The sequence below is a fragment of the Clarias gariepinus genome, chromosome 3 (assembly GCF_024256425.1).
Source record: "Clarias gariepinus isolate MV-2021 ecotype Netherlands chromosome 3, CGAR_prim_01v2, whole genome shotgun sequence".
Taxonomy (NCBI): Eukaryota; Metazoa; Chordata; class Actinopteri; order Siluriformes; family Clariidae; genus Clarias; species Clarias gariepinus.
The window spans coordinates 28,277,891-28,422,069 of record NC_071102.1 but is presented as its reverse complement, the minus strand read 5'-3'; the positions used below and the strand labels follow the sequence as shown (position 1 = coordinate 28,422,069).

Sequence of the window (144,179 nt, the reverse complement as noted above, 5' to 3'; positions counted from 1 at the left end):
GTTCTCTCACATCTTATCGGGTATCAGGTACCAAATTGAGAAACAGTGTTAACAAGTCGGTACAACAACAACAAGCAACTTTTCTCTCTGTCTTTTTGGAAGCTACTATGTAGCTATCTACACAGGGAGTTGAGAGATACTGATAAAGCTGTTAATGAAATTCTGGATGTTTTCTGAAGTTAGAGAAAAAAGTAGTATAGATATGCATTAATATGATAAAATGTTCTCTTGATTACTAGCTAGGTATCTTAATCATTTTTAGTGGAACTGGAATAAATTAATTTTTTAAAGATTGTGTAATTACAATAGTGGAGCAGTGGTGGATCAGGTGATTGAGGCTCTGGGTTGTTATTGCTGGGTCAACACCTCACACAATGTGCTCAGCAGCATTGGGAAAAAAATATCTGGTAAAATTGGATAGTGTTCAATTGTGTTCTATGTGTCTAAATAACAAAATAGTTCCATCACCACTCTTGGTTGCATAAAAAAATTAGCATTCACACAAAATGCACGAGGTTATCACACTTCTCAATTTTACCTTATAGATAATATAGTGTTTTTATTAAGATAAATGTAATGCTCACTCTTACTACCAGTGCTGAATACAGTAAAATATAATTTTCAATTCTTAATTTCCGTGGGAGAATGCTAAATTCTGATCAATGATGTTGGGAGGCTCCTGGTGCAAACAGTAAGATTAATTTAAGCTACGGTATAGCACCAAGCATGTGTGATTTCAGAAAGAGATTTGTTTTATTCAGTAGAAATTTCTTAATTTATTTGATTGTGGATTCGATTAATTTGTTTGTATTTGTAATTTTTTGTGTTAGGTAATCAGTGAAAATTATAAAATTGCTCCCATTGCATAAGCTTGCTTATGTGTAAATGCTATTTTAATTTAAACACAAAGAGATAGAAGCCTTAATGCTCCTCAAGATAATTTACTTATTTTATAACACAGCACTAGAAACAGAGCTTTTGCAGTCTGATGATTTCAGGATAATGCAGGAGTTTCTTCCTTTTTTAAAGCCCTGTACCAGAATAAAGGGTCAGAAATCTTAATGCACAGCACTGCACTCAGGAGCAGCAGACTGATTCCGCCCCTTTTACATTAATATGTATGTTTTTAATGATACGTAATGATGGCTACTGAAATGTTGGGGTAAGTCAAAAAAGACTGGAGTTGCCACGGCAACCACCTGGGTTGTGGTGTGCAGGGTGCACGTGGTCATGCTGCACACATTATTGAGGCTGCTTTAAACACAGAGAGGCACATGCGCTCTGTAATTGCCTGTGCCATTCAGCTGCTGTGCTTCATGTGATTCTGGTCTTGGATGAATAGCTGCATTGCAGCTATTAAGGGATAACTATTAGAGAATTGTGGCTCCAGCATCTTATCTGAACCTCATTTGGTTGTTTGCAGGGGTTCGTATAATAATGGGAAGATTGTTGGATTAAGTCAAACAAGGAAAGAGAAAATATATATTTCATGTTTACAGGGAGCAGGATAAAAAAAACTAGCATTTTGTATTGTATCGTACAATTAGTGTTATTGCATGTTGTGTTTGTAGCAGGCGGTTAACACAAAAAGAGATTAATGGCTGCGTAACTGTTGGATACATACCACTGATAAAGATTACAATCATTTCATAGTGACATGCATGCAAATATTAGTTTTTTTTAGAGCCATAAAGATGTGGTTGGTGCAGACATTATAGTGAACTATTTATGTCATGAATATTTATATATACAGTATATATCAGCTACCTATGATAACAAAGACTGCATGTTTATACTTTAATTTAAGGTAGAAAAAATGAATAGAATATCACTACAAATACAATAATAAACAAATCTAATTCAGATGATGAAAAACAGTATTGCATCTCTTATTGTTTGCTCGATGAGTGGTTTGTTGCATTTTTTTTCTCCCTCCTGGAGTTGAGGAACTTTGATGTAGAGATGTCAGCTTGTCAGGGACTAAAGCACTTCCCCTTCATTCGCTTTGTGTTTGAGAGCTATTGCACCAATGCTTTAAAATCAGTCAATCCTCATATGACGATATCCCTGCTGCCTTGAATATCGGACCACCCTCTCCAAAAAATAAATATAAAAGAATTCTTGAAGTGTGACACTACATAGTCTCATGGGGTTAAAACTTTGTAAAGATTGCATGCTGGGAAAATAGTAGGCCATGCCTGTGTGCATTCAGCCTGGACTGAGTTGTGCACTCAGAAAAAAACCAGTGTCTTTTCTGTGGCGTTGTCAGTGACAATGACAGGCCCAGAGCTTATTGAAGGTGCTCTCTCTCCTCACCTATCATGGATAAAGACAGTTACCCTAAGCTACGCCAGTAATAAATCTGTAAATAGTGTTTTTCTGCTATCTTGTAGTGACAGTGTTTACCAGCACAGGATAAAAGCCTCCTTTCTGTTTAAGAAGCCTCATAGATGCAGGTCACTCATCCATACCCATACAAGATTTCACATACAGAAAGTAAGTGGATTTTGATACTACACCAGGATATTACTGAAAATTAATACTTTCATTTGTTTAGTTTGGTTTTTGCTCACACATTAGCCCTGGAAGTCTAATTCCTGGATATTATGGGGAAATAATTAACCGGTAGTTCATATAAAGTTGATTACATTTCTACTACAGTATTCCCCCTGTATCACAGCAATGCACAAACAACTATTTTATAATGGATTAAAGAATGACACACCAGGTTTTTATCATTTTTTGTCATAAAACAAAATGTTTAAAATGTTTACTTATGTCATAGCAAAGTCATTACCCCCCCCCCCTTTTAAATAAATATGCTTATTGTTAATCTAAGAATATATAAGATGTTCCACAGAGTCCTTGTGGATTCAATATTACCATAGAAATGATCACATACTGCTGCTGACCAATGAGATTCACTGGGCAGCTGCAATTGTTGTCAGAGCTGTGGTTGTGGAAAACCAATCAATACCTTCAGACCAATCAGATTTGAGAATTGAACCGTTGCAAAAAGTATATAATTGAGGAAAAACAGGATGAAGATGAAATCTTTTGGAGAAGTTATAGTAGTTTGCAAAAGACTTAGGCACACTAATTGTTGCAAATAAAGACTGTACAGCAAGGATGCCCTAAAAACTGACAAAAAAAAAAAACACTGTAAACAACAGTAAACAGAAATAAAACAGAGTCATTGTTTACTGTTACAACACTTTTAGGAATTTATGGGTACAATTTCTGCAGTTTTATAAGAAAGTTTTAGTGAAAATTATATTTGGTAAAGATAAAAGAGGTGTGAAAATGTAAAAATGTGTAAACTATATTTTTAATCTATAAGTTTCACTGAACATCTTGCAGAACCACATATCGTTCCTCTTCTAAAGACTTTGACTGATGCACCTGCTTAATTTTTTGCAAGAAGCAGAAGCAGCTTCCATTCAGTTTTTTTTCTGTCCAAATAGTGGTCACTAATATAATATGCTGCTTTCTTTTCTGGCATGCGAATATTTTTCTGTAACTTTTGATTTTGTTGTGGAATACTGGCATTTGAAAATCAGAAAGGGAAATTATGTACTGACAATAATAGTCACTATATATATATATATATATAGTTATCAGCCTGAAAAATGACCAATGAACAGCACCTCAGATTAGAGGCGTTATGAAGTCTTTACAGAGCATAAGTAGCAGACACATCTCACCATTAACTGTTTAAAGATTAATGCATTTTTTGGATGCCTTCAGCATTCCTTTACAATGTAGAAAGAAATAAAAAATCAGGAACGATCATGGAGATAGAAAGTGACCCCAAACCTTTAAACGGTAGTGTATATTTGTAAACAATCTATCACAAAGTTTGTACTAAAGAACATAAGGTACCTAAGACTTTTTCAAAGTACTGTTCATTATCTGATGAAGCAATAAGTAATAAATCCTGTTACGCTTATTTTGTAAGGTACTGGCAAAAAAAGTGTTTTAAAAAAGACATTTCTACCTTCTGATTTTCATAGCACTATCTAAGAGTTTCAGGATGTTATACCTGCAGAGACAGATGGCTGAATGTGCTGGGTCAGTGCCATAGTAGTTGATGGTTGGAGGATGTTCTGCGTTGATTTGATTATTTAGGTTTTGCTGCAGACGCCCTGTATGTCATTGGTAGCTCTGTTTTCTGTGTAGCAGTTTTCTAGAGGCCGAGCATTGCTAACCAACCATCATAAGCCTCATCCTCTTACAGGGCTTTCTCTGTTTGTCCTGAGAGAGATGTTGAAATGGACATGTTCTTGCAAAACTCACTTCAGATGTATCCTTTATTAAATACAGCTGGCCATTATAATGCAGTTTATATAATTTTAGGATCATTACAAGTGTAGCACTACTGTGCAATGTTACAAATGATTTTAGTTTTTAGGCAAAATCTGAGTAGTTTTTTTTTTTTTTTTTTTTTAAGAATAGAATTTATCCACTGGGCTTAGCAAAGTGCATTGTGGTCGGCCACCCACTCTAAAGCAGCATGCTTCTGTTCTCAAACATCAACTTAGTTAATAAAGCAATTCCTCTTGACTGCATGATGTGCCTGATTTTGCATTCTGGAGGCGTGTAAGTTCTCAGTTTCTTTGGATTTCATCAGTAACGAAATTAATTAGAGTGGCCACGAAAATGTAATCATTGCTCCCTGGAAATTGAAATAAATTAGAGATGCACGCGTTGGGGACTGCTCATTAGTGCTGACCTCGTGTAATTACTGTATCCATTTGTGTAATTCATAACGGAATTGAAGCAACTTTGAACTTAGCTTAAATAAAGACTAGATTGCACAGTCCCCAGGGTTTCCCATGAATGTTCAAATGGATTGTTTGATGAGTGGTATTTGTGTGTGTGTGTGTGTGTGTGTGTGTGTGTGTGTGTGTGTGTGTGTGTGCGTGTGTGCGTGTGTGTGTGTGAGGGCAAGAGCAGAAGAGAGACAATGATTGTTGGAGTTGGGCCTGGACAAATATAATGCTTACCATGATGATGCTAAGTTTGAGTTAGCCATGTGATCAGGATCAACATAGTATATACAGAAAAAAGTACAGTCGTGGATAAACAGGAGGTCGCCATATTAAACTAAACACTTTGTTGCTATGTGTAATCGCTTTTTGCTTTGTAATTCCAATTGTTTTTAAAGGGGACCGCCAGCATTTTGCCATGTTCAGTGCCTGAAGTAATGACATTTGACAGTCAGATTGGAGCCACTTCAATCAAGATTGTTATAGATGAATAGCCTGTTATGTCAATTTGTTTTGTCATTCACTTAAGCCCTGCGCCTAGAACTGAGACCGGACTGTGTATTTAGATGTTTTGTACATCATAATTTTAGGCTGATAATTACAGCCGAACAAATCACTCAAGTGTCAAGTGTTCACAATGAAAATATGTGCTACCTTTTTTTGTTTCACTGTGAGAAGCAGTAATCAGTGACGGATACCCACTCATCATATAATAATGCAGTGCTGGGGTGTGCTGGAGCTGCGTCTAGCCTGGAAGGCTGTTTGTGTCCCACTTCCAGGCTGATCTCCTTTCAGGAATTTTGTGGCCGTTAAATATCTAGATGCCCTGTTCATTCTAAGAACTACTGCTGTAATCATACCAATCCTATTTCCAGTTTGATCATATCAAACATCCTTTCAAAATGCTTAAGCCAACATGAATCTGGGCTAGTGCAGGAAATGGGGTTGAATAAACAGAAACATTCTTTTTTGTTTGGATTTTGGAGTTTTTGTAGCTGTTGTATGGTTTGTCTCATCATATCATTTGATCCTATTGGTTACAATTGGGTGAGCTTTGAAGAAAGAATCTGAATGTCTTGACATTTTAATAAAGAAAAAAATCTGAATTTTGGATTTTTTTAAGCTAACCATCTTACCAAGGTAACCAAATTTTATGTTTTGTTAAATGTATATTGTAAAGGCAGCATACTATGCATTTGTACAACACTAATGAGTATGAACCCACTATCTGCTCTCACCCAGGAGTACATGGGTTCCTCTCAAGTTTGTTCATTGCTCATTTCAGATCTATTCTTGTAAAGCTTCTCTTGTGACTATGCCTAATGATTTAAGTGCTGTACAAATAAACCAAACTGAAATAAATATTTACAATGGAGTGGCCATGTTGAGTCACTGCTTTTTAAAGGTCTATTTTGGTAGCTGTATTCTTTTCATAACAACACAGTGGTTTAGCGATTAGCAGTGTGGTCCTATGTAGATGAAGTTTACATGTCCTCCCTATGCTTGGTGGTTCTAACGACATATGTTGTAGGCCAATTGCCCATAGTGTATGATTGGGTGTGTGAGAGATTGTCTGCATTGTGCTGGGTAGTCGGTTGGTACCCCATCCATGGTGAACACTACCTTGTGCTATGAGTTCCATGGCATAGGCTCCATGTTACCTGCAACATGGATAATGGATGGATGGCTGGATGGATATTCTTGAAAGAGATGCTGGAAATGTTACACTTTGTTTGTTCAGCCAATGGTTTATAATTGTATGATCGATTAGGTAAACAAGGTTTTTCTATCAGTGTGAACTAGTAATATGCCACTGACCTGCATTTCCAGTATAAAATGTAGTTAGGTTTTATCTGCTGCAGCTGACATACTGTAGATTTCCAAATTTTAAAATACATTTTTGGCACTCACTAAGTTTGACAAGATGTCTAAAATAAGTGGGCAAGAGTGATAGGGATGATACCTGAAACTGAGCTTTTTGAGAAGTCACTGTCACTATTACATTAAGGTTTTATGGTGCTGTTGTGCAAATGCACAGCCAAACGTGAATTAATCCCTTTCCACATTTCCCTAATTGATTTAAACAGCATAGTGTTTTGGCTTCTCTATTTGTGACGCTCGTCATTTCAAATGCAGAATGTGTGCTACTTAAGCCCAAATATAAAGTAACTTTTGTTATAATTGTTGCAGTCAGTAGGGAGTATAATCATTTTGCTTGATAATATTATGCACATATGTAAATAGATCAATTAGGTATTTAGACATGACAGTTCGGTTTCGTAATTAAAAGGTCTGATGCTCTTTTTTGACTGTAAAGGTTAATTAATGTGCTAGGTTCGATTGGGGGAGGGGAAATGCAAAAACACAAAAATAAATTTTTATTTCTTATGTACCTGTTTTTATATTGCTGTCGAATACATTTTTATAACAACAACAAAAGAAAATCCTCTTGTCAAATTCAGTTTCTTATGATGTACTGCAGGGTATAGCTAAATGCTTCACCTTTAATGTCAAAGGTACCAGGACCCTCCTGTTTATCGCCCTCTAAATGCCATTAAAAGCATTAAAGGTGACTTTTTATTTTACACTAGCATGTTTGTTCCTTAGAAGAAACTGCCATTTTAATATCATGTTAAGTTTGTTAGATTTTTTTTTTTCAACCAAGTAAAGAAATTAGTTCAATTATGGAATGATTTGTGTCTACTCCAGACCCCCCTCCACAATCTCTGCAATTCATAATTGGGTGAAATGTAGTTAATAAACATGCAGGCTGAAATAAATGTGCCAGCCGCTCAACTGTACTCCTGCCAAAGAGATAAAAAGGAAGAAAGGCTCGAGTGTTGACAGGTCCATAAATGCAGGTCTGGAAAAGCACTAGAGTGAAACGCTGTAGTAATATAATATTCATTGCCTCATTAAAAGGGAAAACCTGTTGGGGCTGTCGTCTTTCAAAGAAGAATGGTCTTAAGTAAATGCACACTGTTTTATTCCTTTGTCGTTTTCTTTTTCTTCAAAATTCCCTTTGGTAAATAAAATGTTCTGTGTCTGGAGTTTAGTGTTTCTTCTTTCTGGTCCTTTTTTTATTTTTTAAAATCAGAACTTGTAAATCATGTTTCAGCATCTCATTAGTAGGTGTCTAAATATTTTAATTATACAAACTACTAACACTGAGCTTCTTTGTTCAAGAAAAGCAAAAAGGGGGGAGTGAGACTGATGTGCTGTAAATAAGTATTTTCCTCCTTACTAACGTTGTCTACCGTTACTTCCACACCTTTCAGATCTAGAACTCAAAAAATCTATCCTGAAAATATATTCTTACTCACTATATAATGTATAAAATAATAGATCATATATGAAAGGTATTTAGCTGGCCTTGAGTGAAAAGACACACTTCAACACTCTTTAAATCAACCCAATTAAATCTATAATTAGTGAGTTAATTGAGCACAGCCAGGCTTGATTACCACAAGTCTTGCTCAATATGAACCTCACTTATGTTGACCCTTCACATCTGTATCAGGGTTTAAGCAGATATGTTCAACAAGCACTTCATGCCAAACAAAAAAAAAAAAAAAAACAAGCTGACAGTCTACAAAAGTTAACCAAGTCATTTCGAAAACGCTCGGTGTCCACACAGCCAAAATCAGAGCCACAGTATTCAAGGAGCTTTCTCTAGATAATCTGGTACATTTTAAACTGCCTAACTTTACAGAAAGGTATCATTTGACTGACATTTTCATTTTACCACCAACTGTTTTTTAAACTAAATCTCTAATAACTTTAAAAAAGTTAGAATCCATTGAGTTGATGTTACACAATGTCTAACACTGTTTAAAAGTGCACATACACAGAAATGCAGAGCCAATCAGATCACACCCTGCAATATTCAGAATCTTGTGGCCAAATAAGTGCACAAAACAGATCAGATGTTCTGTGGACTGTGGGTGGAGTGTCTGAGAGGCTGAGAATGTACCAAAAATGGAAAGCTTGTTAAAATTTCTCCAAAGATCTGTAGTTCAGCGTTCATGTCTCCACAATCAGCAAGAGACAAAAACAAGCTTCATGGGAGAGTAGCAAGACAGAAACCACTGGTAACCGAGAAGAATATAAATGTTCATCACTTATTCACCAAGAAGCATTGGATGTTCTCCCAAACCCTTTGGATGATTATTCTATGGATAGATGAGACAGAAGTGGAACTGGAGCTATTGTACCTGGCGTTAAGCAAACACAGGCTTACAGTAAGCATATAGCAGTGGAAATGTGGTGGTTTTGGCTGATTGGGCTGGAGAAGGTGGTTGGGGGATATGCTGACTCAGCGCATGGATGAAATAGAAGAGCCATTAATTTGGCTCTGTGTAAATATCAGATTATTCATTCAGAAGTTGAAGCATAGGTCATATATTACATCATGCAAAAAAAAAAAAAATAATATAATATAATGCTTCAGAACTGCCTATCAAGTGATTTTAATGCAGTATTTGAAATTACTTCACTTCACTTGATGCATCTACTATTTTGTACAGACAGGTGACAAAATAAAATAAAAACACTGGTTCTATTATGTTCCAAGAACATTTAACACAAATCAATACAAAATCCTTTCAAATGATCACCTTTATCTTATGTTGAAACATTTCTATTCTGAAGAATATAGTCTCTTCATGAATAAACTTACCCACAACCATATGGTCTTTGGGCTTCACAGTCACCAAATTCCAGCCATGCTTGTTTGGGATCTGGGGGATTTGAACATTGAAAACCAAACAAACTCAAAACCACAGAAAATAAAGAAGTATAAACAACAAGCAACATTTTTATGTATACTTACTACATATAGTGCTTTATTTTCATAGCATAGAAATTGATTTTACCTTCAATATATGATGAGTGCTGGGTAAAACAATTTGTTACCCAAGAATATAGGGCACCCCTAAACAGAGCATTACAGAGCATTATATTATGAATTGAGGATGAATCCAGACTCCAAAAAAAAAACTCCAATCAGCTGCTTTACTGTCACCAGTTCATATGTAATTATGTTCCGTTTTTTTCTTTTTCTTTTTTTTTTTGGTGTGTGTGTGTGTGTGTGTGTGTGTGTGTGTGTGTGTGCGTGTGTGTGTGTGTGTGTGCGTGATTATGTGTTTTTACTGTCACATTAGTGATCAGCTCAAGTTCATGTCCATAGTAATTTTTTCTGCTTATGTTTTGTCAATTTGTTTCATTATGTCAATTAAAGGAGATATGCACTTACACCTCATTGTCTTTACTACTATATATGACATAAGTTTGATGGAGAATTTCAAAGAGAAAACACGGCAGTCATTTTGTCCTTCCAAACTATAAAAATAGAAAAAAAAAAAAACCTTCAAATGGCCTTTTTAAGTGGTCACTACCGAAATGACCAACTGATGGACACTTTGCTCCAAAGATTCTTAGCCCTGTTATTATTCTGTACAGAAAAATAAAGGTGCCAGCTATTGAGTTTACCTGTAAATGTAGATTAAATTTAACTAGAAAATTATTATAATAAATTATTATAATTTATTATAACTTATGTAATAAATTATAATAAATAATCTCTAAATAACCAAACTTAATGAAAAAAATTAAATAAAAACTGCCGAAGTTTGATATAGGATTCCTTATTTTTAATGATCCATCAGTCCTTAACTCATGTATGTATATATGTAAACTGTAACTAGTAGTAAATGAAGCTGGTGTCTTGGTGGCTGTGTCGGAAGCTTTTAATTTTTTTTTTAGGTCATCTGTTTATTATTAAATTGTGAGATTTGATACTGTTTACATAGCTGTCACAGATTGTGAAAAAGTAAAACATCAGCTTTGGCCTAAAACTCATGACATTGACATAAAATCTGTACAGCTATTATATTCAATCTCTATAAATCCCTTCAGAGATTTCACTTCAGAGGGAGGAGTATAGTCGTGATTATGCCAGAACTGACCACAGACCTACTCGCAGTGATCTAGTAACATCTAGACAATGATGGGACCTGAAACCAGCAACTTTACTCATGTTAAAATTTAACGCCATTGTTGAATTTTAGTATTTATGTTTGGTTTAAACCCACAGGCTACATTTCCCCCCATTCACTGCAGTGAACATGCTACAGTATTTTACTAAATGCAAGCATTTTCCTTTTGGAAGAATAAAAATTTAAATTATAACAGCATTTAAATAGTTATAAACAGTATATTGAATACACAGTATATTCTACTTTATATACATTTGAAGAGATGCTTTTTAGTTTAAAGATTAAATGACTTGTATCATCTCAGGTTTTTGTTAACTTTCATGTATTCATGAAACATTCACTGCAGTGAACATGCTACAGTATTTTACTAAATGCAAGCATTTTCCTTTTGGAAGAATAAAAATTTAAATTATAACAGCATTTGAATGTATATATATTAAAAGCATCTCATTAAATGTATATAAAGTAGAATATACTGTGTATTTAATTATATATATATATTGAATTGAATACAGAGTATACTTTTAGAGGCTTTTAAGCTTAAAGATTAAATGACTTGTTCAACCGATTTTTGTTAACTTTTATGTATTTATATATAATATACTTTACATTATAAGTGAATAAAGGTTTCATTGTTTTCAATGTGCTTCATCACAAATATTGAATTTGTAAAATGTTACATAAAAATGAAATTTTGCACACTGTCCAAAATCACTGATGATTTAGAGGTTACTTTATGTTAATTAAGGCAATTTTCATTTAGTTTCATTTTTGATGTAAAACTAATTCAGGACATTTTTTAAACATTTTTTAAAATGTTGAAATTGAATATAGGACCTCTGTCTATACATATATGTTGCAGAGGATATGAAACAAGTGGTTGTCTATTTCTTCAGTTAGGACATGGAATTTGCTCTACTTCATTCTGGCAAAAAAAACAAAAAAACAAAAACAAAAAAACACCTTAGTTCCTCACTTGTGTTTGCTCTCTCTCTTTTTCATTTCTCTATCTCACATTTTCTTTCTCTCATTTGGTTTCTGGCTCTCTTTCCCCAGCAAATGTAGCTGGTTAAGATATTAGGTCAGTCCATTTTTTCAGCCCAGTCATCATTACCATGATAGCCTTTGCTTGGATGGCAGGAGTCCACATTTTTAGTGTGTGGCGTAGACTTGCTGGGTTTGACAGTGAGTGTGGTGTTGTGGACACCATTTCCTTTTGCACAAAAGCCCATATTGACCTAGTTAGTTAATAATGAAACACTGGAGATATATTCCAGTGCCAGCATTTGTTTCTCATTAGATGACATAACCTAGGCGTAATACAGTGCACCAATTCCTCCAACCAGGTAGGCATTTTTTTTCTTTTAGAAATTATGGTATCATTGGTGTGCCTGCAGTTTTTTGTATTTGCTGCATTTGAGCCATTTTGCAATATAATGTCTAGACCTGAAAGTGGCAGTGGGAGAGTAAAGCTAAACGATGCCAAGTTTGCATCTACACTCGCTATATCTGAATGAGGTTTTTATATTGCACCTAATTTCATCCAGATGGGTTTGAGGAAACATACTGTGAAAACACACTGATTTTGTGTTTTGTAGCCAAAGACAGACTGAAAGTTGTCTTCAGGACATGACCTGTTGTTTCTACAACTACATGACTCCTAGATAAAGGGGTTTAGATTATCTATGGAAACTTTCTGTTTTGTTTAAAATGAAAATCCACTGAACTGATCATCTACTGTCCATGTTGAGCTCATTATGGCACACTATCCACCAGGTTATAATCAGATATGGGTATTTAAAAATCTAAATCAAATTTTAAATAAAACATACAATTGCTATGTTTTGTGTTGTTTTGTGTGTCAGTCTTATTACCTTTTATGTGTTAATATTATTATAATATTAGGCGCTTATAAAGTAACCGCCTAACTTCTATGGATTTCTATTAGATAATTTGAATAGAAAAATTTTCAAATATATTTCTCAGCTATATTAAAAAAACAAAATTATGTTCTTACAAACACCCTTGGACTCTATTAATTCTTTACTGCGGTAGTCTTGTAAATGTGTTAACTGCATCATGAATTAATTTACCACACCAGTCATTTCATGTAACTGATGTATCCTGAGTGGTGTAGCTTAAATATATGGTGCTAATATCTTCTAATATTGGCTGGCTTCACTTGTGTTTTTGGCATGAATGATAAAAATAAAAAACTGGTCTTTTTTTATTCAAAACAAGATGAGTTAAAATGACAACAAACCAATAGCTGGTTTGAAAGCTGTGTATCATTCTTATTCTGTTTAATACATTAACCATCTTATGCTTATCATTTTCCTACAAACCTCATATATAGTAGTTTGTGGAGTATGGACCTTAAATGTAGGTTTTGCATATAAGCTTAGCTTTCATTTGCACAAAAACAAGTTTATGTATGATGAGAGGTGATCGAATGATAGGAAGGGAGTGCCGTGAAAATGTCTCATTATGACTTTAACCCAATATACCCTCTGTGAACCCCTGAAATTCTTCTTTTTATAAACAGCTACAGTTGAAGGCTGACTGCAATCTTCTGTTTGTGTTGGTTTTATCAGAATATTGGCAAACCCTGCGGTAACACATAACACCATGACAGCAATCTGGCTCAGTTAAGACCAGTATAAAAGTCAGAGCTAACATTCAGTGATACTCTTACACGTGGTATTTAACCTGTATAATGTCAATGAGGTCCAGAAAACCACAAAGTATATTTTTTAAAGCAGAAATTTTATTGTTTGAATGTGAATAGTTTGAATGTGAATTCAATTAGGACTCAAATTAAAATAATCCAAACGGAGGTGGCGCTTGAATTGAACTTTTCCAAACAAAGGTTTTATTGGAATCCAAGGACAATTAAACCACCAATAAATACGAAGGTGGTTTCAGTGTTGGCTTTTGGAGTGTTCGACATGCCAGAAAGAAATAAAAAACATGTTTCTCAGTCACAATTGCAATAAGTTAAGGTTTTAAGAGGATAAATTTGTAAACAAAAAGGCTTTGAGTCATGGCTGTTATACAGTCCCATGTGGTGGTGGATGTACCTCTGTAAAATGCAAACCAGCTACCGTTCTGGCATTTCCTCCACTTCTTTACACTTTGTACATTACACATATTCGTTCTATTGAAAAGATATATAACCATTTCTATATTTAATGGGATTGATCTAACTTCCTTAAACACCATAAGTGTGGATGGATTTATAGGTTGTAAGAGTGTTATTACATAGTTACAGTTGATTTCTAAGTATATAACATTGTAATAATATAATGTAAACAGTCATAACAGCCACATTATAAAATCATTGCTCTTACAAATTACTGGGTTTATAATACATACCTACCATGTACTGTACGTTGTGTATCAGTACCACACATACACCTGCCACTTTAATAGGGACACCTTCACACCTGCTCATACCTGCAGGTCATAGGTTTAAAAAAGCCAGATAAAAAAAATTCCAGTGAGCAGCAAGTGTGCAAATAAAACACCTTGTTGAACAGGTCAGAGAAGACAAAAACAAACAAGAACCTTGAGACGAATGGATGCAAGTGTACTCATCCATCATCTATACCACTTTATACTGTATACAGGGTTGCGTGGGGGCTGGAGCCTATCACAGGAGATTTAGTGCATGAGGTAGGGTACACTCTGGACAGGGTGCAAATCATAGGGCAATACACTATATAATTGTATGTATATGTGTATATCCAGCATATATCCAGTATATACACAGTATGTGTGTGTATGTTTGTTTGTGTGTGTGAAGACAGAAGGCCAGACTCATGGGTGCTCTGAACTTGAGGGGCGTCATGGTCACTGTCAGACCTCACATGCTGTTTGTGGAGGAGTATTTGGTGGCAGTAAGTCAGCTCTCTGTGATTATTTCCTTGTTTGTGTCTGTCGGTGCAGGCATTTGCGCAGGACTAACCAAGCAGGCGTGCTATTTAAGGATGAAGCCTTGCTTCAAAGATTTTCCAGCATGCATTTAAAACATGTGTGGTTGAAACATGTGCCATGTACAGAAGTATGTTTGCATTTGTGTGTGTGTGTGTGTGTGTGTGTGTGTGTGTGTGTGTGTGTGTGTGTGTGTGTGTTGTAGCATGTTTCGTAAACGCTCCGTGGAGTCTGTCATTTTCTCCACAGTATGTGCCTTATAAACCTCAGGGTTCTGCTATATGTTTGTAAACACACACTTTCAAAGCCATTAGAAAGAAATTAAAGGCAATGTCTGCATAAACACGGTCGCCATGCACGCGCCTTTAATTCACATGCTGTGAAAGATGAATGAGATTTGAAGCCTAAATATTTTTTTTCCTTGCATTATTTTGTGAGTCCACCCATCTCTGGATTCCACCCATGTCATCTGCTGACTAGCTTTAACTGTTTCAGAGCACCTCCATGTCAGGCATGTACAGAAAGAGCTTCTGGTTGTGCTTTTTTTTTTTTTTTTTTTGGTGTTTGGAGTTGAACATCACTATGTCTCCAAGCACACAGCTCCATCTAGTGAGAGAGGGGGACTGAATTTGTGCGTGGTCCCCTCCCCCAGTTATAGGAGAAATCAAATATTTGTGTCCTCTCTCAGAGCAAAAAAACTGACATTTACTCTCAAACCAGGAAAAAACATCTGTATTCAGCAATTTTTAAAATCTTTAATTTGTATTGATAAATTTGGTGTCCTTAAATCTGACAAAATTTCGAGTATGTATATGTATATGTACTGTATATGTACTGTATATGCATATGTAGAAGATATAATTGAAATGTAATGGAATTATTCCTACTGATGTACTTTTTTATAGTTATTACAATCTGTTTGCATTTTTAGTTCTTTACAGCTATAATAATTGAGTATTAAAGTAACAGCAATGATACATTTTATTCTTGTAAATTAATAAGTACTAAAGGCACTATTGTCAGTACAGTTTAAACATTCTATAAATTATCTTGGCATCATCAGGTATGGCATTATAAGGAATAATAATAAAAAAAAATAGTTTTATTTGTCCTTTTATTCATATTTAAAACCCAGAAGACAATGTAAGAAATTTGGATTATCTGGATTTCCCTGTGAACATAAATCTGTGCTGCACAAGCATAGTCTTTTTTATTTATTTATTTTTTTTTTTACAGAAGCTATTAAAAGACTTACCTCATGCTATATTTTCCACTTTATATGTGCCTCTTCTCATAAACAACTTAATTAAAGTGGCCCTCAAGCTTTGGTTCTTATTAAATTACAACCACTTCTCTCTGTGGAACTCCATGGCAGTGTAACTAGCTCACCCCACCGAGCGCTAAATAAACACACGTGGAGCTTCACGCATTCTGTGAATCCTTCAGAAGTATTTTCAGCATTTATCCTTCATAAAATAATCAGAGTGTGTGTGTGTGAGAAAGAGAGAAGGAGAAAGAGACAGAGAGACAGAGCACATGACACCAGTTAAGTTTATTATAGTTCACTGGATTCTTTTCTCTGCTTAACAACATTTACATCATTAGGACACAGCAAGAAAAGTCAGTTAAGTTTTGTGTAGAAAAAGTTAATATAGACTCTGAGTAAGCACTCTGTAATCTATAATTGTGTCAGGCCGTCACTACACTGATAACAAATATATATAAATATACCAGTAGGATTTCCTTATTTTTGTTTGCAGAATTAAAAACACTGCACATGATTAGGTCTGACTTCTCCTGGAGCAAACGAAAGTAATGGAAAGTCTTCCTGTAATGTCCGACGATGCTCGGGAAACTTTTAAAGCTCTTGTAGAATGCGGAATATTTATTGGAAAACCAAAAATATGTTTGTGTCCTCCAACTATTTTGTCATGCATTTATTACCTAGATAGATAGATAGATAGATAGATAGATAGATAAATAGATAGATAGATACTTTATTCATCCCTGTGGGGATTATGTAGTTAAAAATATATTTTGTGTATACGCATTTTAATATACACTGATCAGCATTAAAATTACTGAACTGAACTGAAAAACATTTATCACCAGCAAACTAGCAGCAAACCAATGGCTAGCCCTTCCAATCTAATCACACAGAAAAGCAAATGCTGCATAAACCACAAAAAACCCAACCCTGGCCATGATAAAAAAAAATAAAAAAAACACCAGAACAGTGTGCCAGAGGCCCAACAGGCCAGAAGCCCAAGGTCGCTGACTTGGCGTCCAAATTCCCCAAATCCCAATGTGATCGAGCACCCATGGGATGCACACAAAGGTCTATAGCCATGACTAGTCTTGACATGAGTTTTTTCTGCTGTAAGCTCTTTGTTTTTCCCCTTGGTGATGGATAGCATGATCAGAAGCAAAGCTTTTCCTTTGTATAAATGCTTTGAATAGTGTCGAGCTCAACAGTTTTCATAACATAAAAGAACAGCATTTTATCCACATGACAAACAATATAATTTTCTAAAAAACTTTCCAATGTGAAAATGAAGTAATGACAAACATGGAGAAAGAGAAACTTACTGTAAGTAAACTTGGATTTATGACTTCATGTTTCTACTTTCTGATTTGGCCAAATCTGCATGTATTTGACAGCTGGCCAAATCTCAATATACAGTATGTTTCTCCTTGTGATACATTCAGTGAAGTCTAATGCAACTAATGAGAGAAAGCATTAGGGAAAGCTTTTGTGACATAAAACTGCTCTCTGTGGCTCTTACTCTGTGGCCAGCTCCTGACCTTTCTATCAGCTCTCACAGCTTGGCCATGGTGCACCTCTCCTTCTTGGACACACTCTTTCCAGCACACACCCTGTCTTCGATGCTATCAGGCTTAGAAAGGGCCTTAGGGATTGAGGCTGTGTGTATCGTGCTGTTCTCACAGAGGTTGATGGCTGCCATTAGGTAGCACAGGGACCTGTATGTGCACACGTCCATGTCTATCAAAATGACTCTCGGCTCATTAGTTTCACATGTGGCACAGCTTAAATTCTGCCAAAACATCACATCCGCCGCTATATACCACCATGCCCCAAGTCAATGAGCACATGGTCCTGCCCAGCTAGCTAAGAAAATTCCTACAACATTCAGTAATGTTTTTATCAGATTAAAAAAAGGTGAATCTGTAATGACAGTTAAGAAAAACAGCCTTGTGGAAACAATGTGTAAATGCTTATATATAGCTAAGGATATTGAAGCAGCATTGCATGAATCTCATAAACAATTATTTAACATTTATGTAAACACTAATACGTAGCTAGAATGCTTTCAGCTGAAAATAAGTCACAAAATATAGTGGATACTAAGCCACAATTTGAGATTTGGTCCAGATAATTCTACACCAATCGAAGGCAGAAAGTCAGAAGTGCACAAGAGGCTCTACTCTCTGGGTGGGAGGAATGTCATATTGTCTGCTCTGTTAATTAGACCAATACTAGCCAATCACAGGGGTCAATGAGGGCATGTATTTTAAAAAGGGTAGATAGCACTTCATTTCAAATATTCAGTTGACATACTTAAAAGATTCAATTGACCCACTTCTAGAGAATTAGTGTACATTTTAAATTATAACTAAAACACATTCTAGGCGGCACGTGGTGTAGTAGTTAGCACTGTCGCCTTTGCACCTTCATCGTCTGGGTTCTATTTCCCGTCAGGCCGATTCCCATCTCTGTGTGCATAGAGTTTACATTTTCTACCTGTGCTTGGTGGGTTTATTCTGGGTACTCTGGTTTCCTGCAACAGTCCAAAGACCTGCAGATTAGACCAACTGCATGTCTTTGGACTGTGGAAAGAAACCGGAATACCCGGAGGAAACCCACCAAGCACAGCCTTGACGTGAATTGAACCCAGGACCTGGTGGTGCAAGGCGTCTATGCTAATCACTAAGCCACCATGCTACCATGGTAGAATTTTGGTATAGCTATAATATAATATACATATTACATTACATATCCAGAGCGATTACTAGGATAAGGTTCTGAAAATATGAGTTACTGGCTGTAACTTAAAAATCACTTTTGCATCCTCTGCAATATTATTATAACTATTATTATTATTATTATTTTGGATGGGTAAAAATATTACAACTGTAAATTCATGTTGCCTTATTGATATTTTCCGAGTGGAAATCCATCACTACAGCAAAAATTCCAATCAGCAACTGAGTCTGTATTTAACTTTATTGTATGTACCAAAGATTGTATCTTTTTAGACATTATTTGATTCATTTACTTGAATGAGTCTCATTAACGAGTCTAAATTTGTCAACATTTTTATTTTGTTAATTTTTATTTAATGCGTGAAACTAAAAGTTTAAACAGCCTAAAAATATGCAGTCAAATTAAGGCTGCTTTCACACAGGGCACGATTAATTTTCACCATGCCGAGGTATGATTGCTCCCTCCTTCATTCTCTGCAGCTGACTGGTTTTCACATTAGTAAGATTATCATGTACCTGAGTCCACCTGTATATTTACACTCTCCAAAGCAGTAGGTGGCGATGTGCATCTAGTTGGTTCATCAATATTACAATAAAAGAGGAGGACAACCCTCATGCCTTATATGGTTCATATTTCGAAAAAACAAGATGGAAAGAGTGACCCTCTCGTGTGCCTTACTTCTTTATCAGCTATGGCTGTGTAATTCAGAGGCATGTGCTGCATTTACACAGAGATTTCATCATGTGCTGGTTGCACTGAGGTTTTGGAGGAGGCAGGTGTGTTGATGATGTTGCGTTCGAAATGCTGGTCCAAACATGACAGCCCAACTCTAGCTCATACTGATAATAAATGAAAATCTGTGATTATTCTGTACTTTACAACTACAGAATCGGCTAATGTGGAAGGGTTGAACCAGAAATGTAGTTTGAGGCTAATAATTTTTACCTGTTAATGGTCAATATAACCATAAATCATGAAAAGGTTCATCAGAGTGTAACATTATAGTGACACCTATTAGCAGACTGTGTGTGTATGAGAGACATGTCAAGAGTCAGGTGGCCATGCAATCTGTGAGTGTGGCCCTCTTCACACTCCACAGCATGTTTAAAGGCAGGGGTAAGCTGAGCTAGCCTTCATTGAATAGGGCTCTGTGTAAGAACACATGCTGTCCTTTTAAGAGCAGTCACTCTATACCAGTGCAATGGGAATTGCACTGTAAAGTAGCCTACCTCATCCTGCTCATTACCACCCAGCACTTAACCTTCACACCGCACTGGCATTCAATACAACTTCCCTCTGTCTCATTCAAAACAAAATCCAGCCTCTCGGTTAGAAAATGCAGTGTAATGAATGAACTAGGGCAGGAATTATCAGGACGTTATGGTCAGTGAAATGGTTAAAACTTAAAGGACATTTATGTAATTATGCAAGCAATGGTCAGAGTCTCTCTGGTTAGTAAGTTGGTCTTGCTTTCTTAGAAGTTTATTACTGCTGATTTTTTTCATGTGATTCTCTTATGAATAGATGTTTCGTTCCACCTGGCTGACCTGTCCGATCCATGTGAGTCGGCATGCCTGATGTGACAGATCTAGTGTCTCATGATCATTGTCCAAAACACTGTATTGCTTAATCCCAAGTTTGAGCACACTTTAGTCCTGTCTTTGAACCATGTCCTCCCTCAGGGTCCACTTGACACTTATCATTTTCAAAAAAAAAAAAGCCTGCAACAAGGAGCCAGTGGGAACTGTATGTATTTTTTTCTTCTCACATTTTACATGCTATTAAGAGACCCTTATCACTTTTCTTACATACTGTATCATCTGCTACATAATATCTCATAATAATGTTATCATTTTGATTTCTCTCGATCTGAGCTTATAAAAATGATTGTCCCTTTGAATGAATGCGGATGATGTTTTTGGCATTTAAGTTATTTTATATAAATGATGTAATAAGAAGAGTTATGCATGCTAACCCTACCCCTAAGTTTATTTTTTTATTATTTCATTTAAATGATTCTGTATAAATTATGTAAGGAACAAAGCAGGGCAGGATGTTGTAAAAAAAAAAAAAAAAAAAAAAAAAATATATATATATATATATATATATATTAAAGATGAGGTTATTTAATAAATTACAACCCTAAAGTTTTTTATACTTCTTGTACCACATAAATTCCACAATAATAACTTTTGAAATTGAAAAAGTTTTTTTAGTGAATCATTTTTGTTTCTAATACAGCAGATTTAAAGTCATCTTTTCACTAAACTCTCTCTCTCTCTCTCTTTTAATGTTAATAAGCCCTCCATAAAATAGTTTACCAAAAATAAAAAACCTGAACATTTTCATGAAGTGAAAAAAGAATGACCTAGAACTGAACACAGTTATGTAAATAAATATTATCTTTATTTCTCTATATAATCCACTTGCACTTGAACCTCTCCCAGTGTTTCACTAGTGCTCGGATACCATTATTGTAGAACAGTACTCTAGAGTCACCTCAGCCGGGATCATCATTCACGGACAGAGATGGGTTCTTCTTTTAAACATTTGCACCATTCAAATGTTTACTGCGGGGTAAGAGTCTCATCACGAAACTGTGCTTGAAGTGTTCTGTAAATGTCAATCAGTTCTATGCCTTCCTTCAAAAAAAAATTATCACAAGTCCCTGTTTGATTTGAGCATCGTATCTCATTACAGATAGCTTTGCTATAAGATGGATTTTTTTTAAATAAAAGCACATTTTAAATGTTTATTGCTAGATTTAGATTTTGTGGAGAGTCCTTAATTTTCCGGTAGATATAAAAGGCCTTAAATCCAACTATCAAATGACGTGCCATCAGCTTGATGCATTTCCTAAATATTTCCAATGTGAGCACATGTGCAACATGCACAACATTTACAGTATGCCCTACAAATATATAGAAAATTGATTATGTAAATCATGTGCAAATATCACATGAAAATAAAAGCACATGTGCTAATCATAAAGAGTTTATTACATGTGCAAAATGAAACCATGTGTAAGTTACAAGAAGCCATCATGTGACTTTTCTGTAAGTGTGCATTTTGAACCATACATTACTTCTCCACACCATTCAGTGGATGCCAGTTGCTTTCTAGCCAATGTTTTATTATGGTAATAAGCCGTACTTGCTGTAGATAATTGTTTTACATTTTTGTTCTGCAATGAAAGTGGTGAGAGAGATACAGGAAACACGTTGCTGAATTTTAAATTAAAGCTTCTATTTTGAAGATGGCATGTCACAATTGTAATAGTCCACTCTCTTTGCCTGATACACAGTGACTTTCACCACAAGAGGAACAGCAAAGTCATACTGTACTTAAAAAGACCTGAAAATAACTGACAATCTTGCATTTCTCACTTATATTATACAATTATATTTGTTTCATGATAAATTATTCCATGATACACTTTTTCACGATCTTGGTTTAGTTCCCTAATAAAGAACAAAAATAAGAAGAAGTAAAAAATAATTAAGAGTACTAATATCAGCACAATCTGATCAACTTTTAAAGGGTTTACAAAGAAAAATTGGAAAAATGGCATCAAAAACAAAGTAGAAGGTGGCAAAAATATAACAAAAACCCTCCATGAAGTCACCTCTAAAGTGTGGATTTAAAGCTCAACTGTGGGAACTCTGGTCCAACCACTTTGGCAGAAGCTGACTCCACCTAAACCCTGGTTAATTCATAATTGGGCAAATGGGTGTAGAAAGCTATTGGTTGAAATATGCCTATTTTTTTCAGCGACCACAAGCTAAGTAGTTTAGCCCTAACTTACCTAAAACATTATCTTGGTTAATCTTAATTTATATGCACATGCAATGCAGCTTTCACTCAACTTGGCCACAACACTAATTATGCATCTTGTTCCTTGTGTTTTGTCTAATCTCTTTTAGGGGTCACCACAGCGAATCATCTGCCTCCACCTAACCCTATCCTCTGCTTCTGCTTCTCTCATCCAACTACCTTCATGTCCTCTCTCACTGCACCCATAAATCTCCTCTTTGGTCTTCCTTTAGACCTCCTACCTGGCAGTTCAAACCTCAGCATCCTTCTACCAATATGTTCACAATCTCTCCTCTGAATATGTCCAAACCACCTCAATCTGGCCTCTCTGACTTTATCTCCAAAACATCTAACGTGGGTTGTCCCTCAACCCCATGTATGTATAATTATGTTTAATTATGGCTTACTATAATTTCAACTGATGAGTGGCATAAAAAACATACCCCAACACAGTTGTCATGAATGGGTAATCTAGCTATAGAGACCAAAACCAATTTTTTTCATACCAGGCAGCAAACACATTTATTTCGGTGTAAAGGTGAACATTTTACCATGGGGGCCTGTGGGGATTGATGCACTTTTGGAGCCAGCTGGAACTTCCACCTAGGACCTAGAAATTTTCAGAAATGGAGGTTGCCCCTTGGAGAGTCCCAAAGAGAATCTCAAAAACTTTAAACTGAAACTAGTCATGACTATGCATAATTGGGCGTCAGGTTTAATGCCTATTAAAAACAATGTACTTTATACAATAGCAGTAAAAGTACACTACCGTTCAAAAGTTTGGGGTCACTTTCTAACTCCATGATTGTTCCTGATTTTTATTTCTTTCTACATTGTAAGGAATGCTGAAGGCGTCCAAAATGCATTAATCTCCTTTGAACAGTTAATGGTGAAATGTGTCTGCTACTTATGCTCTGTAAAGACTTCATAACGCCTCTAATCTGAGGTGCTGTTAATTGGTCATTTTTCAGGCTGAACTTCTCGTTTGTGGCAGAGGTAGGTTTTGGTCTCGCCCTCCTGGTACGGCCTTCGTCAGAGCCAGTTTCATTATGATGCTTGATGTATTTTGCAAATGCACTTGACAATACTGTTCTTGCAAGAACTATTACAGAAAGGCTGACCTCTGTGTCTTAAAATAACAACTAACTGTTGTTTTGTTGTTGTTATGTAATTAGCTAATTCCATATGTGTTATTTTATAGTTTTGAAATCCCCAGTATTTGTGTAGAATGTAGAAAATAAATCACTAAACAAAAACAAAGAAATTTGCAAGTGACCCCAAACTTTTGAACGGTAGTGTATTTATAAATATATATATTGACTTTTTTAAAGCGACTGGAAAAAAATCTAGAAATTTTAGTAAGATGTAATAAAAAAAAAGAATTTTAAGTAAGCTTAATAAGATTATGGCTATTTTCTCTTCATAGAAAAGAAATTGACTTCTCCAAATATAATACCTGTCCTTGGGTGGCATTATTTTCTTCAGAAAAAACCTTTCAAGCTGCAGTAAATTACGCTGCAGGTGTTTAATTAATGTATGTGTATGAACACCATCATTTTAAATAAACCCTCAAAATACTTAAGAAAAAAAAAATCTCACATCATGCTTGTTTAAAAGAAACTGAAATAGTGCATTTAATAGATTTAAAGGATAGACTATATTTAGCAAACTATGTACAGTGCATCTGGAAAGTATTCACAGCGCTTCACTTTTTCCACATTTTGTTATGTTACAGCCTTATTCCAAAATTCCAACAACATATTTTACAAACAATACCTCATAATGACAACGTCAAAAAAGTTTGTTTGGGATCTTTGCAAATCTATTAAAAAAAAATAAATTACATGTACAGTACATAAGTATTTAGCCTTTGCTTAATACTTTGTTGAAGCCCCTTTGGAACCAATTACATCCAGTCTTTTTGAGTATGATACTACAAGCTTAGCACACCTACTTTTGGAACGTTTCTCATATTCTTCTTTGCAGGACTTTCTTAAGCTCCTTCCGATTAAAAGGGGAGCATCTAACCTAACGTTGGCTACAGGTTTTCATCAAGGATGCCTATGTACATTGCTGCATTTATCTTTCTTTCTTGACTAGTCTCTCTGTTCTTACTGAAAAACATCCCCCGCAGCATGATGCTGCCACCACCATGTTTTATTGTGGGGATGGGGATTGATCAGGTGATGAGTGGTTTCCTTCAGACATGACGCTTGGCATTCAGGCAAAAGAGTTTAATCATTCTTTCATCAGACCACAGAATTTCTCATTGTCTGAAAGCCTTAAAGTTCCTTTTTGGCAAACTCCAGACGGCCAGAAAGGTGCCTTTTACTGGCCACTCAGGCCACTACCATACAGGCCTGATTGGTGGAGTGCTACAGATATGGATGTTCTTCTGGAAGGTTATTCTTTCTCCCCGGAGAAATGCTGGAGCTATTTCCTAAAAACCATTGGGTTCTTGGTCACCTCACTGACTAATGGCCTTCACCCCCAACCGCTCAGTTCACTTTAAAAAGAGTCTTGGTCATTCCAAACTTCTTCTATTTATGGATAATGGAGGCCACTTTGCTCATTAGGACCTTCAATGATGCAGAATTTTTTGTGTACCCTTCCCCAGATCTTTGCCTCAATACAATACCCAAAACAATGCTGTCTGAGAAGTCTACACACAATTCCTTGGACTTCATGGCTTGGTTTGTGCTCTAACATGCATTGTTAACTGTGGGACATTATATAGACAGGTGTTGGTCTTTCCAAATCATGTATAATCAACTGAATTTACTACAGGTAGACTCCAATCAAGTTGTAGAAACATCTCAAGGATGATCAATGAAAATATGATGCATCTGAGCTCAATTTTGAGTGTCATGGCAAAGATTGTGAATACCTATGTACATGTAATTTTTTTCTAATTAAAAAATAAATACATTTTCAAAGATTTCAAACAAACCTTTTGACATTGTCATTATGGGGTACTGTTGGTAGAGTTTTGAATTTGAATTCAACCCATTTTGGTATAAAGCCGTAACGTACATTAACAAAATGTGGAAAAAGTGAAGCACTGTAACAACTTTCTGGATGCGCTGTAGTAACCATATTTTGCACTAACCTATGAGATCATCTCATACCATTTGCCCATGGAGAATTCAGAATACAGCTACATCAGCTAGTTAGGAAGTGTTCGTTAATGACTATTTTAATTGAGCAAATCTGTTTTGAGATTAGAACATTGTGAAGATTAGGACGTACTAAATGTGCATCAAGAAAATATAGTAATATAAAATCATGACCCTATAAGCCTTTTGTAGTTTACATACAGTAAAAAAAAAAAAAAAAAAATGGATTTTCACATTTTTGTTAGAATCAACTAAGGCTTATTTGTTGCCCTTGAAATGATAATCAATAATTCATTCATGAGTCATTCGACTGCTTTGTTTTTGCTGTTGAACTTGCAGGGTGTGAATATTTTGACTTCCCTCTTAAGCTTAATGCTTTTTCACTAAAATGATAAAATGATTTCAGTGATTGAAATTTAACTTAGGGCCATTGAAAACAGTGCAGCCTGTGGCCTTCTCTTTTTTTCCCAGCATCTGTTATGGTACTGTAGCTTTTGCTTGGGCCAAAGCAATGAAAGAAGAGAATATCTGAAGCTGTCATCGATGTGCCGAATGCACATATAAAAAGCTGTAAATGAAATGCAAGCCCAGCAGTGTAGGAAAGTTATCACTCTCCATGGGCAGCTGGGGGAAATGAAAACAGACATGGAGGGTTGAGGACTCTGTGGGGAGAACAGAGAGTGAGCGAAAGAGACAGGGAGGGCTATATGTGCTGTAATATTTTGTCAGAAGCTGTACTTTTAGGCACACTAAGGGCTGAGTTATTTCTCCATGGCGGGCTGTCCAGGGCAGTGACGCCAGTCCCACCACAATGAGCGGCTTTGGGCTGTGGTCTATGGCTATGGGTTGCTCTGCAGATCTCCCACTCCACACCCTCCACCCCCTTGCTTCAATCCACTTCCCCCCACCCGACTGCATGAGGCTGGGGGTCTCGCTTTGAGAAGGAGCTCTTGACAATTGTCCTGTACCAGGACAACGGTAGACAAACAGGGCAGATATGAGATGTGGACTAGAATAATTTAAGCTAGTTACAAAAACTCGCCTTTCTTTTGGACTTCATGGTAAGGCTGCAGCCATACTGCGTTAGAGGCATGAGCGGGTCTGTGGATTAGGCCTTTAATGTAATAACACTGTCTGTATCTGCATATGTTCAGTGCACCAATCTAATCTAGAGAAATCTAAAGTTCTTTTTTCTTCTCCTTTTTTATTTCATTATAAATGAATCATATGCCCCCGAAAACACTATTGGAAAAAAGCAGAGATAGAAATGTCAGCGCTTGAAGCATGGGCTAAGAATTCAAACACATCAGTTACATTTAAATGGACAATATTACTTCAATTCCATTCCAGTCATTCAGATTACACATTCCAGTCTGTTTACATGGACACTGATCTGATAAGTTGTGTGTTTACTTGCTCAAAGCATTTAATCAGAAGAGAACTTTTTTCACATGCAAAAAGTGGCACTGGCACTGTGAAGCGTTTCATCTGCCGGAAATGTTACAGGAGAAATAAAGAGAATAATTTGTTCCTAACTTTGATGTTAGGTTAGGCTTCCCTTTTTTCCTGGCAAATCCCACCTTCTGTGTTATGATTGTTATGATTTATGATAAGAATTCAGTCTAATCTATGATTAGTTAAATCGTTCAGTGATGTCACATGTAAACTAGTCTCTGCTCCTTCCTCAGCCAGTGAGTGAAAATCAGATGTAAAGACCATTGGGAGAAAGTTGTTCTGACAAAGTTTACCAATCAAGAATCCTGGGAATTTGTCATATCAACTAATCTAACTTTACATGGGGCAAACATGCTAGGAAAGAATTTGTCTATTCCAACAAGAGAGAAATGATCGGATCAAGTAGATAATTGAAGTAGATAATAATTACCATTGCTGTTAAATGGATTATCATAGGTTTACACCACCCCTCTCATTCTCATTGAAAATCACGGTCGGGCTAGATCGTGTCAGGCTGTTCCAGCTGAAGTGGTTACATGATGCATTTTTATTTTGATTAGACTGTTATTCTGAATATTAATGAAATACGAGGGTTCATATAAACACAGATATCTTCAGGGCATTGTGTGCAATACACTGATCAGCCATAACATCAACACCACCGCAAGATGAACTGAACAACATTGATCACCCACTATACAGCAGTAAACTGGTGATCATGGGCACTTGAGGCTCATCCCTGTTCGTGGAGACCAAGGGCCAGTCCATCCAGTCCATTCTCACAGACAAGCCACTGCAGCACAAATTTTGAAAAAAGTTTTTGCTGGCTATAGTAGAAAGGAAAAAGAACACCCAGTGCACCACAGCCTGCCGCACATGGGGAACACAGTAAGTCCAAGGCCGAAACTACAACCTTCCCAGATCCCAATCCCCTGGAATACACTGGACAAACAAGTTTGATCGATGGAGGCCCCATCCCACAATCCACAGTACCCAAAGGAACACTGCCAACCTCCCAATGCCAGACACCACAGCGCACCCACAGAGGCCCTGCAGAGCCATGCCCCGAGCTGCACCAGTGGCACAATGGGAACCCAAATCCTAGGTGATTTTAATTTTAATGGTTTTAATATTATGGCTGGTCAGTGTTTAACCGAATTGATCCATTATACTTTATAAGGGTTTGATACTTTAACCCCCAAATAGAACAAATAAAAATATAATACAGTTTCAACTCATAACTGTTGTTTTCTATTTAAAAATGTAGGGGCATCATTGGTAAAGTATACATAAAATTTGTCCTCTGTTCTGATCGTATTTCTTTAACCTTTACATACTGACATAATTATTTAAACACATACATGTTACATGTTATTTCTGACAATTAAATGTACTGTGTGTTATGGTAGCCATAAAAAGGACAATTCCAGTCCAAATAATAATCATCCCAATAATTAATCCTTTATCTCAGAAAGAAAAAGAGCAGCAGGTAGCAGTTTTTAACAGAACGCTTAAATGTTATCTGACACACCTTGCAAAATAATTAAATGCAGTTAGGAGTGTTATCAAGTAATTAGTTTGGAAGTTGGAAATGTACAGTATGTATAAACATACTGTATGTATTAACCAACTTGAAAAAATACAATAGGAGATATAGATGTGCAATTACATATAAATAGATTTTATATAAATAGATTTTTTCAATTTGGATTTGCATTGACAGTTGTCCTGTCTATGAGACAGGGAGCAGACATATAGGGCAGGCACTGTAAATGTGGTAGGAAATGTGGAATAGAATAATTCTTGCTATTCAAGCTAAGAACTCTCAGTTTTCTTGGACTTCATGGTGAGTCTGCAGCCACAGTGAGTTAGCGGCGTAGTGGAATCCATGCATTATGGGTCTAATGTCATAACACTACCTGTATTTATATCTGTTTAAATATCAAATCTAAAAAAAATTTAATCCATTTTTTTCACTTAATTTAATTTTCTTTTAATTTAATTATGAATCATATGCCCCTGAAAACATTGGAAAACACTATGGGAAAAGCAGTGATATGAATAGAATAGAAATTCCAGCGTGGACTGTGAATTCTGGCTCAGATGTGCATGGGCAAAGTTTACTGGTGAACATTCCGTTATTATTTTAGTTTGGACCGCTCCACTATATTTTCTAAAAACAATGAAGTTATATAGTAGAATAATTTAAACTACTGTTTTCCCGACCAGAAGGTTGCTTGACCTACAACATTGCCGTTTCATTTTTTGGATGATTCTAAATTGTGATTGATTTTAAAAGCGGAAACCAGGTACTGTAATAAATGTAACATGCATAAGAATAAGACAGATTTTGCTATGTAATCACAAATAACATTTTTGCTATTCTTTCAAGGAGGAACATTCAAGTCCAAAAGCAACACAGGAAAATAATGCATGAGGTTTCACAATAGTTGCTTCATTATTACTCTTTATCCAGAATGCAGTATAAATATTCTCAAATAACTTTTCCCTCATTTCTGTTAAAACTGCCTGTAGTGTCTTCATGTACTTTGCATAATTTGCATATTTATTTGTTACAACTACTTAATTTTATCTCCCTTTTTTGTAGTTATCATGCAGCAGCAGTCTGGTGAAGATGTCTCATTTTACATTGAACTCAGTGGCTGGATGTGACTCATTCATGTTCTCCACCCCTTAACCCCTTGCTTTATGTCGTTTTCCCCAGCACACAGCAAACTGAAAAAAGGGGGGGAAAAACGAAAAACCCACACAAAACAAAGACTGCCCTATTTCTTTCTGAGTGGGTCATTTAACCTGCTTAGAATGAGAGGAGTGTATGCATGGGAACCTTCTGTGTAGAATCTATTGTACCTGTGAGTGATCAGAGGGATGTGTGTGTGTGTGTGTGTGTGTGTGTGTGTGTGTGTGTGTGTGTGTGTGTGTGTATGCAAGAGAGAGAAAGAGTAGGTGGTGCTTGTCTGAGTGTTTGGCTCCAGACTGGCTCACTAAGAGGAGACAGGTTAATAAGGAGGTAGCACCCGGCCGGGTCTCTCTTTAATTAAGCCTGTCAGGGCTGTGTCCCTTTTGTGTCCAGCTGAACCTGTCACAGAGGGCTTGACTGATGAGCCCAAAATATCCTGACATTACTTTGCTTTGCTCATTTTTCGTCAAATGTGCTCCTTCCATTAACCTTGTTGCACACGCCCTGGGCTGCTTGATCTCTGCCTTTAAACTTCTGCCTTTTTTGGGTGTTCCTCTTCAAACCCTTTTTCTCCCATCTACAGTATCTACATCCATTTATCCTCTAAAACCTGGTGGAGATCCAGCAATCGTCTGGCTTTAACTGTTTCAGGAACATGTGGTGCTGTTATAACCTTAATACAATGTACTGTACAATAATATAACATTCCATCCCTGAGCTAGTGTAAAGAATGTAACTATAAATCACTTAAATGAAATAACAGATACATTTGCATAAGTATATGTTTGTTTATTATTTCTTTAATAAGGTTTCATTTCTTCTTTAATTTTATCCAGTGAAAAATAATTATTCCATGTAATCTTCAGCGTTTATTGTTTTCTACTTTTTTTTTATTAAAACTTCACATGCATTAACCCCTTTACAAACAGTACTCCCAACTATCAGCCGTGAGATGTCAATCATACTGTATGTCAGTCCCTGAAGCCATTTTTGTTTTTAATTTTGAGAAAGTTGATGGAAGCTTTGAATGTAATGTTAAACAAGTAAAATTAATTTTAATTTTTGACCCCATTAATTTGACCCCAAAAAGTAGCCTACATTATTCATCTTGGTTTTTGTTTAAAAGTAAGTAGGTTTTCCACTGCTTTTTCTTAAGTAACATTAGAATTTTGTGATTAAGAATAAATTCGTACAAGAGGTGGTTGCTGAAATGGCAGTATTTATTTCTAAGATGGAAGGAAAAAACTTTTCGTGATTAGCCGTCTCAAAAGTAAGATTGTTCCTGCTTCTCTGTGTAGACTGGAAAATGCACCATATTTAAAAATGTGAATTCGTTCCAGATTAAGGTTTTAATCAGCATTTAGGATGTTATCTGGTGTTTTGTTAAGTCATATTAAAACTATGTCAAATCAGCTATTCCTTGGTTAGCTTTAAACACTGGAATTTAATCCATGTAATTTTATACCATAGACTATATTACTCCTAAACTTCAAGTGCTTCAAGGAAATATGTCTATGGTGGGTATAAAGGGTGGCCCAAAGATCTGAATCCATAGACACAAATTTATTTAACCTAAAGCAAATACTCATATTGACATCCTTTGACTTTATGGCACTTGTGTATACACTGAATACAAGAATGTTAAACACTACTTGCTGTGTCAGAACTGATGTTTTCTCCTTTAGTGCAGCGCCTCCTTTTGTTCTGGCTGATTCTGATAGACTATTAATTACAAATAATCCAAGGAATAAAGTCAATTGCTGTTAGATTTGTTTTTAGTCCCCTTCTCTATTATTAGTTTTAAAGCCACTAATATGGAGATATGTGGATCCTGACTTTTGGGCCACCTTGTATAATACAGGATGAGCTAAGCTCACTCTTAAATATTAAACACATATTTATTGTTATAATTATGTAATAAAAACCATAACAATAACAATAATTATGTAACACTAATAATTATAACAATTTAAATGTTATATACTACTATTTAATGTATAATGTGTGATTCAGAGACTCTACCCTGCTGTGCTTTATAAAGCATGGATCATTGACTGTTCTTCTCTTATCTGACGCATGGTGTGATACTGGGTCTTAATAATGTATTAACTTAAATGAAATGAAGACTGGCAGTACTGTATAAGAGGCTGAAGTGCATCCTGCAATTACAATAAAGCAGCTCTGTAGCAAACAGAAAAAAAAATCAGCACAGAGCGTTTACTGAGGAGAAAAGTACCAGGAGGATATGACTTCACTTTCTTTGAACTTGCACATAAACAAGAATCATGAGAGAGCCGTAGAAATTTAGCAATGCTGAAATAGGTGATTACTAAAAAAAAAAAAAAAGACAAGTACCCTCAGTCTCGCTTAATGATACGTTTAGTCTCATGCTGCTGTGTGGCCAATTTGGACCCTTACTCACCCACACAAAGAACACTGTTACTTTAGGGTTTTTTTGTGTGGCTACAGGTTGAGGTTTATCTTTATGGCATATTTTGATTGCTCTGTTTGTAACTCAAAGTCTGAACATTATAATTGAAGAATGTGTATACTCCAGCGTCTTTTTTTATTCTCTCTCACTCATTGTTTTGCATTGCTATCATTGCAGTGTCTGGACGCGACATATCAATAACATTGATAGGAAGAACCAGAGATTTGGACACACGAGGACGGCTTTACGCTGAAAGTTCTCCTGGCCGCACGTCGTGCTTCCCTAAGCTCCTGTCTTTTTTAATCATCTTGTTTCCTAATTATAGGTCTGCTACCACAGCTTCTGGGCGTGGTCCCCTGAGAAAGCCATAAAGCTTACGGTAAGGGCTCAGCCTTCACCACATCAGCCTGGGCCTGTTTACCATCAAACCACTTTACTCCCCAAACACATACACACACACACGTTTGTCCTCCTCTACTTACTGACGTCATACACACAAGACCGTATTTACCTACAAACTACCTGAGCGCTCATGTCGAAACGTGAAGGAATACAGCACAACTTTGTGAGCATTTCTATGTCTCGTGCTGCACTTAAATTTGTAATAAAAATATTAAAATTCTGAACCATGAAACAAATCATACTAACAAAAATATCAGTGGTATAACTGGATTTTGTAGAGTATTGTAAATATAAACATGTTGTCATCTGCCAACCTAATGATCTAATAAACCTGATGCGCTCATGCATTTTGGTTGAACAGAAACTGAATAGTCATATACTATTTGTATGTCTTGCTTTTTTGAAGTACTGTACATTAACTTAGAAATAGCATTTACATACTGTAAAAGTAATATTTTTTCTTTGTCATGATTGAACTGATAGCTTTTTAGGCTGCAACCATGATGAGAGCTGGCTATTAGTTTTAAAACCAGATCCCATTCATCAGAAAAACAGTGCATTATCCTAACTGAATCATCATACCCCTTAATAGACAATAAAATAACAATGCTTTGTATCATTTTAGGATTAAATATAAATGTCATTCCAAAACTATTATCTCCATTACGGCTTATGTTAATCTTTATTTAACAGCAGCCAGAAAATATATAATTATTATTACCAGTAAAAAAAAAGAATAAGGAAGCCTTATTACGCATTAATGTCCAAATGAAGCGCAAAGGTCGTTGAACGCTTATATATGTTTATGCGTAGTACGGCTTTTATGACCTAGAATCAAAGTCAGATTAAATAAATAAATAAAATAAAATGTATCTAATTTAGGGATCAACACTTTTGCACCATAAATGTTCTGTTCTGTATTGAATTATTTAATTCGAATTAATCCTATAATTTAATTTGGTCACCTTTTTCTATTTCCCATAAGTCGTTGCGTCTCGCTGGAGCGTGAAAAAATGGTGCTCGAAAAGGATTTATATATTTATCATTATTATTGAGAACAGGTAGGTGTTTCGTCTGCCATGCAGAAGGCCAGGGTTCGATTCCCAGCCAGTGCCCAAACCCCAGCCACTGGATGCAGTGCCAGTCCAGTGCATGGTGGCTATTACAGTATGTGCATGGAATAGACTGGTATCTCATCTGGAATGTATTGGTGTATCACATCATATCTAAAACAAACACTTTTGCGCTTTATTACATAATCTGTGTAGTCCTCAAGAAACTTGATGGACCTTTTAACCCTTTTGTTGTGTGTTTGAAATGGCACTTGAGTCCAGTGCTTAAACCATGTCCTAAACCATGTTCGTAGTGTTTCTTCACCTCTAGATCACAGGTGACAGAACTAGTGCAACTACTTCATGTTACACTATCATGTTACACCTTCTAAAACCCATTCAAAAGGTCACTGACCTTTCACATTATTACTGAGTCACTGAGTCTGCAGCAGACCCAGAAAGTCAGAGTCTCAACACTGCCATCCTGTATGCTTTGTTTCCCTCTTCTGATCCATTTGTCTGTTTTGTTGGTTTTGTTTTGATTCTAGGACTTTTTTCATGTAAGACATTCATCTGGACATCAGAGTGCATGTTCCTTTGAGCTTAGAGTAGCTGGGCCATTTGTGCCCTGTGGCAGTGCACTGTGTGCGAGGATCTAGGTGTTTTTCTGTGTGCTTGCGTGACCTGACCTAGGATCGGGTGGTGCCTGAGAGAAAGACAGACAGACCTGCTACCTGAGAGGCTTGTATGTTTGATCACTGAGCTGTCAGACTGCCTCACATCCCCCATTCCCCCTTCCAGGTCTGTGTTGACCTTGCGCCATCAGCCCTACTCTTTCAAAGCACCGCTTTCATTTCCAAAGCACAATATTCTGCGATACACGTACATATTTCTACGTGTGTAGGTAAGTTTTCCATTACCTGTCGCAGACACTTGAATAATTGCAAGGCCTGATTAAACTGTCACAGGTTTGGTGGACCCACAGGATCGTTTTGATGATATTTAGACTGCACATCCTGAACTGAATTTTCCCTCTGAAGCGCATACAGAGTGATGGCTTGTGCTGGCCTGAGTGGATATGTTTTCCCTCATGTGATTTTTCTGACAACTTCTTTCATCCTGGCTGAACCCCCGGTGTGAGCGCTGGCAGGCTGCCCTCCTTTTCTCACGCCTCTCCACATGCCATGCACTCTCAGCCCTGTTTATTGACACTGCAGTCATGGCAAATCAAATGGATTTATTTGGTTTTTGGAGAGAGAGACAGAGAAAGAGAGAGAGAAAGAGAGAGAGGGCGAGACTAAACTAATGGTTGGAGACTGGTGAAGACTCTTGTGTCAGTAGAGTTACAGAGATGGGAGGTGGAAAAGCACAGTGGTGGTGGCTAATACATTTTTGTGGGGCTTTTAAATTGCTACAGTAAGTCCTCTTCTTTCATCTCCTTTTCACATTGCAGGCTTTTAAATAGACTCTTGGCATTTGCCAAGGAGTAATAATTATTTGGTAAGAACAGCATGCTTCACTGACTGAGAACTTGGCCGGATGCTTATCTCCTACTTGCTGGACTTCATTTGAAGGCTGTCTTACTTAAATATGTGCACAGCCAATATAAAGAGCGGTAGTGAGAGGGGAGAAATATTGCATGCATACAGTGATGCATTGTTCATTTTCAGCGCAAATAGTGAAAAAACGGTAATTTAATCCACCTCCTGTTTTTAAACCATTTTAATTGTAAGTTTTTGTCTTTTGTTACACCACTCTCAAGATGTGGTGTTAAAAACGACTGCTTCATTTCTATAAAGGTAGTTACAACACATTAAATTATAATAAAAATAAATTATTATAAAAAATAAATTTACAATTTAAAATAAAATAATTTTTTTTTTGTTTGGCATTATTTAAATGACTATATTAAGAAAAATCAAAGAATGTTACACATTAATAAAAATACCCACTGCTTAGTTGAATTGGAACACCTGTACACCTGCTCATTTGTGCACCAATCGGCTAATCATGTGGCAGCACATTGCACACAATCATGAAGATATACAGTACTGTGCAAATGTCTTTGCTTTGTTTCTTTATTAAATTAAATTAAAGAAATGGGAACAAATGTTTTGTGACAGGCTTCAAAGCACCTAAAGATACAACTGAAAACCTTTTTGTTTATGTATCAACCTCAGCAACAACCTCATTTCCCCTCTCATCAGTTCTAACTGCTCATTCAGCATCACCCATATATTAATCACTGGCCTAATCATCTATCTTGCCCTAAGTTAGATGTTTTTTATTTTATTTTTGAATCATTCTAAATTCTGACGTCTAGCAAAATATTAAATGAGAAATGAGGGGTGGCCCAAGACTCTAATACTAATACTGGAGGTTAAGAGTTTCATTTAATTTTTTGATCAAACATCACAATAGGAAAATACAGTATTGTGATCTTAATCATTTTAACCGTGGCATGTTTGTTGGTGGCAGACTGTCTTGCTTTTCACTTACTGCATAGTCCATGGGTTCCTAATAATATACATTGGGGAAATGGACACATTGTAAATGAAATGTTACTTTATTTACAAAAACCCCTCTACATAATTTCTATTTTTTTTGTAAACACACATGGAGTTGCCTCTACCATCAATGATGCACTCATGTTAACACATCTGGTGTTATGCATGTAATTGCACTTCAAATGCATTTCGAATGAGATAGCGTCCCGATCTTGCTGTGGGAATGATTTCAATACGATCTGCTTTTGTCAACGACATTCTTAAAAGCTATTATATATATATATATATGGTGATGTATTAGGTATGTACATTTTATTAAGGTATTAAGGAATATAATAAAGATCACTCACTCATGGTCTATACCGCTTAATCTTTTATACAATCTCACAGGGGGCCTGGAACCTATCCCAGGAGACTTGGGGCACGAGGCAGGGTACCAATCCATCATAGTGCACACACGTCAGACAATTTGGGAACACCAATTAGCCTAATCTGCATATCTTTGGACTGTGAGAGGAAACCCACCAAGCACTGGGAGAACATGCAAACTCCATGCACACAGAGGCGGGAATTGAACCTGGTTGGGAATCGAACCCGGACCTTGGAGGTGCAATGCGACAAGGCTAACCACTACACCACCTCTGCCTATAGTGAAAATACTTAAAGCAATATCAATGTAGTGCCAATATGATCTGTGGCCTGTGAACATTTTTTTTTACTAATATTTAAGTCATTCTTTCCACTTCAGCTATTTTCTTTCCACTTTAGACTTTAGCTTTATTTTAGCTAGATAGGTTTATTAGGTAGCAAGATTAGGTGTCTTGCCTGGTACAGTATAACAGCTCATGTTAATCTTTATTTGACAGCAGCCAGAAAAATAATATTGTACAAGAAATTAAAGTATTAAACCGAGATTGTGCATGACTTCATGTTGGAATGGAAGAGAGCTTATCTTTGTAACTGACCACATGCTTAAAGTAAAATAGAAGTAAAGCCCTGTGACAGTGTGTTAGTGACAGTTATGCCTTTTTTGCTGCTGGCAGTAAAATGTACCTCAGGTGCCTCCATCACATTCATCCCTGGTGCCCTACCATGCCTTGTAATTACAGCTAAAATTACTGGCCTGCCACTGTCTCTGTCACTCTGCACCCAAATCCAATTTCCATCCCAACATACAGCACCATAAGCCATGCTAAATGCCTCTCTGTCACAGCTGATTGAGCTATTCTGCCAGTAATAGAAAACTTTTGTTTTTTCTTTCTAGTATCTCTTTAAAATCTTTTTTTATTTGTATCCAATTGATATGAGATTGCTCTCATGGCTAATCCTCAAGCTATAAAAGATGATTTTCCACATCAATAATAAAAGAACAGCTTGGTTAGCCTGTGTTTTAATTTCCTCTGGAGGGAAAGTATAGGCCATTCTGCTCGATTCTATTTAAAGATGATTATAATCTTTTCTTTGAATATGGTAATGCTTACTAAATCTGCTTGCTTGCAAGATTGAGACTCATTTATAACGTTCCCGTAAGACAGAATTGTCAGGGCACAATTCGTCATTCATGTCTCTGCGGAATGAGAGAGAGGAGATCAACAACAAACAAACAGTGAGGGCCTTATTTTTCAAAGGAGAGGCTCAAAGTGGGAGAAGAAATCCATGGAAACAGATTTCCATCTAATTGCGGCTGGTGCTGCCTTCCTGCAAGCAACCTCAGTAACTACGAGCAACAGGAAAGATAGGGCACGGAGGCGGCAGGCTGCCAGGCTCTCTAGCGAGACGTGTTGAAATGCGGCCATAATCAGCCCAGATATGCATGTGTCAAAGCAGAAGTGTTTTTAAAGGGCTGGATGGGACCTGTTGCAGCCTGCGCTGGTTGTTTTATGTGCCGCACAAGCATAAGGTTGGAGACTTGAGGTCGAGGTTGTCTGTGAGAGGCCCCTCAGGGCTAGCAGGCTGTCTGATATCTCTGACTTTGACTGTCTCTCTGTAGAAAGGGCGGAATGATTCTGTGGAAAAGATCCACCTAACGTTATCTTGTTGATGATTTTATCAATGTGAGACCCTACCGACCATGTCCTGTCTCGACCAGGAGTTAGGATGGTAATGAGTCTGTGGATCTCAGAGGAACTGGCTAGCTTTTATGCTCTGATGTTTGCTTCATTTAAGACCAAACATCTTAACGTTCTAAAAAATTATCTATATTTTGTTGAAACACCAAACTGGGTAGATTCTAATAACCCAGACCTTTTATTTAACTTTAGTTAAAGTGTTGCACATGCATGTAAATGATTCTTCTTAGAGCATTTTGAATATCTCATGGTGGCACAGTGGCACAGTGGTTAGCACTGAGGCCTCAAGCTTCCAAGGTTGGGGGTTTGATTCTGACCTTAGGTCTGTGTGTGTGGAGTTTGCATGTTCTCTGCCTGTCTGGATGGTTTTCTCTGGATATTCCAGTTTCTTCCCACAGTCCAAAGCATGTAGTGTAGGATAATAGACGTTCCCAAATTGCTCATAGTGTGTTAATGTGCACTGTGATGGATTGGCACCCAGGATGTGCCCCAAGCCCCTGTGATTGGCTCCAGGCCTCCCGCTACCCTGAACAGGATAAGCGGTAGAGTAAGTGGGTGAGAAACTGTCCTTGCATTTTCTTAATGCGGGTCATTATTTGTAAAACTAAGTCTTGATTAGTGTTCTGCAACTTTGGGATGATTTCTTAGTCTATTCAATTTAAACAATAAAAATGCTGTTTAACATATTTATGGTTGTAAACAATTGTCTACTACATAAAGGGACTGTCAGCTCATGTAAATGTAGTGTGAATGAATTATCATATTTAATGTAAAATATTTAAATAAGTGAAATAGCCTCAGAATATTTCTTTAACATTCAGGTTTCAACCTATTTAAATTAAGGCCAGAGTTTCCGCTCAAGTAAAGTATATAAGTTGAACAAAAATAGATAATGGTAAATAATGATGAGTTTTACATTTGTTTACAAAGTAAATGTGTTTTAATTTAATTAAAATGATATCAACATGGAAAAACTACATAAAAAAATGTATTTTTGAGTGTAGCAGCTGGGCCCTATTTTATTGGTGGGTTATGGGTTAATGCTCTCTCTCTCTCTCTCTCTCTCTCTCTCTCTCTCTCTTCTGGTTGTGTATGCATCTTTTGATTTAAGACTACAGAGAAGAAAGTTATTTTAAGTTATTGCTGAATTGTGCACAATATGGTCAAGGATGTGAACAAGATTAAAAAGAGGCAATTTAATAAATCACTGTTTACAGAAATTACATCACCATTCTCCAGCATTATGATAAATAAGTAAAGTTTGTTAAAGTTATGTTTGTTAAATGAGCCCCTTCTTTAACACTGTGTACCCCAGACTGTACACTCACAGGTGATCTTTGTTCATTCATAAGATCCACAGATTATCTTTGCGAAGCCCACTGTTAATCAGTTATGACTTGGGCTTCTATAACATTTGCAAGCTGGTTTCTCCTCCTTCTCTCTTATTTTTTCGCAGTCAAAGACATACAGTATAAACTCCCATAAATAAAGTCCCAAAAGCTTAAGGAGAAGATGTTCTCTTCTCTACTGTTGGCCATACAGCTGCCCCTGCTCTCTACATGATTTCTACATACATCTGATTGGTCCTCTCAAAGGTCTCGCAACAGAAGGGCTCAGAAAGTACATAAGAGACACGCATACACACACACACACCGTGTACACAGCATGAGAGCTCAATCGACTCCCTGCGAGCTGCAGAGTAGGTTAGTGCAGGCTTCAGTAGTTGCTCCTTGTGCTGTGTGTTGTCAGCGTGTATGAAACTCGGAGAGTCCGCCCAAGCCATTAGAAAGCCGCTGCATTCCGGAGGTTTGGAAAGCAGATGGAGAGTGCAGCGTACGTGTTTTGGTGTAAACAACATGGTAATAATGTTGTGATGGCATTTGGTAATCTCTCAAAACAGACTTTTCACACTCACACTTTTTTTTCTTATCCATGGGGGAAAAAACAGCAAAAAAACAAAAAAACAAAACTTATATATATATATATATATATATATATATATATATATATATATATATATATTTCTTCTGGGATAATTAAATCTTTTATTATTATTATTATTATTATTATTATTATTATTATTATTATTATTATTACTATTAATAATAATAATAATAATAATAAACTTGTTTATTAGCCTTGATAGTTTTTGGAAACTTCTTGACATGGCATCAAACAAGTTGTGCATATGGGCAGAGATTTTATAGTACATTTACAGAGAATTTAATGCAGGTATTGTGTCTGCATATATGTGTGTTATGCAGGTATTGTGTGTAATTTGTGTGTCTGTGCCTATGGCAGGTGGACTTGTGTCACTGTGGTTAGCCGTCTCCAGGGCTCACCTGTCAGCCTGTCGTGGGAAAGAGGTTTTTTATTAGCAGTGGGGGAACGCCACTGTGTGTGTGTGTGCGCGCGTGTGTGTGTGCAAGAATGCCAAATCCGACTTTCTGAGTGTGTCTCTTCCCAGTCTCTGTGCACAATGAGTGCAGGAGACGCGCTGCAGCCTGCTTGTCCCAGACGGCCCGGCTCCTTGGGGCCCGGCCCAGGCACAGAGCCGCCTTTGTCAGTCTAATTACTCCGCCTCTGTTATGCTGCTGCAGTCTCCACCATCACTGCTCCCTATAGCTCACGAAGAAGAGTTACAATACTCCAAATCACACACACACACACACATGCATAAAGGCAAGTGCATAAACAGTTCACAAACTCCACCTTCTCCTGAGCTGCGGTCCAGTGTGGTGTTATCGAGTTATCGCATGTAGCCGGCCAGTAAATCCAGATGTTTTTGAGTCTATTAGAGGCTGGGATGTGTTAGCAATGCACTTTTCTGCAGCAGCACGCTAAGGCCTGTCAGAACCTAACCTTTTTTTTTTTAGGAGGCAAGCTGCCCTAAACGAAGACAGACAGGCTCACTTGCAAAAGGAAATAATGCTATCTGTGGCTACCTGTGTAGGAGGGGCAGATTAAGCTGGGAATTAAATGAAGCCTGTCTAAAGAGCACTTCAAGATGGAGGTAAAGCTCTGGGCTGAGCGCTGAGGCTCTTCAGCATCTCAAACTCCTTTCTTGGACACCTGCCCGGTCTGTGGTCATAGAGAAACCTGAAGCCTGTTCACAATATGGCTTTGTTTGTGATACAACTCCAGAGTTCAATGTCCCATGTTCTTTGTAATCTCCCATCTCGCTGACATGTAGCTGAGGAAGATTTAAGACAATCTAAGATTTAATACGATATGCTAAAGATTTCTAATCACATTCTCAGCTCGAGTGAAATATAGGAACTAGCCTGGTCAATTCCAAAAACACACCATAAACCAAAAATGGCAGAAAATGGCAGTGAACTCCAGCGCTCCTGTGGCTACAAGAAGGGAAAATAAAGATCATTCATCAGCAAATATTACATAACATCAGTTGCCAAATAGCTTTACATCCAATATTAAATGACATGGAAAATGGTAAAAACGGTTGTAATTCTGCCAGTTAAACTTTACAAGTGTCTCGCTTTGTCTCCTCCCTTGCCCGCCTCTTTCCCTTAGGGTGTGAAGCCTACATCCTGAGAGACATCCTCTTCTTATCTGGCTGCTTCCCCTGATCACTATGAGGGCTGGTACAGGCCTGGCAGACCAGCTGCTGCTAAAGCCGCCATGCTCTCGCTCTTTGCGAGCCGCTTTTCACCACTGACTCCTCTGTGGTCGGCCCTAATTAGAGTGCTCAGTGATTTCGGTGAGTTTTGAAGCAATCCATTCCTGCCAAGGGTCAGAATATTTTCCACTACTAATATAAAGGAACTGGCAGCTTCCATATTTTAACTTTTGAGTGTAAAAAAAAGAAAAAAAGAAAAAAGCATGCCGATGTAGCGGCACTTCAAGAGCAATAAACAGATTTTACAATATTGGCAGAATGAATCAAAAAGTATGCACATCGATCGCTCTTCATGTATCCTATATAGAATATGACCCAGATGGGGTGTTTATATATATATATATATATATATATATATATATATATATATATATATATATATATATATATATATATATATATATATATATATTACTTAGTTGTATATCTCAAAGAAAATACAGTTTAAAAAGGGACCAGCATGTGCCAAGCCAGTATGGTTTGGAGTGGCACTAAAAAAAGCATTAATGCTCAATTTTAATCCTTTTTGCCTGGTGAATGTGTCTGATTTACGGATCTCTGACTTGGCCTTGAACGTGGCGCAAGATGGAAAAGCCATGTACTCACAAAGCAAGCGCAGCATTCCTTGTTTCCACCAGCGTTTTATTTCCGTCAGTGCTGTCAGCTGGGTAGGATGCACTTTATGATTGGGTATAGCCTTTCAGCATGCATCGCTCATTTCGCTATATATCAGCAGCTAAACTCCTGGGTAATTATTGATTTACAGTCAGCTCAGGAAATTGAATTTCATGCTTAGTTTGCTGGCCGATGCTTGTGTGGCAGACCTCTGAATCCTCATCAACATACAGCTCTACATGTGACTCACATCCCTTTGTGCCCCAGTTGGAGGTGAAGCCAATCTCATTAAGATCAACTTGGAACATGAGCAGCATGTTGAATAGATTGCTTAATAACCAAAAAAAAAAAAGCCTGTATGTCCACCCTACGTATATGGAGGTAATTTTTCTATGCAAGTTTATGAAGTGATCCATGACGGGGTTATTTAGAGCTAAGTAGCTAAAGACACTCCTGGTGAATGTGCATGGTGTTGCTATTAATGTTATTAATGTTTAAGAATGTTCAGAGCAGAAATAAAGTGTAAGGTGGATGTTCTGGGGGACAGTCTGTCCATCTCAATGAACTTATCTGCTGTACAGGCTACTCTACACATATATTATCTATCTATCTATCTATCTATCTATCTATCTATCTATCTATACTGTATGTATATATATATATATATATATATATATATATATATATATATATATATATATATATATATATATACAGTACAGTGTGATGAAATGTATGAAAACTATGTTTTGTATTGTTTTTCCTGAAAATGGCAAGCATTAATTCCAAATAATGGGTTTTAACCTGTTGTAATGTTATTTAAATAACATGTATTTTTGAGTGCATAATATTATTTTCTATTTAATTTTTAACAAATATAGTTGGATCATACTGTAATATTATTTGTTGTTGGTATTATTACTAGTGATGCTACAGGTATTAGTAACTGATCAATCCACTGTCCCCGAATCAATCCTGAGCTCATGTTTCAAAATGTATCTGTGTTTCCTCCAGGGTGTTCAGTTTCCTCCCACATCCCAAAAACATGCCAGTAGTTGGCATGGCTATATCAATTGCTCCTAGGAGTGAATGTCTGTGTGAATGGTGTGGAGTGGTGTCTCACCTTGTGCCCAGTGCTCCAGGGATAGACTCCTGTTGATTTTATCAAATCCAAGTTACAATTGGCAGCCTGTGCAGGCCAAATCTCACACAATGGCTGCATTGAGCGTTCTGGAAGATTCAATGGGAAGAGGGACCTTTGCGGTTTCTGACAAAGGAGCTGATAGACACCTACACCCATCGATGCCAGCCATGAAAATAATGCCTCATAATTCATCAGTGGCTTTATGGCTGACCTCTTATTTTTCAGTTCCACCTTAATTGTGTGATGGTGCTTTATTATTTGCCAGGTTCCTTCAACCCCTCTATAAGGATCTTTTCGGAGTCTGAATAAGGCCAGGCTAAGTGTGACCTAGCTGATTGAGGTGACCGCTGGAGCGTCCACTTGTTGATCCTTTAATTAAAGGTAATTGATTTTTTCTCTTCTCAGTATGAGTATTTAGCACCTGGTCTCAGTTTGGTGTCACGATGGTGACCTCTGATGGTTCTACATCGACTTCGCTGAACAGTAAGTGGACAGTTCTCACTCCTTTTCTTTCTGTGGCTTTCATTCTTTCCTCCTCTCTTCCCCCTTTCTCTTTCACCTGAACTCAGGGTTTGATGATAGCCTCTTAATAGGCTGCTTTCCAGACTCCGCAGGCTTTTAATCTGAGATGGAGGAGGGAAAAAAAAAGAGCAAATAGGGCAAAAAGAGCAGGACACGCAGTATGGCTGTATAGAGAACTGAAATGTCAGGAAACCTCAAGCTGATTGATAGCTCTTTTGAAAAGGCCGGCTTCACATAAAAGACTTTCATTTTCACAGGTGCCTCATTATGGCTTCATTATGACTCCTTCCTAGAAGAGAATGTTTCCTTTTTAAAGTAAGAATTTTGACTAAAAGCTCTCTACTGTGCCCATTTCTTTCTTACCTGGACCACCAAGAACTGTGACTTTACAGTTTTTAGAAGTGTTCGTCAGCGTCACGGAGATGCTATGAGTGACATTTCCAGAAGAGGACACGCTTTTTAGGGTCCATTCGGGAGAATGGATTTGATGGAGACTGTCAAAATCTGAGCGCAAAGTTCTGCCCTTTTTATTGTATAATGGCGCTACTCCACAGCTCAAAAGTCCAGAACTGCCACTAAGGCTTTTCTTTTTCACAAATTGTAAAGTCTACCTTGCACCCAACCCTATTCTTCACTATTGTATCTTTTAATATAAATTGTTACACATTTGCAGAGAGTGTGGCTATGATTCCTGTAGCTCAAAACCCCAGCGTTTTATCCAAACGCTACCGTTCTGTGGACCAAATAAGGGACTGACGGCATCAATATCATTGTTCCTGTGTTCTATTTAAATGTTCTCCCCGTGCTTGGTGGGTTTCCTCTCATAGTCCAAAGACATGCAGATTAGCCTAATTGGTGTTCCCAAATTGCCCGTAGTGTGTAAATGAGTGTGTGCCCTGCGATTGATTGGTACCCTGTCCAGGGTGCACCCTGTTTTGTGCCCTAAGCCTCCTGCGACCATGAATATAAGATAAATCGGTATCGATGATAAATGAGTGAAAGAGTGACTTATAATCACCTGAATGCACAATATGTCGTCTCTTCTGGCACCTAGGTAATAGAATGACCTTTCTTTATATATCTGTACAGTCGATTCACTGATCAACTTTAAGACATCGCTTTGTTAGACATTTGGGTTAGTTTCTCACTTATTGAAACAAAAAAACAAACAAAAAAACTTCCCAACAGTGTTTTACTGATGGCACTTACCTAGTACCACCTACCAACAGTAACCTAATAACCCAGTGTAAGCATCTATCCAATGATGGCAATTTTAAAGCACTTTTGTGAGTCACTCTGAATAATTAATGAATAATGCCAAATGCCTAAATGTAAATGTAATGTCAATCCTTAGCACAATATTGTCTCCGGTGTAGATTGAGTAGTTTGCTGGCTTTATTATAGGACGATTTAGAAATGTATCTCAGTACAGTAGCTAATATCAACATACTCTATTTATAATGACAATAATCTTTCTCTTCCTGATTAAAACTCAGAATGGAAGAAGCAGTTGGTTTTTGTGCTGTTACATGCTTTAAGGCTGGAAAAAGGAATAATAAGGAAAGAGGTTATGTACATCAGGAAAACGCAAATCTGGTACAATAAGTTTGGTAAATTGACTGAAACACTAAGGTTGTAAATTCATGCATGCACATACAGTACACACATACAACAAATGAACCACCAACATTCAACCAACCAGGAAGAATGGGGTTATTTTTTATTTACTATTACATTATCTCAGGGAGTTTTTCCTTTGCTCTGTCACCCTTGGTTTGCTCATCAGGGACAATCTGATAATTATGATTTACACATATTTCCTCACCCTTATTAAACTAATTACCATAATTTTTTGATTTTGTAAAGCTGCTTTGCGACAATGCATCATTGCAACATTGTTGAAAGCACTATACACAAAACAGAACTAAATGGAGTAGAATTTAATTAAATTATGTTGCACTGTTCCTAGCCCCAGCATGTTATAGAGGAAACGCTGAAAACTGGGTTAAATTTGAAAATGGATGTTTTTATACCCCCAACTAATTTCCTACGCAATTAAATATATAGTATTCTGATTGTTTCACACAGTGCTATCCAGCATAAGATTTATCTGACCTCACTTCCATGCGTTCTTTAGAGTAACTGAAAAGAAACTATGGCCGTTTCATTACATTCACTGACTAAAAGGCAAAATAAGTCACTCCATGATTTTTCTATTTTTTTCTTTTTTGAAAAGTTATTCTTTGTGAAGGAACACAGTAGGACATGAAATCTTTTCTCTTTTTCTACATTGCTCCTTTACCCCCCTCTCCTCACCACAGCAAGTCTCTGGCTCAGATCCACCTCTTATGTCTCAAATCAGCCTGCTGGCGCCCAATGCGGTGCCTACAGGTTAGCCGTAGCCACATTTGCTGGCATCCCGAGTAAATTTGGATTGCATTTACCAAGAATTCAACTTATTGCCGCCCGCCTCAGACCACCCTTGAGGCTAATCAGTCCACCTGTGGGTGGCAGTACTGCACATTAGGTCGTACTGCACACACACACACACACACACACACACACACACACAGACAAAGAAAGAGAGAGAGAAAGAGTAAATCACGCCTATTCTTCTTTTGAACCTATTTAACGATTACAGGCAGTTCTTTAACAATGACATTAAAGTACAAAGAAATGAGTCATTGTAAAGCAAAATATTACATTAAATACATTTTATGATTTTATTCCCGGTTGCATAGTGGGCATTGCCGCCTCGCACCTCCAGGGTTGGGGGTTCAAATCTCGCTTCGGTTCCGTGTATGTGGAGTTTGCATGTTCTCCACATGCTTGGTGGGTTTTCAATGGGTATGCTGGTTCCCCTATAGTCCTAAAACATTTAAGTCATTTAAGACTAAGGCATTTCCAGTTTGTCCATTGTGTTCGATTTGTTGTGTGTGTCCCGTGCCCTGTGTTGGGTTGGTCTGCCATGGAATAGGCTCCAGGTGCCCTGTAACCCAACACAGTATAAACGGTATGGAAAAACAGATAGATAAATTTTGTTCCCTAAAATTGTACTTTATTTGTATGGATATTCCAAACGGGTGATGAAGAAATTTCATGTCTGGGGTTTGTAATAACACTGGTATGCCATCGCACTCATAAATATTTGTAATCTATTTTTAATCTATTACCATAGATGATTTAAGATTTGTTAATAAAAATGGAATTGATTGCCTTTTTCCATTTCAAGCTTGCTAACTGGCTACAAACCATCACATATTGACCTAAATTATATATAACCTAAATTATAAAAAACAGATCTTAATTTTCCTTCAATGTTCATGATGGCACCAGGTTGAAAAAGCCAATCTAGACTTCTTTATTCCCATTCACAGACTCTAGCTATACTCCTGAGAGGGTGTCCCTAGATGGTTGCAATCCAACTGCACGTCCCTGGTCTGCGCTGGGGTCTCAGACATGTGGAATAAGCCTGATACAGCTCTACCAGGGGCCATCCAAGTGTGTATCATTGTAAGTATATTTAAATCCATAAATTTAAATCCATTGTAAGGATATTTAAACCATCTCCTGAGAAAACCGTTCCTGAGCTGCCAGTGATCCAGACTCCCTCTGCCCTCCGGACCTGTCTGACCCATCCTGGTGCCCCGCTTCTGGCTGAAGATCTCGTCACATGGATGCCCCGTGTGTCTCTCTGGGATGCGTCTGGTGTCTGGGGATGATTCTCTCTACCTAGAAAATGGTTCTGGCCTTGACTGGTGTTGGCAACTGTTTCTCTGGGGACTTGACAGTTCGATAGTTCATGACTGGAACTTCTTACAAGTCTACCTGGGTCTTCAATAACTACCTGGACTCCATATTAACATCAATTAACATCAGCTATTATAGCTGAACTGCCTCCCACCCTACACACTGTATAAATGCAGATCATTTACTGCTTTTTGTTTCACCCAAATGAGGATGGGTTCCCTGTTGAGTCTGGTTCCTCTCAAGGTTTCTTCCTCTTACCATCTCAGGGAGTTTTTCCTTGCCACTGTCGCCCTCGGCTTGCTCACCAGGGACAAACTGACCATTTTGATTCATACAAATTCACATTTCATACAAACCTAAATAATTCTTTTGACTATGTAAAGCTGCTTTGCGGCAATGAAAATTGCTAAAAGCGCTATACAAATAAAATTGAATTGAATTGAATTGAATCTCAAAAGTCTTTTCTTAGTACAGAGGATGATGTTGTGCTAAACAGGTGGAGAGCATAAAGTGGCTGGAATGAAAACCAGACCATTCAGGTGTGGGAAGAGACCTTGCAACTGGCAGAGCAGTAGTTAATCGGCTTATCTACATCATGGATTACTGTGGAATCATTAAAATTTCCTGACACATGGATAAAACGTGTTTTGGTTTACAATCCTTCTGGCAATCCTTGTTGAGCGTGAATGTTCAACCATGTTGGTAACGCTATGACTTCATGGAAATGTGTTCAAAATTCAACTACTGCTCATGTCTCAATTTGTTTTTAAATCTGATTTCAAATATCACAATTTGGGATATTTTGCCATTAAAGCAAATAATATTTAAAATTTATTATTATTATTATTATTATTACCACCAGTTATGATTATTATTATGATTATTACCAGTACAGTGTTCGATTTGTTTAATTCTTTGTACAGTATCTCAGTGTACACATACTGTGCATGTCTATAACTACAGCAGTGATTTGTGTAACATATAATTAAAAGGTTTAAAAAAAAAAAAAAAAGAGGTGCTTCTGTTGAAAGCATGTATCATTTTATTTTATCACCTTGGGGCATGACATTGCCTGTAATCACTGAGCACGTATCCCAGACTTAAAATTAGGCTCTGACTTTTCAATTTGGAAAGTGTGTGTGTGCGTGTGTGTGCGTGCGTGCGTGCGTGCGTGCGTGTGCGTGTGTGTGATGTTAACATGTGAGAATATTTCAATTAACGATCACATTGACAAAATATCTTTCACATATTACGTGTTTAGCAATTATAAATTACATTAGTTCAGACAGTTGCGTAAGACACACTCCATTACTGTACTTCATGCAGGAGATAAATACAAAACTTATGCACACATACAACACACAATATAAGCATTGCAAATATCACAGGGTGCAAAGGAACCTCTTTGGCCTTCACTATGAACCCTTGTAGCAGCATAGGAACTATTCGTCTTCACATCAGTTGTCGAATGGCCATGTCAGGCCTTAGATCAGTGTGAAACAGACACTGTATATGGTCTATAAATAATTAAACAATGACAAAGTGAATAAAACAGTAGAGTTTTGCACAATTCAATTACAAAGCAAGATAATCTAGAGTAATCGATGTTTCCTATAAACTGTGATGAACCGAGCCGAGGTGAACAACAGCTAATGATGTGGCGCTGGGCTGAACATGGATGTAGGCCAGTATCAGTAGGATGCTCACAGGCCACTTTTGTCTATGATGCCAGTTCCACAGGGCCCTCCTCCTCAGCATCAGCTCGGTTGGCACGGATCTCCACTAGCGTGCGGGCGAAGCGAGTCCAGTCCTCACTGTGTGCCGATGCCAGCTGTAAACCATAATGAGTTTTTCAGTATTAATATCTCGCCCACCACCTTGAAAAGACCTGACATGATTCATTAGGATGACTGTTGATATTACACTTAAAAGGGGATAAAATTGTGCATTGTGACTGTAGAAGAAAATAGTAAAGACTAAGTGCTGAATATGATGGAAGGAGGTGGGAATCATGAGGCAGATTAATTAGGGAAAGTCAAATGAGACGTCTGACACCAAGGCAGAGGATGAGAGGGAGAGGTCTGCAGGCTGTAGTTAAGCAGGAATACAGTAGATAGGTGAGAGGAGATTATGTCTAAAATCTAAAGGCCAAATCTAAGTTTTAAAAATTAAAAAAGTGCAAGTCTTCATCAAATCATTAGAACTTGATCATTGTCATGATAAAAGAAAAACAGCATTTTCCTAAATAATAAGCAGCCTCTCCGACCAGTCCCACCTGCTTTTTTTATTGGCTTACAAGACCAATGGTTATGAATTCCCAGACAGAAGTATTTTCTGACAAGTATTTTTTAATGTACTGTATTTGAATGCTGGTTTATCCTGCATTGCATATCATGACAATGCAAAGCATATATTAAGCGCACAGACCTACAGATAATAATAACAATAATAAAAAAACATTAGTCGCGGTAGGCAAAAGCTGCTTGACTGCCCCTGCTGTTGTTTCCCTTCACAACGCAGGCCATGTTGCAAACTTTTTTTCCAGCCTTTATGAAAAGCTTTTGGTAAATAAGCCCCCACTCAGCTGCAACATAAAACCCTTCAGCTTCAGTCAGTTTATTGATGACCCACCATTATCATCAAGCCTGAGAGACCACACGCCCGACCAGCACACTCTCCAATTACCACACGATGCAGGGCTAAAATTAGCGAAACCCCACACACAAGGCAAAACCCAGACTTTAAAAAGAGGACAGCAAACACGGGAGTCATGGTGGCACACTGCTCGGTGGTGGTTAGGTCATGTGGAGGCTGTTTTAAAATAGTGGGTAAAGAAAAGCGGTAGAACCCAAGCAAGTCCTACTGGCCCGAGATCATGGTAAAGTATTCAATGCGAAAGCATCTCACAGCAAGCAGAGATGATTTAATGCATGGCTTACGTATTTCACCCTATTAACTTTGCCCCCTTTCACTTCAGATGTACAGTGAACACTGCAGAAGAAAAACTAATGATTTTATTCAAGTTGCTCTTTTGAATGCATGGATTGCAATAAACACTGATGTCATAATATACTACACAACATACAGGGGTTGAACAATGAAACTGAAACGCCTGGTTTTAGACCACAATAATTCATTAGTATGGTGTAGGGCCTCCTTTTGTGCCCAGTACACCATCATTTCGTCTTGGGAATGACAGATACAAGTCCTGCACAGAGGCCAGAGGGATTCTGAGTCACTTGATCCTGGTGGAGGAAAATGTTTCCTGATTCGCTCCTCCAAAACACCCCAAAGTGGCTCAATAATATTTAGATCTTGTGAACATGCAGGCCATGGGAGATGTTCAACTTTAATTTCATGTTCATCAAACCACTCCGTCACCAGTCTTGCTGTGTGTACTGGTGAATTATCACCCTAAAACATGGCACCGGCTTTAGGATACAATGTTTGAACCATTGGATGCACATGGTCCTCCAGAATGGTTCGGTAGTCCTTGGCAGTAACGCGCCCATCCAGCACAAGTATTGGACCTAGGGAATGCCATGATATTGCAGCCGAAACCATCACTGATCCACCCCCATGCTTCACTCTGGGCATGCAATAGTCTGGGTGCTGCGCTTCTTTGGGGCTTCTCCACACCATCTCCCGGGCTTCTCCACACCATCTCCCGGAAGTGGGAAAAACAGTGAAGGTGGGCTCATCAGAGAACAACACATGTTTCACACTGTCCACAGCCCAAGATTTTCACTGCTGGCACCATTGAAAAAGACGTTTGGCATTGGCATGAGTGACCAAAGGTTTGGCTATAGCAGCTCGGCCATGTACATTGACCCTATGGAGCTCCTGACAAACAGTTTTGGTGTAAACAGGACAGTTGAGGTGCACATTTAATTCTGCAGTGAGGTGGGCAGCTGTGGTTTTATGTTTTTTGGATACAATCCGAGTTAGCACCCAGACATCCCTTTAGGACAGCTTCCTCTTGTGTCTACAGTTACTCCTGCTGGATATGGTTCGTCCTTCTTGGTGGAACAGTATGCTGACATTACCCTGGATACTGTGGCTCTTGAAACATCGCAAATACTTGCTGTTTTTGTCAAAGATGCGCCAGCAAGACGCGCACCAACAATTTGTCCAATTTGTGTGCATTGCAATACTTTAAGCAAAACTATGCTATTACTCTAATAATTTAAACCCTCACACTCTGCTCTTACTGGTGGAATGTGAAATCAATGAAGATTGGCCAACTGGCTGGTCAAATTTAGCCATGAAACCTCCAACACTAAATTGGGCAGTGTTTAATTTTTATTGTCCAACGCCTGTAGATAATTAATAGAAGAAACTCACAAGACATTCTAGCACAAAACAATTCATATGTAATAAATGTAAGTGAATTGGGGTCACAACACAGGGTCAAAATATACAAGCACCACTGTTATTATTATTATTATTATGAAGATGATGATTATTATTTTTATTATATTGAATAGTAATGCTGAAAGTTCTAAAATGCCTTTAAATTTTCAAATCCCACGGCCTCTCAGCTTTCTGTCAGTTATGATGAATGAGTACAGCTAGCAGCTTCTTTGTGCCAACATAGAAAGCGTTTCTTTGACTCATTGGACTGACCAACACATAGTATAAAGGGAAATTCCAAGGAAATCAGCACAGATCTGCAAAGGGGCTGACAGATTTACACAAGTCAAGAAGCCTTTTCTGAACAACTGCCGATTCCAAGATTAGTTTAAACAACTGTACAGTACGTAAGTACAGGTTATTGAAAGACATAGACACTTTGTTGAGGGCTGCAAGAAGACCCAAACTGTTAAGGTTAGCTGAGAGGAAATTTGTTCAGACGGCCATGAACAGGTGTAGAAACTATCACGGCACAGGGATGCCATGAACTGGAAGCTGCTGGGACAGCAGTAACACTGTCTATGGTCAAGCTGGTTTTACATCACAATGGACTAAAAGGCTGCTGTGCAAGAAAGAAGCCCCTGGCCAAAAAAACAGAGACCGTCAGACTTGACTAATGTGGACAAAGGAAAGGCCTTCTGGAGGAAAGCTTTGAACTGATGTCTTTCAAAGTGTGAAGATGAAGCATTCAACCCTTAGAACACTAATACCAGCTGTTAACCATGGTGGTTACTTTACTTCATGCTTTGGAGCTGTTTTGCTGGCAGTAGACCTGGTACATTGCATAAAGCCGATGGGATAATGAATAATGAGGGCTACCTCCAAATTATTCAGGGTAACCTTAAATTATCAGTTGGATTGCTGACATTTGGACAGCAAAATTGAGAGTTCCAACACATGACAGTGACTCCAAACAGACATCAAAGCTGGTTGTGCAGCAGGCTAACATTAATCTTTAAACTTATGACTTATTTTAGAAAAAGCATGTTTAAATTTGATTAACCAGCTTCTCGCTTAATGAAGAAATAATTATTTTAGTGCTACATAAGTAATAAATGTGAGTATTCAGATCTAATCCTTTAGGGGGGAATTGTGCATATAGGGGTTTTTTGGAAGGTGCATTCCCAGTATGTGTAGTCCTGACCTTATGATCCTCTTTTGTTGTGTGATACCATCAAAGAAGTAAATTTAAGATGAATATTAAAGTATCATCATAGTAAACACCTTTTCTTCGAAGGGGACAGAAGCTTAATCCTAGTTGATTTATTTATATATATATATATATATAAATAAAAAAAAGGAACGTCCCTTTTTCACGATTGTGTATTTCAACAATAATGTTGTAAAAATCCACATAACTTTACAGATCTTTATTGTAAAGGGTTTAAATAATGTTTTCCATGCATGTTCAATTAACCATAATCAATTAATTAACATGCACCTGTGGAATGGTCATTAAGACCTTAACAGCTTACAGAAAGAAGGCATTTAAGGTCACAGTTCTAAAAACGCAGGACACTAAAGAGACTTGTCTATCGACTGTGAAAAACACCCAAAGAAAGATGACCAGGGTCCCAGCTCATCTGCGTGAACGTGCATTAGGCATGCTGCAGGGAGGCATGAGGACTGCTGATGTGGCTAGGGCAATAAATTGCCATGTCCGCACTGTGAGACGCCTAAGACAGTGCTACAGGGAGACAGGAAGGACACAGGGTCCAAAGACCACGTGTAATAACACCTACACACAATCGCTACATCTGAATATCACACCTGCGTGACAGGTACAGGAGCCACACCAGGAACACACAATCCCTCCATCAGTGCTCAGACTGTCCGCAATAGGCAGTCCATGAGGAGGAGATGCACTGCAGTACTTCAAGCAGCTGGTGGCCACACCAGATACTGACTGGTACTTTTGATTTTGAGCCTCCCTTCATTCAGGGACACATTGTGAAAGATTTTTTGTTTATGTTTTATGGTGTTGACTCTTTTAGTGTTCATACAATTATTTACACATTAAGTTTACTGAAAGTAAAAACAGTTGAAAGTCAGAGGACGTTTTTTTGCTGAGTATATATATATATTATATGGCATCACTGAGACTGAAACTTACTCATCTCCCCATGATCACATAATAAACTTGCATTTATATTCACTTGATCACTTGAGTGCGGGATAAGCTTAATAACTGATAGGCACATCCTCCTCCTACCTCTCCAACATCATAAATCCAGAGCCGGCCCTCTGAGTCTCCAACAGCCACCTCCTTGCCTCCTGAAGCCCATCGCACTCGGTTCAGGGCAGGAGCACCCTCGATGGTCACGCTGGCTGTGGGCACCTGCACACACAATCGAAAGATCTGTATTTGATCTGTATCTAACAGATACTGTCATTCAAGAGGAGTTAAAGAGGAGACAAAATCCAGTCCAAAAAAACACAGCTATTAAAACAAAGCAAAAGTGATTTAAACTATTGTTCCAGAGATGTAACAGCAGTACTTGGGAGTGCAATGAAAATTACTTATTTTTTTGAAGAAACACTGTTGTTACAGTAAATTGCTATGAAATAATACATCGGAATTTGCAAATTCCACATTTGCATACCATTTTAAAACCCACATTCTTACAATAAATTATGAAAGAGATAAGACCTGATGTACTGCACATACTGTGCATACAGTATGTAAGGGTGTGTCAGCTAATTCCAGTCATTTAAACAATATCCTTTGTTGTTATGGCTGAAAATAGGTTAAGATCTGTCCAGCACATGGAAGGATACTGCTGACCCGTAAAAAAAAATCCAAAAATAATTATAAATGATTGTGTTTATCAAAGTTCACTTAAAAGCTTAGTGTTGCAGTGTAAAAACTCAACAGAAATGCCATGTTTTAAAGTGACTGTGAGAGCATTTTTACATGCACAATGTGACAAGAACTCACAGGACGGAGAATTAATATCTATGTGGCCATAAGTAAATCATTTGTTAGTGAGACTACTCACTCTCAGTCACTCATTGTGTATACCGCTTTATCCTTTTTACAGGGTCACAGGGGGCCTGGAGCCAATCCCAGGGGATTTATTCATGCCAATGAAGCTAATCTGTATGTCTTTGGACTGTAGGAGGGAACCGGAGTACCCAAAGGAAACCCACCAAGCACGAAGAGAACATGCCAACTCCATGCACACAGACCGGAGGCATTAATCGAACCTGGAACCTGGAGCTGCAAGGCGACAGTACTAACCACTAAGCCACACACAGGCCTTAGTAGGACTAATAAAAAATTTTTTTAGTTTGCTAGGGAGCATATAGATTGGACTTTAGGGCAATGAAAAAAATGTAATGGCTTGCACAAGACGCCCTATGCACACATAATGGGCACATTGCTTCATACAGTACACTTACTGGTACAGGGTCGATCTGAACTCATCATACCACATGACCTTTCTTCCTTCCATAGTTTTTTTTTCCTAATTAGTCTAATTAACGTTTTGGCCACACTGCTGTTTAGTTTAAATTCTGTGTGGTTATGTCAGATTGTGCATGTGGAAAAGCTCTTACTTTCACTATTAAACAGAGCTGTTATTTCTACTGTCAGTTTTTTCATTTTTTTTTAAACATTTCTTTTATCATGCATCTTTAATAAGTGTTTAAATCACTTTTTTGGCTGGGCATTGCACAACTCCTTATATAAATTTCTAATTTAGCAAAGAAAAAAACACACGAAAAAAAACCAGTCCATAGTGTTCTACTCCAACACACCTGATTCACGTAATCATGTAATTAACAAGGCATTAATGAGTTCAACCACGTGTGACAGACGAGGATAAACAGTAAGCAGGAACAGTCTCATATGACTGCAGCCGTGGGGATCGGTGGCTGAATGGATCAGACGTTTAGTGCAGTTGTTGGACGTCTTAAAGCACAGTGACCCCAGAGGACCAGATTAAACCACTGAGCTGGGACGCTGCCCATGGGAAATTAGTGACTCTGGATGACTGGAGAGAAAGAAATCCACACACCGAAGTGATTTTACTCTCTCTCTCAGTGTGTGTGTGTGTGTGTGTGTGTGTGTGTGTGTGTGTGTGTTTGGCATGAGCAGTTCGAGGGCTGATTTAAGGGCAGCCTGTGGGAAGACACCCACGCAGAGAGGAGGCTGTTGATGTTTTGATCTGTGTGTGTGTGTGTGTGTGTGTGTGTGTGTGTGTGTGCGCGCATGAGTCTATATAGGGGGTGTTAGTGGTGTGGCCTGAAGCTTGAACTGGGATAGCCTGAAGCTGGTGAGTGTGTGTGCAATATGTTTGTGTGTGTGTGTGTGTGTGTGTTTGTGTACATATGTGTGTGGCCTCACCTCAGTGTCATTGTTTAGGTTCCACAGATCGAGACGGCCCATCCCGTCCACTGCAGCGAAGAGCGCGGGATGCACTGGAGACCACATGACATCGTACACATAGTCAGCATTGTCCTCAAAAGAGTACAGCGGCTTGTTGTGCTGGGAGGAGGATGAGAAAGAGTATAAAGAGAGGGCGGGAAAGAAAGACAGACAGAGAGAAAAGAGAAAAGCAGTGCAGGGGAAAAAAAAAGACAGAAATGTGAAGGTTTCAGGAGGGAGAGACAGAGAGAAAATGAGAGTAGACTCAGTGGCGCTGCTGCAGCCTTGGGGCTGTCTGGGAACGGGCTAATTAAAACCTCTGCACACTCACGCAGTGTCATAAAAACATGAGATGAAAGTCACTCCAAAGGTGTACTGTAACCTTAGTGTAACAGCTGTCTAGGGAAAAGACAAAAAGAAAACAGAATGAAAACAAGTGAAAAGATAAGAAAGAGAGAGAGAGAGAGAGAGAGAGAGAGAGAGAGAATTCCTGAGGATGGCCACATGCATGCCTAACAGGTACAGGGCAGACAGTTGGGTAGGAGGAATGCAGTCAGTGTCTCGCTAAGTTCTTCGACCACAACACAATAATGAACCCCTTCACAGAGGGGTGGGGTGCAGTGTATCCATGCAATCTAAGTGTTTGTACTTCTGCAAGGATGCACATGTGCCAAGACCTAGATAGGGAGCTTATGGTTAAGTCAAGCTCAAAGCGAAGGCAACATGTGCACATCCAGAATCTCAGACTCAGTGGTGCTGTGGATCAAGCCAAGGTTGACTGGATGACCAGGGGAAGTGTATTACACAGTGCTGGGGTTGGGTCAAGATTCGAACAAACACTTGACCAAAAAGCATAAATGCAAAATGGAGAAGTTCAAGGGTCAGTTAGCATAAGCAATGCAAAGTTAAAGGTACAACTTTAACTTTAACCTTTTTTAAAAAACATTACAAAGTCAGCAGTGATGCAGAATTTTTGAAAGGATTTGAAAGGAACAATAGTAAAATATTGCATTAAAATGAAAGCAATATAACACACAGAGTAGGGTGTAGACAACTGAATTGTTTATTATTAATTCTCTCCAGGCCTGTGAATCACATGACTTATTTTTCATGTTCGTGTATTAAAAACCCTGTAATAGATTGATGCGGAACCCATGTTGTACTTGCATATCTGATTTGCACCTAGTGCTTCCGAGATCAAATGAATAAATGAACAAACAAACAAATGAATGAATGAACAAGTAAATGAAATAATAAATGAACACATGTCTGCAAGATTATTAACTCATACTCATAGCAGTTCAAGCACACATGCAAAATGGCTGCCTTGATTGATTTGTGGGTGTGTGTAGCAACTTCGTAAGCTGATTTCACTGATAAATTATTGTTGATTAATTTTTTTATGTAATTTCCTCTACAAATTATTTGTGTTGGTATTAAAAATAAAAAGCTCTATACCCACCTACCACCTGGAGCAATAGTCGCTCAGCAGGATGATGCTCCAGTCTGCCTGCTTTGGGCAAAACTCTTAACCCTGCCTGCTCCAGGGGTGCCATATCATGGTATGGATCAATGACAGGAGCATGACAGAAATACTGGGTACAAGGCATGAAAACACACTAGATGTGATGATGCTTGTACACACATTCATACAGTAGTTAGCGCTGGATGGTGACAGGAAACTCACACTGAGAGAACATGCAAAACTCTTACACCTTCTCCAAGTACAAAGTAAAACTACACGATTTGAGACACAGCTTTAGTCGGAAGCTATTACAAAGAGGGTAACATTTACAGGCTGAAGCTTCTTTACATGTTCATTGCATCTAGTATGTGTACTAATCACCATACTGCTCTGGGTAAGTGATGTCACTTGGACTTCACGAAAACTTTCCAATAGGTTTTACATCCAACAGGCACCTTTGGCCTGCCGACTTAGACAAAGTTTATTGTTAAAAGTACCAAAATTGTATTAGAACTTAAACAGAAGTAACTTCATGTTTTTTATTAGCACATTTTACTCTCTAAATGCAAATTCACTTAAACTTAACTTAAACTTAACTTAACTTAAAACTTAACTTCATTGACACTGAGCTGCACAGATCTTGTTAGTTTGAGCTACATCCTATTTTAAATAAAAGCAGTAAAAATGATGGATGGATAAGGATACCAGCACAGCACTGCCGTATTCCACAAGCAATAAGAGCAAACCAGCACGTTTAACCAGATCTAATCCGTATCACCACAGCCAAATCCTGCAGGCGCCAGCATTGATGTAGTCATGCCTCCACAGATCATCCTCCAGACTTTAGCTTTCTAATACATATACATACAGCTAAGTACAGTATAACATTTTTTTACACCCTCTGAGGAATACAAAAGATGTAGTTGGTAGACTGGTTGCCTAGCACCTTCATGATTGGGGGTCTGAATCTCCCCTCCTGTCTGTGTGTATGGATTTTGCATATTCTCTCTGTGCTTTTTGTGTTTCCTCTGGTGTACTCCGGTTTCCTCTCACATGCCAAAAACATCCATTGTACAGTAGGCTGACTGGCATTTCTAAATTGCCAATAGTGTATGAATTGATGTGTAATTCAGTGTGTGCCCTTTGATTATCTGGCACCTCATCCACGGTGTCCCCTGCCATGTGTTCCTTGGGATCATCTTCAGCCTGTCCCTAAACCTCCTTTGTGCCAGAGGAATTAAACAATGAGATGCAACTATTACAAATAGTAACAGTTCTTCTATCAAATATCTATGATTCATTAACTTGGATAAATAAAAACCTATTTTTACCTTTTACCTCTATATCATACTCTTTTTAAATTTACCTGATGATGTAACTTTCTGCATCTACTGTATATTGTACTTCTCAAGCCATAATATATTTTTTGTTCTTTTTTGTTTTTGTTTTTTATTGTGTAGAGCTATTTCTTATACATATACCTTCAAGAAAGCATGCTGTCTCCATCTGAGCTCTGGCTGAAAAATGCCCCACAGACAGAATAATCATTGGTAGCTTGTGTGCCATGGCCACAGTGGGACACCGGTTCAAATCAGGCCACTGTGAAAGTTTCTCAGCTAGAGAATGGGTGACTGGTGAGAAGCACTTTTATTTTCTTTCTTATCCTTTATCAGGGCACTAATAAAAGGTAGTAATGACAAAAGGAGATGACTCTATTGGTTATTCAACATCTAGACTAAGGAAAGTAGAGTATGAAGCCAATTACATATGAATAATATTCTTAAATAATCAAGGAACCTGCCAGGAACTGACCCAATTCCTCAAAACAAACAATCAGTTTTGTTCCCAAATGATTTTTAATATATAATTTTAATGAGTCGCCCCCTTTTCACATCAGCATGAGGAAATGACTCAAATGTGACTCCGCAGACTGATGCATGGTGTTCAGGTGGCCTTAGATAAACAAACTGTAAGTGGCCCAAGACACAGGCACACAGGCCCGGGAGGCAGGCCAGCATTCCTGCGGCTGTCCTCAAAGGCAAAGGGAATTCCACCCCAAAACCCACCCTGGGTCTGGAGAAGAAAAAAAATATATGCATCCCGAGCATCTCTGGAATGTTTTTGTGTGTTAGAAAGTACAAGGTACAGTATACTGTATCTAATGGCAAAGTCTAGTTGCAGTGACTAAAAAGGTCTAGCATCAAAAAAGTGTATTTTGCTTATATAATAATTTGGATAAAATAAAATAATTAATGCAGCTATTCCAATATGTGGCAAGGGTGCATTTTAGCTAATACCAGAAGAATGTTGCCCAACATTGCTCTTTCAATATTTTAGAAGATACTACAATATTCCACAGGACCCAGCACTTGCCTTATTATAAACGTATTAATATTTTATATGAATGGTCATGAAAAATTTGCTAGGACAACATATATTGGCAGTGTTGTTTAAAAGCTGGGCAGATGTTCCTATTCTTACCTTTGTGCTCCAGAGTTTGACAGTCCAGTCAAAAGATGAAGTGACGAACAGGTGGGAAAAATCTACTGGACCCACGGCACTGTGACAGCTGATACCAGTCACTGGTCCCTGATGGCCCTCAAACATCTCACAGATACCAGCTTTACTGCAAGCCGACACAACATTGTCATTGACATTGTACAGAGTCAAGTGTGTCAATATAGTGTGTGCATATGGTATGTATGCGTTTTGCATATGTGGCCCGTCATGTCAAGTCATACATTAAGTCCCACAGGTTAGCTGGCCAATAATTTACATTACAGTACATCAAATGTATGAAATGTTTAATTTCGTCAAAGATCATTTGATATATGTTATCCTCCTGATTCTTCAACAGAATTGAGACAGCTTTAGTCATAACCATTGTTTTAAAGTACTTTAATGAATAATATCCAAACTCCAGTTGTCAAAGAAATACACACATTTTTTCGCTTTAAATGCATGCTGCTGGCGAAGTTATTTTTAGAGGTAGCAGAGACATTTTGTTGTCAAAATTAGATTACAAGAGGGTTTCAATGGTATTTTAATGTGTCAAGCTCCTGCCAGTAAATAAAATCTACCTGGCCATAGCTCAGCAACCGGGCATGATTCAGTAATAAATCTGGTATTAGGATAGACTCACTATGTTAAATGTTGAAATATGTCTGAGCTGCCAATAATTACAGTGGGGTATCAAATTATACAGTAAGCCCTTGTCTCCTGAGTGGGGTCAGAGTCATCCTGGAAGAGACTATTCTCATCAGGATAGAAATTTGTCATCACAAGGTGATCATTCCAAACTTTTAATTGTGCATTGACACTTTACTCTAATGGGACAAGTTAACGACGTGAGTAAAAAAAAACATAACAAAACATAGCCACCACGCGGCCAAAACAGTTTACAATTATTTTTACTAAATTACTCAATTAGTTTTACTCACTCAATCACTCATCTTCTATACCGCTTTTTTCTTCAGGGTATTCAGGATTACGGGGGCCTGGAGCCTATTCCAGGAAGCTTAGGGCATGAGGCAGGGTACACCCTGGACAGGGTGCCAATCCATCGCAAGGCACACACATACACACTCATTTACACACTAAGGCAATTTGGGAATGCCAATTCCCCTCACCTGCATATCTTTGGACTGTTGGTGGAAACCCACCAAGTACAGGGAGAACATGCAAACTCCATGCACACAGAGACGAGAATCGAGCCTGGCCAGGAATCAAACCCAGATCCTGGTAGTGGAAGGCGGCAGTGCTAACCACTACACCACAGTGCTGCCCAAATTAGTTTCAAATGCAAAAAAATTATATACAAATGAATTTTACAGATGTGTTAAATAAAATAAAATGTACATAATATTTCTTATCATAAGATGATTATATGAAAAATATAAAATTATACACGTTTTTTCTAGACATATTTGCTAGCTTTGAATTTTTGTCTACTGACTAATAATTTAGCTTCTTTCTAGAAATAACCACCTAAAACAATAAGAACAAACAAGAATAAGAACTTTTCAAGCTTGAAATTTGCATAAAAATCTGAAAATGGGTTTAAAAATTATATAATTATATATTATAATAAACTATATTAATTATATGTTTTAAAGAAATATGTAATATAACATAAACTGCACACTTTTATACTTCATTGGAACGCCTTTAGCTTTAATTACGGTGTGTATTCGCTGTGGCATTGTTTTGACAGCCTGATGCAACATCACAACATTAATTTTCATCCAGAGTTGGCTTCATTTTGGGCTGAGATCCTGTATTAATGACCAGAGTTTAAACCAATTAATAAAGTCAAGTATGCAGTGTAAAAATTTGTGCTGTCCCTTTAATTCTATGTTTTTTTTTGTGTGTGTATAAAAACATTGTACTGTACTAGATTATTTTTATTATGTTTTTACACAAAAGGGGCACTACATTTTATATTTGACTGTACTTTGACACACCCCATTCTGAAATAGAGTAAATCTGGACTCATTAGACCACAGGAAATTTTTCAATTGGACAAAAGTCCAATCTTTTTTCTCTTAGCAAATTGAAGCATTTTTTTTCTGATTAGTTTCAGTAACAATTGGTTTTCTTATAACTCTTATAGAGTTGTTTAGTCCAAATTTTGTGAGTTCTCTCAGCATTGTGTGTGTGTGTGGGTGGGTGGAAATCCTCTTATGATGATGATGATGATGATGATAATGATTATTATTTTATGTATTATTATTATTATTATAAAGTTGACAGTTCAGCATCATACTGTGTTGGGCAGTTCTTGACCCCATTTGAGTAACTTGAACAATCTGAAAAGCAGTAACATCTTTTTCATAATCATGGAATATGTCTTCTGACGTGGTTGTTTAACATGGTTGCACACGGCATCAGCTATAGAGATGAAAGAATTGAACCCCTTCATGACATAATTATCCTATCAAGGTTTAAGGCTCTTAAGTCTCTTAAGCTTATCTGCTTATATAAAAACAAATAGCATTTTGTTTTTAACAGACAGTGTTTATCCCTACTGTATGTGGATAAACTGAGCAAGCATATCAACAAATTTATAAATTAAGAGATAAACTGACCATAAAAGTTTTTTTGGTATATTATATTTGGATAAATTGTACTTTAAATTTCTAAAATATTTCTGTGTGTGTGTGTGTGTGTGTGTGTGTCCGTGCGTGCGTGCGTGTGCATGCTTTGCTAACCTGCCATGCCTGGAGGCTGTGTACACCGTTCCCTCCTCACTGCCCACCACAAAATTATTGACATCCCCAGCAGGAAAGGCCATCCCAGTCACTGCTACTGGTTTAGACTTATTATAAACCAGTTCCATGCTCTCCTGCAACATAAAAGCCAGCCTTTGGAGAACTCATTAAACTAACCTGGATGTCTGTTTACAACCAAATATGACTTTGAGATCAACAAATTTTTAAATGGGTAATTAGCTCATCCAGTAACTAACCTAATAAATAAATATGTAGATTGGCAAAATTGTCGTAGATAGCGAAATGCTATGTGAAATGCTTACACAACTGAGCACACTTAAATGGAGCAAATCAAACCATGGCCTGGGTCGTATCCAGGAGCTGAATAATATTGTCACATAGCCAGTGTTTCACAAGTTTTTCATTTAAATTTGACAAAATCCTGTTTTGTGTACTGGAAGAACTAATGCATGGCATATGTTGTCTTAAAACTTTTGGCCACCACTGTAAAGGATTTAGCATAATGGTGTTGTATACAATATTTAGCCACAGTAAATTGGCTGCTGGAAATTGTTAGCTATGTAATAGAGATATCATGCAAGTTTGTACCATCTAACAGTAACATATTAATAGCAGTCAAGAAACTGTCTTCAGTACATGATCTTCGAGAAGCAATGACGCAGACATGGATTGAGCGAGTAACACCAGAGCACTGCGGACGCCTTTTTTGACTCCAGAAGAATAAAGAACTTTATACCCAAAGCTGATTATGGTATGAAAATTTTACTACATAAAAAAAACAAATTATTCTTACCAGCTTAAAACAATTAAGAAAGTTATTGAAACAATGAATTTGACTTTCTCATTACTTTTAGTCACCATTGAAGGACCTTGAAGACAATTTGGGAAGTGGCCTAAAAATGGGTAAAATGGTAGGGGTTGCGTCAGAAAGGGCATCCAGCGTAAAACCTGCGCCAAGCTTGTATGTGCGGACCAAGTGTCTGCTGTGGCGACCCCTTGCTGGGAGCAGCCGTAAGACCAACAACAACTTAAATACATGTATATGTTCTTGGCTATGTACTTACTGTATGTAAGCCAGGTTACCTCTAACATCGTTACCGGTTACCCCTATAATTTTCTGTATGTGTTTGACTGTTTAGCTGGTAGCTTAATGCTTAACAATAAGAAAACTAATTAGGAAATATTACTTCTAAAATATTAAGATGAAATATTTGTAATAAAATAAGGAGTTTCATCTGTATCATGAATTTTTGAAAAAATCCTATCTCGTCTAATCTTTAGCCATTTCTGTAAAATTGCACAAAATCGGCAGAAATAAAAAAAACATAAAAGGTTATTTCTCGCAGTGAAAGGAAATACTGTAAAAGCTCACTGAAACTCTTAGCAATCAAAATCCTGATACAGAGAGGCTTTATTTGGTGAAAGGAGTGACACAGTACTTACCTGTGGTTGGGAGAGCATATCCAGGCTCCAGGAGCACATCCGGCCATCTGTGGACACTGTGATCAAGTTGTTGGCATTCTGGGTTCCCACCACGTTGACACAGTATACTGGATGCTACATCATTAAAGAGCATACAAATGTTCACATTACACAAAAGATATTACAGTGGGGCAAAAACATTTTTAGTCAGCCACAATTGTGCAAGTTCTCCCACTTAAAAAGCCTGTAATTTTCATCATAGGTATACCTCTATATATAACAATGAGAGACAAAATAAAAAAAAATCCAGAAAATCACATTGTAGGATTTTTTAAGAATTTGTTTGCAAATTTAGGTGGAACATAAGTATTGGTGACCTACAAACAAGCTAGATTTCTGTCTCTCACAGACCTGTAACTTCTTCTTTAAGAGTCTCCTCTGTCCTCCACTCGTTACCTGTATTAATGGCATCTGTTATCAGTATAAAAGACACCTGTCCACAACCTCAAACAGTCGCACTTTAAACTCCACTATGGCCAAGACCAAAGAGCTGTCAAAGGACACCAGAAACAAAATTGTAGACCTGCACCAGGCTGGGAAGACTGAATCTGCAATAGGTAAGCAGCTTGGTGTGAAGAAATCAACTGTGGGAGCAATTATTAGAAAATGGAAGAGATACAAGACCACTGATAATCTCCCTCAATCTGGGGCTCCACGCAAGATCCCACCCCATGGGGTCAAAAAGATCACAAGAACTGTGAGCAAAAATCCCAGAACCACACAGGGGGACCTAGTGAATGACCTGCAGAGAGCTGGGACCAAAGTAACAAAGGCTACCATCAGTAAACTGTGTTCCCCTGCTTAAGCCAGTACATGTCCAGGCCCGTCTGAAGTTTGCTAGGGAGCATTTGGATGATCCAGAAGAGGATTGGGAGAATGTCATATGGTCAGATAAAACCAAAATAGAACTTTGTGTTTGAAGGAGAGTTGCATCCAAAGAACAACATACTTACTGTGAAGCATAGGGGTGGAAACATCATGCTTTAGGGCTGTTTTTCTGCAAAGGGACCAGGACAACTCATCACTGTAAAGAAAAGAATGAATGGGGCCATGTATCGTGAGATTTTAAGTGAAAACCCAGTGAGTGGCCCAGCCAGTCTCTAGATCTCAACCCCATAAAAAAATCTTTTGAAATCTTTTGAGTTGAAAGTCTGTGTTGCCCAGCGACAGCCCTAAAACATCATTGCTCTAGAGGAGATCTGCATGGAGGAATGGGCCAAAAAAACCAGCAACAGTGTGTGAAAACCTTGAGAAGACTTACATGAAACGTTTGACCTCTGTCATTGCCAACAAAGAGTATATAACAAAGTATTGAGATGAAATTTTGTTATTGACCAAATACTTATTTTCCACCATAATTTGCAAATAAATTCTTTAAAAACATGATTTTCTTATTTTGTCTCTCATAGTTGAGGTATACCTATGATGAAAATTACAGGCCTCTATCATCTTTTTAAGTGGGAAAACTTGCACAATTTGGTGGCCGACTAAATACTTTTTTGCCTCACTGTATATTAGACTGTAAATATACAGTAGCTCCTGTAAATTAAATTTCTATATGGAACTGCTATTCTCTTGTGCCACTACAAATATATAATAAGACAACGGAAGTGTAAAGGAGTTCTGCACTTAAACTTGACACTAGCATGCACTGGTGCAAATACAGATGACTACGTGAATCCATTATGTCATTATTGCTATCAAATTAATTTTGTTTTTGGCCCACAATAGGCTCTTTGAGAGAACCAACGGCTCATTGAGCTTGAGATTGGGACATAGGCTTTCATTATTGAGGGCTCAGGAGTTTAAACCTTTAGCATGCATGGCACTCAGAGGCCATGTGTGTGGCAACACAAGTGGGCTCATGCACTTTCATAGGCTCTACATGCCTTTCTGTTTTCTTTTATGACAGATTAAAAATCCCATTTCAAGTTAAAGTCTCTCTAGCGAATTAAGCTTCATAGTATGGTAGCAATTCATTCTAGCACTGTTAGTCTGAGAAGTGTGTGGATAATACTTTAAGTGATGTCTTACGGTATGTGCGGCTGCGGAGAGCGGCGTTCTCTGGACTGGGGTTCTACGGTGGCTGCGGTTGTCCCACAGGACGATCTGCCCTGAGTACGTACCACCCACCAATAGATTAGGATGAAAACGGGCAAAGCCCACGGACACCACAGGAGACTTGGAAGAAGAAGAAAGGACAAGATAATTAAGACAAGATAGAGAGTGAATGAGAGAGAAAGATAAAAAGAGAGGGGGCATGATGCTGATGAGTTCACTCTAAAGATCACGTGCAGGGGTGGGTCTTGAGTGAAAAACATAACAATGGAGGGGATTGTGGGCACAGAAGCTTTATATTACAGCACCATAAGCAGCGGGCAGCCGAGCGAAAAACGTGGCTTTTGTTGTGACAGCCTTGGCCTTGAACTTCCCCTCTGTCTTCACTTTTATTGGGTTTTCCGTTCCTTATGAGTGCCCGACAAATGAAAAGTGAGCTCATGCTTTCATACATTCATACGAATTCTCCCAACAAGAATCTCCAGGCTAACAACAATTTTGCTCAACGCTGCATCATTCTGCTCAGTATTTTTGTCAATTAGCTCCACAGGACAATTATTTCCTCTCCACTTCAGTAAAAACCAGCCTGCACTGAGACTGAAGTGCGACCGGTTTGTTTTCTTAGCGCTCGGCAGTCATCTGCTGTCTCCGTTTCACCACACCAGCTGCGGCCGCCAAGTCATGCAACCAGAGTTCATTTTAAAGTGACTGGAAAACAAACCAGAGTAAAAAGAAAACATGCTTTTTCTTTTCTTCGTTCCTTTTCTCCCTTTAAAAAAATACGGCTTCCAAAGACTTGAGAGTAGCCTCAGATGTGAGGCGGCATTTTAAAACAGACTTAAAATAAACCGAGCTGGAGGGGTAAAAATAAAGTTGAAGCATTGGCCATCAAAATATGCACACAGGACACCCAGAGCAAAACTGTTTAAAGCTTGAGGATAAAAAGACAGAAGTGTCGATGTTCAGACTCTTTTATTTGGGAAAAATTTTAACATAAATGAACTGATAATTGCTATGAAATTATATGAATTCATATATATTGGTGAAGATAATAATAAATATATTTTCAGACATATATTGGTATAATCAATATCAGATGGCTAGGCCAGCTCAGTTCTCCTAGGCTAGGCTTGCATGATGCTTCTAATGTCTAATGAGTCTGTGTTTTATAATGCAGCTTCTGTACACAACTGGAGCCTCTGTCAAAGGTAAATCAACTCCAGTAGGGTTATACCTTTACGTCTTGACTTTACGTTTTAAGAAAAAAAAAAAGGGATTCCCTATGGATGCTTGGATAGTTATGTGAACAAAGGTTTATATTACAGCATCATAGGCAGTAGCCAGTGAAGCGAGAAGCATGGCTAATGCGGTTCCACCTGGAACCTTTCCCAAACCAAAATGCTTTGATGTAGAGCTTCAACATGGAGCTTACAGTATATGGGTTCCCCCACCAAAATATAACAAAGAACCAATTATGACTTAATATTAACTCTCTTCTCTAAGAGGATGTATGTTAAAAAAAGAGGTTCCTCAGGGGTTCAAGGTTCCAAAAAAGGTTGTGTTGGAATCCTTTCCAACTGTAGTGCTCACACACTGAACTATTAAGGATAGCCCCAGAAAGACAAACCAAAGACAAAACCAAACTCTATTTAAACACTAGACATTTTTAGAAAGTGTGTTCTTTGAATCCCCATGAAAGTAAAATAGTGCTGTAGGGTTCCTCCCCAAAAAATCTCAAACCGAAAATAGCAAACCAAAAGAACACAAGGGTTGAAGATGTCTTTAAATACCTCTAGCTTCTAGCTCCCTGTAGGATTTCCACCTATAGAAGAAATAATATTTAAGATTCTACATGGAATCTAAAGAGTTTGGAATATTAAAAAGGCGCATTAAAGAAGCACTCTTGGCACATTCTGTGTCTTTGGGCTGCTAAATAATGCTTACGCTTAGAAAGTGCTTGCTTTAAAAAGAGATCCCGCTCTAAGATGGCCGAAAGACCACGGAACGTTTGCCTTCCAATGAATAAAGGGTGATATAAATTTCTATATGCCACTGTGACCGCTCTGATTAGTGAACATGTTCTAGTGCTTGTTAATGCTCTTCCGTTAATGATCAGTAAAGTGTTAATGCTGAGTGACAGCAGGGCACTGCAGCACCTAAACACCACTTCAGCAGCAGCCTCAGGCCTGACCTCTGAACCCACCTCTTACAGTCTCCCGTTTATTCTGACAGTCTATCGTTCTCTCTCTGTCTTTCTAAACTTTCATAAACTCTCTAGTCTATCTGCTGTAGTCATGTGTCAGAGACACGCTCACTCAGACTGCAGCTTCATTATTGGACTAATGAACACAAGCCCAGGTCACCACAACAAAAGGGTAATAACTCTGCTATGAAGCCATTAATCAAAGACTTAATGAAGTATTGCAACCTAAAACCTCCTCTCAGTGGAGTCAGGCACGGCCAACTCCGACCTCCAGCCCTACCACAAGCCTCCGCTTTAGCAATGTGCATTCTCCTCTGAGGCCTCAAAGCTAATATCAGACCCGTGGGCTGGATCCCAGTAAACTGCAGTTTAAACATCCCGACATCTATAAGTCTGATTTTGGCTTCATCAGACTTAATTTTTAAGAAAAAATCTAATAACAACTAAAACCAATCCAATAATAGAGCTGAAAATCCAATCATCATGATTAAACCATTTATTTACCATTATCAAACCTTGAACCTCAGCACTACCTCGAATGTTAACAAAGTAGAGTGACACATTATATATATTATTAGTGTTTGGTTAAATGGCAATGAAATACACCTGTGTTGATTGTTAATTCAATCCATGACCAGAAATAAATAACCATAAATTAGCGCTAATAAAATTGCAATGTGCTGCCAGGTGTTACTACTGAACAACTAACTCAAATCCGGCCTCCAGGATTTAATATTAGAGGCTGCTGTTAAGCTACAGACCTGAATCTAGTTAAAAACCACAAACAGTGGTTATGTATTAAGGCTACTTTTAATTTCACTTAAAACCATTAAATTTCAAATTTCAAACACCTTAAAGTACACTGCCCAGAAAAAAACACTATTGATTAATTTGTTTGGTTTGAGTACACAATGGAAATGATTTATCATCATGAGTCTTGGAATATGCCCCTCCCATCAGGTAAGTAAAAATGCTGAGATGTGATAACCTGACCAGATGTCTAAACCTGACTAACTTAATTAACCCCAGATCATAACACTGCCTCCAGAGGTTTGTACAGTGGGCAATATGTACAGTATGTGGGTACATTGCTTTTTTACCTTTTCCCACTGTTCCAAAGTCTAGTCTTTATGCTCCCCAGCAAACTGATGTCTGTTTTTCTACTAACAAGTAGTTTTCTTATGGCTACACAGCTGTTTAGTCCTAATCCTGTGAATTCCTATCACATTGTGCATGTGGAAATACTCTTACTTCCTTTCTTTCTACTGTTTACTGATTTACAACTTCACCAAGCATTTACAGTAAGTGATTAGGCCAATAAATTAAATGTAAAACCCTATTCTAGACCTAATTCACTTACTTAAGATAAGTTTTTGTTGGCATTCCTAGTAATTCATTGTTTCCCAGTTTATCTCCAGGGTGGCCATATGAGATATTAACATATGCTCAGATGTTATCTTTGTAGTTACATTGGTTCAGTTTTTATCATACATACTGTAATCAAGCAACAATGTTAAAGTTATAAACAGATGCTGTGTGCTTTCTTCATCACTGCCACCACATAAATCTAGGTTTGCTCACTCCACAGATAAGTGTGACTGCTCATATGAGCTCTTTAAAACCATAATGTAAACATGGCAGAGATGCAAAAAGATGAAAAGCCTGAATATTCACACCATATGTAGAGCCAAGCATTAAACCCTATTTGGCCCCTCATCTTATCCAGAGATTTACTTGAAATCTCAATAAACAAGCGCTACAGTGCTGTGCACATACAGCAACTGTGCTACTGGGATTAGTTCAATTTGCCCTGGTATAAGGACTTCCAGATCCTGCCGAATTGAAAATCAGGCCCTAGATTACAGGCTGTTCTTTGTGTATGTGTCATCATATAAAACTAACTCGTCTTTCTGGTAGCTTTCTGGGAGTTTTACCATCCTTTAAAACATCTAGAATGAGACTACTTAAGCAGAAACTTTAACACCCATCACCTAGCCTAAATGTACCTCAGTTTGTACTTATATCGCAGTTGTGCCATTTTTGTAACCTATTCAGTCATTGAAATTCAAAGAGTCTAGTCAAATGGTCCATTTCACATTACAGCCTCAGCTAGAGGCTCTCTTCAGTGAAGTCAAGATCCGATAATGATATTCAAACTGACAGGTTCAATAAAAACACAATCTCACAGCACGTTTCTGCCTTGCTGTGGAATTTAAATGGCAGCCTGAAATAAAAAAAAAAATAGCTGTCTCCATCTTCCAGCAAAAGCCAACTGTTTTAATCTTCAAGCCACACTTCACCAGGTCTACATACTTTTGTCAGATGAGGTTTTATATTAATGGGAAGCGTTTGTTATAGAATAATATACACAGCCACCCGATGATGAAAGATGGCATGAAGACAGGGATCACGGAGGGAAACACTCCTGTCTTTGTGCTCGCTCTTTGTTAAAGGGAGGGAGACTGGGAGGGGACGAGTGCGCAACAGACAGTGCATTCAGCAGCACAAATCCACCGCCTCCTCCTTCACTACCACAATCATATGGTTCCCAACAGAGCTTATCAGCTCCAGATGCACTCCTCCATCTTCCACAAGCATCCCTCGCTCTCTCCTTCTTTTTCTTTCCTAATGACACCGCACAGTTTTTGTCACTCTGTGGTTACTGGCGGAGGCCTCGTAATACCATATCTGCCTTTCAGAGAAGAAAGAAGAGAAAGCCAGAGAACGTGAGCAGTCGTGTTCTTTTACTCTCTCATCCTCACTCACTCAAGTTTTGCGCTCTGCATTCATTACCTAGTTCATTATTTAACTCTTGCGGGAAAGTAAAGTAAAATCTCCAGATGCATTAAAATAAACATGCTCTCACATTAATAATGCAATATCAGTCAAATAGAAGCACAGAAATGAAGTTTATCCACGTGCTGCAGAAAAAGGACATATGCAAAACATAACTTGCGTTTGACTTTGTCCTTCTGTTGAACAGTTTCAGTAATTAAGGACAGATTTTCACTGATATTACAATACGGTCTACAGGTGTTCTAATGTTCGATTTAATCCTCTTTAAGAATAAACATCTTATAGACATTAAAATGTTTTAATATCGACATTCAAAACCAAGCGATGGTATGTGTTGTAAGTTTAGTTAATAGTGAAACAACGTTTCTTCTTTTGCCCTTCCTCACAAGGGTCTTGGCTTTGAGTCAGAGTGCAATTCAGGACACTTTGCACTCATTTTAAATTACTCCATGCTTAGGAGAGCTGCCCTTACACTCTTTTTAAGATACCCCCATCAGGGACCCTAACGTTGTATGTCATTGTCATATTATTGTAATTAGCTTGCGCCGTCTTTCACCCAAACACAACAATGTTGTTTTTGAAAGTTAAAATTACTTTGATGAAATGACTTTGGGATAACATTCGATGTATGACCCATTAATTTACAGCGTTTATGCCGCGTCACATCCATTCGCACATTGTTCTACTGCATATACATCTGCGGTCCCTTAAGTTTATAAAACTGTTCAGAAATCACGGTCGAAGGGCAGGATGAACAAAACAGCTTCCCACACACAGTGCATCATCTCCCAAATGCAGAAAAACGATGCCAGTGACAGCAGATTTAGAAGTGAAAAAAAGTCAGGAATTAATATGTTGTGCTGACATGAGTGAAATGGCAATTTTATTTTTCGAAATTTGCAGACACAATATGATTTTCCAACCTATTTTGGTGCCGCTGTATTTTATAGAACAGACTTTAAGCCTTCCATCTATCCATTCTCTGTTCTGCTTATCCTGCATAGGTTTGCAGGGTGACTGAAGGGCTGCAACACATGGCAGGGCACAATCACTCTCTCTCTCTCTCACACACACACACACACACAGTATAGAAACACCATTCAGTGTGCACTGCCTATTGGTGGACTGCAGGAGGAAATCAGGGTAGACAATGGAAATCTACAGCACATAGGGAGAACATGCAAACTATGTCCACACAGACCAGAGACAAAACCCCTAAGCCACCATGCAGCCATTAATAGACGATTTCACCCGAATACCAATTAAATACACTATTGCCACATATGGATGCAGATAATTGTATGAAATATCTGATCATCACAATATACAGTATGCTGGAGGATTATCATTTCCCTTCACTGGAGCCATGGGACTCAAACCTGTTCCAGCATGGCAATGCCCCTGCATGCAAGACCTTGCCAAAAAAAGACAGGGATTTCCAAGGTTGAAGTGAAAGATCTTGAGCACTTCAGAGCAATCACTCCACAAAATACATTTGAGATTAATTGAAATGCTTACTTTTTAACCAGAAATGTGCCTTTATTAATGCTCTTGTGGCTACATCGACAAATCCCCACTGCCGCACACCAAAATATAGTGCAAAGCCTTTCCAGGAAGAATAATATTTTATAACAGCAATCAGAGGAATACATTTGGAATGGGATTTTCAATTGGCTAGTGTTGCTGACAGGAGAGTTAGCGTATGCCACCTCCAAACCTAAAAACATGACAAATTTTGTTCTCAACAAGCAACTGATTTCAGCGGCTAATGAGGTCATTAATGAGGTTTGAATTTGCAAAAAGTGTGTTTTCAATGACTGACAGCCTCAGTTTAACACACACCCGTGTCTGGTGCAAGTGATCCCATATTATTTACTGTGCCATTATATTAAATGTTCAGAAAAAAATTTATTCCCTTTTAAAAAAGCAAATGACATAAAAGGTTAACATCAGGTTAATTCAAAGTTTAAAATATTTGAACAAAATAATGTAAAAAAATAATTTAAAAAATAGGTCTTTTAGGGATCTGCAGTTCTCTCTAAAGGGTCAAATTTTGTCACCAGAGTATGTCTTATACTTATATTCCATACCAGCAGGCACATTGGCCAGCAGAAACGCCTAGATCCAGCTATATGGGTGTGTAATAAACAGACGACAGAGTGGAGGTCTCTGCCCTTCCTTTCTGAGCTATGTGTGGTTTTGAGGCATTTCCATACTGCTCATTGTGAGCCAAATGTGGCTCTATACTCTGGCGTTATTCAGCAGGCCTCTCTCCCAACTCCTACGAATATGTCTCCCTGTTAGCCAGGCACCCCTCTGGAAGCCTCTGGCATCCAGAAAAGCTTCACCCTGAGTCATCCTGGGCAAAAGACATGAAAGATAGCAATAAAAACAGTGTGGTGGGGGAGAGCAGTATCTGCAGCAGCACCAGGGCTTTTCAGGGTGTGCTCTTGATGTGGCTGGTGGCAGCCCACTTGAGAGGGCCATGTGATGTTACTGGAGAGCCGCCATAGTGAAGGGCCCAAGAGAGCCATGGAAAGAGAAGAGAGACCCACCACACCAGACCACAGTCCTGCACAGCACATACAGTCCTGAATCCGGCAAAAGTCATTTAGAAATACTCCATGACCAGTCCAAAACCAGTGCAGAAAGGTGCCAAAGTGACCCAAACACTGCCTTAAACAAGACAACAACACACCAACACCAGAGAGGGAGACTTAAGCATTAAAGAGGGGAAGAAAATTAGAAAAGTTGAGCAAGTGAAAAAACAGAAAGCATGGCAGAAGCATCATCTTTACATTACAGTACATTTACAGTAGAGATACATGTTACTCTTAACCGTATACATTTAAAGACACAGGGTATGCTTTGTTGCATTTGATTTTATTCGATGGTTAAATCTTAAATGGCATACATGAGTTTTACAACAGCATCATGGATATGCTGTTATGGGGGTGGCCCTGGATCAGAAGGTTGCAAGAGGGTTAATTCTAGTTCCACCAAGCTTCCACTGTTGATCCAGGACATTAACCTTCATCTGTCCTGCTCCGGATGAAAATTATATTATGCTCACGTGTACCAAATATGAGCACACTTGGATTCTGCCTTACTATGACCCTGATTTTTACTAACATCCAATATAATACAGTATAATGAGGGTTAATTTGTTTGTACAATAGGATAAAAACATAATAAATAGTCAGCCTTTAGTGAGTAATTTACAAAGAATAATTGTGGGAATTAAGGGCGGTACAGTGGCACGGCATGCAGCATTGCTACCTGTTTAACCTGGTTCAGAGACCAGGGTATTGTCTGTGTTTCGAATGTTCAGGATTCATTGACTGTCTCCATGTGTGTCTCTTTCTGGCTGGCTACTGTACAGTGCTATACTGTAAAAAAAAAAAAAACTGCACTGCAGTTGACTGGTGTTCCATATACGCAGATTGTATTTTTACCTTTTAAATTTCTCTGACCATAAAAAACTTCCGCAAACCTAATAAATGCATGTTTTTCTTTTATATATGTTGTGTTAATATTTAATTCTGCTGCCTTTAGATTAGTTTACGGTGCACAATGTGATGATCAATTCATGTGTAACAGTTTGAGACCTGGAATATGTCTGTGCCATTATGGAAGAAAACCTTTATTGATGTGATAACCTGGTCATTCTTTACATTCAACTGACTTCTGTTATCAGCTGACTTCATTTTATTGCCACATAACATTATAACGTTGCTGAGCCAGGACTTGACCAACTGAAGCAACCCCAGACCATAACACTGCCTCCAGAGGCTTGCACAAGTGGGCACTTTGCATGATTGGTATTGATACGTATGTGCTTCCTTTCTTAACCTGACTCAATCCGAACTCATCAGACCACTTATCCTTTCTTCACTGCTCCAAAATCTACTCCTTATGTTGCCTAGCAAATTGAAGCCTAACCTTCGATTAGTCTCATTAACAAGTGGCTTTTCTTATGGCGACTCAGCTTTTTAGTCCCAAACTTTTAAGGTCTCATTGCATTGTGTTTGGAAATGCTCTTAGTTTAACTATATAATTCAGCTGTGATTTTTACTGGTGATTTTGCTTTATGATGATTTTCAATCATGATCGTTAATATTTTTTTCCTGACCATTTTTCTTCCGCTAAATTGATAGTTCAACACCATCCCTCCAGGTTTTAATAACATGTTGGACCGTTCTTAATCTAATTCCAGTAATTTTATTGTTCTTTTTGCTTGACACAGGCCAAAAGAAATATTGACCCTTATAAAAGGCCAACTTTTTTTAGCTAGGGAATTTAGTAACAAATACTTAAACTTCTTTTACAGCATAAGTTCACATTTTTTGTATTGATTTATGTACATTTTTGAATTATTTTTATTGTGCTTCCATGACTATCACTATCATCATTACTGCTTGTTCTGAAATAGACATCCTACCCTATATAATACGTAACCAACCGCTGGAGTAAAAGTTTCAGTACAGTTCAGTTTTACTCTTGAATTTTTTTTGGATGACTAGCTTCACTTTCACATGAGTCATTTACACAAGCTTAATTTGCTGACATGATGTCATCTCATTTCAAATTTAGTTGGGCAAAATAATACTTTTTTTTCCCATTTCTGCTCAGTTGCATTTTTCACGGTCAAAATTAACCACACTTGCGTTATACTGAAATGTAAGTTTTATTTAGCATTAAAAATCCATACAAACGTCACACATCTGTCTCTCTAAAAAGTGAACCCCAATTTAACTCACACCTGACTTGATGCCGTATCGTTTTCCTGTGTGTGCTGTGATCTGAACTGTTGCGTTAACGGATTTCACTGCATATATAAAACCAGGTACATTCAAAGCAGCTCTGGAGGTGAATCATCCACAGGAGATAAAACTCTGAAAATCTGATTGCACAATGGTATTTTCCAACCCACTTTAGTTTAAAATTGAGATTATGGTACTGTCCTGATGTGACCCCATTAGTACAAGAAATAACCAATTTTATATAAAGATATCTACCATGTTATGAAGGCAGTCTGTTTGTATGATAATGATGCTCAAGCCTCATTCGCTGTCATTCTGTCTATAATCATGCTTGGACATTTTCTCGTTTATGCACTTGGATCTATTTATTATTTTTGACATGCAATCAAATCCTATGTTGTTATGAAAATCTCATTGCAATGACTGGCTGACGGTGCACTTGATCGCATTTCCCACTACGTTACCGCCTGCACAGATGTTCATAAAAAAAAAATTTGAGAACATATAATGCTATATTGCTATAATTTTATGCCTTATTTTAGTGCTCGTGCTATGATGACAAAAATACACACTTCTATTTTTTTTTAAAGTAGAAGTATTTTTACTCAAGTGAGGTTTTTGGTCACTCTTACCACCCCATCTCGCGTTGGGGCTCGTCATTAGTGAGGAAAGCCATGACAGGCAGAGGTGAAATGGATTGAAGAGAGGTTGAAGATGAGTGTGTGGCTTTTTCAGGCTGCTCCTCGGGGAGGAGGGGATGAATAGCGTGGTTTCGGTGGGTTTAACAGCAGAACATGCTCACACATTAAGCTCCATCTGATTCCTGTCTAACGAGCACCAAACGCCTCTGGTGAAGAGTCCAGCCCATGGAGGAAAGCGGTGTTTGTGCAAATCACCCCAAGCCCTTTCATCCTCAGCCACACAGCGGAACGCCGTTGCCTCGTGTGCCGAACGACTGGAAATTGAAATCATCTCCCATCCCACAACCTCCCACCCCTCCGCTTCAGTTCTCTCCCTCACGATTTTTTATTTTTGTCTCCTGCACAGAAAACGTCTGGCGGAGGCCCAGGCCACAGTGACAGAGGTGAAACTGTGTTAAGTTCCCTTTCTTCCCCCATTCTCCCCTCGCCTTGCCTCGCCTCGCCTCTGCCATCACAGCGAGCGGTCAGATTGAAAGTGAGGTGCAGACACACCAGTTAGTGACCACAGAGATGTACAGATCAGACCTTTATGATCATCATCACTCAAACTCTCACTGAGCCATACTCACCACACTGAAACTTCCTCTGGTGTGATCATTCCAGGCAGAAACAGTAATTCAAAAAGAATACTGGTTTTGATTTTAAACGCAGCTGCTTCGAAACCATAAAATGCCAGCCCAGATAATGTAACAGTAAAGCCTTTTTATAAAACAGTAAGCATTTTTCGAAAACGGGTTGCGCTTAATTACAGCAAAAGCATGTCCATGAAATAATGCAGTGAGATGTGATAACATGTGAAAACTACTGCTGCAACTAATTAAAATCCCTTCCTGAAAATGAGACCAGGCATATTTTTACGATGGCTAAAAACGTTACACGGGCGCTTACAGGAGTGTGTAGTACTCTGTGTGTGTTTACACATGTGTGATGTGTCAGTTAGGCACACTGGGTGTAGGAAACGGAGCAGGCACACGTGACGGCGGTCCATGTGGGTGGGCAAACATATGTGGCTGGCAGGATTAGGAAGTGGTAGGCCACATCTTTTTATACAGAAATATCCCTATAATATCTGGCTCTCGTAGGAGTGTGGAGAGCCTCGCACCAGGCTGTCGCCTCGCAGACTTGCTTACTCGGTCGTCTCTCGCACTTCATCTGGTTTCTTTTATAATTAGCGTCAAAACCTACCCAATGCTTTTCACACTCTGATTGTAGTACTTTTCTGTTCCGAATGAATTGGACATTTTCCAGGATGTCGCGTTCTGTTCAGCTGCTCCTCTCCAAAGCACTAGGAGCCATTAAGTTTCACTTTCCTTTGTATTTCGCTCATTCATGTTGCAATTTAAAGAGCCATGATCCAAAGGCATTATTAAATAGCCATTGTACGGGCAAGCACATAAGTTTGTGCCCCCCGTTTTTTCTTCTTTTTTTTTTATATAAAAAATATTCAAATATCCAGAAGTAGTTGTAAGAGCCAAGGTTAGACATACTGTCGGACATACTGTTCACATTACTTTCAGCTTTGCTACATTTTTTGACAATTCTGTTTATTTAGCAGGCCACACTGTAACAGATTTGCATGTGATGGTAGAACGGGAGTTACATTTACCTGGCAGTGGTAGATGTACTCAGGCGTGGTCTTTTTAAATTTCATATTCCAAACTAAAGCCACACCGTCTGGCTCATGAGGAGCATCTTCGTTGTTGTTATATGAGGCCACCAGCAGTTCTTGGTACTGGACAGAGAGAGAGAAAGAGAGAAAGGATATTGCAATCATACATTGCATAGCTAAATATTTGCGTGGTCACCTGGGTAATGCTTCTAAATATAGTTCTGAAAAGTACACGCTTTCCAAATTTTTTTGTCTCAACCATAAGCAGTGTTCTAGTATTCACTGTGTGAAAGGAACATTTTTTTACCACCATGCTTGTTAAAATGCCTGAGTACCCAACATGACCTTTAGAGGAAGCCTAAGCAAGCTTAAAAAAAAAAAAAAGTTAGCTGTCAAAATATGTTATAGGCAGAAAAACCTAATTTTGGACAAAACCTAAATTTTTTTCATCTGGCTGCTTGCCAAGATTCCACCACAGACATTTTTTCCTAGACTGCCACACAAATGTACAATTACCATAGACAATCATGTCGACACATTTCCGTGTACTGAGAAAAAAACAGACAACCTGTTTACTTCAGGGAACTTTACGAAGGAACTTGTTGGGGGATCAATAAAAGTTTATGAGATTTTTTTTTTTTTTTTGAGGAATGCCATTATAAATTCTTCAGTTAAGAATATTTACTTGAAGCTGTCAGCATATTCTCCTCTCTTTTCCAGACTACTACTTACCCTTTAATTCACATACCCTTCTTAAGGGCTTTGGTGTCTTAAAGTCCGACCGAGCCATCTAATAGGACGAGAAGCATTCCACGAGTGATAATAATGGACATTGTCACCACTGGGAAAGTAGACCCCTTAAAGCTTAGAGCATTTTAGCCATTATTTTTTTGCCTGTTTTGTTTTTTTTAAACATATATAGAGCTCAGGATTGTGCAGTATAGAGTGACATATCTTTTTTTTTTTTTTTAGCACAAAATAGGTTATATAATGAACTGAATTTTAGTTCATTTTAACCAACTTCCTCAAACACAACTAAGCAAAAAATTTTAAACTGGGTCACAAAGGTAAAAGGTATCCAAAAACCCAAATACATAGTTTGCAGACTCCCCGTTAACACATTCCAGAAAGGCTCCTATATTGTTGTTAGTTTTTCGACTGCTCCTGTCGAGGGACCAGGAATCCCCAACACATTGGCCCTCCGGATGCAACCCTCCCAATTTTATCCAGACATGGTACCAGCACTGCGTGCAGTGGCTAGGTAGTATAGGGTAGGGCAACCCACCAATAGCAGGGCTCGAACCTGGATCCTCAGATTCCCCTTAACCTACAGTACAACCTAGAGCCTTAGCCACCCGAGCTCCCACTCCTCCTATGGGTTTTAAGGGATTTATTAAACTGTTTGTATCACTCTGTGTCCAGGCTGCGTGAAAGTAGGCCTGACGGTCGACCTTACTGAGAAGAGAGAGCAACTACCTGTCAAAAAACAAATTCAAAACTAGTCACAGAAGCATTTTTAGCAAGAAAACACACCCGATAAGGTTAAGTCGTTCTGGATCACATCTGGATTATCAGATTTCTTTTATTTTACGGCTACAAAACTACCTAGGTTCTAACACAAGGCTGAATTCCAAATCGCTCTCCAACCCCTGATCACCATCGGTGTGTGAGACAATGGACTGTACAAACCACTAGGTTTCCATTTAACGCTGTTTGGGATTCAACTCCAGAACCTCAAAGTTAACAGAGCTGATCCTTTAAAGTGGAATAAGTTTTACAAGACTTACAAGATTTATTGTCCATTTTTTATTCTTTCATCCTTTTGGCTACGTAGTACCAGTAAGAAGTTAAAACTACTTTCCTTTCACACTGTTGATCATCAGGAGCAAAATAACTATGTAATAAAAATAACAAGTAATAATGTGTTGATAATAAAGTGTTTGCTAAAAGGTTGTATAAAAGCAATATTACGCTTAAGGTTGTGCTGTTTGGCTGGATATACAGTATATGTAGCACAGAGGTGATCCAGCAGAGTGATATTGCCTAAGTGAATCATATTATCATTAATTATGACTAATATGTCAAAATATATTTGTTACCCCATAATATTAATTTGTAATAGTTTTATTTTATTGATTGATTAATTGATGAATTGATTATTCAGCAAAAACATGGCTCAGTTTCATAAAATTTTTTTTTTTTTTTTACAAAGTAATGAATGAGCAACAAACAGTAGTTAATAAGGTTAAAGTTATTTCACACTGGTGCATCATGTCACCACTTTTAACTTTAAGAACTTTGTACTTATGCAACTCATATTTATCTTTAAGTGGAGGCTATGATTTCTTTCTTTATTTATTTTTTCTTTATTCGTACTGGAGATGTTAACACAATGAACAAATCTATAAACTTGCTACCCCTTCCGAGCTAATGTCTTTAGCCACTTAACTATTCTCTGCTCTGAAGAGCTGCCTTCAGCTAAATTATTTACATAAATCCATGTGCTTGCATAAACCGCAATGGAGGATCTGTAACAGAAGCCATGCTGGTTCATGTTTTGCACTTGCTTCAGCCTGTTTTCTTTCATACATTAAATGCTCTGCTGCAGATTTTTTTTTATTTCGGTCCAGTAAGTCCACATCTGGAGAACTGTGTTTGTTTCAGTGTTTAACAAAACGAAGCGACTTCCAGTATAATTAATGCTTTTTTTTTCCCCAGTACAGAGAAACATGTCAAACTACTTGTCTGTGATTATCACACGTCCACTAGAGAAGATCAGGTAGAAAGACACTATAAAATTTAGTTAAGCAAAGAAAAAATGGTAATACGGCATAGTAAAATCAGTCAATAAAATGAAAGCAGGAGCATGTGCAGATGAGAGGGAAGATGCCCCTGTTAGATGAAATGAAAAAGTGCTGACAGGTATGATAGGTCAGAGGGTGAGGGGAGTCTACCTGAGGGGACCAATCCAGACAGGTGATGACCCGATGCTTAGACCAGTGCTCATCGTAGAACAGACGATTAAAGGACAGAATTGACCCTCCCTGCAGGTCTCTGTGACGGAAAGAGAGATAGCGAGAATGATAGACATGTAACTAGTTCATCCGAAAAGCCACCTCCACTAGAAAATTTCACTAATTTCAAAATCTACAGTTCCATACCACATAATAACCGGGAATTTGAAGTACCCCCAAAGCTCAGCGTGCAATTTAATGTGCTATCTGCAAACGCATTCTTAAGAGCTCATGTTTGGAATTATCATTCAAAGTGAATAAAAGGCTGTACATGAATAAGAGCGTTTCTTTGAAGAAAACAGAAGCACAATGCAAGGGTCCACACTGATGAGTCATCGGTTACACACACACGCACTTGCGAACACATGAATGCACATACACGCCCTGCTTTACCCTTCTTTATCCTCGAGATCTCGTCCACTGTAATCAAAAAAGATGTTGGAGTCTTCAGCAAGAGCTCGCTCCATCACACGAATGCTGCGGTCAAAGAAGATCACGAACTCCTCAGAGTGCAGAACCTGCTGCTTCTCCTCTTCTGTCAGCTCCCGTGGGTGGCCTAACACACACACACACACACACATTGTATATTTGCATACTGTATGTATGTACATATATATATATATATATATATATATATATATATATGTGTGTGTGTGTGTGTGTGTGTGTGTTTACAAATGCACATGCAAAATAAACAGAGTTTCAGTGTAAATAAACAGGAAAGGCAATGCATTTACACAAATTAGAGAGACACGGATATAGAAATTGGTGTTTATAGCTTTCTTAACAAAATAAACAAATTTAGACTATAGAAATCAGAGCACAAATATTAAATATAAAACAATAAGATATATAAAAAAAACAATAAGATATATGTAATAACAAGAGCTGAATCTTAAATAACACCTGCATTACAGTACAGTAAGTGCAGTCTTGTTGGTTACGCAGATACGCCAAACATAACATCCTACAGAAAGAACCACAAAGAACAGAAATAAGCACACGCAAATAAGTGAATAAGGAAATAAATTTATCAACGCACATCCAAAATCCCCTAGCCCATTTCTCCATAATGACTATGTGGTCACTTTTCTCCCTTTTTTTTTTTTGATGTTATTGGGTTCCTCCATTTTCTCCCAGACCATTAGAGGCCCTCCACTTTGATCTTGGACCACTTGATTCTCATGGCTCTCTTTTTTGACGACTCATAAGGAAGACGAAAGCCTGATCAAAGTCCCAGCGGAGTCAAAGCACCCATGCGCTCTCGCAGCACAGCCCCGACAAGGCCTCTCCTTAGCCTGCTACACTTATTTACTCAATACACACGTACAAAGAATGCACTCTGTGCAGCCTTTGAAGTCCACTTGCTGGGGTCAAGTGACATTAATTTTGAATCGGGTTTGACCCACAATGCTGAGAGCTGATAAGCGGGACCCCTGACCACAGAGATTGGTATCTGATACGGCGGCGGGGGTCACACGCGAATAGCCACGCAACGCTCCAATGGGCCTGCTTGGTGACTAAGAGATTCCTAACTTGTGAGACACTCTGCTCAAGCTGGCATATGTAGATGAAACATACATTAAAAATGTTAGCAGTTTGTTAAGTATGGAAATGTCGATTAACATGTTTTAATTCATTTAAGTTGTGTTTCTTCTGTTCCCTCTTAACACCGGCAGGATGAATCAGACTAAACTGCACTAAAAATTTATGTTACATTTACAGCATTTGGCAAATGCCTTTAACCCTAGCGGTTTACAGAAGAGGTTGTCTCAATGGAAAACATGTCCTCCATCTAGAAAGAACAGGTTAGAATCTGACAATACCACTAAAATAAGATCTTGGTAAATAGGAATTAGTATAATTATTATTCACTACTTTTACATTAAGTTCACCTCTGCTTTTAAACAGAGAAATTAGTAAAAATTTACTACTGTATGTTGACATCCATATCTATTTTATACACAAACACCAATCACCCATAACATTATGACTACAGCCAGGTGAACTGACCAACACTGATCACCAACTATACGCCAGTAAACTGGTGACAGGATCATGGGCACCCAGCCCTCACCCATACCCACGGGGTCCAAAGGCCAGCCCATCTAGTCCGATCCTAGAGAAAAGCCAATGCAGCAAAAACCAAAAAAAGACAATATAGGCAACGGTGCAAAAGCATTAGAACACCAGTGCACCACAGCCCATTGCGCATGGGGCTCAGCAGGCAAACACCGCAAGGCTGCCGACCCAGCCTCCAAACTACAAACTCCCCAGATCACAATTTAATCTATTTTAAGGTCACGGGCAGTTGTCCAAGCATTTCACTGCATATCGTACTGTGTATGACTGTGTATGTGACAAATAAAATTTGAATTTGAATTTGATCGAGTACTCGTGGGATGCGTTGGTCAAACAAGTCCAATTCACAGAGGCGCCACTCTGCAACCCATAGCACCCATAGCAACGTCTGCCATGTTCTGATGGCAGACGTTACAGCACACCCCCAGAGGCCTTGCATAGCCATATCATGAAGAGCCAGAGCTGACACTGTGACATGAGAGAAACCCATCTAGGTGGTAAAAGAATAAAAGTACAGGAGGCAATATTGTTTATATCATATAAATCAAGATGTATTACTACTTTAATAAGGGAATTATTGGGACAGAAGGAAAGATCCTGGAGTTTTTGTAAATATGATTCTGTAAATATTTGCCATTCTTGTGGTAATTACAACTTCAGAAGTAGAGTTCAAGTTTTTCATCTTTTTCCAATATGCTTGATTCCGAGAAAGTACAGTTAGCAGCGTCATTTGAGTGATATAGACTCCTTTCTTAGTAATTAAACAACTCACCTAAGGACGTTTTATTATTCGTAACAGTTTTGTCTTTTTTATGATCATTCTGCCTTTACCTCGACATAAGAGATATAATGTTTATCTGTAAAATAGACTCAGTCCCTAGCTAGCTGCTCTGCATTCAGTGCTTCCTGGTTGCCAAGCAACATTATTCTTATTACCTGAACCACTTCGATTCAGTGTGTTCATCCTTCCATGAAGAAAGAACATTTTCACATATACTGTACATACAAAAAGCAACCTCGTTTTACCTTCTTTTGTGTCCTTGCTCTCTTCATCCTCCTTTTGGTCTGACTCCAGGCCTGCTTTGGGTTCTGTATTATCTTCATCCTCTTCTTCATCCTCTGTATAGAGACAAAGAAAAATCTGTGTCATCTGCCAAAGCTTCGCTCCCGCCCCTTCGGTGACCCATCTTGAACCCAAGCCCTGGCTGCTTTCACACTAATCGCTTACAGATCTCCTGTACAAGTTTGCAAACAGCCCAGACTCTTCACTAATGTAACAGCACACAAATCATGACCTCCAATTATAATCACAGTCTCAACTTGTTTTGGATCAACATTGCTTATTTATAAAGGATTTCATGAGGATTTGTACAGCTGCATTTTAACAAATTCGAGCCAAAGATAGTGAGATAAAAGAAAACTTCTAAGTTCTGATAACCATGTGTGCCATACGTGTGTGTGTGTGTGTGTGTCTGTGAGTAAATCAAGATGTCTGCTGGGAGGAGAAGTACAGATACCCATCCGGAAACAAGACTGTTGAGTGGCGTGCCTCCTCTGTGCTCTCTCCTGACCCCCCTCAGCTGCACTGTGCCTCGGGGCCTTGACGACTCACCCCACAATTAACCCAATCACCCTAGCCAAAGAAGCAGCCTGGTGCTCATCTCCAACAGGCACCTGCTTCCATGCCCAACCCCCTGTGCAACCCACCATGCTGGGCGTGTGTTCCTAACCCTCCCCACCCCTATGACCCACGGCTGCACATGCTAAAGGCGCCAAGTAGCTTAACACCCACTGGACACCTGTGGATTAGAGCCTGCCGTCACAGCCGCATTCTAACACACACACAGGGCTCTGTGGGATTGTTTTCTTGTTGACCCTGTGTGGCAGAGGTTAACAGACATAGGTCATGCTGACAGTAGGCGCCCAGTTCTGAGGAGGAAGTGATCCCATCGCACCAGACATGGCATGGCTCATACGGTCAATACCAGGGTGTTTGTGTTCACACCCCCTGAGACGGAACAAAACGCCCCAGGGCTTGCTCAACAATTGAGTGTCAGAACTACAAGAATTTGGACTCTAACACTACTGGGTTATGTCTGCTGTTATAATAGACTTGGTGTATTTAAAGCATTTATAGCTTTATCTCATTCAATAATATTTTCCTTGTGTTTATCTATCTTAATCAGACTAAAGTATTCCCTGAATCCATAACACCAGAGGATGCAATCTAGGTGGTGGTGAATAATCTGAAACATGAAACTCCTGTGGCTTCTGGCAGGGTAGCTTTAGTGAATTGAAATATTGACTGGGAGGTTTAAGAAGCCTGTATCAGTGCTGAGATTCTTCCCAAGAGGATTCTGGTGAATGTGGATCAGTGATGTGAGTGCAATTTGGGCCTGAGACAAATGTGGTTTAGCTGCTGAATGTGACCAGACCTCTGAGCCAGAGACCAGCGGGGAACCGAGGAGTCCTCAGGCCCAGACAGGCAGCCAGCCAAGGAACCCAGACCATACCACACTACACCACACCACACTTCTCCACCAGATCCCTTCTCCATCTGTTTTTCTCTTGTACTCTTCTGGGCTCGGAGGTGATGCTGTTTGCATAAGCAGCACGACTCACTCTCTCCATTCTAGGATTTTCTGACTGTTCTTCCAGGCCCGGACAGAAATAATGTACGAATGGGAACAGGGAGGATATTTCAAGAGCACGGCATGGCTTAAACCTGAGGGACCACTGTGGAACAGCAAGAAATCTGGGCTGAACCTGACCTGAATTGACCAGGTTTTGGGGGTGGATGATGTGGTATAGTCCAGGGGAAACAAGAGAAATCTGAGAGGCTGGACAACGTGAAGTGGTCAGGCTAAGAACAATCACTAACCACAGAGACTGGGACAACGTAAGCTGGTCTTGATTCATGATTGCGGCTGCAAGGCCAGAGGTTCACAAGCAACGTGATAGAGACATGCCATAAGTCCTTGTGGTTTGCTGTCTAAGCTACAGTTATGCATTTTTATGACCCAATCATAAAAATCAGCGACTGCAGAACATTAAAAATGACTGTCTGTGTGACATTCATAAGGGTGAAAAACATAATATGCGAAAGAGTTGAAGCGAAATAAAAGTGAAATAAATCCATACTGTGTTAACAGTTGCATTTAAAAGTAGTTAATCTCTACATTCCATTTCAAATGATATTGAAATACCTACCCCCCGAGTGTCAGGGTTTTAACCAAAACTCTCTGAGATACAAGAAATGAGAAGGGGGGAGCTTTTACACAGTCACTCTAAGTCTATCCAGTGGGCATGTAATCTTCAGTCACAAGATACTTTCCCTTCCACCTGCCGCGTAATACCAGCCAGCTCTGTGGGTCAGCGTATTAAGCTCTATCCTCCCTGCCTGCCAGTTTGATGAAACTCTGGGCCTATGTGGCATGGTAATGACATCCTCCGCATCTCTTAGCTGTTCAATCTTTCTTCAGCTTTCTCATGCTGCTAGTGTCAATTCAAATCCACACTGGGGCACAGTGTTCTCAGAGGATGACGATCTTAAGCCAGTAGCTCAGCTTGCCTATGTATCATTCAACCAGACATGATGATTATGATGGCCATCAGTCCGCTGACAGTACGCTGCGTGATCACTTTCTTTATCCATATATCCACTATCAACCAGAGGTGTACGTACCGAGTGATTATACATAGGTGAGCATATGTAATCATTCCAGGAATAAAAGATCATAGCGCAATATTTTAACAGGTACTAGAATATCAAAGATTTTACCCTTCACATCTCTCATTAAAGGTGAAAGAAGAAATGTCTTAGTGTGACAGTGGGAATATTAAGCTTGGCATTTTGTCTGTGTGAATTGGACGACATCCAGCATAAGGGCTGGTGCCTGTACTGTTGCTGATAGATCGAAGTTGACATGAAGCACTTTTATAAAAGTCGAAAGGTATGGTGCAAAGCGGCACAGGTAGTGGAAAAAAAAATACACGCACAGGATGGGATCCTATCCATTAAACGGCAGGAGGATGCAACCCAGCTTTTCATCCAGCCTTTTATTGGGCCAAGCTGTGCAACTCCAGGCCTCCCATTTGGGATATGGAGCTCATTACACAATCAAAAAAATTCCCCCTCATCTGACAAGCGGGGAGTTTTCCTTCTAATGTGCAGTGCCAAGAAGGGGGAGGCTGGTGTTCCTCACCAGGCCTACTTCTCCGCACAGAGAAAAATGGAATAGAAGGAGCATGAGGGGTATTTCCGTGTGGGGGTGTGAGAGATGGCAAAAGAGGGGGAAGACCCTGGTTCTGGCTATGAACCATGTACTGCATATCTTCTCCGTTGTGAGCCAACACAGACACACAGTCACAATTTGCGCCTCAGACGTTGGGTGTCAAGCAGCCTACAGACCACAAAAAAGGCAGAGAGCAGAGAGCAGAGGAGGAGGCGGCAGCAATGCGGATATGAAAGAAGTCTCTAATGTGGCACTGGCACGCCACCCCAAGCATGACATAAACACTATCAATGCACAGAACACAAAGTTAAATCAAGCTTCTAAATACTCCTAGAAGAGCTCATGAACACCTGAGAACTGCTTGCACAACTTAAAAAATAATTAAATAATGATAATAATTATAATAATAACAACATCTGAATGCATTCCTGATGAAATTTAAGCTACTGCTGACCAAGAATGAACCATAAGCATTAAAATGGCAGCATCCAGAGTTTATTAATTCACTTCTTAACATTACCTCAGCACTTCCTGCTAAGCATGCTGATGGTCGTGCTGCAGTCTCTGCACCATGACTCATCCACTTCTAGACAACAAAAGATCCCTCTCTTTTCCTCACATTTCAAATAAGACTCCATGTGAGACTGTCAGACTTTCTGAAGTCAAGCAGTGGGGGAAAGCATGCTTCCTCTCTCCGGGCCGTGCTCATCAAATGGGCACTATAGAGTGAGGAATAGATATGCTGAGCTCAGAGAAAGAAGGCAAGCCTTTAATTGACTCAGAGCCACTCTTCCCCCTCAGGCCTCCTGCAGCTGTGCACTCGTGGGCTAAAAGTGCCCTGTGCCCCCTCTCACGTTCATACACAGACGCGTAGCCACCATCTAAACTGTCGAACTGGGACTGATGGTTACTTTGATTGATCTACTAACTTAAAAGATCAAATATGTAAAAGATCAAATGGCTTACTATCAAGCTATTAGGCATCAAACTGAATTGCGGAATTAGAGCAATAAAAGCATTTACTTTTCTAGGCTATAGCACAGGAGGTTTATATACATTCTGAGAAACATACTGTATTTTGTAGATCGCACATAATGCAAAATCAAGAATTCTGCCAAAATGCTGACATGTTGTAAGGCTTCATACTATAAAAACACAGTTTACATCTCGGTAAGGTTTTAAGGGTTAAAAATGCACAATACAGTTAATTATGGAAATTTAATTATCAAGTAAATGAAGTGATAAAAATATTTTATGACAAGCAGTAAACACAGAACAAAACAAATCATAATAATTACAATGAGTATTTCAAAATTAACCAAAGACAAATAGCAAATAATAAAAAATAAAAAAAACTATCAAATAATGTGTCCAAATCATTCTGCTTCATATCTGCCCTTTTTGAAAGTTCTTTAGAACCTCAGCACTTTTGAAAACTATTTACTGGAAAGCACAGATTTCGGGCTTGGCCTCTCAGTGCCATTCTGCATCCTTATTTTCATTTGTCATCATGACAAACGTCTCAGATCAAACCCGCTGTGCCTTTTATAGCAGCGCTATCAAACCTTTATCTCCTGGCACAAATCTGCCTCTCCCTCCGAGTCAGTGCTCTAGGGTCTGGAAATATTCAGAGCAACAGAGATAAACAAACGAGTCACTTTGAACACAGATAACTACTCCGAACCTCCACTAACGCTTGCAGGAAATGATCCAGATTGAGGGATTTTTCAGGCCTTGTCTGATTTGGAGAGGAAGAAAAAAAAAAAACACAAGTGAGCTGAAAAAGCAGGTTTGACATTAGATTAATTACAATCAGCATTTGAAAGCTCTCATTATTTTAATATACAATGTGGGCAATTCCAGACTAAACTATATGGAATGTTGGGATTTTAGTTTTTAGTTTTAAAATATCATAATTTAAAAAATATATATGTTTACCTATATGATTCAATAAAAAAAGTTAAATAATAGCTAGTAGTCTTAAGTGTGTATTGGTATGGCAACATAGCATTTTACATAAAATATAGACCATAATTTTTGCATTCACTTGTCTTTACTGGTTTTAAAAAACTACACAGTAGAACTCGCCTACATTATAACATGATATTGTTACCGTCATAAATTACATCACAGGACAATTTTCTGAAATATAGTTGTTTGAATGTTTTTTTTAAATGTAAATAAATGTTTTTAACTAATTATTTTAAATTAAATTGAAATAGAAACAAATAGATTTAATTTGCAATTTTTTTTCAGAAAAAAAGTTCAAAGTTTAGAACTATTTTTCACAAAAAGTAGGCTAATCGTTTAAAATACATTTCGTATGCATATTATAAATATAATTTTTACATTTTTTTGAATGTATCACTGCTCTTTTGTTAGCAGTTTAATATAAAGTATTGATATTATTTTTTTCATATCGCCTAACGCTACTACATGAAACCCATTAATGTGCAAATAATTTATATATCTACAGCACTAAATTTCACTGACTTAAAAAAATATAACAAAATATTTAATCCAACAATATTTCTTTCTGTATTGAAATCTCACTGCTAATAGTGGCTTAAAAAAATTAAAACTTTTCCTAACATTTCTTTAACAGATAATTATGACACAATTTCTTTTAAGTCAATCATATTTCTTCATTTCTTACACAAGTCAAGGTAGCTAAACATTTCAGTGCAATTACACTTCTTAACCTAAAACCACATAATCTAATACAAAACAAAAACTACTGAAACTGTCTAGGTTTAGAGTGATAGCTTGTATTTTAGAAATAACCTCAACCAACCCAAAGCATTTATTTAAGGATCAGACAAAAATGTTTAAATAAATCGAAGATTCAAAAGAGAGAGAGAGAGAGAGATTTTTTTTTCTTTTAAAAATGAATGTTCTAAATACACCACCATGACGGTAAACACAAACTTTGAGCTCCACACTAAGCTTCTCCTATTGCGCAGCTTTTTGACTTTGAACTACCGAGGCTCTAAGCTGCGTCGGTTCTGCGGCCTGAAACCGTGGTGCCAGTGAAGCTGGCGTGCTCCCAGAACCACATCTTTAAGAGAGCCATCATGCCACGCCATGCACAGGCTGGCCGCAGAGCATGATTAAACCTCATGACTTCAAACTTTCCAAACACTGGCCTGTCAAAGTGAGCCACTCAACCAGGGCAATGAGCTGAACTCACTTTTCACCAAGTCGCATAAGAAAGGACAGTTTCATTAAGGGTTTTGGTAAATGGGTGAAGTGATGATATATCGAACAGTACGGCACACAAAATGTGTCTACAGGGATGTGTGTTTTGATTAAGACTAAAAAAAAGAGAGAGACATTTTTCACATGTATTATCCATGCCTGGTCCCTTGTGAAAATAAACCCAGTATATTTTCATTTATCATCTCAGAAGGTTTTACATTTCATACAAGTCATAGGTGACAAAGTATTTAGGGTTTCAAAATTTACAAATAAAAACGCAACAAAGAAATCCCTTTAATGCATTATTCCCTCTTGTCTTCTAATTCTTGCTTCGGAACTAGCAGCGGATGTCCCGTGTGCTAAGAGTGCTCCCTGATGGTCATGTGTGGTAGTGTATCTTTTATAGATATGTGCAGTTCATGTGTACAGAAAATCAAGTTATTTCTGGTGTTACTCTATCCAGGACAATTTTCCTTCTGTTGAAGGACAAGAGGTTTTCAGAGGAATGCTTGAAATATTTTAGATCTGTAGTCCAATCAAACTGCTTGGTGATCTGATATTGCTTTGTAGACATACAGTAAGTATGAGTGACGTTAAATAAAAGAAGAAGTCGACATTAATCCTGGAGGGACTCCACAAAGACCATGGAAACTTAAAAGTTCAATTCGGTACATGGAAAAAGGGCAACTATTCTAAGGAATGAAAACATATTCCATTCGATTTCCAACACACATCAGATGGCAAAAATTATTACAGATGCTCAGTGGACAGCAGCTGCTTTTCTTAGCAGAGAACAGTTTCATGTATCTTATTATATGTGGTGCTATGAAAAAAAAATTGCATCTGGGTCCCACTTGGCACGCTCCACAGACTGTGAAACACATCATTTCATCTGATATAATTTTTTGTTCACTCGGATTTGACTGGCATCCTATTTCAATCCGGACCATTTAGGGTTTCTATTTGCCAAGAAACCGGAGCCGTGAATGTAATTCGCACTCTAACTGGATACACTGCGGAGCATGGAGGTAAGGAACTGCAGGCTCTGATGTCACCAATTAATTCTGCCAATATGGATCAAAAAGAACGTAAACGTAACAGCATCTAAATTCAATATGACTTGTCCTGCACCTACAGACTGAGCTCTGGGAGGAGAAACAGGCTGCGAGCATGAAAGGGGGAATTTTGGCGCTAACCTTTAGTTTTGTGAATGCTGACACCCAAAGCTTTTCTCTCGCATGAGAGAGCTGAAACAACACAGCAGCACCAAACACTTCCATATGTGACCTGGGTGCATGGCTCAGCTGCGGTCCCAGAAAACCATGAGCCAGGGTCAATACTGCGTTGCTGGCTGAGCCTCTATGACAGCCACGCAGAAGAGCTAAGGAATGATCATCCTGTAACACCTGGATTCAGCACCTTTGGAGATGAAACAGATTTTTGAGCTTCTTGTATTTGTTGGTTGCAACTACTGCCATGCTTATGGAAATTCAGATTTAGCCTCAGTCTGATCATTATCCATTTAGATATATTATAGAAGCACCAAATGAATGCGTGTCCATTTGCATTTTATCGTTTACTATTTCATTTCTTAACTGCTTTATTATGAGGCATGACATGCCCTCGGTCAACATTCTATAATGCTTTACAGACTAACTAGTTCAAACTCAGTTTGCTGGTAATTAGGAAACATTAAGGCCCACCACCAGTTAAAACAGAAGTGCAGGGGGGTAAAATGTTTTTTTTTTTTTTTATTTAAACTGTCTGTGAATTATACATACTCCCAGTGGAGACCTTACAACTAATGATCCAGAAATATGCCAGCAAACACACACACAGACACACATACACACACACACACACCACAAACACACCACACACTAAGATTAACAAAGAAAAAAATAGCTTCCATGACCGTGTGAACCCTTAACCTTATTTGTGCTGAATTCCAGGGTGGGGAAATGCAAAAACTGTAAGACTGACTAAGAGCCGTTTGCGGTTCACTAACAGTAATTACAGCTACGTTATCACAACAGGCATCCCCCTGCACACAGAACGGCAGCTCCTCGGCCATGTTTCCAGCACGGCTCATTGAAGGGTTCTTTAAGACCGAGTCTCATTTCGGAAACCCAGACTTAGCTACAGTACGGCGGCGCGCTTTTCATCCCGAGCCGGTGCCAGATTTAGTGAGGCTCGACACATCCTTGCTCAGCTGAAACGATTCTTTTCAGAGAAATCTTTGAGTAGAATCAATGATACTTATCACTGATATCTGATGGAGAGACTCGTAACACAATGTCAGCATTCTGGTTTACCCACAATGCCAAGGTCCACTGGTTTTGGCCATGCTTTGGTGATCTGGCCACTTAACTGTTTAAAAAAAACACGAGTTTAGAAAATCCATGTGGAAATCTTTAAAAGAAACCTCAGCTATTTCATAAAAGCAAAAAAAACTTATTCAGTTAATAAGACTCACCTCATTTAAAGATGGCAAATTTAAATAGAAGATCATTTAAAACACTATACAAATATAGCAAAGGGAAAAAATGTATGAATAACCTTTTTATGTTCTGTCTATCTATTAATATTAACTATGTCTCTGCCTCTACAACATCTTCAGCAATGATAAACCTGCTCTTCATGATAATCATAATCGGCAGTAAGTGCTAAATCCATGTTTATATTGCCAGTGACTGGTGGTTAATCTGATTCACTGTAGACAATGCATACTAAGCAGTGATTTATCTCTGACCTACCAGCACACAGGAACCTGCTCACAGCTAACACCACTCATAATCATTACAATAATGATGTGGCGGAAATAAAACGTTATTTCATTAGATAATTAAAGTCACGTGCAAACGCTGTGTGATGCAACAGCCTTAGCTCAAGTCAAAAGTTCAGATGGGTCAAACCCCCAAGAACACTCTGAGGAGTTTTTGTGGTCTTGTTTTTTTTTTTCTTTCAGCAACCACTTTAAACTAAATAATTGTTTGTAACCGCTGCTGGTCCTCGATATGACAGGTCAGATTTCGATAAATATTTTGGATGGTTGTACACGAACAGTTAACAATACCTGGAATATTATTTAAAATGCACAGTTAAAGATTTATGATATTTTCAACAACTATTGTTTTGTTCATTGTTCTATAATGTGTTCGACTTTGATCCCGGTCGGAAATTTCTTCATATACAAAATATGAGACTTATGACAAAAAAAAAATTCTTTAAAAGGCTAGCATAATGTAAAACCACCACAATATAGTATTATACTATATATCAGGCATGTTGATGATGCAATCCAATCTTTTTTGCAACCAGGTGATATTTGCATAGTCAGAAATAAATGCATCCACACTGATATAGGCGGCCCAACTGTTTAGTTGCACATTCACTAAGAATAGCAGTACAACAGTCTCATCAAGTTATCATCATTCTCCTTGGTCACAATGCTGCAAATCTGTAGCCCCGTACTACTGTAGCTGCTGCAGTCTGTTTATTTTACTTTAGTGTTCCAAGTTTTTTTATTACTGCATAATTAAGGTGTTTGTCAAAGCAACCCATGGTTCAGTTTACTGCTAATGGAAACACCGATATATTATTTACTGGGACTTACCAATTAAATATACTTTTATTTACTACATAATATTAATCTATAGAGGTATAGGCAGAGGCACTGGTACAGGCTTAAAAGAACTGGTGGAATAGTAGGAGGCTTCTTGCCTGGCCTGGTTCGCATATACAGCTTGCCGTTGCCAAGCCAGGAACAAATGCCAGGGTTGTATCAGCAAGCGCATACAATGTAAAAACCTGTGCCGAATCTAACGAACAGATCATAAACATTTAACTGTGGTGACCCATAAGGAGAACGAAAAAAAATGATGACCAAAAAATATGCATGATCAACCAAAGTTAAACAATCAACAACATCTAAACACACCCTACCAAAGTCCTGACCAATTGAGTAAAGCTTGCACGTGCAAACAATTTGGCACACAAAAAAAAAAGTTGGAATGTCAAGCCATCCAAATGAAGAGGTTTGAAAAACTCCAACTCTGGTGGAAGTTGCTAACAATCTGTGTGGGCTTTTACTACTTAACTATAGTTAATATATAGAACCTATTACTCATACAAAAACACAACTTTAGATAACAGTAGGAAAACAGAGAATATAAAGCATCTTCCATGAATTATGATGTCAATTTGCTGAGTTCCAGGACCAAAAGCTAAGCAGAAATCAACATTTCAACAGCACATAACTTGGCTAATCCCCAACACTGCCTTTGGGAAAACTTCAAACATACACAGATGATCTTGGCAAGCAGAAAACGAACTCTGCTTTACACAACTGTCACTGTAGGTATTGTTGTAATTAATAAATCTGAACGCCAACATCTCCGGGTATTATAGCACCTGGCTTTAACTAGAATTTGCCAGAAAAAAAAAAGAGGAGCTGCTGCCGCCCGACACATATAGGATCTGTTTAGGTTCAACAATAAGTTGAATGGCCTGAACAAATAGAGTACAAGCAGGGGGTGACATGACACATCAACCTCTCTCTCTCTCACACTCATTCTCTTCCTCCCATATACACTCCACCTTCTTGTTCTTCTTTTTTTTTCTGAGTCAGGGTCACCTGCTGACAGTCATGTAGCTCTCGCCAGGTGGCAGACTCTACTCCCGAGCCAACACTGCATCCAGACGAAAGCAGATAAGAGGAGGAGGTAAAAACAAACAAACTGCACTGATCATGAACATCAGTAATGGCAGTGGCCAATCAAAGTCTTGTCAGCGGTTGCACTTGCTGAATAAATGGCTCGCCCTGACAGGAAATTCCACCAGCAATTTTAATTCTGATCAGGCTTCAAGGAAGTGGAAAGAATAAAAACACATCAATTATAATGACAGGAAGTCTCCAATCACATGGCAAGCAGCTGTTGCCAATGCAGGGATCAAGGAGCCATGAGAAGATGGTGGGGAATCTAGTACAAAAGACATGATGGGAAAAAAGGAAGCGGGAAGAGTCTGAGGGAAAGGAGGAGAAGACAGCGCTAGTTTTGGCAAAACTCCATTTTAACATGCATTGCTTAATGAATCGCCCATTACAGTGTAGAAGGAATGAGAAAGTACAAGCACAAGAGTAAAACTACATGCCTTTGCATTATATCTACCAACAATGGTATGCAAAAAAGAAAAAAACTCAGCCGAAGCTTGTTAAGGGGTACCATCCATATGGAGCTGTTTAAAGAACTTAAAAAAAAAAAAAAAAACATCTGTGTTTTATACCAGGCCTGGCTCCCGAGTCTGGAGGATGCAATCAAATTAGTTGAGCTGTATGCATGCTTCGTTATAACCAGGTCATAAATTGGAAAAAACAATTGAAATATAATGCTTGAAATATGATTTGGTTTAGATGTATAATTGAAGTGTGTGTTAAGGAAAAAGTATGATTACATCAGGATCGAGTACTGGAAAATTGATGGTCAAATCCTAGCTTCTTTATTATGTACTGTATACAAATGAAGTAAGTGGAAGATTTGTCTTAACTAATAACACATCAAATCCACTATTGTAAATAATAAAAAAAAAAAAAACATCAAATTGGATTTGATAAGGCACTTCACCACAATTTCTATTTGCTACACGCTATATAATACAAAAGCCTTGAAGTTACTGAGCACCTTAACTGATATACAGTAAAAGAGATGATCTCTGCAAGATGTACAAGTAAACCAGTGGCCCTCCTCAGCGAGGCCGGCACAATTTCAGGTGATGTTCTGATGATAGAAGACATCTTAAATTACCCCAGTCTGCATCCACTTAACAGCCCTCTCAATGCCCTTACTGTTCTGTATTCCAGGCAGAGCCACTGATGGGCAGGCATCTCTTTTCAAAGAGTCATTCCCCTGGCTTTTCTCTCAGGAAATGGAGGCCACTGCTGGTCAAATGAATCTTAATCCATCTAGGTTCAAGCTCCCGAATGAACCCAGACAGCCGAAATGACAGCGCATCTGACAGTTATGAAAATCAAAGCACTTCCCTGGGCAGACACTTTTCATTTAAAATAAAAAAAGGAGACACAAGATTGTCTTAACATAAAAATATGTTTCATGTGTATCCAAAAGAATCACAGGGTGATATACAGTAGCTTAAAGAGAGGTGACAGGGTGAAACGGCCTATAGTAGTTTTATTATTTTTTTTCCGTAATAGCAGTTGATGTCAAAATAAAACATCGCTAATAATCCACAGACTGGTGGACTGCTATGACTAGTAATAACAGTGATGCATGTTGCAGCTAGCAGATTTGCAAAATGTCAGTGAGTACCTTCTGACTGATGTGCTGCTAGAGGAGTCTGTGTCTCTTTAGAGTAGGAAACCACCTCTTTGGGTAAGAAATCCACCTGGGTTATCTTGGAAGCTCCTAATCTGTGCATCCTGCGCCTGTGAACACACATAGACACAAAAACACATCCACATACATAAAACACATTTACTGTCGGATCAATTTCTCCAATTTGATCTCATATTTATATTGAAAACTAAATACTAGGGATGCATCACTACTTATATTGACATTTACAGCACTGTATATAAGTTTGGTACTGTATTCATCTACTCTATTCACCTATTTATGAAAAAAGCCCTGATACCAAAAAAACAATACCTCGTGATACTGTTTTACATAAACATAGTGTACACTGTCACCCTAATAAACAGAAAACATGAAATTACAGTGGTTTGGAAATATTTAACTTTTAATGATGGCAATCAAAGCCGGTAGCAAACTCTGCTCTGTAAAATATTAAGAAGACCTCATAAACTGTACCATATATAGAGAAAAAAATACGGCTCAATTTAGTGTGCGAAGCAATATTAGCGATGATGGTCATTAAAAATGAGCACAAGGTGCCACGGATTGCACAGACACACACATAAAGGTATTCATAAACATAGAGGTGAAAAGACATATTGTCTACACATTGTTCTCAAGTCAGGGTGTGCTTCATGCCAAAGCCATAACATCTTAAACATAAAACACATCATGAACAGTTAATTGCAAGCAGCACATGTCAGCAGCCAATGGCGGCAAAAAAACAAAAAAAAATGCCTACAGGCAACTCTAGGTGAGTGAAAATAACAGCTTGTTCCCAGTATATTGTTCTTCATGATCAGTCACTGACAATGAGAAATCCCAACACAATGAAGACAATGAAACATACTTTGGAGCGGTACAAAAGTGCTTTTTCAAAAGTGAAGCAAAACCTATCCTTTTTCGATCTCAAAAAGTGCTAATGTACTTCAACTAGCTAAAATTATAAAGCACAAGCCTAGTAGTTTGTATGGGTAAGAGCATGACCATAAAGATGTTTAGTTTGTAACGGCCACTATGCAAACTAGGGAAGCCATAAACACAGCTAAATAAAACTTTCCATTCCCATGATGCCTAATTGCTAAACATTAAGTACAGAAAAGCATTATATATTATTTAAAAGCATTATATATATATATATATATATATATATATATATATATATATATATATATATACACAACTAAAAAGCATGGTGTTGATGCATCCCAGCTAAAAACTATGGCATAAGGAAATTAATTTATTGACAAATTTGGTTGCATTTTAAAATAAATCACTCTCAAGAGGAGACTTGTAAATGTGTTGTAAACATACAAATATGACAAAATGAAAAAAAAAATTAAAAACAAAAAGCTTTCTGCACCTGTACTGGTTAGGGTAGATCAATCAATGTCATACACAGCCTCTGGCAAACAGCTGGAAAGTAACCAGCTGAAAGCATTTAAGCCCGACAAACTTAAAAAGAAAGAGAATGAGAGTGGGAGGACCAAGTAAGTGACAGACAAAGGAAGGTAAATAAAAGGCCAGACAGGGAAAGATTGAGAGACACAGCATTGAGCACTGAAAAATACAAAAAAACAAGCACAGAAAAAAGAGAGAATAAACAAGGGGGAAAAAACTATTGTGGATAAGGAACAGCAAAAAGAAAGAGGAGGGAGGAAATACCCGAGCTCAGAATCAGCCTGCAGCTGGAGAACAGAGGGGTCAGTGTCCCACTGCAGGGTCCTGGAGTGAGCAGCAGGGGGCGCCGCACAGGAACCAAAGAGGGAGAAAACATGCACGATTAGCCTCACTACTATTACACACCATCACACTAAGCACAAAGTCGCACAACATGCAGGTCCACAAAACTGAGAGTCACAGGAATATCAAATTATTCTCCTGTGAAAAATAATCCACAATTAGGCTGTCATTTTTAAACCACAAATCCATAGTGTGATTTGTAAATCTGCAACAGAGACTGTATTCTACAAAATCAGAACTGCAAGTACTGATGAAAGAGATGCACAGTCACTCGGATAAACTGTAAGAAACATGACACTCTACATATTTGGTGTAGTACATTTTACAAATTGCTTTTCTGATGTGCATTATAGAAACTGTGCATTATAGACTCCACATGGCTAATATTTTTAACTGCTGACCAAACTGTGACTATGTCTGCGCTGACCAGAGTATTTAATCCTCTTTTAATAATCATTTACACCGAGATATTAGACATTTTATTGTAGGCCTTATAATAATAATAATTATTATTATTATTATTATTATTATTATCATTATTAATAATACTGTATTCAATTTTTCGCAAAAAACCCGAAAGAAAGAAAGAAACGCTTTCTGTTTTTAAAAAATAATAATGTACTGTTTTTTTGTCATAAAATTTAATGTATTCTATATCCATTTATCTTGGTCTTGGGAGGTGTGGAGCAAATCCCAAGGGACTTGGGGCACTATGAGGCATACAAACTGGAAGGTGTACCAATCCATCACAGGGCACACAAGCCCACTTGCTTACACACTACAAGGAATTTGGAAACACCAATCAGCTTAATCTGAATATCTTTAGACTGTGTGAGCATTCATTATTGATTCATTCATTATTATAGTTATTTATTGAACTGCTGGTTACTGAGGTCTCCTTTTGAATATGGATTTGTGATTTATAAAATTACAATTCTGGCACTAAACAAAAATACAGTGACTACTGACAGAAAATGTGTACTCCATCACCAAATCCCACTCATTGCAAAGAAGGGTATACAGGTACATGTACACTGCAGTTTATAAAAGATGCACAGTACATGAAGGAGTAATCACATACTGTATATTAACCTAATCATGACTGCAAGGGTAAAATAAATATAAGTAGACAGTATTATTATAATGTACATCTACAGGCATCTGGACAGTGCTGTGCTATGGTAGATGAATATGAGTTTGCAAACAAAAAAAAAGTAAGCATTTATGCAAAAAAAGGACACAAATTATAAAGACTTCTATGCCATTCCTGAAAGATGAACAAAAAGAAATATACAGATATTTAGCACATATATGAATGCAAAGTTTCATATATGAAAACAGCTCTATACAAGCATGAGCGCTTCCTATACAGAATTTCTGAAAGATGTATTTGCGTCACTGATTTATATGTAAATGTAAAAAAAAAATTTTTATTAATGCTTTTGTATGCTCAAAATAAACATGAATTTATTGCTATTAGACTTAAGTGTTTTAAAGATTTCACATAATCAGCAATGACTTTTTTTTTTTTTGCTAGTCAGAAAGCTAGATACCAGCTACAATGCAAAATGCTAGCTACGTAGCCAGCAAAGCTCATTGATGTTGCAGCTATGGGATTCTTTCAGTAATACATTGGAAGTTAGAGTAATAACAACAGACCATAAAAACCACCAGAGTAGCTTTAAAGGATACCTAGGGTTAGCATTCGCTATTTTTCTGCCAGAAGAAGACTAAAGACTTGCTTGCTGCTCATGTCCTCTTAGTGTATCTTTGCTTAAAGATCTTCCTATATTCCAAAATTCTTTTAAGATGCTTTGTGTTTGTATCTTTTATCCGTTCTTAGTTACAGTGTTTTGTGGTTTATTTCTTCAGCTCTAATTAAGCAGCATCTCAATGTCCTTGAGGCCATTTTAGTCAATGACTGCACTAGACAAAGGCTCTACAGGGACACAAGTTGTCAAAGCAGAGTGGTGACCTTCTAAACTTCTGAGTAACCTTCAGTACAAGTCATGAGCATGCTGATTATTCCTTCACTCCAAGAAGCCCAGTCAAAAGGAAGTGTCAAACACACGCACTATGGGATGAGACTGGATTGTCATTCACGTTATTTTAAATGGCTCCAGTCTATCCATGCAAAAGAAATTGTGAAGTCAAGGTTTGCGGCAGTCAACAGCAGGCATCAGGTGTATGTCACCTTGGGGAAACACACAGAACTGCTGTTTTTTTTTTTTTCCTCACAGATGCAGTGAGCAATTTGATTACAAAAATATCCTGATGCAAACTTACAGTAGTTTATTCTCATCTCTGCGCGTACTGTATATGGTACAGTATATTAAGGCCACCTGACCTTGAGTGGAAGAAAATGGTTCAGTTGTACTGTATATGTGAGAGCATTTTCTTGCTAAATACTGTATGTATTGCAGCACAATTTTAATTTAGCTCTTGTGTCAAATTTAAATCTAGTGCTGAACCAAGAGCCACACAACTTTAAATCTCTTTCACCTTTCAGCTTTTATTCTTACCTGCTTTTGCTAGACAAACCGCTCACTCATTAAGTTTACTACAGTTTTTACTTGTTTTTCTTCAATACATCCTACAACAAATATTTGTACTTTCTATTCCACTACATTGCATTACATAACACAGGTGTTTAGCATTTCAAGAAGTAATAACGCCACCTGTTGACTATTATACAAATTACGTCATTGGCCTTTACTCTGAGAAACATTTATGTATCAGGTGTGTGAATTCAGAACTAAAAAAATTTTGAACATATACTTTAACTGTAGTAATATTTTACCTTAAGTACAAAATTTTAGTATTTACCCACCACAAATTGTCCTAATCGGTTGACCCCTGCCCACCTCATGTTTATAATTACTTTAATAATTATATTGCTGTTTTTTTTGTTTTTTTTTAAAGCTTGTGGTTACACCCTTACATTATCCTTTCATCCACATCATAACGACTTGACACACTGCTCCGTTACGTATGAGGACATGGATTGCAATGGTTCAGTCTCTACTGAAGTATAAAGTACTCTAAAGATGGGTTTAAGCTCCCATCCACCAGTGCAGCATACCGATGCTGAGCACAAGCTGGATCCCTACAGAGAGCAGTGACAGGGCTGAGCACAGCCATCATGTGTCGTGCAGGCTTAATTACAGGCCTGTCTGGTGAACACTGTACAACCAGTTCAAACCTCCACATCAGTCTTCTCTTTACCACACATCTCCAGGAGACACTTCAGTGAACTGAGAAAACTGAACAGAACTCTAAAAACGTCCTTCAACCTCATGCTGTCAAAGAGGAGATTTTCTCATGTTTGTTACTTCAGGATGCTCTCTGCTCCATAATCATCACTCATTCACTTAACCAGCTAGAAACTCAGTAAGATCAATCAAATAAGCTGGGTTACATTTTCAAATCTTGCTCTTCCTCAGTGACCATGTCCTCTTAAATCATCACTGCTAAATCAATCTCTAGATATCCCCTATGCAAAGTGTAAAGTGACACTCAGGTGTCGTTGTGCACCAATACCGATACCAGTATTAGGCATTAGTTTAATATTGCATTCCATTACTCGTACTTGTAAATCTGTTCCAATACTATTGCACCTATTGTAAAACCTGATTCTTACTGTGCTGCAAGTTCTCTTCCTGCATCCTCTCTCGTGTCAATGTTAAAAACTTTGGCAAAAAGATGAGGTGGAACAATTTTTCCAGCCAACATTAGCATTGCAGCTCTTGGTCTGTCCATGTTATGTTTGTTTACCAGAAACTTCCAGGGCTGTGGTTTTCCAGGGCTGTGTTCTGTAATAATACTAGAAGACTGAACAGAACCAGACATAAAACTAGTCGACAAAAAAACTTTTTTTTTCTATTAGAATCGGGCCCGAAGAGGAAATCACTCCTGCACGTCAACATCAGTTCTGCTACATTAAGAAATGTTTGACATTCTTGTATTTAGTGTATAATGCTGCAAAATCAAATTCTGTCAATTAGAGAATTTTTGTCATTACTCTAATTTATACTTTAAATTTATACATCAAATTTTGCCTATCGATCCAGCCTTTTGTGCCCTGCATATTTAATGTAATTACATAGGGCAAGGGCAAACTATATGAATACAACGGCCATGAGTAGGTTGCATCTTGTGTACAGTAACTCCCAACATCATTTTGATGGCAGTACGGTTATTTCATACTTCTATAAGTCTTATGTACATTTCCAAGGTCATCTGACTTATTTTATTAGTTATTTTAATTTAGCCTACTTTTTAAATTGTTAAAGAATATAAAATGTTTTTTTACCAGGAACAGTATAGTAACTAACAAAAAAACAATTACATTTTTAAACTACTTTAAAAGTCTTAAAAATGGACATTTACAAATGACAGAAACAAAACTAGAAACTACAGGACACACATTTAAAATCACATACACTGGTTCTTACCTATATCTGTTGATGCAATTAAAAAGACAAAAAAAACAAAGAAAAATAGACAGCTTGAATAATAGCATACTCTTCTTTCTGCATCTTCATTTATGTTAAGGTACTATAATGTAATGGTCGCAATGAAAACAACACATTATAGCTGTCTCACTGAGATACACACTGATATGTCAATCTCACAAACCGGTGCTGTGCAAAATAAGTACAACTCTGCACTGTGGTGATATAAAATTGATAGTAGACTAGAAAGGAGAATTCAGACAGTAGTTATAATCTAAATTGGCAAAAATTATGTTTTTGGAGATGCAGTGATTTGGAGGTGCAGTAAAAATTTTTATTGTTATTCGGTGACATAGATATTTAACCTGAAAAGAAGTAAAAAAGACATACCTGCCCACACTCGTCCCTTCCACTGAGTCCTGACTCCCTGTCTCACTCGGTGTGCTCATTGATTTTGATGGAGACATTTGTGCTGGGACTAAAATGTATAGAATAAGATGAGACATAAGATGTCATAAGACACACCGTAACCAAGTATAGAATAACATACAATAAATGCATACTGAGCAACAATCACAAACTCCATTATATATGTTATTAGCATATCTCTCCACTAGGTGGCTTTAGAGCTGCACAGATTAATCCATTCAAAAATATCATTTTCAAATTTTAATCTTAAAAAATCTTTTTTAATTTAAAAAATGTAATTATTCATAAAACTATTTTAACAAATGATGCTGTAAATTAGACATGTACAATATGAAAAAATTAGCTGCAGGTATACTGATGCATATTGCCATAACATAAACTCTTGAAATATGTTTCTGAACTCAACATTTCGATTGATTTTCAATACTAAAACTCATCATTGTTTACATCAAGCAGATTTCTTTATTTTTGCATTGCACCAGTATTTGGATTATGTTTTCTACAAGGAATTGCTAATTGTCGAACGTGCAAAAAGAAAAGACAAAACTAAAATTTTTACAAACAATCAGTAAATACTAAGAAGATATTTAGTAAAATAATAAGATAGACTGAGATAAATCCAAGCACAAATGGTTGTAAATCAAAACTGGTAAACATAAATGGTGTCGAGAGTGAAACTGAACCCCTTAGCTCCTCAGCTTCAAAGTAGAAAACTTTCTAAATATAAGTAAAATATTCTTCATGATTAAAAATATAATTTTAAGATCATATTTCAGAAACATTTTTTTAAACATTTACGAAATCTATTAATATAAAACAGAAATCCTGACTCAGGCCACTATAATACTTATGCTTCACCATAAAATGGTATCATGATGAACGAATGAATGAATGAATTATCAAAGGAATACATGAATGATTGAAAACAAATAAACAAATGATTGACAGATTGATAGATGGATGGATGGATGGCTGGATGAGACCTTGACTTTCTCTGAATTAGACGCTGAGCAAGTGTTTCGTGGTGTTTGGTGTACCTAATGGTGGCTCAGGGGAGATTCCAATACTCTGGAGCAGCGCCTCTGTCTCTCTGCGCTTACGATCCAGATCTGAGTCCTCAGGAGCAGCTTCTGCCTTCTGTTGTATTTCTGACTGTAAAAGGACATACACGGATTCACACACTTCCAATACACTTTTAATGTGTCATACAATAACCTTATAAATCCAGGTTATTATTCAGTTAATCATTATGTCATTATGTTATTCCGTTATATTCAGTCATTCATGTATTATTATTCATTATAATACATATTTCTCAGTAACTACTATGAATTATTCAGTAACAACAGGAAAACTAATATTCCAAAAACTAAGACGGTTCTTAATCTTTACCTCTTTTTTCTTTTTCTCTTCCTCTTTTCTTTTCTTCTCCTCCCTGATTTGAGCCAAACGTTGCTTCTTGCGCTCCAGCTCAGCTTTTAGGTCACTCTTGTCAGCCATTTTGATCTAAAACATTAACAGAAAAGACTAGTGTGATAATTTTTCATGGATGGATGAATGGATAAATGGATGATGGATGGATGGATAGATAGATGAAATGCAGTTTACCATGTACCAGAAGTGCAAATACTGTATACTGTGTTTAAGTGTGTATTGTGAGATGTATTTCAGGTGTTCTTAATAAATTTTCAGTAAATGAGCTTAGCAAATGAAAGCATATTTCAATGGCATATGCCAATCCAAAACTACTATTTTAAAAATTATTAAGATATCAGAGCTCTAAATATTACTTTATAACCTAACGCCTATCCAATACTGACATCCAGTTGCTCCATTTCAGTTTTTCATGTGCTTTTAGATTAGTTGTCCTCTGCTTCCATAGACATTGGACATATGATACCCAAACTCAGACTTGTCTAATACGGTTTACTAAGTGAATAAATCTAGAGTTGGGCTGGATATGTTTTGTTTATGGTGTATCCCTCTCACTAAAACAAGGACACGTCTCCATGTATGGCATTTGAGGTTCATGCACAGACTGATATTCCACTTTTTTAATTTCCTTAACTCTTAAGTTAAACAATTCCTAGCATTCTGAGTAGATGACAGGACTGTACATCCAGTAGAGACGTGTCCACATTTGATGAACTAATTCTGCTTCCTCACAGCGCCAGCTTCAGCACCCACAGTTTAATCTTGGTTTACTGTCTGTATCAGGTTTCATATTTTCACTGTATGTGTTTGTGGGAGTGGTTGGGTCCGGGTTCGACGTCCTGCCTCGGGTCTGTGTGCATGGAGTTTGCATGTTCTCCCCATGCTTGGTGGGTTTCCTACCACAGTCCAAAGACAGCTCCAGCTACAGGCCCAGACTAAAACTAATTGGCATTGCCCATAGTGTGTGAATCAGTTTGTAAATGTGTGTGCTCTGCGATGGATTACCACCCTGTCCAGGGTGTACCATGCATCGTGCCCTAAGTCTCCAGGCCCACCGCGACCCCGCATACAGGGTAACGCTGAGTAAGTGAGAATGAGTGAGTCTTTGTGGGATTTTCCAGTGCTCCTCCCACCTTCCAAAAACATGCCTGTACTGTAGGTGGATAAGTGGAAATAAATTGCTCTCAAATGTTTGTCAGTGTGCATGTGCGCATGCATGCCGTGCCCTGCAAGGAACTCTCTAGTAAAATATTACCCACAGCCCTCTCACTAACCAAAAACGAGTGCGTGTTCTATACTGTGCTGCTCCTGATCATTTCAGATAAGCAAATAGTTTGGGCAATGACGCATGACACAGCAAATCTGGTCTGAGATTCAGATTACAATGATGTCATAGTGCTCTCAAAAAATGCATAAACAGACGCAGTGTGAATGTTTAGAGCTATTTGAGATTGATTATTGGGCAGACTATTATGGCTGAATGTAGAAACATGGGCTGATGTAGTACAAAAATAATAACAGGGCAGGGTAACAAACTAAGAGCACGTAAACAAACAAATAAAAAAATACCGGTCCAAAAACTGGGGTAAGCAAACAGGTCTGAATGCTGACATTGTATTAACATGCTAACAATCTAACTGGGGGGGGACTGGAGCATTAATGCTTCTTTAATAAGAGCCATGGTACAGCCTACAGCAAGCCAGAGACAGATCATAAGTAATAATCTATATAATGTAGATGTCATTGAATAACATAATGTAAGAATTTTCATTCCATGAAAAAAGGATGCTAATTGCTAACATGATGTAGCTTATTCAGGGAATGACGTCATGTTCCATAGTGAAATACGAGCACACCTAGATGCAGGAATAAAACCTTTAATATAAATAAAATGCATGCATTTTGTCTATTTCTATATTTAAAAAGTGGTCAAATAATGATGATCTGACCCCAGTAATCATGCTGGGGCGTTTAAATGCATGTCACAGCTCACAGCTCACCTGATGGCCGGATAGATGCTGTTCTCTTTGAAGATGCTGTATCACTGCTCGCGCTTACAATGTTGCATCCGTTACACAACGATCGCATTAAATCATCCTGGAGCTGATATTATTTTTATATAAAATGACAAAAGCTACATGATAACACACTGGAATTCGCCTTCACTTGTTATTATTATTCATATGAGCATCTTTCGGCGTTCCTCCGTTTCAGAAGGCAAGAAGAGCAGCACCACCTCTCCACTGATAGCAGCTGGTTAATGTCGGCTTGTCTACATTGCCCCCTAGCGGGGGTCCGTGAGATTTTCACAACAATGTCTTACAAGCTGGTGTTATGCGCTAAAATGCCGCCCTGCCACGGATTGCCCTCCCTACATAATCTCTATCAAATACTATATTAGGAGATACATATATAGGTTTATTATTAGCAAATCTATTATTACTATTATAATTAACTCTAGGCACGTGACAGTCGTCGAGACGATTAATACAAATTTTCCTATAATGTTTATTTTATGGCACATTTATTTTGCAGGGGTTTGTCATTAATACAAAATTAACACTTTTATTCATCATAAATTACACTAAAAAAATATTGTTCATAATGAAAAATTAGACTATTTTGATTATAAAATAAGCAATATAAAAATATACATGTTGTATATGAAAAAATATATAACATTTTTTCTCTATTCAACATGTTTATTTTCATATTGCTTATTTTATTATCAAATTCGTTTGGTGTAATTTGTAATGTGTAAACCATAACTCTAAGACTTTATGTTCTAATATATTATTTGAAAGTGATTGTGTAGGGGCAATTCGTGGCAGGGGGGCATTTTAGAGTATAACACCTACCGGTTCTTGAAGACCCGCTCTACTCATGGTTGCCAGATTTCTCTTACTTTACGTTCTTTTTGAAATGTTTCGAAAAGGTTACCCAGCTAACACTGAGAACACCGAGAACGTTTTTTGTCCTGGCTCGGAAAAAATCAGAATACACATATTTCAATTTCCATTGCTTTTCCAGGAAAGCCTTATTCATGCAGTAAATATACATTTAATTTAGCAAAGGTGGAAAGTAACACATTACATTTCCTCTCGTTACTGTAATTAAGTAGTTTTTTTTGTGTACTTCAACTTTTTAAAGTAGTTTTTAAAATCTATAATTTTACTTTTACTTAAGTATGATTTGTTTGAGATATTGTACTTCACTACATTTGAAATCCTATTTGCTACTAAGTAAAAAATAAATATATGAAAATGAAAAATAATGCAACGAGGAAGGGGGAAAATTGCTACAGTAAATTCACAAGAACAAAATGCCGTCGAATTCTTATGAAGCAAACCCCTGGCCATATTTAAGGCGACCACTTTGATTTTTAAGCACGAGAAAGGCAACAGCTTTATTATGCAAAGATGTTCCTTCAATTAAAAACAACTAGTTTAAAATTTATATCCGCTTGTCTTTTTTAAACTACAGTAGAATGCTTCATCCCACCAGCACTGTTAAAAAAATGTAACTCTGTAACTTTTACTCTGAGTAAATTTTTTATGTGCCACTTTTTACTTTTACTTGAGTAGATTTTTAAATTGGTAACTTTACTTGTACTTTAGTAAAATTTTACTGAAGTAACAGTACTTGTACTTGAGTACAAACGTTTATTACTCTTTTCACCTTTGCATAATAGATTAAAGAACATTCGCTTCACATTCCCACAACTCTTAAATCATTTGAAGCTCTTGTAATTCCTGTAGAAACTCACAATGGGTTGGAGAATTGTCTTCTAACATTCGACTGACCTTTAAAATAATTTAAACCACTAAAAAAGTGTGTCTCTAATGTTATGGAAGCATTCACTGAATCATCCCTAAGCAAAACCTATACTGTATCTGACAGCCACTGATACAAGTCTTTCTTTCGACCTGTTCCTGTTACATTTTTATTTAATCAGAAAGAACCAGTACTTGCTTTAAAAATTGAGATTATAAACAGGTGATCCAAGAGTGCTATACTGCTCATCCTGTTTAGGGTCTCTGGGACCTGGAGCCTATCTCGGGTGACTTTGGGCATGACCCACCAGGGTCCCAATCCATGGCAGGGCACACACACACGCACATACACTTTGGGGAACACCAATTAGCCTATTCTGCACGTCTTTGGATTGTGGAAGGAACCCGGAGTAAACCCACCAAGCACAAAGAGAACATGCAAACTTCACACACACAAGCCTGAGGTAGGAATCTAGCCATCAACCCTGGAGGTGCAAGTTTACAGTGCTAACCACTAAGCCACCATAAATAAAATACTAATATAGCAAATCTAGAAGAGGATGCAGAGGATAGGGTTAGATGGAGGCAAATGATTCGCTGTGGCGACCCCTGAAATGGAACAGCCGAAAGACAAAGAAGAAGAGCAAATCTAATATTCTGGTGTAACTAGCTGTAAATATGAAAAATCTGCAAAATTACTGTACTGAAAATTAGAAATATCATTGTGTAAAGTTAATTTAAATACCTGGAATCAAACATTTTTCTAATTTTAGATTCCAGTGGTTGGATTGAAGATACATGGCAACTCTGTACCATACTGTATGTCTTTTTATTGCTATAGCTCCCATTAACTTCACAAATTACTTAAAGAGTTTGTTAATAAGGTTAATTAGATGTGTTTTGCGTCCAGGAAATATCGAGCATACATGTCTAGGCTTAAATAACCAGGCTATTATTTCCTCAGCATGTTTGCATGTTAGACCACAACAAACCAAAGTCAAACAGCATGGCTACCCCTTATGCATTGCTCTGTTCCAGGTAGTTTGACTTTGATACTTTTATCCTTTATTTGAAACATTAATTACTAAACATTCATACCACGTATCCTGTATAAGGTCATGGGGGCCTGAAGCCTATCCCAGAAAAGCCAGGCCACAAGGCAGGTACACCGTAGGTATACAGGCTGCCACACACACACATATAATTTGGAAACATCAATCAGCCTACACCACATGTTGTTGGATTGTGAAAAGAAACTAGAGTACATGGAGAAATCCCACCAACCATGCAAACTTTATGCACAACTGAAGTGAGATTTGACCTCTGACCATGGATGTGTGAGGTGACAGTGTTAACCATAGAGCTATTAGCCAATACTTTTAAAAACTTTTTACACTTAATGTATGTACTCATATAGCCATTAAGAATGCCTTTGTTAAAAGATTGAACATAATGTAATTATTTTTATTGGTGCTTTCCAAATGTGACACACATACTGTAATAGTTCTGCACTTAGTTCTTTCCATTTACATAATATTCCTATTTACAGAACATCCAATATATATTTCTTCTTCTTTGTCTTTCGGCTGCTCCCTTTCAGGGGTCGCCACATTCAATCAACTGCCTCCATCTAACCCTATCCTCTGCATCCTCTTCTCTCACACCAAGTAACTTTAAGTCCTCTCTCACTGCATCCATTAATCTCCTCTTTGGTCTTTCTCTAGACTTCCTGCCTGGCAGTTCCAACCTCAGCATCCTTCTCCCAATATATTCACAATCTCTCCTCGGAACATGTCCAAACCACCTCAATCTGGCCTCTCTGACTTTATCTCCAAAACATCTAACGTGGGTTGTCCCTCTGATAAACTCATTCTTGATCCTATCCATCCTTGTCACTCCCAAAGAGAACCTCAACATCTTCAGCTCTGCTACCTCCAACTCTGCCTCCTATCTTTTCTTCAGCGCCACTGTCTCTAAGCCGCAGAGCATTGCTGGTCTCACCACTGTCCTGTACACCTTTCCTTTCATTCTCGCTGATACTCTTTTATTGCACAACACACCTGACACTTTTCTCCACCCATTCCAACCTGCCTGTACCCGCCTCTTCACCTCCTTTCCACACTCTCCGTTGCTTTGGACCATTGACCCTAAGTACTTAAAGTTCTACACCTTCTTTACCTCTGCTCCCTGTAGCCTCACCGATCCTCTTGGGTCCCTCTCATTCACACACATGTACTCCGTCTTACTGCGGCTAACCTTCATTTCTCTGCTTTCCAGAGCATATCTTCACCTCTCCAAATTTTCTTCCACCTGTTCCCTGCTCTATATACAATATATATTTAATCATATTGTGGCGTGGGCGGGGCGGCGGCTGACGACCAGCATGCCTTGCGGGAATGTCGGTGTGTTCACCGTGATGGGGAAAGGTGTTTGGGTAAGTGGCTTCGGCCCTGTTGTGCTTGAGGGGGTGTGTGACGTGTGAAATGTGCTCCAGTTCAAGCTAGTGCTGAATTGGATGTAGGCTCCTGAGTGAAGGTGCTGCTCATGCCTTACATGCTGTGTGCTTAATAAAGTACTCCCAGCCATTGCATTGGGTAGCAAATAAGCTCACTCGTCTCTCCAGCATTCTTCCCGGCGTAAAAACGCTACAATATATAACTGTTATGAAAATGTATGTCACAGCAAGAAATTAAACTAAGAAGAAATGGTCAACCCAAGGTATTGCCCAAGTTATTCTTTTATAGTTTTGTAAAAATTGTAAATCCTCTATAACCTGCTAAACCTGGAGCATCTGGTTTACTGGCAGGAAAACATTAACCCCGACACAAGGTAATCACAACATGTGTTTAAACAAACCCATTTATTTTGCAACAGCATATTTTCAGTTGGTGTTTGATATTATCTGGAGGAGGATATGGTTGGACTATGTTAAGGCCATGTACACACATGCTCCAAAATTTAACAGCCCGTGAAAGATCTTTAATTTTCCTCGTACAACAAATAAATCAAACAAATTTTAAAAAAGGTATATAAGAATCCGATAGGCATAGTTACACTGTAGTTTAGTATTTTTTCGACAGAGGAATTTCTGACAAATATTTCTGGTCTTACAAGTAACCTTTATTTTTATTTGCATTATTTTATTCTTTTTTATGTATAAAAATTTGTTGTGCAAAACTGTGTAGTAATGTATCGTATATTAATGGCAGTCACAGTGAAGACTAATCCCTTACACCAGTCTTGAAAGCCCTATTTTAGTAAAATAGGGACTGAAGTAAAACTGTTAAGTCATTTCAGATAGAAAACAAATACACAGTTTATAGAATATTTTGCCATTCTTAGCATTACTAATGTCAAACTGAACAAAGACATTTGGGAGAAAGCAGAAGGAGCATCTCAGCTTTGTAGAGTTAATTTCGCTGTTGTTAACAGTGCGAATGCTGGAGAGCAGCCTTGATACTCTGTCTGCATTTTTATGGCTTGATACTCTGCCTGCATTTTATGGCTTCTATGCTAATGACTCACATTGACTGCTTTACTGTTATTAACATTATAGCGGCTATGTGGCCATGCTAATAGCAAATTAGCCCTTTTCTTTTTCAATTGTTTTAACATTCGAGAGCAGTAAAATAGGGAATAGATAGATAAGTGCAACTGTTAAGTCATTTCAGATAGCAAGCAAATACACACATTTTATGAAATATTTAGCATTACTAATGTACTGTAAAGTACTGTAACTATAACTAGTTAAAAGTGTTTCATAAAAAAAAAAAAGTAGTCATTGGCACGTTGTGGTAATATAAGAGGCATAAAACACTTCTGGATGTGGATTACACCATCTTTATTATTTTCCTACATCATGTTTGCATGTGCTCCCCATGCTCTGTGGGTTTCCTTTCGGTTTTCCAGTTTCCTCACACAGTTAATTGCCTGTGGTGTGTGAATAAGTTTGTGTGTGTGTATATATATATATATATATATATATATATATATATATATATATATATATGTATATATATATACAGTATATATATATATATATATATATATATATATATATATACGTCTTGAGTCTACATTTAAACTGGGAAACTGTGTCTGAGCCCCGAACACTGTCTGGAAGGCTATTCCAAAGCTTTGGAGCTAAATCTGAAAACGCCCTACCCCCTTTTGTAGATTTTAATATTCTGGGAACTACCAGAAGTTGGGAGTTTTGTGACCTTAAGGAACGTGGTGGATTGTAGTGTATCAGAAGTCTGGCTAGATATGTGGAAGCTAAACCATTTAAAGCTTTGTTTATAAGTAATACTATTTTGTAATTAATTCTAAACTGAACAGATAGCCAGTGCAGGGATGATAATATTTGGGTTATATGATTTTCTGGATCTAGTGAGAACCCTGGCGGCTGCATTTTGGACAAACTGTAGCTTGTTTATTAAGGATGCAGGACAACCACCTAGTAATGCATTACAATAGTCCAGTCTGGAGGTCATGAATTTATGAACTAGCTTTTCTGCATCACATATGGATAAGATGCTCCTAAGCTTGGCAATATTTCTAAGGTGGAAAAATACTTTTTTTGTGATATTGGAGATATGATTTTTAAAGGACAAGTCACTGTCTAATATTACGCCCAGGTCTTTTACTGTCGAGCTGGCAGTAACAGTACATCCTTCTAAGCGCAGGCTGAATTGTAAAAGCTGTTGTGTACTGTTTTTTGGCCCAATAAGTTATATCTCTGTTTTATCTAAATTAAGTAAAAGAAAGTTATCGGTCATCCAATTTTTTACATCCTGGACACATTCAGTTAGTCTAGACAACTTAGGTATTTCATCTGGTTTAGTTAAGATATATAATTGGGTTTTATCAGCATAACAATGGAAACTAATCCCATGTCTTCTAATGATGTAACCCAAGGGAAGCATGTATATTGAGAACAGCAGAAGTCCTAAAACTGACCCTAGTGGGACCCCATATTTCACTGGCATTACACCAGACAGTTCTCCATTTAGAGCTACAAAATAGTATCGATCAGACAGGTATGATTTAAACCATTCTAATGCCTGTGTAAAATGTACATGACCGTTCAAAAGTTTGGGGTCACTTGCAAATTTCTTTGTTTTTGTCTAGTGATTTATTTTTTACATTCTACAACAATACTGGGGATTTTAAAACTATAAAATAACACATATGAAATTAGGTAATTACATAAGAACAACAAAAACAGTCTTTTTGTAATAGTTCTTGCAAGAACATTATTGTCAAGTGCATTAGCAAAATCTCTCAAGCACCATAATAAAACTGGCTCTCATAAAGGCCATCCCAGGAGGGTGAGACCAAAACCTACCTCTGCCGCAAACGAGAAGTTTATTTAGAGCTATCAGCCTGAAAAATGACCAATTAACAGCACCTCAGATTAGAGGCGTTGTGCAGTCTTTACAGAGCATAAGTAGCAGACACATCTCACCATTAACTGTTCAAAGGATATTAATGCATTTTTTGGATGCTTTCAGCATTCCTTTACAATATAGAAAGAAATAAAAATCATGAATGATCATGGAGTTAGAAAGTGACCCCAAAGTTTTGAACGGTAGTGTACCTATAAAATAGCATTCTATATTTAAACCTGCACTCTATATATCCTGCATAGCCTGATCCTCCTTTAGCTTTGTGTACATTGCGCATTCACTCTGGCAGTGTACAGTATTAGCATTTATTTAATCTAATAATATTTATTTCCAGCCAAACTTGCATTAATTTTTAATCTTGCATTGATGATGGAAGAGTCGAAACATGCCATAAAGTCTTCTCCAGCCAGTCATAATCACTAAAGTAATTCTCACAATCAAAAAGTCTCTTAATTATTTGGTTTAGGTAATCCATAATTTATCATAACTACTGTGTATTCCACCTATATTTATTCTGCATATACTGTATCATACAGACATTTATATATGTACATATGTATATCACTTTGAGCATGTTATCAAGCATATCTTATCTACTATACAATGGTGACAAGTTATACTGTATATATTACCATATAAACTATATGCTTATTACCTAATCAGTCTCACCCCTGTACATATGAACTCATATGTATATGTACCCTCATTATTTATTATTGTAAATAAGCCACTTATGAACTTCTGTTTAGATGGTAACTGCATTACTTTTTTGACCAGAGAGTGTATATTCACTGTGTCTAATCCTCCGAGTATCCCATTGTTACCACCTGATTTGAGTAAAATTGCAACTTCATGTTTTAACCACATATCAACCCCATCATTTTATTTACGACAAAAACAACTGGTTTGTAATACTCCAGAACGGCCACTAGAGGGAATAATTACTGAGAAATTTTTTATTCTCTCAATCTAACACTTTATATAAAATACTAGATAGAAACACACTTTATAAATGTTGACATTTATAAAAGCATGCGATTCGTAACGGAAAATGTTGGAATGCAAAAGCGGTAAAAACAATAGGCCCTGATTTTGCTGTTGTTTGTGGTTTCGTGTTGACGGAGAGCTATATGCCTCCACATGAACTTTGCTCTAATTCGGAAGTGCGCATGCGCGGCGTAGCGGTCATCACGTTTTTTTTTGTTTTTTTTTTATAGTTATCGAAGGCATATCACAGATCTCAGAACAGGGCAACCTCTGTCACTACTTATACCACGAACTGCCCGGGATTGGACAGGCATTTAAACCAGGCTTTGTCTATAAAATGTGAAGCAGGGGGACTTAAGAGAAGACCCCCCTCCTTTCAACAGCTGGCCACTGGAAGGACAACAATGTCAAACTGAACAAAAACATTTGGGAGAAAGCAGAAGAAGCGTCTCAGCTTTGTGGAGTTAATTAAGTTGTTGTTAACAGTGCGCATGCTGGAGAGCAGCCTCGATACTCTGCCTGCATTTCTATGGCTAAGCAACTGCTAATGACTCTGCACGTTATCACTGCTTTACTCTTATTAACATTATAGCGGCTATGTGGCCATGCTAATAGCAAGTTAGCCCTTTTTTCTCCAACTGTTTTATCCTGCGAGCGCGCGCGCTGCTCATATACAGCATCAAGTCATTTAAACTTCAGCTGGATTTTCACTTCAGATTCAAAATGAAATTGGCTCATATTTTGCGGAACGCGTCGAGGTTTAACATACCGAAGCAAGTGGACAGGTTCTCTAAGTTCTCACCATCGCCGCTTTCAATGAAGCAGTTCATAGACTTCGGTAAGTTTTTTTTTTTTTTTTTTTAACAAATTAACTCAAAAGATCGAAGCTCGGGCCGCGCACGAGACTGCAGCGACGTCGCAAATAATCATAACAGTCGCGCGTGCACTGCCCTTGTCATGCATAAATGAGGAATCGTGGATTACGTGACGTCCGGGACACTGTGCTTCTGTGAAGTGCGGCGCAATCGTTCGATATAATTAACACAATTGTTGCTCTCGTGCATGCTTTGTTTATTTGTTTGTTTGTTTGTTTATTTGAATGAGCTTAGCGTTTGTTCCCTGAAGGAGATAAAAGTATCTGCTCACTGACAAATTTCGAGGCAGCACGTGCCCTTCTCAGAAAATACCCAAGGGTGTTAAGATTTCAAAGTTTCAAAGAATTACGTGGTGAACTTATTTTTCAAATGCATTGTGCCATCACAAGGTACAAACTTTCCAATTTTTTAATCCAATATTGAAATCAGGCCCATACCTGATTTTGATCCAAAACAGTCATGCTGTTGCTAATCAAACTCTGTGGGGGTAGTGCATTGACAAGCATTGCTACTTTACAGTTGCAGATACAATATACTGATCTTGGACTGCCGTTTGTCTGGGACTGTGTATGTTTTCCAAAATTGTATATTCTCTACTTTCTTTCTTCGCACTACCCAATGCCGATATATGTATCAGCTATCGAGCCCTGACCTCAATGAATATATTAAGAGTGAACCTAAGGCCTCATTGCCCAACATTATTAAAAAAGTGGAATCAATTTTGAAATCAATTCAGCATCTTAGGCCAGGATACATGCTGTTATAAAACAGCAGCTCTAATAATAGCCGAATATAACCCCGCTCCCCCCCCAAAAAATTTTTTTTTTAGATTTTTACAATACATATTAATGCATTCATTGTAATACAGCACATTTTTTTTAAATATAGTAAAAGGTAATCCACCGACTTTAATGGCAGATGTGCCATTTAATCTATGTCTAATAATAAACATTTAAATGAGATTTTAAATGAGGCAAAGAAAAACATATAATTGTTGATTTGATGTTTTCTTTGCGGAAAGAGCATATTTAGGAGAAGTGTTATTCCTTAGTTATTCCAGTGTTATTGCATTGTAACAGTAACAGCTGAAGCTGTAACTTGATATTTACACTATGTTAATGTGTTCAAGTGAAAGTACATTGTGTCGTGCATGTTCTCCACAACAAGCTACATTGCTGTGTATATTAGTGTGTAAAACACCTGTTTGGTTTTTTTTGTTCTCTCAGGATCAGCTAATGCCTGTGAGAAGACCTCTTTCATATTCCTCCGTCAGGAGATTCCAGTCAGATTGGCTAACATCATGAAAGAGATAGACCTTCTCCCTGACAAGCTCATCGGGACTCCTTCCGTGCAGCTTCTACACAGCTGGTAGGTTCACCTGTGTTCAGTGGCTATCTGTGCTCTAATATAGTACTGGCAAATAAAGTAAATTGAGCTGGTGGCCTGCAATATTGTGGACATGACTGTGTCCAGATTACTAAAGACTCTCCATTAATCATCTTCTTTCATGTGCAGTACACACTGTGTCCATGTGACCTACATGAAAAGAAGTTCTCTTCAAGATTTATGTGATCAGGTTTTATCAGTGTGATAAAAAATTATTTCATTACTTATTTGTGGTGGTCTGGGAAAATCTGTGGGATAACAATGAGCTAAGATTTGGGGAAAGCTGTCTAAGCTGTCTTACTGCAAAGACCAAACACACTATTAAAAACTGTTGTTTTACCATGAAGTGTAAAATTTTAATAGCTATGTAAGTGTGAAGTGTGATTTACCCACATGGGAATGTCTTGTTTTGATCAAGTTGTAGCACAGCTTTACACTGTTACAGTATGGCTGGGCAGATTATCAATCATTTAAGGAATATGTATATATTTTGAAATAAAATATAAGATGAGACAATACTTTGCAGCCACACTCCAACTCTCTATCTGCATCTAGGTTAGAAATTAGTTTTGCCTGGTTTAATATGGTACCATGCTAGTGTGACATTGAAAAGTCATATATATATATGTAGTTTTATTAGAATATATAATATATTCTAATAAAACTACAGTACTTTATTTTGATCCAAGGCGGTTTTAATAAAAACTGGTTGTGACAACTCATATTTGACTGAACATTTAACCCAATTTATATAAAAACAAGAAGAAAAAAACAGATATATGTTTTGTGTCACCATTCAGCCTAAAAAAAAGGTTGTCCCATATCACCCACTCCTACGCACAGTAGAGGACTGGTCATAGTGTATAGCTTAAATATAACTTAAGCAGTTCTTTTTGTAATCAACTATCATCTATCAAAACATTATGTACAAATCAGATCAAAGTACTTACCCCCTCAGTACTGATGACATCAAACAAAGTTCAAAATATGTTTAAATAACCTAAGGTTATGATAACTATGCAAAAAGTATTCCCAACCCACCACACAAACACTAGTCATAATAGTGGAATGTTTTGTGGAAGTGAGCATTTTCTAATGTTTCTTATAATTTAAGTCCCCTTCCTCTCTAGCTAGACTTGTACTTGTCATTTAACGCACATAGATGTTAGAAGTTAGATGACGGCTAATGAACTGAGAGTATGATCAACAGTATGTTTAAGGAAGCTTTTTGTCAATACACACTGTGGAACCAAACGAAACAGCCATATAGTCGTATCCAATGTCATTTAGGGTTCTTTTAGTTCCGTGTAATAGGTTATATAGAGACTTTGATTATTACATGGTACAGTCGTGGCCAAAAGTTTTGAGAATTACATAAATATTGGAAAATGAACGAGTTGCTGCTTAAGTTTTTATAATAGCTATTTGCATATACTCCAAAATGTTATGAAGAGTGATCAGATGAATTGCATAGTCCTTCTTTGCCATGAAAATTAACTTAATCCCAAAAAAACCTTTCCACTGCATTTCATTGCTGTCATTGAAGGACCTTCTAAAATCATTTCAGTAATCGTTTTGTTAACTCAGGTGAGAATGTTGACGAGCACAAGGCTGGAGAACATTATGTCAGGCTGATTGGGTTAGAATGGCAGACTTGACATGTTAAAAGGAGGGTGAAGCTTGAAATAATTGTTTTTCCATTGTTAACCATGGTGACCTGCAAAGAAACACGTGCAGCCATCATTGCGTTGCATAAAAATGGCTTTACAGGCAAGGATATTGTGGCTACTAAGATTGCACCTAAATCAACAATTTATAGGATCATCAAGAACTTCAAGGAAGGAGGTTTAATTCTTGTTAAGAAGGCTTCAGGATGTCCAAGGAAGTCCAGCAAGCGCCAGGATCGTCTCCTAAAAAGGATTTTGCTGCAGGATCGGAGTGCCCCCAGTGCAGAGCTTGCTTAGGAATGGCAGCAGGCAGGTGTGAGCGCATCTGCACGCACAGTGGGGCGAAGACTTTTGAAAGATGGCCTGGTGTCAAGAAGGGCAGCAAAGAAGCCACTTCTCTCCAAAAAAACCATCAGGGACAGATCTTCTGCAGAAAGTATGGTGAATGGACTGCTGAGGCCCGGGGCAAAGTCATATTCTCAGATGAAGCCTCTTTCCGATTGTTTGGGGCATCTGGAAAAAGGCTTGTCCGGAGAAGAAAAGGTGAGCGCTACCATCAGTCCTGTGTCATGCCTACAGTTTGGTGAAGAATAATGCATATTCCAGCATGATGGAGCACCGTGCCATAAGGCAAAAGTGATAACTAAGTGGCTCGGGTACCAAAACGTTTAAATTTTAGGGTCCATGGCCTGGAATCTCCCCAGATCTTAAGCCCATTGAGAACTTGTGGTCAATCCTCAAGAGGCGGGTGGAAAAACAAAAACCCACTAATTCTGACAAACTCCAAGAAGTGATAATAAAAGAATGGGTTGCTATCGGTCAGGATTTGGTCCAGAAGTTGATTGAGAGCATGCCCAGTCGATTTGCAGAGGTCCTAAAAAAAAGGGCCAACACTGCAAATACTGACTCTTTGCATAAATGTCATGTAATTGTCGATAAAAGCCTTTGAAACATATGAAGTGCTTGTAATTATATATCAGTCCATCCCAGAAACAACTGAAACAAAGATCTAAAAGCAGTTTAGCAGCAAACTTTGTGAAAACTAATATTTGTGTCATTCTCAAAACTTTTGGCCACGACTATAAATTACAAAAAGTTAGGGATACAAATCACATGCAATCTTACATAAATTTGAATGTATTTATAAAGTCTTTTTTTTGCACTAGGCTACCTCTGGACTTGTTCATATAATTTCAAATATTAGTCAGTATTAGTCATTTTTACTTTTTCATTTCAACTTATAGCCAGAATTCCTATATCTGTAAAGGTGCTTTGTAATAATGTTAGTTTGTAAAATAACTATACAAATAACATGCAAATGATTGATAATTGAATTGAATTAGACACAGCATGGTGTCCTAATGTAAAAACTTAATTCCATAAACATAATATTTAATGAACTCTTTATGGAGGTTTGCTTATACCCAAGACATTTATGGGCCATTTATGGACATTATACAATTGAACACTCATGCACAGGTGCACTCACCCTGGGCATTTCTATTTCATTTCATTTTGCACACGTTTGCACATTGCACATTTATGGTCATTATATTGTCAAATTCAAGCATATTTGCACACTCCCCGGACATTTCTATTTAAATTCTATGTCAATTTTTTTTACACCAGTTTCCATATTTTTCATATTTGTACAGCCATTGTCTATATTTTGTACAGCTAAGTTTCCTTAAAATATTTTCTATATTTTAGATTCTTAATTTTTTTTATACAGTTAAGTTTTTCTATATTTTATTCTTATTCTATTCCAGGATTTATTTCTTATTGATAATCTTGATTTTAAGGTCATGAGTGTATGTGACAAATAAAATTTGAATTTGAACTCATAAAGTCTTTTATTATTCAACTTTCTGTATCAGATGAGTAGGTAGACATGCTGAGATTGTAAGTACTGTACACTCACATAATAAGGCAAAAATATGCACCTGTAAGTGTTTCATTTAATGCTGATTAGTTGAAACAGTATGTGTTGTCTTTGCAGTTTCGAAGTCAGGATGCACAGGGTCAAAGAACATGTCAATATTCAGCTTTTATATTACGCTAGCGTCTTTAAATCTGGTAACTAAGTGCTTACGGCATTGGACTTTTGATTAGGAGGTCATGGGTTTATATTCATTTTAATCCTACTCAGCTATAAAATGAGATAAATGGAAGTCACTCGGTGCATCTGTTAAATGCCCTAAATGTAAACTTAGATTGTCCTGTTAGTACTTTTAGTAGGGTATGCAGTTGACATCACACTACTGTATGTACCTCACAGACAAGGATTCCTTTTTTGTGCCTGTATTGTTGGCGTTGTTGTTCATTGCTACACATGCAGTAGGACATGTTTCCAACAACAAGGGCCAACAAGTGTCAAGGCTTCAGGTGTTTAGAGTGAATCTTCGGTGTGAAATTCTTGGGAGTACAGTATTTCAAAAATGAGTGTGTCAAACTTTCTAGGATTTATAAGGAATTACATCGTAACCAGCAGATGAACTTATTATATTTTAATCCAAACAGGCTCAAGGACACAGCAAGGTCAAATGTGTGTAATAGTTTAAAAGCTTTCTTCCTATTGAAGTAGCTTATATTTTAGGTAATATTTCTGGTGTACATTTAAGTAATAGTAGGGACTAGGATTGTTGGTGGTAAAAGCATTCCTACTGACACCATTGGCACAGCATTCCACTTGTTTACAGTTGGAAATTGGAGGTTTAGTCTTTGGTTTATTGACATTGCAAATTGGCTGTAAATCTGCATTTGATGTGAAATTAAACAAATCATAAAAAGTATTAAGACGAGCTCGATACATACAGACACCTTTTCAAGTTATAAAGTGAAATAATAATTATATGATTATATACTAAAGAAACATATTTCAGCTGATAATTGGCAGGCATTGAATGAAAACTTCAACAAGTGACCCCTTGGTGCTCTATACAACTTCACAAATATTAGACACTGTTGGCAGATAAGTTTCAATTTCTTTGTTAGATTTTTTTTTTTTTTTTTTCAAAATAGTTGTGCATTTTATTTAAACTCTAACTCTGTAAATTTGTTCAGTCATTCATTTTCAGTTACCATTTTAGTTCAGTCATGGTTGCAGTGGAGTCTATCCACAGAGTACTATGTGCAAGGTGGAAACACACAGCTGTCCATTATGAGTCACAATACAAATATTTATTTACTCACTTTCAGTTGTTCACACCTAGGCGAAATTAAGTGGAAACAGTCCAACTACCAGAATGATTATGGAAGATGGGAGGAAACCCACACAGACATGTAGTGAACATGCAAATCTCTTACAGGGTAGTTTTCCTACCATAAACGTAAATTGCATTGGTAGCCTTTTGGAAGCTTAATGTAAGCTCCACGCACTTCCAAGAATAAAAGTAAAGAAAATGAAGGCAACGTTATTTAACCTAAAATACAAGGATAAATAAGGTTTAAATTATACAGTAATTTGGCATAAAGAATGTGCAAGTTATTTTTAAGATGAAAATGAAAATGAAAGCTTTTAGTTTTGTACAGTTGATGCTTGTGGTTTAGATGGCTTGGACTCAGCGTTAAGTAAAGGACAGTTAAGAGTTCTCGCCAGCTCGGAAACAGGAATGCTTAGTGAAGCATGAATGCCGTGGTTTGGCAAAGAAAGGGTGCCATGTCATGACTGTTGTTTTGCTTGTCGGCTTCGTTGAATCAGATTTCCCAAAATTACATTCCATTTATGGACTGTCACAAGTCAAAGCCAGGTTTTTTTTGTTACACAACCTACAGTTTCTGTTGACATTGCTGCTCTTCCAAAAAAAAAAAAATTAAGTTATCTAAAACAGTTTATTTACAATAAAAAAGATTTAGTTTTTCCTGATCAGTTGATGTTTGGAACATTTTGTACAATAAATCTCAGCAGCGCTATACAACAACAGAAACACAGTGGTCATTTGTTTTATTACTTTGGTCCTGTGTAATATGCAAATTCTGCAAGTTCTAAGCAGTATATGGTTTGTTTTCAATATAGGCTAGTAAGCGCACAACATTCATGGTACTAGCGAGAAAGTGTTTTTTTTGCTTTGTGCTATGATGTTTTTGAGAGGAACGTTTTGCTGTACCTTGTCCAGAACAGTACATCAGAAACCATGACGGGAATCTACAGTAGTCTAACTATAAAAAGCCATAGCTTAAGCTATTTTCTCACCAGCAAACCTGGCAACAGAGAATATTATATTGTTGCACAGATAACTTATATAACAGCTTGCTCAGCAGACATATTCTGATGATTATGATATATACATAAACATGTATACATATTGTCTTACACATTTCAAACTCATTTACCTAATTCTCTTTTTCATTCTATAAAGCTGTTTTGAGACATTGACCACTGTTAAAGGTTTTATACAGTGGTACATCGGCATATGAATTTAAACTGCTTCGGAGACGAGTTCCTAAGGCGAAATTTTTGCATCGAAATGCATTTTCCCATAGAAAATAATGTAAATGCAAATAATCTGTTTCAGCCACTCAAAAAATATTACCAATTTCCAACAATATAATTATATTTTTGCATATAAAAACAATCAAAACATTTAGAAAAAAAGTGTAAATTGAGTCAAACATGAAATAAATAGACATTAAATCTCACTTAACCTTAATTTATGATTACTTTTGGCACTGGCTGCTTTAAAAACGAAACTGAAAGTTATTTTTGCTGCTGTCTTTGCTAACATTCTTGTGGTGCATGGTCTCATGGTGCAATGTCTTCACTTATAACTGAACCTCCCCAACCCCCCCCAAAAAAATGCCTCACTGATGTGTACCAGTTTTGAACGGCTCGCAGACGTGCACATAATTTTGTCAGCATTCAGTTCAGTCGCTCATATGCCGAGAAATGGTTTGTATACCGAGACAACTTTTCGCTTTTTGAATCTTAAGGCAAAAATCTTAAAATTCTGAAAACTGAACTGAATTGGCTGGTCATTCTAAGTATGAAGCAAGATAAATGACCGTAAGGCATTTTTAGTAGCTTTTTGTGAGCACAACAATGTTTTGCATTATTTTAGTGAGTCGGCATGTTGGTGCAGCAGATAGCATTCAGGGCCCACAGCTTCAAGTTTACAGTTTGATTGTGAACTCACATGTTCACATGGGTTTTTCCAGGTTCTCTGGTTCTTCTCATACCAGAAAAGCATCCTGATACTGTAGGTGGATTGATGATTGAGACCTAGTCCACACATACCGTACACACATTTTTAACAATAATTTTTTCCCTTCATTCTTTAAAAAAACATTGCAAAAAACATGATGTGAAGAGAATTCCAAAACAACAGGCAGTAACATAGCACTAAGCATAAAGCCTTATGCTGAAAAATGAATCCTGAAAAATGTTCTCACCGAGTTCACTTCCTGACATCAAACAGGTTGAGCAAGCCAGTACCACAGTTCCTGTCCACACATCAACATGGAAAACTGAGTTTCTAAATGTCTTCATCCTGGATCAAGTTTTCCAAAATTTCAGATTTTAGTAAACTAAAATGGAGGTTGCATTTAGAAAAAGCACAGAAAAAAAACAGTTTTTAAAGACACCCATTTTATGTGTTTTCAAGTCCTTAAGCAACTTGATTCAATTAATTGTTATTTATACACAGTAGCGCTTTTAACAATGGTCATTGTCTTAAAGCAGCCGAACAAAATGAAAAGAAAATGTATGGAAGTGAGTAAAAAAAATATGTGTTTAGATAATAATGAGATTGTCACTGATAAACAAGCCAAGGGTGTCGGCGATGGTAGCACGGAAAAACTCCTTGAGATGGCAATAGGAAAAAACCTTGAGTGGAACCAGACTCAACAGGCAACCCATCCTCTACATCGGTATGAACATTTGTGCATGATGCCCAGAGTGTGTTTCCACATCACAGCCAGAGTTTCCAGAACAGTCTCTGGATCCATGGAGGACAAAGTGCTTACTTAAGATGAATGTAAACATTGATTATTTAAAATGACACATTCTCACTCACACACACACAAAGCTTTAACTTACACATTGTTGGAATCGTTATACAGTGAAACCTCGGATTGCAAGTAACCTGGTTTGCGAGTGTTTCGCATGACCAGCAAAGATTTTTAATAAATTTTGACTTGAAAAACAAACAAGTCTTGGTTTACGAGTACTGAGTATCATGTATCACGCATACGCTTCTTGTTTTGACGCAGAGTGTCACGTGATCACAACTGAGCTGATGTTTTTTCTGTCTCTTGCACTGTGGAAGTGTGGGTAATCGTCTCCCCTGCTCGGTCTTAGTGCGCGTCTCTCACTGGTATAATCAACATCTGCGCACGTGTGTACTGTTTACTATAACACTGTGACCATGTGTGTGCGTGCAAAACATATTTTATTTTGTGTTTGTATGTGTGTACTGTATTATAACACACGTGTGTACGCGTGTAAAGCAAAAGAAAGACTTATTAGAGAGGTTAAAGATCCATTTTCTTCCTCTCTGTCGTTATGTGTGCGCGCACATGTAATTTGACACCATGCCCCTTCACACTCTCGACTTTACACCCCTCCTACCCCCTCTCAGCTTCACACACACACACACACACACACACACACACACTCTGCTCTACACAGAAACACTGCTCTGTCGCGATTCTTTTCAAAGGTTAAGTGCAGGTTTATTTGTTTGTTTGTTTTACTTTACAGCAATAATTCCGATAGTATGTGCACACACGAGTGTCATTAGTGATGTTTCTTGCTAATTTTTCAGACAAAACAGTCTTTCTGTTAATGTGTGTGTGTGTGTGTGTGTGTGTGTGTGAAATAAGAGAGGAGAAAGGTTTACTGTGTAAGATGAGAAGGGGGGAGATGGAAGGGGCTGATTCCTCCTGTCCTCTTACTTTAGATTTACACACTATCAACCTTACACCCCTCCTACCCCCTTTAAGCTTCACACATACACAAACACACACACAAACACATACACACACAGCACCTGCACATATAAACAGAAAAACTTATCTGTTCGGATTTATTTTAAAGTGCAGGTCAAGTTGTTTTATTACTTTATATTTTGTATTCATAATTTTTTTATGTATTTATTTTTTTGGACTGTGGAACAAATCATTTGAGCGTACATTATTTCTTATGGGAAAACTTGCTTTGATTTATGAGTGGTTTGGAATATGAGCCCACTTTCTGAATGAATTGTGCTCGTAATCCAAGGTTCCAATGTAGTTTGTTTAAACTCTCTTACTAAGCAGATGTTCTTTTTACACCAGGTATACACAGAGTCTGATGGAGCTTGTGGACTTCCTGGAAAAAGATCCTGAAGATAAAAACGTTTTAGGAAAGTGAGTTTGTGTATTTCCCAAATGTTTTTTACCAGGAATCTGTTGGTGCTTTCACACTGATTAACTTGTTTGACTTGCTGAGTTTCAGTTAGAGTGAAATCAATAAATATGGTTTGTTTGCTTTGAATTGGTTTCCCCCAAAGAGGTACAAACAACATTGTTGGGAATGATGCATGCAAGTTCACGTGAAAGCACCCGGTGATCATGTAACAGCTTGTTTCTGACTTGAATGCTCAATCAGGTTCACAGAGGCACTGATCAACGTGAGGAATAGACACAATAATGTGGTTCCCACCATGGCGCAAGGAGTGCTGGAGTACAAGGAGGCTTTTGGCGTGGATCCGGTGACCAATCAGAATGTCCAGTATTTCCTAGACCGCTTCTACACGAGCCGTATCTCAACGCGTATGCTCATTAACCAGCATAGTAAGTAATCAATATAAGCTTTAGATCCCCATACATTTCTTGTTAAGTCTTTATTTTTCAAACATTGTAGATGTCCTTTTTGATAACTATATATTAAATATTTTAAGTGTTTAAAAAATATTCTCATAGCTTTATTATATATAAATGAAGCTGTGTATTTATAAAAATAAGCATTTTTTGTATTTATTACTCTGTCTAGGAATATTATGAAAAATGCATGGCCCTAACACTTTTTTACTGTTCTTTGATCTGTACCAGTTTACATAGTATGTGTCAATATTAAAGACCTTGTCAACAACACACATGCAATTGTCTGTTTACTTACAGCACTTATCTTCAGTGGGAGCACAAACCCAGCTCATCCAAAGCATATTGGCAGTATTGACCCAAACTGTGATGTAGTTGAGGTGGTAAAAGGTAATGAGCCATATTCTGCTGTAAAATCATAAACATGAGTTTCGGATTTACTGTATGTTATTTGTTGTAGAGAAGAGCAGTTTATAAAGGCATCAGCCATAAAGTAAAAGTGCCATTAGTAGAGTAAGTAGTGAGTTTTCTGATAAGATATTGTATCATGTAGATAAATTTAAAGGTTTAAACATATTAATGATTTGTAATAGAAAACAAAAACAAATGTACAATTTTACGAAAAGAAAATATAAAAGAACATAATACGGTGGAACCTCGGATTGCAAGTAATACGGTTTGCGTTTTAGATTTTTAATAAATTTTGTCTTGGAAAACGAACAAGTCTTGGTTTACGAGTACCGAGTATCATGTATCACGTACGCGCTTCTTGTTTTGATGCCGAGTGCACAAACGGAAACACTTTTCTGTTGAGATTTATTTGTATTTTTTTAAAGGTAAAATGCAGGTTATTATTATTTTTTTTTACTTTATATTTTGTGTTAATTATTTTTATGTATTTATTTTTTGGGCTGTGGAATGAATAATTTAAGTTTTCATTATTTCTTATGGAAAAATTTAATTTGGTTTACCAGTGTTTTGAAATACGAGTCCGCTTCCAGAACGAATTATGCTCGTAATCCAAGGTTCCACTGTACATACAAAAATAGATGTGGTTGTGCGGCAAAAATACAAACAAAACATAAGAGGAAAAAGACAGAAATAAGTACATAATGCAGCACATAGGAAAGAAAAAGATTAGCATGCAAAAGCATAAGAGAGGAAGGAAGTTTTAGAAACATCTAAGTCATAAGTATAAATGCTAAAGTGTTATAAAAGACTACTGCAAATATAAAATGATATAAAACAAATTTAAAACATACAAAACACAAATTATTAATTATTAGTAATTACAAATTATGTTTGTATATGAAATATTAGGAACACCCTTTATCCATAGCATTACCATTGCTCACCAACTGTTAGGCAGATCATGGACTCCCCATGCTTATGTACAAATAGGCAAAAAAAAAGTCAGTGCTGGCCCCAGTAGAAAGGGTACCAAAACACCTAGTGAACCACAGCCTGCTGCGCATGCGGTCCGTCAGGTAAAGAATCCAAAGCCACGGACCCAGCCTCCAAACTTTTGATCCCAATCCAATCGAATACCCATAAAAGTCTGGATCCATAGGCATTTTTCCTTATATAAAATGTGTAATTTTCATAATACGTTTCCTGATAGTTTTTCTTATTTAGCATATACAAGTGCTGAGAAGACAGAGACTGTCAAGTGAGCATTTGCTATAATTTATACTTTTAAATAAATTTTTACTGATGAGTCCAGACTTTTGGGTCACCCTGGAGATTGGGTCATTTTGTACTACACTTGACAGTAGTCTGAGAACAAATAATAAACAATTTTAACGGGGGGGGGACTTGTAACAGTTTATAACCAATGAATATTTAAGTGGCTACAGCATATTAAAAATGGATAATGGAAATAGTTTTACACTATTATTAACATTTAAATATTTACATTATAAATGTGTATATTTCACTTTAATTGTTATAATGGTTTCATGTTTTATTTCTCTGATGTTGCAGATGCTTTTGAAAGCTCCAGGATGCTTTGTGATCAGTATTACCTAATGTCTCCAGAAGTGGAGATCGAACAAGTGAATTGTGAGTTTCTCTCCATCCAGTCTTTCTTTTTATGTGCCGTGCATGATGAATACTCCCAGGTTGTAATGATTCCGTTAACATTACCTTGTTTAGTAAACATGGTTTCTGCACTTAAAGAGAGGCTGATACACACACCAGTTCTACTTACATCACTTCTGGCACATTGTATAGGATATCTTTTCTTGTTTGTGTTTAATGTTTACAATTTTTTTCATGTAATTTTTTTTTACAGCATTGTATTTCCATATTGTAGTTTATTAATATGAGCCATAATGTTTGACATACTGTCGTGCAGCTTGATAAGAAGAGCCTGAATAACCTTTGCCTTGTGTTTATTGAGAAATACATCAATCTGCCATCAGTAGAGTTTAGCCCTCTTGTCCTAATAGAATAAACAGCATGAGTGTTTCGAGAAGGTTGAGGCTCAAAGGGCAAAATGTCCAGAAGCCAGTCAGCATTACTGCTAATAGGTTACAAATTAGACACCATGCCTAAGTTATGACTAAGTACAGAGATGCAGACACAAACATCTTTTGTGTACAACTTGGGAAATAAATCAGTCGAATCCAGATGAGTTTACATTTTTATGCACACAGCATGGCATATATTGTTTGTAGTTTTTACATTTTCTTTCTGTTTCTATTTCATTGCAGCTAAAAACCCCAGTGAACCCATTAATATAGTCTATGTGCCATCTCATCTTTATCATATACTCTTTGAGCTATTTAAGGTACAGTACTTTCAGATTTTTCTCTTAGAATTAAGTGTGTGTCTTTGGTCTCATTTACTAGAAGTCAAAGGTTTGACCCCAACTTACTGGCATGTGTGATTACAAGCATTTTACCCCAATCAGCCATAGCATTTAATCGACCTGCTTGATATTGTGTTGGTCCCACTTGCACTTACAAGAATGCTGTGACCTGTCAAGACATGGACTCCACAAGACCTCTAAATTGGTACTGTGGTATCTTGTACCAAGAGGGTTAGCAACAGATACTTTTATGTTTTTCACATAAGCGACACATGCACACAGCCATCCACATGATGTAAAAGTAAACATGATTCATTAGACAAGGGCCACTTTCTTCCATTGCTACATAGTCAGGTTCTTTTGCCCATGTGGTGATAGTGGTGTGGCTGATCTGTGTCTATCAGTGGATTACCAGTTCAGGGCATTCGAACAGCATTTAAGTTACTTGTCTTAGTGAAAGTCAAGAATTAGAATACAAATTTCTCTTGATACAGTATTTGAATTGTATGTCATTTCATTCACCTTTGGTCTGACCCCTGATGAGAAAGCTAAAGAATATAATCGCTTTCACAAGGGGTTATAGTCTGCTTCATTTGCAATTCCCACCAATGTTTAAGCATGTTTACTTTTTACACCATTACATCCTTTTGAAATTGCTTCAACAGAATGCAATGAGAGCAACTGTAGAAACCCATGAGAACAGCACATATCTTCCACCAATTAAAGTTCGAGTTTCTCTTGGATATGAAGACCTGACCATAAAGGCGAGTTTTCCCCCTTACTCCTCCGCTTGGTGTGTTTAAAGAATGCTGTAGGTAATTACATCATTTAAAGTCCTGATTTAAAACAAGCCTGATTGGTATATTTATAGATGTCGGACAGAGGAGGAGGCGTGCCTTTGAGGAAGATTGAACGCCTTTTTAGTTATATGTATACTACAGCACCAAGCCCTGTGACAGACAATGCTCGCAATGCGCCACTGGTAAGACAGAGCCGATTTGCTTGATTACATTTAAATGATACTGAATTTTTACAGTTGAGTACAAAGGTTTGCATAAGAATACCTTAATTAATTCGACTGGCTGAAAAATTAGTTTGTTACAGTTCATTTTTCTACTTCTGACCAGTTTTAACAGCACTGTCGAATGCTTCACATATAAAGTATAAACCCACCAGATTACCTGTGTTCTTAACAGTCACTAAGTGTAAACTGTGTGTTAATAGACATTGGCTAGGTTGTAATTCAGCAAAGGTACACTCAGTTCAGTCAGTCATTTACCCTGGGTTCAATGTCTGGGTTTGTGCAGGCTGGCTTTGGTTATGGCCTTCCCATCTCACGCCTCTATGCCAGGTATTTCCAGGGAGACCTGCAACTTTACTCGATGGAGGGATATGGCACATCAGCTGTCATTTACTTGAAGGTATATTGTAATTATATACATTTTACATTGACACACACTAAACTCTTTTTACGCCTGTGCTAATGTAATATATGTCCAGTACCAGTCAAAAGTTAGGAAACAACTTCTAATTCAGTGGTATTTCCTGATTTTTTTTTTTTTTTTTTGCTTCGTAAAACAAGGACAAAGGGATCCAAATCTAATCCAATTGCCTTCACAAGGTGTTATAATTATTTGCTCCTTAGATCCAAATAAAAATAGTTTGCAATGGTAATTGGTTTTATGGAATGGTATAGTATTTGTATGATGACAACTGTCCCAAAAATAAACCTAATTGTTTTGTTTTCTGCCCATCTATCTTTCTGTCCTACTCTACATGGTTTCTAGGCGTTATCTTCTGAATCTGTGGAGAGACTGCCGGTTTTCAACAGGTCAGCCTTAAGACATTACCAGACATGCATTGAAGCAGATGACTGGAGCATCCCGAGCAGTGAACCAAAAAAACTGGGAAAGTATGATTACAGTGAGCCAGACGTAAGAACTGAAAACAGGTTAAATGATGGAATATAATAGGATATATCCTACAAGGCTAACAAAATTGCCTCAGGATATAATTTTCATTTATATACATTTCAGTTTTAGAATTGCTGGTTTCACATTATACAGTGAAAAGGGCATTTTATTAAACTCACCGTATGCCTCATTTTATTCCTCTATTTTCAGGATATAAGCTAATTTCCTTTAAATTATCTATTCCGTGTAATAAAAATGAAAAAATATTTTATTTTATAAATGTTGTTCCTCCCTGGTAATATGGGATATTTGTGTAGGACAATATTTGGAATTATGACTAAAAAAACATTTGACATTCAAACTCTCTTTAAGGGGGGGTCCAAGTTTATCCTATGTCTGTGTCTAATGCCCTCAAAATAAGCATAGAAATAACAGAAATAGCATCATAATATTTGTTGACCATAGGGCATTTGTGGCTTGGCGTTAGGCTTCTTGCTTGCCTATGCAGAAGGAATAGTAGATAGAAAAAAGTTGCCTGGATAAAAATGGAAGAGTTACATCTGGAAGAGTATCTGATGTAAAACCTTGTGCCAAAATTAAAATGTGGAGGAACATAAACAATAAACTGTGACAACTTCTAATTAATGAACTTTGCTGACCCAGAGGAAGCCCACTAGAGGTGGCTTTAAGTTATAGCCACCTCTAACCCTGCATTGTAGTTAAACTTGTGTACTTGAAAACAAATCACCATCAGCAATTACCATCAAGGACATGTCCCTGGCTAGAACCAGTATCAGTCTCTATCAGTATATTAGTCTTCACCTAAATTATAAATCACCTAAATTAATAATTTTGGATTCCAATTATCAAAGTGCTGTTGGATGCACAGTAATTTGAAGCTAGTAGGAACTACTGAAAAATCTGACAAATTCTAAAACTGTCTATCATGAGAGCCCCAGACAACAATGTATGTAAGCAGAAAACATTAAAAAAAATCCACTGTTGCAGACTGTTTTAAGGAGAAATGCATTTTTTTATTATTTCATGAGAAATTATAGCAATGTGTCAGATGTTAGGTTACCTTGTGAATAAAATGGTACACATGCTTTTAGATTTTGTTTAACACTCCATTACATGACTGTGTTCACATTACAAGATTTAAATGGAAAATATATTTTTTGCCTGGTATATTGTGGCCATATTTTCTACAATCTAACTAGACAACAAATGTGCACCTGAGATCCAACTTATTGAAATCACATTTGGCACTGTTTGATCACCCAAAACAGATTTCATGTAGGTTATTTTCCTTCCATTTGATGCTGTTCTCTGACCACGCATTCCCACCAGTTACAGTGCATATGTCAGATCTAGAGCTCTCGCTTAACACTAGTCCTAGAAGTCACATCTATATCAAGCATGGCATACACCACCAAGTTTGTTGCTGTTTGTGCCACATGTATTAAGAAGCAAAAAATGGAATAATATAAAACACAATGCATGGCAAAATCGCTATTTTGAAAGCCTTCTTTCTAGCCAGGGTCTTACAGACCCAGTTGTTTTACATACATACTTTATGGCGCATTGACATTGCTGGCTTTTTAATCGAATGCTTTACAGCTGACCATCTGTTTTTTTGTAGCAAACTTCCAGAGCAACTAATATTTGCACTTAAAGCTTGTGTTGCATGTTTATTTATTTAATCGCTACTGCATGGGAATATTATATCACAAATACTGTATGCATTTTTCCATGATGTACTTGCTTATTACAATGCTTTGGACATTGATTTTGAAAATGTGCAAATACATCTAATTTGAGGGCTGAGGTCTGTTCATGTTAAGGACAGATATGCAACACTTAGCAACATGAATGTAAATCAGTAAAGAGGAGAGACTGGATCTGGGCTGATTTGAGAAAATTTAAATGGAACAATAAAGCTTGTAATGTGAATTAAATTGCTGTAAATGTGACGTAAACAACTTCCATGAGTCGTGTACAGTGTCAATTTAGAAGCCATAATGAATGCTTTATATATGCAATCTAAAAAAAGAACAAGTCTGAATAACAGTATACCGCATGCCCAATGTTTGCTTTTACCAGATCATCGGAAAAAAAATCTTTTTTCTCTCTCTCTTTTTTAATGTCTTGACAATTGAGCAGTGTAAATCATGTCACAGAGCAGAAACATATAGTATAGGGGCCTTACTTTGTATTGCTGGTGTTTGCAGTGAAAATGTGCAACAACATAAAGTTTGTGTTTAAATGTTGTGGCTGATAAATGCCTTGTATGGTCACCGTGGCCAAATACTGTATATACAGTATTATACCATTTTAATTTACCAGGTTTTAAGGTTTTTCACCCTAAGAATAACCTTCTATGTCCTTTTTGTGAATTTTGAAATTCCAACTTGTGAATTTTAACACTGTAACAACTGAAGTACCTGTATGTTATTTTCTTTTATATAGATTTTTTTTTCTTCAGAAATAACTTTTGTTTCTAATTGCATGATCTCAGGATAAAGGAAAGTATGCTTTACTTTTTATTTCTTTGAATTCCAAGTGTGATGTGTATGCTTTAACAGGGGTATATCTTTAACTGTAAAAAACATTGGGTCATTTTAAAGCATTTGCAGAGGAAGTATCTGTTTTTCACCCCCAAGCCAATTCAATTGCTGTAATCACTTAGTCATGTTAGCAGGAAACATTTCGCTTTGTAATGTTCAGCTGGTTTGTCATGCTAGATGTTTTTTTTTTTTGTACACAGTGGATGCTTTCAGCATCAGACGTTGATTTTTGCACACTTCAGTGTGACATTAGTTTTACCTCACCAGCGCTATTTATAGTCATGTGAATGTGACATAGGGGCAGGGACCGTAACTGTCAACAGCAAATTATCTACAGGATTACTTCCTGTTCTGTAAACCACTCGACCACATTTTGCACCTGCAGCGCTTTAGGACTTTGCTAAAGATACCATTTTTGTCAATGAAAATATTAAATCATACAATTAACGAAGAAAATATGATTGTGATATCTTATTTGTGTGTTGAAATTTAACCAAAAAGCTGCAGTATATGCTGTAATTTATATGGATTCGCTGTAGGAGGTGAAATCAATGGTTAAAATAGTTAAAGATATAATAGTTGTAGCCAAAATGTGACCTTCATTTTATAGACTTTAACCCCAATTTCACCTCCTGCTGTTTCTGCTTTTTGCATTGCTTGCATAGCTGACAAGGAAGATAAAGCACCCTGTTTCACTAGATGCCACTGGTGAAGCCTAGAGGAACACAAATAAAACAAAATGCAATGTGCATGAAAATAAATAATCAGCAATAGTCTTTATTAATGGTTTCAGTGTTGTGTTTTTTTCTCAAACTTTTTGCTGTGTCATCCTTCCACACATCCTTCCCCTTCATGCCTGTTTCAAAAGTGGAGATGGTTTCCTGGCACGGAAGTATAGTATATGGCCAGTGTATAGTCCTGGAGCTCAGGCACGTACCCAGAACAGTATGTTCTTTATTTTCTACCCATCTTGAACACTCATGTTGCCAAACTAAAATCACATTTAGAAAACACACAGGGCTGTTCCTGGAGTCACTCCATGACCCTTCACCTAGTAACACCAAACTGCAATATTTCTATTTGTAAGTTGTCATATTAATGGTTCCAGTGTTATACTGCATGTTTGCTGTTAAACTTTTTTGCTGTGTCATTCTTCCACACATCCTTTCCCTCCATGTCTGTTTCGAAAACAGAACTGTTTTTCTGGCATGCATCTAGTACGTATACTGTAGTGCTGGAGCCCAGACACGTACCGGGAATACCGTTCTTTATTGTCTTCAGTTCTCCTGCCTTACCCGTCATTAACACTCATGTGGCCACACCACAATCTCATTCAGGAATCACACAGCTGTTTCTGGAATCATGGCATGAACTTTCACTTAATACCATCAAGCTCTCATTTGCTAATATGCCACTAGCTTTGACTAAATGTTAATATAAGGGCAAGGCATGCACACGGTTGAGTATTTATGGATTACAGGCTACAAGGAGGAATTTGTTCTTTGATCTAATGCAGCGGTCTATAACTTAATAGCTGGTTACGAGGCTCTTGTCTTTTCTGAATGGAAACAGAGTATGTGTACTGAGGAAAGTTATTACTTCCAGATGACACTGTGTGCGTGATTGATTACACCTTGCTCTAAGCTCACACATACAGAATTTCGACCTCTAAGCAGTGAGAGTCAGCAAGCAGCAGGAGGTGACTCAAGTTAACGTGAAGAACAGATCAGCTTAGAGTAAATAATTGATAAGTATTCTCGAGTAAAAGATTGCTGAGGTCAGTGATCACGTGAGTGGTGTGGATTGATGTACAATAATGCATGCAAATTTCAACCTAAACCCACTGTGGATCTAACAATAATGATTAAAAAGTGCCAACAAAAATATATTGCCTTTTTCAAAATCAGACATTATTTTAGAATTTTGACTTCTAGGCATACTAAAAGAAGAATCTATTCCAATCCATTTCTACTACTCAACTTTGCTAATTATCAGTGTGTTGATTTATGAAAGTAGTTGATATGTCAACGTTGAATCTGTGCTCAGAGCTTAAGAGAGAGCTTAAAAGGATTAGTTGTTTAAACGTCTATTCAGCTACCATCTACAGAGCTCTGCTAGCAGGGTGCCTTTATCCTTTTATTTTGCACGAAAATATGGGCGATTATTTATTCATTAATAATAAAAACATAATGTTTTGGCTCATAACAATTTAAAGTCAGACAAATGTAAAAAGTGTTTTTTATTATATCTTGGGTGCAGTTTCTAAGACAAATGTCATGCTTATCACTTATGTTCTCAGACTAAATACAGTCCAGAATGACTCAAAAGTCTGAATCCTCAGGCAACATATTTAAAAGTATGAATTACACGAATTGATCACTTTACAGCACTTGTGTATAAACAGAATAGGATTTATATATATATATATATATATATATATATATATATATATTTATTATCATATAAATTGCCTACAGATCCAGAAATCAAGGCCACAATATACACCAATCAGCCATAACATAAAACCACCATGTTAACCTAAGGGTTCACCTTGTGTGCCCATGGTGGTGCTGGCTCCTCTAGGTATGGCCATACAGGGCCTCTGGGGTTGTGCTGTGGTGTCTTGAACTTGGTGTTTCAATACCTTTCTGTTCTGGCCAGCATTGTTTTTTTCTGTGGGATTGGAACGGGCCACAGACATGGGTGAAACTTGGGTGTCAATGATCCTGTCACCAGTTTGCTGTTGTATAGTTGGTAATCAGTGTTGTTCAGTTCACCTGGTGTTAATGTTGTTAATGCTGTGCATGATTATTGTATATATTAACAGTGTTTTGACTTTCATGGATTGCTTATTTATCTATCCTCCATTTTTTCCCCCAGTAGTGCGTGAACTGTAATATTTAACATTCTTATGTATTAATTGTATTAATATATATACTCAGCAAAAAAAGAAACATCCCCTGACTTTCAACTGTTTTTACTTTCAGTAAACTTAATGTGTAAATATTTGTATGAACACTAAAAGAGTCAACACCATAAGACATAAACTAAAAATGTTTCACAATGTGTCCCTGAATGAAGGGAGGCTCAAAAACAAAAGTACCAGTCAGTATCTGGTGTGGCCACCAGCTGCTTGAAGTACTGCAGTGCATCTCCTCCTCATGGACTGCCTATTGCGGACAGTCTGAGCACTAATGGAGGGACTGTGTGTTCCTGTACCTGTCACGCAGGAGTGATATTTGGACGTACCAATCCTGTGCAGGTGTTGTAACACGTGGTCTTTTACTGCGAGGATGATCAGCTGTCCTTCCTGTCCCCCTGTAGCACTGTCTTAGGCGTCTCACAGTGCGGACATGGCAATTTATTGCCCTAGCCACATCAGCAGTCCTCATGCCTCCCTGCAGCATGCCTAATGCACGTTCACGCAGATGAGCTGGGACCCTGGGCATCTTTCTTTGGGTGTTTTTCACAGTCGGTAGACAAGTCTCTTTAGTGTCCTGTGATTTTAGAACTGTGACCTTAAATGCCTACTTTCTGTAAGCTGTTAAGGTCTTAACGACCATTCCACAGGTGCATGTTAATTAATTGATTATGGTTAATTGAACATGCATGGATAACATTGTTAAAACCCTTTAAAATGAAGATCTGTAAAGTTATTTGGATTTTTACAACATTATTGTTGAAATACAGAGTCCTGAAAAAAGGACGTTTCTTTTTTTGCTGAGTATATATATATGTGTATTAATTTGTAAGAATAAAAATTTTAGCAGGTTTAATAATCTGGCCTTTTCTGATGTTCACATATTTTTGTTAAACCACTGGTAAACATTAATGTTAAATTCACTTTTGAATTATTCCTTTTAAAGCAATATACAGTACACCAATCATCCAGAGCATTAACAACAACACCACCAGATGAACTGAACAACACTGATCATCAAATATACACCAACAAACTGGTGACAGGATAATGGGCATTCTAGGCTCACCCTTTCCAATGACAAAAAGGAAAGGACAAAAAGCCAATGCTGAGCAGAATAGAAGGACATCAGAAGCGGTCACATGATGTCAACAGAAAGTACAGGACAGACTAGGAAAAGCAGACATGAATAAGGTTGATTATTATGCACTAAAATTTAGGTGTACCGTAAGTGAAGTTCTGTTCAAAGAGAACTACCAAAGATAATGTGCTTGATTTTACTAATCAATGAGATGAAAGTCTGAGCAACCAAAAAGTAATAAGGATATATGAACAAGGGGGGAAAAGAACTGTCTCGTCCTGTCATATGCTTACATATTCGCTTTGCAGTAGCAACTTGTTGGCTTACATTAATTGTTGTTCGCTATATATCTTGGTAGTTGCCTAGCAAAGGGTTTAATAGTCAAGAATAATTAAAAACACTAGCAGTGGGTTTGGTGCATAATTTGTATTTGTTTGGTTGTTGAGATCAAATCTCAGCAATCATTCTCCAGTATTCTTAATTAATCTTTAACTCAAAATATTAATATAGTGTGTTCACAAAACATCAGCTTCAGCGCAAGCTGCAAAATCTTTCTAAAACCACTTACTGCATATTCCAGCAGGGTTCATGTACTTAAGATAGACATGTTGTAACTTCACCTTTGCCTAATACAGTGACTAGTATATGATTCCCACTGGTTCGAGCAGAATGTATCGTTTGATTGATGGAGGTAATTTAAGTCTTCTGACACCCGATTCAATGCAGCAGCACATCGCCATGCGGATGGCACATCTGGCCAGGTGTTGCAGAGAACGTGGACTTGTGCAGGCAGCAAACAATGAGTCATAAAACCTTGTGTGGCTCTTAGTAAAAGAAGGAGAGAAATATAAAGTTTTTAATGTATAATAAAGTATATACAGTACTGTATATGTTTATAATAATGCATAATCAGGTTGTTTGTGCGTTTTCTGTTCAGAAAATTACATTCCTATTTTAAATATTAATATATTTAGCCCTATTTTAAAATGTTATCTTTTATATATTTGGATGGTTAGCAGGTTCAGCTTTATTTATTTATTTTATATATTTTTTTATGAGAAATCCTTTGTTTTTAAGAGTTTCCCTTAGAAGAACAAATCATAAAATGCTGTAGTGATAAATAAAGCCCTAGTTCGTCTGATATTTTTGGTGGACCAGATATAGGTTATCTTGACCATAACTCAGCTTTTTACTAAACTCTTAGCAAAAAATCTTTTAACCCATTTAGGTCTCAATGACACACCTTGTATGTTGTTTCAGGAATAGCTGCTCTCCATTTTGGGGTACTCGTGAGATGCTCATAGGAATTTGCCATCACCTCGACTGTCCTGGGGTCATCATGGCTCAGCTGCAACACCTAGTTAATAGAATGGACAGTGTTACTCTGAATCAAATAATATTAAAATACTACATTAGGACATTTTCAGTCCTAAATTAGCAAAGAAACTAAGCAAACTTGTACCTTGTGGAATTGTTTTGGGTAGACTCTAGGTGCTCCATAGTTAAGCAGGAGCTGGAAGCAGCGATATGGTACACAGTAAGGACGCATCTGCCCCATATTTAGCACGTATTGAATCGGTGCACAACCGTTCATGTCCATAATCTTGGGATCAGCCCCGGCCTCAAGCAGAATCTGCATCAGTGCTTGGTCACAGTTCCATGAGGCTTTGTGAAGGGCTGTTTTTTTGTCTTCATCTTGGATGTTTGGTTTAGCCCCATAGTCCAGCAACATGCGGCACACAAGATGATGCTTCTCACTATACGTCTGTTCACGGGTATCCATAGCCCAGAATGCAGCAGTGATTAAAGGGGTCTCCATACGGGCATTGGGAACATTTACATTAGCACGGTGCGCAGCGTAAAGGCCAACCAGCCCAGGTATACCGAGGCGTGCAGCTATGTGTAGTGGACTGTCTTCGTCGGTGTTCTGGCTCGGTCTGTTCACATCTGCTCCTGTTTATAAAATGACGTAATGTGAATCTGTGATATTACCTACTGTATTCATCATGAAGACTCAACCATACAGTAGCAATGCACCAAACACCAGTATAAACTAGTTATACTTCTTGGGTGAAAAATCATAAATTGTTAATTTCCAAACAATTAGCTTTTAATTTAAAAACTAAAGAAAATAAACAGAGGTCACTTGGCAGCCCCATCAGCACTATTTTAATTAATACATCATTGGTGGTAGTCTGTTCTTTGTTTTATTTTGCACAATTTACTATTAAACAAATTTGGACATTCAGTAATTGCTGCTTATTTGTAAACCTTTAAGTATCAGCTGTCTGGCACACTCCACCGACTCCTGTGTACTGCAGTAATGCAGTGGGGTGTGTCCACTCAGGGACATGCCGTTGATCTTTGCCCCCCAGTTGAGCAGTAGAGCCACGCAGTCAGCATGAGACAATTCACAAGCCACATGCAGGGGTGTTTTCCCATTGGGCTTCCTGTTCACAGCTGCTCCCCTCTGCAGAAGCACCAAGGCACTCTCCACCGCATTGTGCAGCATACATATGTGAATGCCCATCGCCCAGGAAGACTCCAGCTTATAGTCTGGTAGCCAGTAACCTAGAGTCAATAATCCATTAAATAAAGCACAGCATTAGAGATGACCATAACTCAGAATAATGTAAGGTTTTGTGTAAAAAAATTTGACTACTGAGATTTTTTTAAACAATAGTATGTGTTATTGACCCAATCTCGTCAAAACCAGACGAAAACAGATATAAAGAAAACCTGTATGATGATGCATGCAGTTTGTTCATAAGCTTTTGTTACTTCCTTTTTTGGTTGAAAGCAAAACACAAGCTTCAAATAAATAGTTACTGCTTTTAAACTCATGTTTATGAGACGATTTCAACATGACCTGTCCACATTTCTGCCACAGTGTTTCTTAATAAGGGAGGACCCATGAGAGTGTATCATCTTTTTAATAAGCTCAATTATTAGAGGTGTCAAGTAACAAAGTACAAATACTTCGTTACGTTACTTAAGTAGAAATTTTGAGTATCTATACTTTACTGGAGTAATTATTTTTAAGCCGACTTTTTACTTCTACTCCTTACATTTTCACGCAATTATCTGTACTTTCTACTCCTTACATTTAAATATATATATATATATATATATATATATATATATATATATATATATATTTTTGATGAATCACTTGGATTAATCATTCATTCTGACAGCACTAATGTTTATTGTAGACAACCATACAAGGGTAATTGTTACTAAGCCTGCCCTGAGTACACTAATTTTCTTGTATGTTGCCCTCACAGATTCCTGCAGCTAAGCTTGAATGTACATTTACATTGCAATAAAGGTTACCGATGACATGCCTCTGAAGTTTGACCTTTTTGCACCATTAAAATACTTATAGGCAACTAGTTATCATATCTTCTTCTCCATAAAACATGTTAATGCTCAGAAGTACACATATATGGTTCTTTAATGTATTTGCATTGTACTAAAATGCATTCTTTTTCGATTGCCATATACAGTATCCCAAATCACTATGGCCGTTAAAAAATACAAGAAAATAACAACACATTTCTTTTTTTTTTAATGAAGCGTTAGTGCAGTATATAGGCCCGTGGCTCAGCCTAAGCTTTTATCCTTAATGCCCCCCCCCCCCCACGTTACTTTTACTTTTATACTTTAAGTAGTTTTGAAACCAGTACTTTTACACTTTTACTTGAGTAAAAAGCTTGAGTTGATTCAACTTCTAAAGAAGTCTTTTTAAACCCTAGTATCTATACTTCTAGTCAAGTATAGTAATGAATGTGAATACTTTTGACACCACTGCCAATTATATATCTTTAAGAACTTGACAGAGCCCTAACCTCAACCCTATCGAGCACCTTTGGGATGAACTAGAATGAAGATTGCAAGCCAGGTCTTCTCGTCCAACATCGTTGCCTGACCATATAAACGTTCTACAGAATTTATGGGCATGAGTTCCCACAGAAACATTCCAAAACTTTGAGAACACCCTTCCAAGAAGAGTGAATGTTGATGTATGTCTTTACAGGTTTGGCCAAATACCATTGCGATATTACACAACCCACCTTTTCCAAATTTCTTATATTTATTACTGAGTTATAACTGTTAGTCTGAATGGGTTTAATCAAAACCTTAATAATATGTTGGTCTACAATAACTTGAATTAACATCTTGAATATAAGCCCAGACTTTATTTAGTAGCCTATTTAAAAAAATCTCTATCACTTTAATAAATAGACAAAATATTATTGCTCATATTTAAATAGTGTTCATTAAATACATATGTGGTTATGGGGTCGGTGGAATTTATTTTTAGCGTCAAATTGCAGTAAGCTAATAGGCTACACAGCGGTGCGGGTTTGATAGGAGGATTATAATTTCATTTTTCATGACTATACTGCATACTTTTATTTCGTCGAAAATATTTTTTAAATAGCTGTACAAACTGAGAGCACGCGAACAGTGTGACTCAGCGTTACAGCACTGAGTGTGGCGCCATCTTCTGGCCGGCCTCATTCACTGCTCGTCTGTTACTCAGTAAAACTACTGTATTTACCTTGCTTATAGGACGCCAGTATTCTTCCTCGGTCCTCCACGTCGAACACCGTGTCGATATCGAAGTTGGTGGTGCGGAGGATTTCGTCCACATCTTCGGCGTCATTGCGCTGCAGCGCGGAAAGAAACCGAGGCTTCATTCTGTCAGCGTTTTCACTGAGTGCCAGACAGTGTAGGAGTGTGAAACGTGGACACCTCGCACTATTTATAGAGTAGAGCAGCATGGGAAAGCTAACATTAAGTACTGTTGAACATTGCGTAACTCTTCAAATTAGAAATACAGTACACTAGTTCTACAATATTCACCACTGGCTGAAAGAACACTATGGCCTCTAAATATTATTAGCATCTGCAAAAGAAAAAAGGCAATGGAGTTTGCATGTTGTCCCCATGCTTGGTGGGTTTCCACCGGGTAATCCGGTTTCCTCCCACAGTCCCAAAACATACAGATTGGGT

At 37.7% G+C, this 144,179-nt stretch overlaps 3 protein-coding genes across 6 annotated transcripts; 1 reads left to right on the top strand and 2 right to left on the bottom strand.

Annotated features, from left to right (window-relative positions):
- Positions 1 to 48,946: 48,946 nt before the first annotated feature.
- Positions 48,947 to 119,743, bottom strand: LOC128519395 (cytoplasmic dynein 1 intermediate chain 1). Of its 3 annotated transcripts, none has more exons than XM_053493114.1 (17): positions 119,351 to 119,743; positions 105,930 to 106,043; positions 105,575 to 105,689; positions 104,499 to 104,586; positions 99,577 to 99,636; positions 97,867 to 97,982; positions 85,134 to 85,226; positions 82,419 to 82,581; positions 81,966 to 82,065; positions 79,009 to 79,134; positions 66,916 to 67,062; positions 64,843 to 64,956; positions 63,379 to 63,512; positions 60,650 to 60,794; positions 56,683 to 56,823; positions 54,547 to 54,672; positions 48,947 to 49,752 (listed from the first exon to the last, which is right to left on the bottom strand). In XM_053493114.1, the coding sequence occupies exons 2-17, from the start codon at positions 106,035 to 106,037 to the stop codon at positions 49,642 to 49,644; spliced, it is 1,887 nt and encodes a 628-aa protein (XP_053349089.1). In that variant the 5' UTR covers positions 106,038 to 106,043; positions 119,351 to 119,743; the 3' UTR covers positions 48,947 to 49,641. The 3 variants fall into 3 exon arrangements, with proteins under 3 accessions (XP_053349089.1, XP_053349088.1, XP_053349090.1); XM_053493113.1 differs by lacking the exon at positions 119,351 to 119,743 and adding an exon at positions 107,972 to 108,205; XM_053493115.1 differs by lacking the exons at positions 99,577 to 99,636; positions 119,351 to 119,743 and adding an exon at positions 107,972 to 108,205.
- pdk4 (pyruvate dehydrogenase kinase, isozyme 4) lies at positions 116,384 to 135,940 on the top strand. Of its 2 annotated transcripts, XM_053493118.1 has the most exons (11): positions 116,384 to 116,977; positions 118,241 to 118,382; positions 127,340 to 127,411; positions 127,653 to 127,837; positions 128,165 to 128,254; positions 129,848 to 129,925; positions 130,579 to 130,655; positions 131,342 to 131,440; positions 131,548 to 131,658; positions 131,984 to 132,097; positions 132,464 to 135,940. In XM_053493118.1, exons 1-11 carry the CDS (start codon positions 116,863 to 116,865, stop codon positions 132,644 to 132,646), a joined length of 1,266 nt encoding a protein of 421 aa, XP_053349093.1. In that variant the 5' UTR covers positions 116,384 to 116,862; the 3' UTR covers positions 132,647 to 135,940. The 2 variants fall into 2 exon arrangements, with proteins under 2 accessions (XP_053349093.1, XP_053349094.1); XM_053493119.1 differs by lacking the exon at positions 127,340 to 127,411.
- A 3,174-nt stretch (positions 135,941 to 139,114) lies between these two features.
- asb4 (ankyrin repeat and SOCS box containing 4) lies at positions 139,115 to 143,878 on the bottom strand. The gene is made up of 5 exons (XM_053493116.1): positions 143,725 to 143,878; positions 141,429 to 141,728; positions 140,620 to 141,110; positions 140,401 to 140,514; positions 139,115 to 139,981 (listed from the first exon to the last, which is right to left on the bottom strand). Exons 1-5 carry the CDS (start codon positions 143,861 to 143,863, stop codon positions 139,796 to 139,798), a joined length of 1,230 nt encoding a protein of 409 aa, XP_053349091.1. The 5' UTR covers positions 143,864 to 143,878; the 3' UTR covers positions 139,115 to 139,795.
- Positions 143,879 to 144,179: the final 301 nt, after the last annotated feature.

Bases quoted from the DNA above. Each gene is read 5' to 3' on its own strand.
- LOC128519395 (XM_053493114.1), bottom strand. From the start codon at position 106,037: ATGGCTGACAAGAGTGACCTAAAAGCTGAGCTGGAGCGCAAGAAGCAA. The intron at 97,983-99,576 runs GTATTTCCTCCC...GTGTGTTCACAG, and splicing joins CAGGCTGATTCTGAGCTCGG to GCGCAGGATGCACAGATTAG. The intron at 82,582-85,133 runs GTAAAACGAGGT...TGTGTGTGTTAG, and splicing joins GAGCAAGGACACAAAAGAAG to GCCACCCACGGGAGCTGACA.
- pdk4 (XM_053493118.1), top strand. From the start codon at position 116,863: ATGAAATTGGCTCATATTTTGCGGAACGCGTCGAGGTTTAACATACCG. The intron at 128,255-129,847 runs GTAATGAGCCAT...CTGATGTTGCAG, and splicing joins TGTAGTTGAGGTGGTAAAAG to ATGCTTTTGAAAGCTCCAGG. The intron at 129,926-130,578 runs GTGAGTTTCTCT...ATTTCATTGCAG, and splicing joins GGAGATCGAACAAGTGAATT to CTAAAAACCCCAGTGAACCC.
- asb4 (XM_053493116.1), bottom strand. From the start codon at position 143,863: ATGAAGCCTCGGTTTCTTTCCGCGCTGCAGCGCAATGACGCCGAAGAT. The intron at 141,729-143,724 runs GTAAATACAGTA...TATTGACTCTAG, and splicing joins ACTGGCGTCCTATAAGCAAG to GTTACTGGCTACCAGACTAT. The intron at 141,111-141,428 runs GTTTACAAATAA...TTTTATAAACAG, and splicing joins CAGACAGCTGATACTTAAAG to GAGCAGATGTGAACAGACCG.